The sequence below is a fragment of the Phoenix dactylifera genome, chromosome 3 (genome assembly GCF_051530095.1).
Source record: "Phoenix dactylifera cultivar Ajwa chromosome 3, Ajwa_hap1_PhDact_Kaust_v1.1, whole genome shotgun sequence".
Taxonomy (NCBI): domain Eukaryota; kingdom Viridiplantae; phylum Streptophyta; class Magnoliopsida; order Arecales; family Arecaceae; genus Phoenix; species Phoenix dactylifera.
Window position 1 is genome coordinate 31,726,723 of NC_143192.1, and position 144,179 is coordinate 31,870,901.

At 39.4% G+C, this 144,179-nt stretch overlaps 6 protein-coding genes and 2 long non-coding RNA genes across 30 annotated transcripts in view; 2 read left to right on the plus strand and 6 right to left on the minus strand.

Annotated features, from left to right (window-relative positions):
• Positions 1-1,745: 1,745 nt before the first annotated feature.
• On the minus strand, positions 1,746-6,094 carry LOC113463456 (serine racemase-like). The gene is made up of 2 exons (XM_039117756.3): positions 5,640-6,094; positions 1,746-2,099 (listed from the first exon to the last, which is right to left on the minus strand). The coding sequence occupies exons 1-2, from the start codon at positions 6,005-6,007 to the stop codon at positions 1,853-1,855; spliced, it is 615 nt and encodes a 204-aa protein (XP_038973684.2). The 5' UTR covers positions 6,008-6,094; the 3' UTR covers positions 1,746-1,852.
• Positions 6,095-37,456: 31,362 nt separating this feature from the next.
• Positions 37,457-44,054, minus strand: LOC103705524 (serine racemase). Of its 6 annotated transcripts, none has more exons than XM_008789258.6 (9): positions 43,860-44,054; positions 42,209-42,277; positions 41,632-41,703; positions 41,357-41,534; positions 41,153-41,239; positions 40,810-41,040; positions 39,511-39,584; positions 39,236-39,422; positions 37,457-37,851 (listed from the first exon to the last, which is right to left on the minus strand). In XM_008789258.6, the coding sequence occupies exons 4-9, from the start codon at positions 41,527-41,529 to the stop codon at positions 37,605-37,607; spliced, it is 999 nt and encodes a 332-aa protein (XP_008787480.1). In that variant the 5' UTR covers positions 41,530-41,534; positions 41,632-41,703; positions 42,209-42,277; positions 43,860-44,054; the 3' UTR covers positions 37,457-37,604. The 6 variants fall into 6 exon arrangements, with proteins under 6 accessions (XP_008787480.1, XP_026659847.1, XP_026659846.1 ...); XM_026804046.4 differs by having other exon boundaries at positions 42,209-42,363; XM_026804045.4 differs by having other exon boundaries at positions 42,209-42,415; positions 43,860-44,018.
• Positions 44,055-48,706: 4,652 nt separating this feature from the next.
• LOC103698563 (copper-transporting ATPase HMA5-like) lies at positions 48,707-56,278 on the plus strand. 2 transcript variants are annotated; one of them, XM_039117757.3, is made up of 6 exons: positions 48,707-49,160; positions 50,441-51,832; positions 52,675-52,929; positions 54,590-54,712; positions 55,127-55,606; positions 55,806-56,278. In XM_039117757.3, the coding sequence occupies exons 1-6, from the start codon at positions 48,822-48,824 to the stop codon at positions 56,220-56,222; spliced, it is 3,006 nt and encodes a 1,001-aa protein (XP_038973685.2). In that variant the 5' UTR covers positions 48,707-48,821; the 3' UTR covers positions 56,223-56,278. The 2 variants fall into 2 exon arrangements, with proteins under 2 accessions (XP_038973685.2, XP_088574098.1); XM_088717972.2 differs by having other exon boundaries at positions 52,726-52,929.
• On the minus strand, positions 55,593-59,700 carry LOC113461531 (uncharacterized). Its single transcript, XR_015976200.1, has 2 exons — positions 59,444-59,700; positions 55,593-57,070 (listed from the first exon to the last, which is right to left on the minus strand). It is a non-coding gene; the product is annotated as an uncharacterized LOC113461531 (long non-coding RNA).
• A 5,979-nt stretch (positions 59,701-65,679) lies between these two features.
• On the plus strand, positions 65,680-73,410 carry LOC103705522 (copper-transporting ATPase HMA5). The gene is made up of 6 exons (XM_008789255.6): positions 65,680-66,157; positions 67,484-68,875; positions 69,719-69,973; positions 71,632-71,754; positions 72,165-72,644; positions 72,840-73,410. The coding sequence occupies exons 1-6, from the start codon at positions 65,819-65,821 to the stop codon at positions 73,254-73,256; spliced, it is 3,006 nt and encodes a 1,001-aa protein (XP_008787477.4). The 5' UTR covers positions 65,680-65,818; the 3' UTR covers positions 73,257-73,410.
• A 973-nt stretch (positions 73,411-74,383) lies between these two features.
• On the minus strand, positions 74,384-76,898 carry LOC103705577 (Tetratricopeptide repeat (TPR)-like superfamily protein). The gene has a single exon (XM_008789339.6). It carries the CDS (start codon positions 76,648-76,650, stop codon positions 74,614-74,616), a length of 2,037 nt encoding a protein of 678 aa, XP_008787561.1. The 5' UTR covers positions 76,651-76,898; the 3' UTR covers positions 74,384-74,613.
• A 1,209-nt stretch (positions 76,899-78,107) lies between these two features.
• Positions 78,108-100,108, minus strand: LOC103705521 (uncharacterized). Of its 15 annotated transcripts, none has more exons than XR_016399827.1 (9): positions 99,805-100,105; positions 98,151-98,327; positions 90,746-90,941; positions 88,323-88,432; positions 85,967-86,128; positions 85,487-85,794; positions 81,770-81,940; positions 78,917-79,036; positions 78,108-78,745 (listed from the first exon to the last, which is right to left on the minus strand). It is a non-coding gene; the product is annotated as an uncharacterized LOC103705521 (long non-coding RNA). The 15 variants fall into 15 exon arrangements; XR_016399816.1 differs by lacking the exon at positions 78,917-79,036 and adding an exon at positions 93,519-93,573 and having other exon boundaries at positions 78,108-78,742; positions 99,805-100,062; XR_016399823.1 differs by lacking the exons at positions 78,917-79,036; positions 88,323-88,432 and adding exons at positions 80,529-80,626; positions 93,519-93,573 and having other exon boundaries at positions 78,438-78,745; positions 99,805-100,053.
• Positions 100,109-142,374: 42,266 nt separating this feature from the next.
• The window catches only part of LOC103695723 (proline dehydrogenase 1, mitochondrial-like), a 3,564-nt gene continuing 1,759 nt past the window's right edge, over positions 142,375-144,179 (minus strand). Inside the window, exons 2-5 of one of the 3 annotated variants that reach the window (XR_015976209.2) lie at positions 143,546-144,179; positions 143,412-143,472; positions 142,749-142,989; positions 142,375-142,645 (exon numbers count right to left, since the gene is read on the minus strand). The exon at positions 143,546-144,179 is cut by the window's right edge and continues 9 nt beyond it. Coding sequence is in view for 1 of the 3 variants with exons in the window: in XM_008777114.6 (XP_008775336.2) it covers positions 142,597-142,645; positions 142,749-142,989; positions 143,546-144,179 (924 nt within the window). In the remaining 2 variants the exon portion in view is untranslated. Of the gene's footprint in view, positions 142,646-142,748; positions 142,990-143,411 lie in introns of all 3 variants that reach the window. The other 2 variants (XR_001880444.5, XM_008777114.6) reach the window with 2 other exon arrangements.

The window sequence follows — 144,179 nt, forward strand, 5'->3', positions numbered from 1 at the left end:
TTTCGGAAAAATGTTCCAAAATGATGTTCTTCCGGATGAACATCTAAATAATTCTTCTCATTTGTTCTATGAATCTAGGGCTGGAAATGGGCTCAAGATAATATGAAGCCCAACAGGCCGACCAGGCTATGGACTAGGCCTAAAAATTTTGGGCCGAGTTCAAATTTAATTACAGAACCTATTTATTTTTCGGGCCGGGCTTGGGTATATCATTGGCCCAACCTGGGGCCAGGCCCAAGCCCAAGACTGATTAGTCCGATTGGGCTGGCCCAATCGGGCTGGGCTGAGTTTGGGCCTGAGTTTTTAAAAAAATTTCAGGCCCAGACTTAGTACGAACACATTCAAAAAGATCAAAAAAAACAATACATTCCGAAACACTCTACACAGTTCCCTCTCCTCGATCCACAATGCACTTTTAGAATGATTAGCCACATACAAGGTCCTCAGTTCGCGGCCCCATTAGCCTCTCTATATAGATGTGTGGCCTGAAAAGCCGCGTTACTATTAATTATGGCCCGGATGTCTCGGAGCAGAGATATCTCGGATATCTCCGACCATGGCCGTCCTGTCCCATTCTTGTGAGGAATCCGGACTCTAATTGGGGTAAGACTTTGAGACCTGTTCATGTTTTGGAAATTTTGTTCTCTCCTTGAAAAGGAGATCAGTGACTGCTACCAAACCAATGGAGACATCAACAGCGCTTAAAATAATGGCTGTTATCAAGTTCTCGGCCCTCTCCATTATGCTGTACGTATATCGACTAACAAAACGAAAATGGCCATTACAAATTGTAATTTATATATTTAACATTATAAAAGCCTATTGTAGAACAAATAATCATAGTCATATTCATTTTTATTGTTTCTACCTAAATAAAATAGTAATTCATTTCAAAATTGTTAACCAAATTTTCTTCCAAACAGGATTATACATTCTCGATCATAATATTTTTTTGTTAAATAACAGTGATTTGAAAAAGAATGCTGCCATTCTTCTCTTACTATCTGTTATTTTTTCACTATAATAGCCATTGTCATAATTATTATTTAATATTAAAAATTAATACCGCCAGGACAAATAATGACAGTATTATGGTAAACAAAGCAAGGATTAGACCAGAGATTGGCTATTAGCTTTGTACCTTACCAAAAAATAACAAAATACATAATTGAGAAATGCATCATTCATATTTAAAAAATTTCGCTAAACATAGATTTTGGATATCTTGAAAAAGTGGTTGCTAAGAAGAATCCATTATGACAACATCATGGTGCCGTTATAGTTGTCACTATCTCCATATGACAACCTATAGAAATAAAAAAGACAATCCAAAGATGCCCTGGAAGTTGAATCTGTCACAATGGTGAAGTATCTGGAGACATGTTTGGACTTCCTTCAGGTTTAACCAACATGCGAAAAATTATCCAACACCTTGCATTAAGATAACTAGCCTCTCAAGCTTTAGCAACTGTATAGCACAACTCAAAGTAGGACTAATCAAGGAGTAACACATCGACGTGAGAAATGAGAGGAGAAAAACAGTGCTGCCTAGATGCTTGAATGTTCTTTTAGATTTGTCTGATGCTGGGTTTTGTACTTTGAGATGACAAATTGCCAAAATTGTTGTCCAAGTTAGCTCACTGTGTTAATATTATCTGACTTCGCAACCTGCCTCTGTTGACAAACAGTACACCAAATCAAACTGAACTGAACCTGGAAATATCAGGCAACCATGGATAATGGCATATTTAGCAGTCAATACATGCCCTCAATCAATTTTTGTAATTAAAATTTTCAATGAAGTTATTTCTCTGTGCTTTTTACACACTTCAATTGAAAAAACTTCAACTACTCATTTGCTAAATGACTCCCAAAGCACACCAAGATCAACATTGCCTCCAGAGAGAACGACTCCGATTTTGTTGCAATTCTTCCAATCAGGATTTTGTTGGAACCGATCAGAAAGAACAGCAGCAAGACCGATGGCCCCACTAGGCTCCACAGCCACCTTCAGAATCTCATAGCACAATCTCATGACTTCTACAATCTTCTCATCATCTACAGTGATGATATCATCCACTAAATCCCGCAGCACCGGCCTAAAACAGATAGATCAATAACTCTGTAAATATTTAAAAAGAAGTTGATGAACCAACAAATGTGGAACATTAGATATAGGTTAATAATAAGCTGGGTAGACAATTTATCAATGGTTTAAACTCGGAACTTTGAGAACACAAATTTACAATAAGGGGTAAATCCACCTCTCATATATTAGGAAAAGGACTACCAACATAAGAAACTTAAAACCACTTTAGGCATTTGCTGACACAAAAGGAAAAAAATAAACATGTTACATAGTTGAGTTCTAGGCAATAAAATTGTCCTGGCAAAGTTTTCAATACCGTGGGATGTAGGTATCCTAGTTTCTCCATAAAATGCGATTATCCGCTGTCTCACCCCATGTTGGCAACCGTCCTGGTCAAGCATCCTGATAGGCCCTCCTTCTCTCTCCCATTCTTATTTCCTATATTTTTATCTTTATTTGTTTTTGTTTTTCCTTCTCCCTATCCTTTTTGTTTTTCCTTCTCCCTTCTTTCTACCTCTTTTCTTCTTCTTTATTTCCCTTCTTTCTTTCCTTCCATTCTTTCTTTTCTTCTCCCTTCTTTTCTTTTTTCCTCCTATCCCTTCTTCTTTCTTTCCCTTCTTTCCTTCCTGCCTTTCCTTTTCTTCTCTCTTCCTTTCTTTGCTTTTTCTGTTGGAATTTAAATGAGTTTTAAAATTTTAAAGAGGTGTTAATAAAAAAGATTTGTAACTCACAAAATTTTATAAAAAATGTTGTAACCCCTAGGTGTTTCAAATTCTATTTGGAAGTTTCGAAACTTTCCATCATCTCTCATTATGGCCTTAATGAGGCCATAAGTATTTAACCATTATGGTTGAGTTACAAAAGGTCTATATATATAAGATCCATTCCTTGCACCAAAATATAATACACACTACGTCTTCTTCTTGCTCTCATAATATATCCCTACCACCATTCTCACTTATATAATTACATATATTATTTTATATTTTGAGCAACCGATATAGACTAGGTAACTTGCCTACTACAGACGTGCACTATAGATTAGGTCCGCTGTGAGCTGTTCGGGTTATATTTTGGAGCCGTCGCTGACCGACAATACTCGCATGTGGGGAGGCAACAATGGATTTAGGATAGTGCGTCTCTTGGCGTGCCTCCTACACGGCTACATCTCACAAGCCGGATATTTTCTTACTACTATTTTATTACAATTATTATTTTTTATTTTATTTAAATATTTTCTTAAGCATATTACTAGATCAACAAAGTATCTTGAAGATCTAAGAAACAAAGTATCATCTCTAGGAGTACTATGGAGTCAGAATTTATAGCTTTAGATACGACTTGCTCTGAGGCTGAGTGGATTAAGAACCTGATACTTGACATGCTCTAGTTAATAAACCCATCCATGTCATTTTCATATATTGTGATAATAAGACAGTAATCGAGTTAGTAAAATTGGCACATACTAATAAGAAAATGAATAGCCATTTGCAAGTGAGGTATAAATCAGTTAAAAGTTTATTGAATAAGAATATTGTGTTTTTGAAATTCGTAAAGTTTAATAAAAATATAGCTGATCAGCTGACCAAAGTTCTTTCTAAAAGAGCTGTCATAGATTTGTCGAGAGGGATGGGCTTAAGCCCACGAGGGAGTCACCTAGGGAGGTAACCTAACCTTTGTGATTGAAGATCCGATGAAGAAGGTTCAATAGATAGATACAATCCATATTGCATTACTCATTTCAGAAATACTTTTCAGAAGAGAGTCTCTTGTTCATCTCTATGGCAATAGTGTTTTGATATGTAACGTTAAGGAAGGGTATTACCCTAAATGAGCCCAAGGTAGGCATACTCCTATGGGATACAGGTCATATGTATTCTTGTAGGACTTACCTAAATGAGAGTTGTCGTGAGGCCGTGACTGTGAAAATTGGGTTGTTTTCTAATAACTCTCATGAGAATCAAAATTCAGTGCATGGCCATAAATAGCGCAAACCTGCACGTGGTCTATATTAATACTATATGTGTGGCATATTAAAATCTGGTCCAAAGGCACTAGTTCAAGACTTAGTTCACTATGATTCTTCAGGTTAAAACAGTCAACAGAAAGTGTAGGTTCAAGTCCGAGGAAACCTGCAACCATTGCATAGTATAAAGTTGCCTGAATTTGTATATATATATGTGTGTGTGTGTGTGTGTGTGTGATTTTATAAAGTTTTGAAACTTACGGGGACTATTAGAATTTGAATGAGTTTTAAAATTTTAAACAGGTGTTAATAAAAAATATTTGTAATCCACAAAATTTTAAAAGAATTGTTGTAACCCCTAGGTGTTTCAAATTCTATTTGGAAGTTTCAAAACTTTCCATTATCTCCCATTATGGCCTTAATGAGGAGGCCATAAGTATTCAACCATTAGGGTTGAGTTACAAAAGGTCTATATATATAAGAGCCATTCTTTGCACCAAAATATAATACACACTAAGTCTTTTTCTTGCTCTCATAATCTCTCTATACCACCATTCCTCTTATACAATTACATATATTATTTTATATTTTGGGCAACCGATATAGACTAGGTAACTTCCCTACTATAGACGTGCATTATAGATTAGGTTGATTGTGAGCTGTTCAAATTGTATCTTAAAGTTGTCGCTGACCGCTAATACCCACAAGTGGGGAGGCAACAACGGCTTTAGGATAGTGCATCTTTTGGCATGCCTCTCACAGCTCAAAGGCCAAATATTTTCTTGCTAATATTTTATTACAATTGTTAAAATTTTTTTATGTAATTTAAATATTTTATTAAGCATATTACTAGATGAACATTTTCTTCATCTTTATTTCCTTCTTTTCTTTCTTTCATTTTTCTTCTTATTTTTCCCTTTTTCCTTCTTTTCTTCCTTTCTTTAGTCTTCTTTTCTCTTCCTTTCTTTCCTTCTTTTTTCTTCTTCTCGCCTTCCTTCTTTCCTCTTTCTTCTTTCTTTTCCAAAACATGAGCAGGTCTCAAAGTCTTGCCCCTACCAGAGTCCCGTTTCCTCACAAGAATGGGACAGGATGGCCCCTATCCCCTCGTGACCTAAAATCTTGTATCCTGGCGCCATATGTTTATACTTGAATTCAGGCTTTTGAAACAACAACTTGAACAAAAATGATACAAATGAATGGCCATCCATGGACATTCGAGTCAAAAAAAAGGTAGATCCTTCTAAGAAATTTTCTATAATAAAATAGTTACATACATGACAACGTCTATAGTCCATAGCAAGGTCACTCGACGTAAGTATGGACCTTCCCCAAAGACTTATAATTTGGAATATCAATAAACAGCCAATTTCTCCAATAACTACACCAAAGAGCATTTGTATCATATAATATGTTATGCAAACTTTTGGCCAGGGTGCATACATGTTTGCTATTGTGATGGTGGGGTGACTAAAAATATTAGAAGGATTAAAAATAGATAAATGTAAGATGGCTCAAGATATAATACTGACTGATCATTTAAAGTTCCAGCTGAAACTTAAGAACTCATGTGATGTTTCCATTTACCAAGTCAGATCTCCAAGAAAAGCTCGAAGCCCATCAGCAATGGTGTTGGTCTCTGGTAGCGTCACAATTTTTCCTGCTACCTTTGATCGAGCTACATCATCAGCACCCTTTGGCTCGGCAGCCAAAATACAAATAGAAGGGTTGATTGTCTTTGCAGCCAATGTCACACTGGAGATCAACCCTCCACCTGTACTTAAAGTTTCAAAAAAGTCCTTTCGATTGTACAAACCACTAATTGGGACTATAATTGTGTCAATATCTCGGACTTTTTCTAGCAACTCTAATGAAATGGTGCCCTGCCCGCTGTTAAACATATACATATAACATGTCACCCATAGTGCATATAAAATAGACCAATAAAGTACCATTTTAAGAGGAAAACATAGCTACTGGCATGGTATGATAATCAGAAACTGGATCATTATAAGTTTAGGAGCATTTAATTTATGATGCAAGAAAGGTGAGATAAGTGGGCACAGAGGATATGGTAGGTTCTGATGTTGCTACATGGCTAACAAAAAAAGGTAATACAAAACATTTTTGTTCTATGTTTATATATATATATATATATATATATATATATATATATATATATATATATATATATATATATATATATATATAAAGAAGTCCACTTGCTGAAAGATTTCTAGCGAGGAATCCTCCGATGTTTGAGTCAGTATAGATCTAAAGCAACAATAGAAAAAAGAGAGAATGAGAGTGGGAGGTGCTCGAGAGAAAGATGGAACTTAAGCGTGCTTATTTGAGAATCCCTCGGTTACTTCTATATATAGAAATGGGTGAGTATCCATTACTTATTCATTAGGAAGCACAATAATTGCACAGTACCGAATACCCATGATGTTAATTGTGTTTTTATGGCCAGATTGAGTCGACCGTTGTTGAGACCATAAGTGTGGCCCTTTTAATGATCCTTGGCGTCACTCCACATCTAATCCGACTAAAATAGAATATCGGTTTGTACCGAAGTCATTCACTTCAGCCAAGGTTGAGACCAGAGAGATCAGCAATATTCTTCCCATCACAATCAATACAAAGAAGAAATCAGCACTCTGTTTCGGTATATCCTCTTTCCGACATCCCCTTGAGATTCTGGAGTCGAAGGCCCACCTCTTTCTATGATTATATATTGAAAGTTGATGCAATATCCAATTGCAAAATCTTTAGTGTCTTTGATTGATCTCCAGAAATTGACTAAATGCTGCTGAATAAGCTGTATGATGTGGTATATTGCGAGTCCTGGATTTATTCCTATGATTATCTGCTGAAAGTTATGCAATATCCAATTGTAAAATCTTTAGTGTCTTGGATTGATCTCCAGAAATTGACTAAATGCTGTTGAATAGGCTGTATGATGTGGTATATTGCGAGTCCTGGATTTTGTTTTGCTATTCCTATGATTATCTGCTGAAAGTTGATTCAATATCCAATTGCAAAATCTTTAGTGTCTTGAATTGATCTTCAGAAATTAACTAAATGCTGTTGAATAAGCTGCATGATGTGGTGTATATTGCGAGGCCTGAATTTTGTTTTGCTATTCATATGATCATCTACTAAAAGTTTGAATTTTTGATCATGTCACTAAGTACATGGCAAACTTTTAGTTAAACATGCATTTCTAAGCTTGAAGGACAGTGCAGAATGTGAAGTTGGACAGCAAGGATGTGTAATGAGTGATTTGCATAGTTCTTGTGTCATGCAAATTCATGCAAGGAGGAAAAATATCATACGTGAAAGGAATCTCAAGCAATCTTGTCTTCCTAATCTGTGGAAATGGCAAATGTGTGAATTATTGCTAATTATTGATTAATAAATAGATGGGAAATTCAAACAATAAAGTAGGCAAAATTGAACAGTATGTATACAAGATGCCTCCAAGCATATCAAATGTATGTATTCTTAACTATTTTAGGGATAAAGTTTATTGAGAATAGTGCTATTCAGATTTCTAACCCGATATATTATCACATTAATGGTGATCTGGAGGGCTTCTTTTGCTTTCTTGACCTCCTCCGTGAAGGTATCGCATCATTGCTTGAAGTCAAAGTGTTGTTATCTGATGATGATGGTGCTGGACATGTACTTTCTGATGTTGATGGTCTTGACAAAGCTTCCTTCACCTAAATTTACATAAACAAAAGAGAAATATAATTATTGCAACATCATGCAAAGTTGGTTGAGAAGATGCAGTTCGAAGCTCTTAAGACTGCATCAATTTGAAAATCTGGCATCATGGAATTGGTTGGGTTCTACCTACCTTGCAATGGATGGAACAGAATTGAAAATTTGCTGTTGGCAATCTGAACATACATGTCTTGCATCGTCTGGTGTTGGTCGTAGTATGAAACTCATTTTGATTTTCATTCGCTAACCTACTTCCAATGCAGATCACATAATCTCCATTGTTCATAAGTTTTTGGATGTCAGAACTATCTATGCGTTCTTTGATGCTCTCCTCTCGAACTGCCTTCTTGTGTGTTGTATTGAATATCTGCAATAATGTGTACCAAAAAAAAAGAAAAATCTGCAATAATGATGAAATGCATATGGTTGGATGGAAAGGCCATAGAATTTACTTACCATTGATATATTGAAGCACAAAACCTTTTCATGTTCTATGATTATAGAAAACCAATGAAGCTTTATTCTGGTATGGACATGGCTTTGGGGAACCAATTGTTGCCATGTGTTTTACATGACACCTAGTGGACAATATCATTTAATTGTATGTGTTATTGTTACTGTAGCAATAGCAAGATTACGTATTGGTAATGCCCATTTGAAATTAGTGCAAGAAATAGAAATAACAAGGAACGCGCGCTCAACCTAGAGATGCAACTTGGTTAAACTCAAACTAAGAATATTAGCCTAGTCTACTCACCATAGAGGTTTTATGAGCTTGGTCAATGTTTGGCTAAAAAGTCCCAACCCAACCCTAAGTTGCATCAGGTTAGGGTTTAGCTAAAGTTTAGTTTGAACCCAACCCTAACTTAGTTGGAATGTAATTCAATTTTATATGACACATCTCAATCCGATGTAATTTATATTTTTGTTTCACATAAGGAAACCTAACTTTTTATTTAACCATAGTTTTAAGCCTTCTTAGTCTGACTAACAAAAATACGAAACAAAAAAGTCCAAAACCATTCTCCAATCTTAAATTTCCTATGCAATTTCAACTAACCTAATTAATCTAATACTCCCCAACCCAACTCGACACTAAAATTGACTTAAGTTTGGGTTAGAGAACCTCAATTTGAGATTTGGTTGAGCTATGTTGGGATCTGCCATCAACCTAATCCAACGCCCTCGAGTTACGACTCAAACTCAACTTAAATACTCAAGAATTAACCCTTTTTCTTTATTTTTCTAGTCAATAGCTGTTTTGCTTTGATAACTTGTGAAGTAAGGAGCCAAAGTTTGACCATGATCTATAAGAATGAAAAAATCATGTTTTAGCTAAATCTATATGTGCAATATTGAAAAATCACTTGCCTGAAGAATAGTGTGACTCTTGTGCTCTAACTTTAGCTTGGGATCACAACAAGAAGGACAGATCGGACCACCCAGACAATCGAGGCAATACATATTGCAGTCTTTACCATGTTGTCGACATTTGGAATGAAACTTTTTCTCTGCTTGTATAAGCGGCAACAACCAACGAAGTCGATCCGGATGGCAAATGAGATTGTACATGATATCCTCTGGACGATGTAGAAATAACAAATGTCATTAAAGAATAAAGTTAAATTTATTTTGAATATTTTTTAAATAATAAAAAGTACTGTAATCTTAAGTGATATAGTCACCATCCAAAAATATAAGAAATTGTATATATTCTTCTTTCCATCCTACAAACTGTTGAATATAAGTATAATAAATATAAATTTTATAAAAAAAATTATATATATATTTTTTAAGCAAATTTTGACATAAGTTATTAATTCTGAAATGTGTAAAGACAAATTGCAAGAAATTTTAGAAATTCCTGACCTTTATCTTTTGTGGATCCTGGGGTTGCAAATCAAAAAAACATTTTTGTTTCTAGCATCACAATTAAATTAGCAAACCTGACATATAGGACTTGGGGTCATAATGATGCTTTTGACTTAATTGAAAAAGAAAGATGATTTGATGCCGTAAAAAGTAAGTGTTGTGCCCTCGACTTGAGTTCAAGAATCGAAGGTTATATCAACTACTGCATAGTCATAGGAACTCTCTCTACAAGCATACAATGTATCTCAACATAATATCATAAATATGCAGCAGAATAATTTAAATAATAGTATGTAAACTTTATTTTTATAATAAGCTCAACATTTAAATATCTCACGATTCTAATATTATTAATTAACTCTTAATATAAGATAATATGTGTCAAAGTTCTACTAATCGCTTTTCCATATTGAAAACTCCGATCAAGCTAGTTCTTTGAAGCTATAAAAAAAAATAAGAAATCGTATAATGAGTTAGATAGCCCAATAAGCAATGTTCACTTTAGCTAAACAAATTAGGCAATCAAATAAATAATAATTTGTATGTATGCATGCACTAAATACTATCAAATATTTTTTAAAATATTAAATTTTTTTTTATGGATTCAAATTCTTTCAAAGATTCAATCCATCTTATTAATCCTTAACTATGACCACATCTTTTCTGTGGCAGGATCATAAGACCGAGCATCTTCTTATGTGAGCTGCTCATCATCTTGTAGCAAGTCCTTCGGGACTGCGTATCTGCTTGTGGTATGTCGCTTATTATTTTGGACACAACCTTTAGGACAAATCATGTGCCAACGTACTAGCCTTTATTGGCGGAATCCTCAATATAACTAGATCGAAATTTAAATAGTTTTAGGTTTATATTTCAGTTTTAAATCATGAGGTGTCAAAATCAATTAATAATATCCATAATAAGATCATATATCGTTATAATATTTCAAAATAATATATTTTCGAATAATATATACTATGCATCAAATTCATGCATCATAAATAATACCACTCAAAAGTCATGAATATAATAATTTTATAAATTGCTAATAACTTTAGAAAAATAAAATATTATTTATTTTGCGAGCAAATCTAAAGTATTAGTTCGATCAATTTTAAAAGTCATTCCAAAATTCTAGTATTTAAAAATTAATTTATAAGATTAGCCTAAAAATAGAAACTTTAATTCCAATAGTAAGACTAACATAACCTAAGTGCCCAACACCCAGTCGGTACTATCATAGCAGAATTTATTAACATTGATTAGGGCCCTTCGTCAAGGAGTAGCGAGAAAGGAAGAGAGAGAAACAAAATACAGAATCGAAAAGAGAGGAAAGAGAGGGAAAGCAATATGTAGGGAGAGAAAAAATCAAGTAGAGAGAGAAATAAGAGAGAAAGGGTAGGGAAGAGGGGAAGACTGAGAGAGCAGCGAAAAAGTCGGATAGAGAGAGAAAGGATGGGGAGGAGAGAGGAAAAAGAGAGAAATCAATGTTTTCTCGAAAGAGAGAAAATCAGAGAGAGAGAGAAACGAGAAAGAAAGGATGGAAAGAGAGAGAAAGCAATCATCTCTCTCTAGCCAAGGACGAGGAATGAAAAGGGTGGCTGCAGGTGGTGCCCGGGGTCAGGACCCACGGCCGCCCACTGTGGACAGCGATCGACGGCAACCCTTGGCCGGCGGTGAGGTGGAATCCTCCTAAAACAGGGGTTCCGCTCCCTTATCTCAAGGAATGAAGACGTCCCGAAGGTCGGAACCCCGACCGAGGCCAGGGGCCGGTTCGGAGGACCGGAGGGAGGCCTTATCGAGGAGAACAGGCGGCGGAACCTGCCGGAATCGGAGGAAAAAGGCGTTGGTTTCGGAAAACAGGGGAAACAGACATCGCCCTTTTCCGCCAAAAATCTGGCGATCTCCGGACGGAACAGAGCTTCCAAAGGTAACGGAGGAAGGAGAAAAGACTTTTCCAAATATTTACAGGTTCTTGCCTGGCTTCCGGCGGCGTTCGGCGGCGGCAACGGCGTCGATAGCGGTCGGCGATCGAGGGGACAAATCTAAGAAACCCAGCGACGGCTTCAATCGGGGATCTGGAATCTACGCTGGGGGTGGAAGAGCGACCGTTAGGGCCTCTAAATGGATCTCGGCCAAGACCGGAATCCGGCTTAGATTCGGATTCCGCCCGACCTTCTCGGAGAGGAAGAACACTCCGAACGGGAGTCTCTTCCCTCCAAGCCCGTACGAGGCACGTGCCATTTTTGTTTGGTGCCCAAAATGGCTGGGCCGGTCAAGTGGACCGGGCCAGTCTGCTTGGTTTTACAGTAAGAATCCTGGTACAAATGTACAATAGGAGCATATAAGTTGAGTCACAAAGTTTAGAATATGGGAAAAAATTCGGTTAGGACTATTAAGTTTGAAACTTACAAAATTTTGCCAGCAATTTACCAAAAGTAGAAAGAATTATCAAATAATTAATTAATAAAAAAATTAAAAATAGATTGTTTATGTATCAATGTGCATGAAAATAAGTGCAAAAGATGTAAGAATAAAAAAAAGATAGCCATGATAATATTATACAGCATAATTATTTGAAATTCACAGAAAATTTGTGCAACAACAATTGCAAATATCATGCCCTAAACCCATAAGTTGGTCAACCATGTAACATGGATGCACACTCCATAAAGCAAGAACTGTACATTTGTCATAACTTCAACATTATTGGACAATATGAACCTCATTCATAAAAATATAAAATAATCCATAACTCACAAATGATAAGACTTATCTAGTTACAAATTTCAACTATTTAATTGGTATCAGTGCCCGCCAAGATCCCAAATTGTAGCTAAATACTAAGTATTCAGCGACTCCAAAGGAAAAGTAAATAACTTAAGATAAAAACGGGCGCCATAGAAGTACATGCCACTCAGCCAAAGAAAGATAATGGAGAGTTGACCAAAATGAGCACTAAATACTTTTCGGGAGATCTCCTCCAAATCACTGGTATGACTATCGAAATCGTGAGCATCAGCATGTAGGTTCCAGATCCAAGTGGTAGTATCAGGGCCCTTAGCTATTGTTCTTGAGAAATGGCCGGGTCTGGCCCATTCCTCGAAAGACGTTTTTACAGGATCCCTATCTACAACAATTTTCACTTCTGGTTCCGGCGAACGAATAATCATTAAGTCCTCCTCTTTCCGGACAACATATACAAAGAAACCCGCCAACAGTCAAGTTTTTAGTGAACCTCTGAAAGATAGATATTTTATTTATGATTAGTCCTTTTCTTTCCTATCCCCCATCTATCTATTTTATTTTATTTTATTTAGCTATGTCAATTCCAATTATCCCAAGACTTTATTATTTGTTTGTCGCATAAAAAAACTTTTTGAATGTCCGGTAGAAACCGATTTTGCTAAAGAAAAAGCTTTTACTGCAGTTAAATATCCTTTTTTCTTCCAAATATTCCTACGAATATGTTTTTTTGATATAGAAATACGTTTTTTTGGAACTGCCATTCAAAAAAGGGTTACTCATTTTTATTTATTGTTGTATGTGAAAGACATATATTGTTCGGAATAGATCGTTTTTTTAAATCATTATCTATACTTTATTCTGTGAATAATAGTTTTTTTTTACTTTCAACATTTAACATAAAAAACAAATAACATAAAATAAGAAATAAATTATATATATAATTTATTATATATATATTATTTTAACCGGCATGAGCTAATAGCTTAGTAAAAATCCTCATATATACACCAGCATAAATAATTTAAAATTAGAAAATTATAAATAATTGTTATCGGAGTAGACACAAATACCATAAAATCATATACAAACCATCCAACATCACTCATATAACCAGCACACGCACATGCATATTATATCATTGGACAATCATTATTTTCAAATGTGATGTAGCATATATTATCAAAGAAATCTTTCTATTTAATAGTAGTTTTAAATAACTTATCTTTTATTTTTCACTAACAGGATTCAGATCCGACAATAGTTAACATTTTGTTTTTTAGACTAACCATGGTTATGCTTTTGCCTATGACTAGCAAACCAAAATATCATATTCCTACTCGGTAAAGAGGCTATCCACAATGCATGTTCCTACCCATGATTAGAGTTGATCATGGGTTGGAATTGGGCACAGAAAAGACCAAATTTTAAATAGGCTCAACCCTAAGCCTAATTAAAAATGAATAGAGTTTAGACCTGGGGCCCGGCCTGTGATCAGCTCTACCCGTGATGAGGCTATCCATGGTGCCATTTTTCTGCCTGTGATAAAGTTATCCAAAATACTATGTTCTTACCTTTGATGAGGCTATCTGCATTATTGTGGCTAGTCCAAAAATCACTTTTCTCCACCATCAGGTTATTTAATACGAGTAATATATAATTTAATAATATATTTCTTTCGAAACTTCAATGAAACTAGCATCCTATTTCGAGCAATGGAAAATCATCAATGTCTGACACATATATACTACATCATACTGACAATCATGAGAGGAACATAAAATCATATCCAATGCAAAACTAAAAATTCTTTATACATGATACATAAAGTCATATCTATAAATTTTCATTAAATCAGAAACAACTTTTCAACATCAGCAAAGTAGAGCTTTTGGAAAAATGTTCCAAAATGATGTTCTTCTGGATGAACATCTAAATATTTCTTATAGGTTGAAGGGTTGATCTCCAAGAAACAGGTCCACCATATATGCAGAAAACATAACTTGTAGTAGACCTTCTTATATTCAGATCACCTGCAAAGTTAGCAGCAACAAATTCTTCTAATGGGTCAGAAAACTCACTTAAGACATTGGAGTTACTCCTAGGTTCATCTTGCTGCCCAAAAACCAGACCAAGCCTTTGAGTTCCTTGAAGATATCGAAAGATCCACTTCAATGCCTTCCAGTGATCCTTTCTAGGGTTTGCCATGTACCTGTTTACCTAGCTTACTGCATGTGCTATGTCTGACCTACAACACATCATAGCATATATCACGCTGCCCACTGCACTGGCATATGGAACTCTCTCCATGTACTCTTTCTCTTCATCTGTTTGGGAGAACTGTGGCTTAGAAAGAGATATGTGGCTTGCTAAAGGTGTTCCAACTGGTTTGGCCTTATTCATCCCAAACCTCTCTAACATCTTCTGAGTGTATCATTTCAATGACAAGTGAAGAATACCCTTGCTCCTATCTCGGCGAATTTCCATCCCAAGTATCTTTTTGGATGGACCCAAGTTCTTCATCTCAAACTCTGAAGACAATGCAATTTTTAGCCAATTTACTGCTCTGGCACTCCTGCTGGCAATGAGCATATCATCCACATATAGTAGTAGATACAATGCATCATCCTTATTCACATCTTTCACATACACACAGCTGTCATGTTCATATATAGAAAAACCATGGCTCAAAACAAAGATATCAAACCTTTTATACCACTGATGGGGTGACTACTTCAAACCATAAAGAGATCTCTTGAGTAGATAGACCTTTTCTTCCAATCCATATTGCCTAAAACGAGCTAGTTGCTTCATGTAGATTCTCTCCTCTAGGCTCCCATGTAAGAATGCCGTCTTCATATCCATCTGCTCCAATTTCATATCATGTTGAACTACAAGAGACAGCAATACCTGAATTGCAGCTTGATGCACCACCGGAGAGAATATCTTTGTGTAGTCCACTTCCTCTCTCTGTGAGCACTCCTTGGCAACAAGCCTTGCCTTGTATCTGACTCCACCTTGCTCTGAAGGTGCATCCTTCCTTGTGAACACCCATTTTGAACCAATGGCCCAAGCATCTTTTGGTAGATCCACTAGCTATCAAGTCTTATTCTTTTCCAATGACTCCATCTCGTCCATCATGGCCTGCATCCATGATTTCCATTCTGCATAGGAGATAGTCTCATCAATGCCATATCGAACAGGTTTGCAGATGATGCGCTTTTCTTGTGCAGTGCCACTCTCCTTTCACTGTCCTCCAAATCTGAAGTATGTGGTTCTATCTGCACCTCCTCCTGGACAGATGGCCCTCCTCGCTTGTCCCCTACATGTGTGGGAACATGCCTATCAAACTCCACATCAAAATGAACACGTTTGGAGGTAAAAATTGAAGGCACATCATCTGCTAGCAATGCTGTCCACTATTGTCATGTCTAGCCTTTTTAGCCTCATCTGTAATTCCTGACTTCTTCAGAATGCTCTTCTCATCAAAGATGACATTTCTACTGATGGTACATATATGAGAATGATGATCCCATAGCAAGTATCCTTTGATTCCATGTGGATATCCGATGAAGATCATCTTCTACGATTTTGGGTTTAACTTATTTCTTTCGGTTGCCTCCACTAGTGCATAGGCTGGGCAACCAAAAATCTTTAGGTAGTCAAGCTCCACCTTCTTCCCACTCCAGATCTCCTTTGGAATGCCTCCATTGAGTTTAATTTGCGATTAGGGGACCTGTTAACAAGGAAACAAGAAAAGGTTGTCACATCCCCCCAAAAGGACTTAGAAAGGGATGCTTGCAGCCTCAAACTTTCGGCCTTCTCTGTGAAATGGATTGATCTCCAGAAATTAACTAAATGCTGCTGAATAAGCTGTATGATGTAGTATATTGCGAGTCTTGGATTTTATTTTGCTATTTCTATGAGTTGATGCAATATCCAATTGCAAAAAGTGTCTTGGATTGATCTCTAGAAATTGACTAAATACTGCTTAATAAGCTTTGATGTGGTATATTGCGAGTCCTGAATTTTGTTTTGCTATTTCTATGAGTTGATGCAATATTCAATTGTAAAATCTTAAGTGTCTTGGATTATTCTCCAAAAATTGACTAAATGCTGCTGAATAAGCTATATGATGTGGTATATTGCGAGTCCTCGATTTTATTTTGCTATTCCTATGAGTTGATGCAATATCCAATTGCAAAAAGTGTTTTGGATTGATCTCGAGAAATTGACTAAATACTGCTTAATAAGCTTTGATGTGGTATATTGCGAGTCCTAAATTTTGTTTTGCTATTTCTATGAGTTGATGCAATATCCAATTGTAAAATCTTAAGTGTCTTGGATTATTCTCCAAAAATTGACTAAATGCTGCTGAATAAGCTGTATGATGTGGTATATCGCGAGTCATGGATTTTGTTTTGCAATTCCTATGATTATCTGCTGAAAGTTGATGCGTCATCCAATTGCAAAATTTTTAGTGACTTGGATTGATCTCTAGAAATTGACTAAATGCTGCTGAATAAGCTGTATGATGTGGTATATTGCGAGTCTTCGATTTTGTTTTGTTATTCCTATGAGTTGATGCAATATCCAATTGTAAAATCTTTAGTGTCTTGGATTGATCTCCAGAAATTGACTAAATGCTGCTAAATAAGCTTTGATGTGGTATATTATGAGACCAATATTTGGTTTTGCTATTCCTATGGTTGATGCAATATCTAATTGCAAAATCTTAAGTATCTTGGATTGATCTCCAGAAATTGACTAAATGCTACTGAATAAACTGTATGATGTGGTATATTGCGAGTTCTGAATTTTGTTTTGCCATTCCTATGAGTTGATGCAATATCCAATAGCAAAATCTTTAGTGTCTTGGATTGATCTCTAGAAATTGACTAAATGCTGTTGAATAAGCTATATGTTGGGAGTCATGGATTTTGTTTTGCTATTTATATGATTATCTGCTCAAAGTTGATACAATATCCAATTGCAAAATCTTTAGTATCTTGAATTTATCTCCAAAAATTGACTAAATGCTGCTGAATAAGCTGAATGATGTGGTATATTGCGAGTCTTGAATTTTATTTTGCTATTCTTATGATTATCTGCTGAAAGTTGATTCAATATCCAATTGCAAAATCTTTAGTGTCATGGATTGATCTCTAGAAATTAACTAAATGCTGCTGAATAAGCTATATGATGTGGTATATTGTGAGTTATGGATTTTATTTTATTATTCATATGATTATCTGCTGAAAGTTGATGCAATATCCAATTGCAAATTTTAGTGTCTTGGATTGATCTCCAGAAATTGACTAAATGCTGCTGAATAAGCTGTATGTTGTGGTATATTGCGAATCCTGAATTTTGTTTTGTTATTCTTATGATTATCTACTGAAAGTTGATTCAATATCCAATTGCAAAATCTTTAGTGTCTTGGATTGATCTTCAGAAATTAACTAAATGCTGCTAAATAAGCTGTATGATGTGGTATATTGCGAGTCTTGGATTTCTTTTTGCTATTCCTATGAGTTGATGCAATATCCAATTGCAAAATCTTTAGTATCTTGGATTGATCTCCAGAAATTGACTAAATGCTGCTGAATAAGCTTTGATGTGGTATATTGCGAGTTTTTGATTTTGTTTTGCTATTCCTATGAGTTGATGCAATATCCAATTGCAAAATCTTGTGTCTTGGATTGATCTCCAAAAATTGACTAAATGTTGCCGAATAAGCAGTATGATGTGGTATATTGCAAGTCCTGAATTTTGTTTTGCTATTCCCATGAGTTGATGCAATATCCAATAGCAACATTTTTAGTGTCTTGGATTGATCTCCAGAAATTGAGTAAATGCTGCTGAATAAGCTGTATGATGTGGTATATTGCAAGTAATGGATTTTATTTTGCTATTTCTATGATTATTTGCTGAAAGTTGATGCAATATCTAATTGCAAAATCTTTAGTGTCTTAGATTGATCTCCAAAAATTGACTAAATGCTGCTGAATAACCTGTATGATGTGGTATATTGTGAGTCTTGGATTTTGTTTTGCTATTCCTATGAGTTGATGCAATATCCAATTGCAAAATCTTTAGTGTCTTGGATTGATCTCCAGAAATTGACTAAATGCTGCTGAATAAGCTTTGATGTGGTATATTGCGAGTCCTGAATTTTGTTTTGCTATTCCTATGAGTTCATGTAATATCCGATTACAAAATCTTAAGTGTCTTGGATTGATCTCTAGAAATTGACTAAATGCCGCTGAATAAGCTGTATAATATGGTATATTGCGAGTCCTGAATTTTGTTTTGTCATTTCTATGAGTTGATGCAATATCCAATAACAAAATCTTTAGTGTCTTTGATTGATCTCTAGATATTGACTAAATATTGCTGAATAAGCTGTATGATATAGTATATTGCAAGTCATGGATTTTGTTTTGCTATTTATATGATTATCTATTGAAAAGTTGATGCAATATCTAATTGCAAAATCTTTAGTGCATTGGATTGATCTCCAGGAATTGACTAAATGCTGCTGAATAAGCTGTATGATGTAGTATATTGTGAGTCTTAGATTTTATTTTGCTATTCTTATGATTATCTGCTGAAAGTTGATTCAATATCCAATTGCAAAATCTTTAGTGTCTTGAATTGATCTCCAAAAATTAACTAAATGCTATTGAATAAGCTGTATGATGTAGTGTATATCGCGTGGCCTGAATTTTGTTTTGCTATTCCTATGATCATCTGCTGAACGCTTGAATTTTTGATCATGTCACTAAGTACATGGCAAACTTTTAGTTAAACATGCATTTCTAAGCATGAAGGACAGTGCAGAATGTGAAGTTGGACAGCAAGGATGTGTAATGAGTGATTTGCATAGTTCTTGTGTCATGCAAATTCATGCAAGGAGGAAAAATATCATACGTGAAAAGAATCTCAAGCAATCCTGTATTGCTAATCTGTGAAATGGCGAAAGTGTGAATTATTGCTAATTGTTGATTAATAAATAAATGTGAAATTCAAACAATAAAGTAGGCAAAATTGAACAGTATGTATACAAGATGCCTCCAAGCATATCAAATGTATGTATTCTTAACTATTTTAGGGGTAAAGTTTATTAAGCATAGTGCTAGTCAGATTTCTAACTCGATATATTATCACATTAATGGTGATCTGAAGGGCTTCTTTTGCTTTCTTGACCTCCTCTGTAAAGGTATCATATCATTGCTCAAAGTCAAAGTGTTGTTATCTGATGATGACAGTGCTGGACATGTGCTTTCTGATATTGATGGTCTTGATAAAGCTTCCTTCGCCTAAATTTACATAAGCAAAAGAGAAATATAATTATTGCAACACTATGCAAAGTTGGTTGAGAAGATGCAGTTCGCAGCTCTTAAGACTGCATCAATCTGAAAATCTGTTATCATGGAATTGGTTGGGTTCTGCCTACCTTGCAATGGATGGAACATAATTGAAAATCCGTTGTAGGCAATCTGAACATACTTGTCTTGCATCGTCTGGTGTTGGTCGTAGTATGAAACTCATTTTAATTTTCATTCGCTAACCTACTTCCGATGCAGATCACATAATCTCCATTGTTCATAAGTTTTTGGATGTCAGAACTATCTATGCATTTTTTGATGCTCTCCTCTCGAACTGCCTTCTTGTGTGTTGTATTGAATATCTGCAATAATGTGTACCAAAAAAACAAAAAAATATCTGCAATAATGATGAAATGCATATGGTTGGATGGAAAGGCCATAGAATTTACTTACCATTGATATATTGAAGCACAAAACCTTTTCATGTTCTATGATTATAGAAAACCAATGAAGCTTTATTCTGGTATGGACATGGCTTTGGCGAACCAATTGTTGCCATGTGTTTTACATGACACCTAGTGGACAATATCATTTAATTGTATGTGTTATTGTTACTATAACAATTGCAAGATTACGTATTGGTAATGCCCATTTGAAATTAGTGCAAGAAATAGAAATGACAAGGAACGTGCACTCAACCTAGAGATGCAACTTGGTTAAACTCAACCTAAGAATATTAGCCTAGTCTTCTCACCATAGAGGTTTTACGAGCTTGGTCATTGTTTGGCTACAAAGTCCTAACCCAGCCCTAAGTTGCATCAGGTTAGGGTTTAGCTAAAGTTTAGCTTGAACCCAACCCTGACTCAGTTGGAATGTAATTCAATTTTAAATGACCCGTCTCAACCCAATGTAATTTATATTTTTGTTTCGCGTAAAAAAACCTAACTTTTTATTTAACCATATTTTTTAGCCTTCTTAAGTCTGACTAACAAAAATATGAAACAAAAAAATCCAAAACCACTCTCCAATCTTAACCTATACAATTTCAACTAACCTAATTAATCTAATACTCCCCAACCCAACTCCACACTAAAATTGACTTGAGCTTGGGTTAGAGAACCCCAATTTGAGATTTGGTTGAGCTATGTTGGGATCTGCCATCAACCTGATCCAAGGCGCTTGAGTTGCGACTCAAACTCAACCTAAATACTCAAGAATTAACCCTTTTTCTTTATTTTTCTAGTTAATAGCTGTTTTGCTTTGATAACATGCGAAGTAAGGAGCCAAAGTTTGACCATGATCTATAAGAATAAAAAAATCATGTTTTAGCTAAATCTATATGTGCAGTATTGAAAAATCACTTGCCTGAAGAATAGCGTGACTCTCGTGCTCTGACTTTAGCTTGGGTTCACAACAAGAGGGACATATCGGATCACCTAGACAATCGAGGCAATACATATTGCAGTCTTTACCATGTTGTTAACATTTGGAATGAAACTTCTTCTCTGCTTGTATAAGCGGCAACAACCAACGAAGTCGATCCGGATGGCAAATGAGATTGTACATGATTTCCTCTGGACGATGCAGAAATAAGAAACGTCATTAAAGAATAAAATTAAATTTATTTTGAACATCTTTTTAAAAATAAAAAGTATTGTAATCTTAAGTGATATAATCACCATCCAAAAATATAAGAAAATGTGTATATTCTTCTTTCCATTCTACAAATTGTTGAAAATAAGTATAATAAATATAAATTTTATAAAAAAAATATTTATATATTTTTTAAGCAAATTTTGACATAAGTTATTAATTCTGAAATGTGTAAAGACAAATTGCAAGAAATTTTAGAAATTCCTGACCTTTATCTTATGTGGATCCTGGGGTTGCGAATCCAAAAACATTTTTGTTTCTAACATCACAATTAAATTAGCAAACAGGACATATAGGACTTGGGGTCATAATGATGCTTTTGACTTGATTGAGAAAGAAAGATGATTTTGATGCTGTGAAAAGTAAGTGTTGTGCCCTCGACCTGAGTTCAAGAATCGAAGGTTATGTCAACTACTGCATAGTCATAGGGAACTCTCTCTACAAGCATGCAATGTATCTCAACATAATATCATAAATATGCAGCAGAATAATTTAAATAATAATATGTAAACTTTATTTTTATAACAAGCTCAATATTTAAATGTCTCACGATTCTAATATTATTAATGAACTCTTAATATAAGATAATATGTGTCAAAGTTCTGCTAGTTGCTTTTCCATATTGAAAACTCCGATCAAGCTAGTTCCATAAAGCTATAAAAAAAAATTAAGAAATCGTATAATGAGTTAGACAACCCAATAATCACTTTAGCTAAACAAATCAGGCAATCAAATAAATAATAATTTGTATGTATGCATGTACTAAATACTATCAAATATTTTTTAAAATATTAAATTTCTTTTCATAGATTTAAATTCTTTCAAATATTCAATCCATCTTATTAATCCTTAACTATGATCGCATCTTTTCTGTGGCAGGATCATAAGACCATGAATCTTTTTACAGTGAGCTGCTCATCATCTTGTAGCAAATCCTTCGGGACAGCGTATCTGCTTGTGGTATGTCACTTATCATTTTAGACACAACCTTTAGGACAAATCATGTACCAACGTACTGGCCTCTATTGGCGGAATCCTCAATATTGCGAGATCGCAATTCAAATAGTTTTAGGTTTATATTTCAGTTTTAAGTCATAAAGTGTCAAGATCAATTAATAATATCCATAATAAAATTATATATCGTTATAATATTTCAAAATAATATATTTTCTAATAATATATACTATGCATCAAATTCATGCATCATGAATAAGACCACTCAAAAGTCAGGAATATAATAATTTTATAAATTACCAATAAATTTAGAAAAAGTGAAATATTATTTACTTTGCGAACAAATCGAAAGTATTAATCTGATCAATTTCAAAAATCATTCTAAAATTCTAGTATTTAAAAATTATATTTTTATTAAAATTTATCCTGATTAATCTAAAAATAGAAACTTTAATTTCAATAGTTCCATAAGACTAACTAACTTAAGTGCCTGATACCTGGTCGGTCCTGTCGTGGTAGAATTTATTAATGTTGATTAGAGCCCTTCATCGAGGTTGATCTAGAATAATGGAAGCAGAGAGAAAAAGGTCGAGAGAGAAACAAAAGACAGAATCGAAAAGAGTGGAAAGAGAGGGAAAGCAATCCATAGAGAGTGAAAAAATCAAGTCGAGGGAGAAATAAGAGAGAAAGGGTAGGGAGGAGGGGAAGATTGAGAGAGCAGCGAAAAAGTCCGATAGAGAGAGAAAGGTTGGGGAGGAGAAAAGATGGAAAGAGAGAGAAAACAATCATCTCTCTCTAACCAGGGACGAGGAACGAAAAGGGTGGCTGCAGGTGGTGCCCGGGGTCAGGACCCACGGCCGCCCACTGTGGACGGCGGTCGACGGCAACCGGTGGCCGGCGGTGAGGAGGAATCCTCCTAGAACGGGGGTTCCGCTCCCTTATCTCAAGGAATGAAGACGTCCCGACGGTCGTAACCCCGACCAAGGCCAGGGGCCGGTTCGGAGGACCGGAGGGAGGCCTTATCGAGGAGAACAGGCGGCGGAACCTGCCGGAATCGGAGGAAAAAGGCGTTGGTTTCGGAAAACAGGGGAAACAGGCATCGCCCTTTTCCGCCAAAAATCCGGCGATCTCCGGCCGGAACAGAGCTTCCAAAGGTAACGGAGAAAGGAGAGAAGACTTTTCCAAGTATTTACAGGTTCTTGCCTGGCTTCCGGCGGCGTTCGGCGGCGGCAACGGCGTCGATAGCGGTCGGCGATCGAGGGGAAAAATCTAAGAAATCCAGCGACGGCTTCAATCGGGGAACTGGAATCTACGCTGGGGGTGGAAGAGCGACCGTTAGGGCCTCTAAATGGATCCCGGCCAAGACCGGAATCCGACCGTCCGCCCGACCTTCTCGGAGAGGAAGAACTCAAGAAGACTCCGAACGGGAGTCTCTTCCCTCCAATCACGTGCGAGGCACGTGCCTTTTTTTTTTTTTGGCCCAAAATGGCTGGGCCGGTCAAGTGGACCGGGCCAGTCTGCTTGGTTTTACAGTAAGAATCCTGGTACAAATGTACAATAGGAGCATGTAAGTTGAGTTACATGTTTAGTCACAAGTTTAGAATATGGAAAAAAATTCGGTTAGGACTATTAAGTTTGGAACTTACAAAATTTTGCCAGCAATTTACCAAAAGTAGAAAGAATTATCAAATAATTAATTAATAAAAATTAAAAATAGATTGTTTATGTGTCAATGTGCATGAAAATAAGTGCAAAAGATGTAAGAATAAATAAAGATAGCCATGAATAATATTATACAGTACAATTATTTCAAATTCACAGAAAATTTGTGCAACAACAATTACAAATATCATGCCCTAAACCCATTAGTTGGTCGACCATGTAACATGGCTGCACACTCCCTAAAGCAAGAACTATATATTCCTCATAACTTCAATATTATTGGACAATATGAACCTCATTCATAAAAATATAAAATAATCCATAACTCACAAATAATAAGACTTATCAATTACAATTTTCAACTATTTGATTGGTATCACTGTCTGCCAAGATCCCAAATTGTAGCTAAATACTAAGTATTCAGCGACTTTAAAGGAAAAGTAAAGAGCCGGTTTGAGCTAATAGCTTAGTAAAAATTCTCATATATACACTGATGAGAGCACAAAAGTGCAATCGTCAGACCATCTTAATTAGTATTTTAGCTAATCATTTAATAACAGAATTAACTAATTAATGTTTTATTTGTGCAAGTAGCCCAATCAGCTCGTTCCCCGCATTGTGCCAGCATCCGCGCCGTCCATCAGATCACCATCATCTTCAGCCTTCAATCCCAACGCCCCTAGCCACGTCATCTTCCGCGATCCATTCCAGCAGCCGGTAATCCAGATCCCACGATCAGCAACCGTCCGTTTCAAAGAGTCCCAGCTCCTTCCCAAATCAAGCCGAAGCCCCATCCCAGCCGTTCGCATCCCCCTCTTGGCCCGAGGAAGGAAGCTAGCGTCTTCACCGCGTCTCCACCGCATCCATGTCAGCGGCCATCATCCCGAATCCACGCTCCCAGCTCATCCCGTGATCAAGATCCAGCGCTCCAGCCCCTCAACCACGATACCTCCCATGATTCAGTCCGTGATCCCGTCGATCCCGCGTCCGTGAAGGAAACTCCAGCCCCTCAACCACGATCACAGCAGCACCCCAGTGATTCCCATGCCATGAACGCCCACCCAAAGAAGGAAACCCCTCTCCCGTGATCCAAGCCGCATGCGTCCCCACCTTCCATCCGCATCATGCCAGCCACCGTGCCAGGCTCCAGCTCCTTCCATCGCCCGGATCCACGTCTCTCCCAGCAAGGAAAATCCCAGCCGATCCCTCCATCCGTGCCTCCTTCTGTGCACCCTCGGATCAGCCCCTCCTCCCAGCTCGCCCGTCTCCAAATCCCCCGCAATCACCGGCGATTCCAGCTCCTTCCCGTGATCCCAGCCCACGGCATCCCGTGGCATCTGCCATCTTCCTTCTCCATTTGAAGATCGCGTGCCAGCAGCCCGGATTGCGTCCGTGATCGACTCCTCCCCGCGTCTGCCATCTCCCTTCCGCATCAGGCGTCCGTCCGCGGCTATAAAAGGAGAAGGAGGAAGAGAAGAGGGGTGTGCTCGGTTGCTGGTGGAGGCCTAGAACCAGGGAAGAGGGAGGCCATCGGTTGGGGTGGAAGCCAAGAGAGGAGAGTGCTCTGTTTGTGAGAGAAGAAAGAAAAAAGAAACAGAGCATTGCTCTGTTCTTTTGGAGAAGAAAGAAAGAAAAAATAATATTTTATGTTGTTCCACCGTGGGAGAGAAAGGGAGAAGTGTTCTTTTTGATTTTTTGTTATTTCTTTTCTTTATTTTATTTGCAGAAGAAAGGCAGCATCAAGCCACCAATCTTCATTTCTACCTTTGTAATCAATTTATTTTTATGAAATCTAGCAAAATTTCTTTCATGCAATCCCTGTTCTAGGTTCAAGTTAATTTCTGTTTTCTTTTTATGAAATCTTTTAATGCAATCCATTAATTTTTCTTTTATGCAATTCATGTTTTAGGTTAAGTTTAATTCCTGCAGTTTGTTTTATGCATTCAAAAATTCTCGTTTTAGTTGCAATTTATGAAATCTTCTTTCATGCAGTCTATGTTCCAGGCTTCAATCTCCCTAAGCACTGTTGTCATCCATTTTAATTTATGCAAAAAAAAAACTCTTCTTTTCCATTAAATATATAAATACTTTTTGAATCTAAGTACATGTCTTCTAGTTAATTTTAATTAAAAATCATTCTCCGGTAGACTAGAGAATCTATCAACATCCCCGACGTAATGTTTTTCTTTTGATATTCAAAAATCGCTTTTGAATCCGAGTGAACATTCTAATTTTTAAGCAACTCCAATCGCCTCCATGTGGATCGACCTCTTACGACCACTATTCTTCGAGTAGAACAGGTAAGAGTAAATTTAAATTCAACTTTTGTTCGTCGGTTCTAACAACGATCTGTCTAGCATATTTTTAGGTAGACAGGAAATGACGAACAGAATTTTGGCGCCGTTACCGGGGAGGCAAATCGAGAAGCAAGAACGATCACGAAGATCAAATCAGATTTTGGATACCCGGAGTGAACGCACTCCGGTAGTAAGTTTTTATTTTTATTAATTTTTCTTATTTTGATTATTTTTAGTTAGTAATTTCGTAGTTATTATTAGTTATTATAAGTTTTGTATTAGTTATTCTGAAATTTGAAATTCGAAATTTAAAGTTTTCTAAAAAAGTAAAAAAAAAAATTGAAAAAAATTTCCAAAATTCAAAAATTCAAAAATTTAAATTCAAAATTTGAATTCTGTGATTCGAAATTTGAAATTTAAAAAAAAAAGTTAAAAAAAAAGTTAATTAAAATAAAAAAAAAATTTAAAAAAAAATATTATTTTTGCTAGTAATTGATAGGGTGCAATCCCCCGAGGTGATCATACCTCTATTGGGACTCCTCACGGAGTAATCTCCAGAGCTTATTCAATGGGCATTCGGAGATTGACTGACGCATAAGGATTAGTTTTAGTTTACATTCAAGTTATTCCTATATAAAAAAAAAACAACATAAAATTTAAAAAAAATAAGAAAAATAAAAAAATTGCTTGCTCATTTAATCAATACAACCTAATGACATTGCATAAACTTTAAAAAATATATTGATTATTTGCTGCATTTAGTATTAAGCATTTGCATAAAGTAATTAAGGGCAAAACCCACTAAAAAGATAAGGTCGGGAAGTCATTACCTGTCCTTAGCCCAAAAATCACCACCTTGCATACTTATCCTAAGCCAAATTAAATTAAAATCAAATTAGACGTTGGCCTTAGGGTTTTCGAGCTCAATTAGGCTCTTGGAAAGAAGCGGCTGAAAGCCACTCCAGTGAGAATTTAGTAATTGGTGATGTCTAGGAAAGTTTTACAATAGTGAGAACTGTTACGGGTATTGTGGTATCGGTGTATCCCTTCTGGCACCACTGCACACCCTGGGACTTTCCTGGTCACTGGTTACTGGATCACTTAACTGGTAAGCTCAAGCTTAATCTGAAAGGGAGATTAGGAGCTGTCTAATCTAGAGAGAATTTCAGGAACTTTTTTAACCTGATAAGTCTCTATGCAACTAGATTTAAGAAGCTACTAAACCTCACTTAGCTCTAAAATTTATAGGGTCAAATTATTGTGTGGTGTTGATTGTGGTCATCTTGGTCTAGCCCTTCTTCTTATCTTTTAGGATTTCATTTTAAAAAAAAAAAAATTGAGTCTAATTAAGTTGTGGAAAATGTATGCATGGTAGAAGGTCATTAAGGGATAAGTTAACCCCATTTGATCCTGAGATTGACAGAACTTTTCATCATAACTTGCGAACTGTAAACCAACTGTCAATCTCTACAATGGGTGAACATATTAGAACCCTGAATGAATTATTCGCTCCTGCATCTGCTAGTCCACCTACATGTATAGTATTGCCAATAAATAATGCAGCCCAATTTGAAATTCGGGCTGCAACAATAAACATGTTACCCAAGTTTCATGGGTTCGAGAGTGAACAACCCTATAGTCATCTAAACAAGTTTTTGACAATCTGTCAAACATTTAGAAATCAAAACTTAGATGAAGAGGGTATTAAATTAAGATTGTTTCCCATGACTTTAGAAGATCGTGCTGCTACATGGCTGTATTCCCTTGCTTCAAATTCCATCACATCATGGGAACAGTTGTCTAGGAAGTTCATGGCTAAGTTCTATCCCATGGTAAAAACTGAAAAAATTAAGGATGCCATCAGAACTTTTAGAGAAAAATCTGAGGAGGAATTTTCCCAACTTTGGGAAAGATTCCATGATCTGTTAGTCAAGTGCCCGCACCATGGGCTTGACAAGGCTGATCTAGTACATTTCTTTTACAAAGGACTAACTCCGGCACATAGAAACATGATTGAGTCCATGCACAAGGGTAGGTTCATGAACCAAACCCCGGATCAAGCCTATGAATTTCTTGTTGACTTAGCTGAAAATGCCCAAAATTGGAGTAGCTATGGTGAGGAAGTAATTAGAGATGAGTTTGGGTCTAGAAAACTAGGTAATTATGAAATGAAAGCAGACCCAGAACTCAAAAATGTCATGTCTAATCTGGTGACTGGAATGAACAACTTAAGTAAAAAGTTTGATGCTTTCACTGTTTCCACTAGTTCGAGTTCATACAAAGAGTCAAATTCCGTCATGAAAGTGGATCACGAGTCATATAATTTGTGTGTCATGTGTAACAGTCCGGAGCATCTAGTGGAGTGCTGCCCTAATCTGCCCACCATAAAGGTCGAGCAAGCAAATGCTCTAAATTCATATAGTGCCTTTAAGAAGCCCACTCCCAACTCGTTCAGCCCAGTTTATCACCCTGATAATAGGTTCCACCCAAATTTCTCATACAAGCAAAATGAACCTATTCAGCATCAAGGTGGTCCACCAGGTTTTCAGAACAACTTCCCTAGGATAGGTCCATCACAAATGAACCAACCATTGGTTCCATCTGTACCTCCTTATAATGCCCCTATCCCACAGCAACCTTCACAATTAGAAACCATGATGGCTAATATGATGAAACAACAACAAGATTTTATCAAGCAACAACAACAGACCAATACAGCCCAAGCCCAGACTAACCAATTCCATGCGCAAGCGATTGCAAAACTTGAGGTTAGTCTAAGCCAAATAACTAACTCTTTAGGGGATAGGAAGAAAGGTGAACTACCTAGTCAACCAGTGCCTAACCCTAGTAGACAACAAAATCAAGGTCAGTATCAAATCAATTCTAATGGAAATCCGACCTATGAAGTCCAGGCAATTACCACTTTAAGGTCTGGCAAGCAAGTGGACAATAAAGTTCAACTTCTTGAACATGAAAAAGAAAATAAAACTGAATCCGATAAGAACCCTATTCAGAAGAGGGGTCAAGAACAGGACAAATCGGAAAAAAGGGAAGAACCCATAGAAACATACAAACCCAAGGTTCCCTTTCCCAGTAGACTTCAGGACTCCAAGAAACAATCTAACTTTGATGAAATCCTGGAAGTCTTTAAAACTGTTCAAATAAATATACCTTTTCTCGATGCCATAAGATAAATTCCCTCCTATACAAAATTCTTGAAAGACCTCACCACGGTCAAAAGAAAAACAAGTATTCCTAGGCAAGCTGTTATGGCTGCACAAGCCTCATCTCTCATTCAACAACAGATTGCCCCGAAATTCAAAGACCCTGGTTGCCCAACTATTGAAATAAAAATAGGAGAGACGATCATCCAAAGAGCTCTATTAGATTTAGGAGCCAGTGTAAACCTACTTCCCTACTATGTGTACCAAAAATTAGGTTTGGGGGAATTAAAGCCTACAAATATTACCCTTTCCTTAGCAGATAGGACAGTGAAGTACCCCAAGGGGATTGTAGAGGATGTAATAGTAAAAGTAAATGAGTTTTACTATCCTGTGGACTTCGTTATCCTTGAGACTGAACCTGCAATACATCCAGACAGTCACACACCTATAATTTTAGGTAGACCTTTCTTAGCCACAGCAAATGCTGTGATCAACTGTCGAAATGGGATGCTGAAGTTATCTTTTGGCAACATGAAAGTCGAGCTTAATGTCTTCAACATAAGTAAACAACCACCAGACGACAAAGAAATCAATGAAGTTGACATGATTGAAAGTCTGGTTCAGGAGACTTTCTTACAAACTTATAATAAAGACCCTTTAGAAGCTTACCTTGCCCATTCCGAGGAAGGGGTCAAGCATGCGCCTCTTAGTTCTGTTCCCCTTATGAGCATAGATCGTCATCAGCCGACTGTTCTTCATCGGACTCTTCCAAAACCATTCTTAGATAATGGTTGAAAAAAAAAGGGAGATTTACATTTTGTCTGGCTGAAGACATAAAACTTAGCGCTCTTGGGAGGCAACCCAACATATAAATATCTTCTATAAAAAAAAAAAAAGATTACTAACATGCAGGTTTGGGGGATTTTGCCCCAATTTTCAATTTACCCACCCATATCAGGTAACCTCTCCTCTGTCCTCTTACTGCTTTAAATTTTCTTTAACATTGAGGACAATGTTAGATGTAGGTTTGGGGGTATTTTTAAGCATTGGAATTTTATAAAAATAAAAAAAAAGTTTTTAGTTAAAATAAAAAAAAATATATACAACACACAAGGTATATAAAATCTAAGAGCCCAAGGACTAGTTGGAAGTAGTGCAAAGTGAGTTCTTTTTATTAAGTTCCTTTTAGTGAGTTGTAAGCTAATTAGTGCTTTGAATTTCACAACACATCTGGCCTGCATTTTCTAAGGTATAGGTTCGACATTGTGTTGAGAATATGGTAGCAACCTCGAATCCTGATGAACCATCTTTTTCTGATCCAAAAAAAAAAAAATGGTGGATTTAGTCAGGTACATCGAAAAGGGCTACCTATTGTCAAAGGTCAGCGGGCTTGTGATGAGGAACCCGAGCATAGGTCCGTAGGGGAGTCTTGATGCCCGACACCTCATGCCAACTGGTATGAGAATTGTCGACTAATTGCTCGCTACATGGAGGAATCATCACAGGAGTAAAAGTGCACAATATATACACTATCATTTCTCTTTAATGAAAAAAAAAACAAAAACAAAAAAAAACAAAAAAAATGATGAAAAAAAAATGTATATTGACCTTAAGAAAGACAATAGTGTGAAAGCCATCGTTGTAAAAATTCGAGTAAACTGGAATGTTACAGATAAAACCCATGAGGTATTAAAGTAAACATCCACAGCTCTCGAAATCCTGCAGATAAGATGATTTTGAATCAGCAAATAGGTCTTTTCCGACCAATTCTTGGAAACTACTAATATTAGCGATATTTTGGAGATCCGAAACCTTAGCTGGTGCATGGTCCAAACTTCACTGAGCACTCAAGTATAAATAAGTTTTACAACTCCCTAACGGAAAACTTAATGACTTCAACTTAAATTGCATACTAACCTAGAAATTGGGCTACTTAGTAATTAAAACCTTGTGTGCTTTTTATCAGTTATGTACTTGAAATTAGACTTTCATTTCATAAAACAAATTTTATTTTAGGATTGAAGTTTGTGGGTAACTTCACTGCAAACCCTCACGAGACAACACTCGTCCACTAGGGTAACCTAGGGGTTTAACGGCTTGTTGCACGTGCTAAGTGCAATCGTAATGCTCTACGAAAGTGAGTATTTATCTTAGCTCATGTATATTTATATATATATAATAAATAAAACTTTTGCACTCCCATTTTATCATTGTCGCACTAAATTGCTAGAGACTAGCAATAAGCTGGTTGAGGGGTGTGATGAGAGCACAAAAGTGCAATCATCAGACCATCTTAATTAGTATTTTAGCTAATCATTAATAACAGAATTAACTAATTAATGTTTTATTTGTGCAAGTAGCCCAATCAGCTCGTTCCCCGCATTGTGCCAGCATCCGCGCCGTCCATCAGATCACCATCATCTTCAGCCTTCAATCCCAACGCCCCTAGCCACGTCATCTTCCGCGATCCATTCCAGCAGCCGGTAATCCAGATCCCACGATCAGCAACCGTCCGTTTCAAAGAGTCCCAGCTCCTTCCCAAATCAAGCCGAAGCCCCATCCCAGCCGTTCGCATCCCCCTCTTGGCCCGAGGAAGGAAGCTAGCGTCTTCACCGCGTCTCCACCGCATCCATGTCAGCGGCCATCATCCCGAATTCACGCTCCCAGCTCATCCCGTGATCAAGATCCAGCGCTCCAGCCCCTCAACCACGATACCTCCCATGATTCAGTCCGTGATCCCGTCGATCCCGCGTCCGTGAAGGAAACTCCAGCCCCTCAACCGCGATCACAGCAGCACCCCAGTGATTCCCATGCCATGAACGCCCACCCAAAGAAGGAAACCCCTCTCCCGTGATCCAAGCCGCATGCGTCCCCACCTTCCATCCGCATCATGCCAGCCACCGTGCCAGGCTCCAGCTCCTTCCATCGCCCGGATCCACGTCTCTCCCAGCAAGGAAAATCCTAGCCGATCCCTCCATCCGTGCCTCCTTCTTCTGTGCACCCTCGGATCAGCCCCTCCTCCCAGCTCGCCCGTCTCCAAATCCCCCGCAATCACCGGCGATTCCAGCTCCTTCCCGTGATCCCAGCCCACGGCATCCCGTGGCATCTGCCATCTTCCTTCTCCATTTGAAGATCGCGTGCCAGCAGCCCGGATTGCATCCGTGATCGACTCCTCCCCGCGTCTGCCATCTCCCTTCCACATCAGGCGTCCGTCCGCGGCTATAAAAGGAGAAGGAGGAAGAGAAGAGGGGTGTGCTCGGTTGCTGGTGGAGGCCTAGAACCAGGGAAGAGGGAGGCCATCGGTTGGGGTGGAAGCCAAGAGAGGAGAGTGCTCTGTTTGTGAGAGAAGAAAGAAAAAAGAAACAGAGCATTGCTCTGTTCTTTTGGAGAAGAAAGAAAGAAAAAATAATATTTTATGTTGTTCCACCGTGGGAGAGAAAGGGAGAAGTGTTCTTTTTGATTTTTTGTTATTTCTTTTCTTTATTTTATTTGCAGAAGAAAGGCAGCATCAAGCCACCAATCTTCATTTCTACCTTTGTAATCAATTTATGAAATCTTCTTTCATGCAGTCTATGTTCCAGGCTTCAATCTCCCTAAGCACTGTTGTCATCCATTTTAATTTATGCAAAAAAAAAACTCTTCTTTTCCATTAAATATATAAATATTTTTTGAATCTAAGTACATGTCTTCTAGTTAATTTTAATTAAAAATCATTCTCCGGTAGACTAGAGAATCTATCAACATCCCCGACGTAATGTTTTTCTTTTGATATTCAAAAATCGCTTTTGAATCCGAGTGAACATTCTAATTTTTAAGCAACTCCAATCGCCTCCCTGTGGATCGACCTCTTACGACCACTATTCTTCGAGTAGAACAGGTAAGAGTAAATTTAAATTCAACTTTTGTTCGTCGGTTCTAACAACGATCTGTCTAGCATATTTTTAGGTAGACAGGAAATGACGAACATACACCAGCATGAATAATTTAAATTAGAAAATTACAAATAATTGTTATTGAAATAGACACAAATACCATAAAATCCTATACAAACCATCCAACACCGCTCATATAACCAGCACACACACACAAACATACACATGCACATTATATCATCAGTCAACCATTATTTTCAAAAGTAATTTAGCATATATTATCAAAGAAATCTTTCTATTTAATAGTAGTTTTAAATAACTTATCTTTTATTTTTCACTAACAGGATTCAGATCCGACAATAGTTAACATTTTGGTTTTTAGACTAACCATGGTCATGCTCTTCCCTATGACTAGCAAACCAAAATACCATATTCCTACTCGTAAAGTGGCTATCCACAATGCATGTTCCTACCCATGATTAGAGTTTGATGACAAACAAAATGGACCGGCGCGCAGGAACCAGCGTCCCTTCTCCATCCCATCCGGCAGCTCCCTTCGACTCCTCAGGCGTGGCCACTCTGGGGGCGAATTTGAACCACAACAGAGTTGATCATGGGCTAGGCTTGGGCACAGAATAGGCTAAATTTTAAATAGGCTCGATCCTAAGCCTAATTATAAATGAATAGAGTTTAGACCTGAGGCTCGGCCCATGATCAGCTTTTCCCATAATGAGGCTATCCACGGTGCCATTTTTCTGCCTATGATAAAGTTATCCATAATACTATATTCTTGCCTTTGATGATGCTATTTGCATTATTGTGGCTAGTCCAAAAATCCCTTTTCTCTACCATCAGATTATTTAATACGTGTAATATACAATTTAATAATATATTCCTTTCGACAAAAATACCCCTATTTAAAAGCTCCTTTTTTTCTTCCAAAATCATCCATCCCACCGCCTCTTCCTCTCTCACCCTTCCCTTTCTCTCTCTCTCCCTCTCTCTATCTCATTCTTCTTCTCACGCCGCCGACCCTGTTTCTTTTTTTTTTTTTGGGAGGCAGCCACCACACCGGCCACCACCTGTGGTTGCCTCCCCAGCCGCCGCTGCGGCCTGTCACCCCGGCGAGCTGGCACGGATGTCCGGCTCGCCGCTGCGACCCAGCACAGCCGTCGGACGGTGGGAAGCAAAACAAACAAAAAAGAGGAAGGGGCAGCCATGGCGGCCGCCTTCCCGGCAGGCACTGCGGCCCGCCGTCTCGGCACCCACCCCCCCCATCCCTGTCCCCTCCAGGGCCCCCTCCCATGGTCGTCGCGGCCCGCCGTCCCGGCCCCTTCTTGGGCCCCCTTCCAGCGCCGCCGGCCTCGCGGGAGGAGAAGAAAGGAGAAGAAGGAAAGAGAGGAAGGAAGGAGAAGAAGAGAAGAAAAAAGAAAAGAAAAAAAAGGAAAAAAAAAGAAAAAAGGAAAGAAAAAAAGAGAAGAAAAAAAGGAAAGAAAAGGAATAAATAAATAAATAAATATGTATATAAATGAACGAATAAATAAATAAATAAGGTAATAAATAAATATATTTTAATGAAATAAAAATAATAAATAAATAAATAAAAATAAATATTAGTAATTATTTAACTAATTTTATCACCTAGTTAGAAAATTTGTTAGAGAGATAAATAATCATTAGAAGAGTGAAAAATTAATTTATACTAATAATTATAATATTTTATACATTTATTATTGTATTATACTATAAATATAATATTATATTATATTATATCATAATACATTGATATGTTAAGTTAAATAATTTAATATTATATTAAATTATTAGCCTATAGTATATAATTTTATAGTACTATATTATAATAATATTATATTATATTACATTAATATTATACTATATCATATATTTATGTATTAATATATATATTATATTTTATTATACTCTGTTGTATAATACTAATAATATCCTTTATGGTCATTTTATCATACAAAAGTACTTTCTCAGGTTGTTTATCAAACAAATGTTAAAGCGCCACAACACTTTAGAAATGTAGTTACCAAACAGCAAACAGCTTTTTATAAAAGCTCTACTTCCAACAGCTCTACTGCCAACAACTCCCCCAAACTGGGCCTAAAAATTCTTGAAACATGATACATAAAGTCATATCTATAAATTTTCATTAAATCAGAAACAAGTTTTCAACATGTAGAGCTTTTGGAAAGATGTTCTAAAATGATGTTCTTCCGGATGAACATCTAAATAATTCTTCTCATTTGTTTAATGAAACTAGGGCTGGAAATGGGCTCAAGATAACGCGAAACCTAACAGGCCAACCGAGCTATGGACTAGGCCTAAAAAGTTTTGTGCCGAGTTCGAATTTAATTACAGAACCTATTTATTTTTCAGGCCGGGTCTGGGTATATCATTAGCCCAGCCCTGGGCCAGGCCCAAGCCCAAGACTCATTAGTCCGACTGGGCTGGGCTGAGTTTGGGCTTGGGTTTTTAAAAAAATTCCAGGCTTAGACTTAGTACGAACGCATTCAAAGAGATCAAAAAAACAATACATTCCGAAACACTCTACGCAGTTTCCTCTCCTCGATCCACAATGTACTTTCAAAATGATTAGCCACATATAAGGTCCTCAGTCTGCGGCTCCATTAGCCTCTCTATATAGATGTGTGGCCTGAAAAGCCACGTTACTATTGATCATAGCCCGGATGTCTCGGAGCATAGATACCTCAGATATCTCTGATCATGGCCTTCCTGTTCTATTCTTGTGAGTGGGACTCTAATAGGGTAAGACTTCGAGACCTGTTCATGTTTTGGAAATTTTGTTCTTTCTTTGAAAAGGAGAACGGTGACTGCTACCAAACCAATATAGACGTCAACAGCGCTTAAAATAATGGCTGTTATCAAGTTCTCGGCCGTCTCCATTATGCTGTACGTATATCGACTAACAAAACGAAAATGGCCGTTACAAATTGTAATCTATATATTTAGCATTATAACAGCTTGTTGTAGAACAAATAATCATAGTCATATTCATTTTTATTGTTTCTCTCTAAATAAAATAGTAATTCATTTCAAAATTGTTAACCAAATTTTCTTCCAAACAGGATTATACATTCTCAATCATAATATTTTTTTGTTAAATAACAGTGATTTGAAAAAGAATGCTGCCATTCTTCGGTTACTATCTGTTATTTTTTCACTATACTAGCCATTGTCATAATTATTATTTAATATTAAAAATTAATACCGCCAGGACAAATAATGACGGCATTGTGGAAACCTTTAAATCACTACTGAGCATAAATATAGGAGCACATGACTGTTGGATCCGTTGAAATCTTCTGATGTAATACGGCTAAGTTATCCTAGAAAATAAATACTGATAAAGGATGAATCCTAATGTCAGCTATTTTAGCCGTGCACAACACAGAAACGGTAAACTTGTGCAGCATGCGATGGAGGGAATGCAAAGTTGCAGCAAAATGTAATTAAAACTACAACAAAGCAAGGATTAGACCAGAGATTGGCTACTAGCTTGGCCCTTAACAAAACATAACAAAATACATAATTGAGAAATGCATCATTCATATTTGAAAAAAATCGCTAAACATACATTTTGGATATCTTGAAAAAGTGGTTGCTAAGAAAAATCCATTATGAAAACATCATGGTACCGTTATAATTGTCACTATCTCCATATAACAAGCTATAGAAATAAAAAAGACAATCCAAAGATGCCCTGGAAGTTGAATCTGTCACAATGGTGAAGTATCTGGAGACATGTTTGGACTTCCTTCTGGTTTAGTCAACATGCGAAAAATTATCCAACACCTTGCAATAAGATAACTAGCGTCTCAACTCTCAAGCTTTAGCAACTGTATGGCACAACTCAAAATAGGACTAATCAAGGAGTAACACATCAACGCGAGAAATGAGAGGAGGAAAACAGTGCTGCTTAGATGCTTGAATGTTCTTTTAGATTTGTCAGATGCCGGGTTTTGTACTTTGAGATGATAAATTGCTGAAATTGTTGTCCAAGTTAGCTCACTGTGTTAATATTATCTGACTTCGCAACCTGCCTCTGTTGACAAACAGTACAGCAAATCAAACTGAACTGAACCTGGAAATATCAGGTAACCATAGTTATGGCATATTTAGCAGTCAATACATGCCCTCAATCAATTTTTGTAATTATAATTTTCAATGAAGTTATTTCTCTGTGCTTGTTACACACTTCAATTGAAAAAACTTCAACTACTCATTTGCTAAATGACTCCCAAAGCACACCAAGATCAACATTGCCTCCAGAGAGAATGATTCCGATTTTGTTGCAATTCTTCCAAGCAGGATTTTGTTGGAACCGATCCGAAAGAACAGCAGCAAGACCGATGGCCCCACTTGGCTCCACAGCCACCTTCAGAACCTCATAGCACAATCTCATGGCTTCTACAATCTTCTCATCATCTACGGTGATGATATCATCCACTAAATCCCGCACCACCGGCCTAAAACAGATAGATCAATAGCTCTGTAAATATTTAAAAAGAAGTTGATGAACCAACAAATGTGGAACATTACATATAGGTTAATAATAAGCTGGGTAAACAATTTATCAATGGTTAAAAACTCGGAAACTTTAAGAACACAAATTCACAATAAGGGGTAAATCCACCTCTCATATATTAGGAAAAGGCCTACCAACATAAGAAACTTAAAACCACTTTAGGCATTTTGCTGACACAAAAGGAAAAATTAAACATGTTACATAGTTGAGTTCTAGGCAATAAAATTGTCCCGGCAAAGTCTTCAATCCCGTGGGATGCAGGTGTCCCAGTTTCTCCATGAAATGCAATTCTCCGCTGTCTCACCCCATATTGGCAGCCGTCCTGATCAAGCATCCTGATAGGTGCCCTCCATCTCTCTCCCATTTTTATTTCCTTTATTTTAATCTTTATTTGTTTTTCCATTGTCTTCTTCCTTTCCTTTTTGTTTTTCCTTCTCCCTTCTTTCTACCTCTTTTCTTCTTCTTTTCTTCTTTTTTTTTTCATTCTTTCTTTTCTTCTCCCTTCTTTTCTTTTTTCCCCCTTTTGCTTCTTCTTTCTTTCCCTTCTTTCCTTCCTACCTTTCCCTTCTTTCCTTTTTCTTCATCTTTCTTTCCTTCTTTTCTTTATTTTGTTTTTCTACTTATTTTTCCCTTTTCCTTCTTTTCTTCCTTTCTTTATTCTTCTTTTCTCCTCCTTTCTTTCCATCTTTTTTCTTCCTCTTGCCTTCCTTCTTTCCTCTTTCTTCTTCCTTGTCCAAAACATGAACAGGTCTCAAAGTCTTGCCCCTATCAGAGTCCCGTCTCCTCACAAGAATGGGACAGGACGGCCTCCATCCCCCCGTGACATAAAAACTTGTATCCTGGCACCATATGTTTATTCTTGAATTCAGGCTTTGAAACAACTTCTTGAACAAATATGATACAAATGAATGGCCATCCATGGACATTTGAGTCAAAGAAAGGTAGATCCTTCTAAGAAATTTTCTAATAAAACAGTTATATACGTGACAACCTCTATAGTCCATAGCAAGGTCACTTGACGTAAGTATGGACCTTTCCCAAAGACGATGAATTCAACTTTTATAATTTGGAATATCAATAAACAGCCAATTTCTCCGTAACTACAGCCCAAAGAGCATTTGTATCATATAATAGCATGTCTCGTAAATAGTGTCATATGAACTTTTTGCTGGTGTGCATACATGTTTGCTATTGTGATGGTGGGGTGAGTGGAAATGTTAGAAGAATTAAAAATAGATAAATGTAAGATGGCTCAAGATATAATACTGACTGATCATTTAAAGTTCCAGCTGAAACTTAAGAACTCATGTGATGTTTCCATTTACCAAGTCAGATCTCCAAGAAAAGCTCGAAGCCCATCAGCAATGGTGTTGGCCTCTGGTAGCGTCACAATTTTTCCTGCTACCTTTGATTGAGCTGCATCATCAGCACCCTTTGGCTCGGCAGCCAAAATACAAATAGAAGGGTTGATTGTCTTTGCAGCCAATGTCACACCGGAGATCAACCCTCCACCTGTACATAAAGTTTCAAAACACAAAAGAACATCAAAAATGAAGATAAGGAAGTAAGAGTAGTTAAAAGTCCTTTCAATTGTACAAACCACTAATTGGGACTATTATTGTGTCAATATCTCGGACTTGCTCCAGCAACTCTAATGAAATGGTGCCCTGCCCACTGTTAAACATACGTATAACATGTCACCCATAGTGCATATAAAATAGACCAATAAAGTACCATTTTAAGAGGAAAACATAGCTACCGGCAAGGTATGATAATCGGCAACTGAATCATTATAAGTTTAGGAGCATCCTTCACAGCAATTTGGGCTAGAGGAGATGACAAGGAAATGCATTTGATTTATGATGGAAGAAAGGTGAGATGAGCAGGTACAGAGGATCTGGTAGGTTCTGATGTTACAAGCTACATGGATAAAAAAAGAAGGTGATACAAAACATTTTTGTTCTATGTTTATATATATATATATATATATATATATATATATATATATATATATATATATATATTCATTTTTAACAGCAAGCAGGTGGCATAATTGTGATTTGTTGTCAAGTTTTCTATTTATTAATCATCAAAAATTTCAGAACCTGTTTCTGAAAACTATATGATACCATTATAACAGTCTTTTCAGGCAATATTCCAAGGGAAAAATATGGTACAAATTGATGTAACTTACATGTATCGGGACATTCGGATGAATGTTATTGGGGGGCATGGGAAGGGCCAAATCAAGAAATCTGGGTGTGCCAAGCAATGGGAAGCTTAGTAAAATTTAAATGTTTAACTTGCATGTTCATTGAAGAATCATTGACAAGCCAGGTAAAGGTGAAGAGGGCCCATCAAGTTCTGGCACATCACAAAGAGATGGGTGACATGGAAGCACATTCAGTGAATTTGACAAGAATTGCCACAACAATTTCAGGTCACAAACATCTAAAGCAAAGAAGATACAAAAAAGAAGAGAAAATGTAATTATCTCAGTTATCCAAATGGACTCAATTCTTTGAGATTTTCTGATTTTAATAATTAAGAACATGAAGCCAATAAACAGAAACTTTAAATCATACAGGTGAATAATTGGAAAAGTTTTAACAAATAAAATTTGTTTAAATGTACACCTTTTGATGTTTTCCTTCAAAAGTTAAATATCAAAATCACTAGGAAGTACAATCAAGCAATTAGACGATAATGGCATAAAATGGTAGTCTTCAAGCTCTTTTCAGACTCAGAATCTAGAAACTGAAAGAAACCAACAGAGAAAAGAAGACCTATACAACAACATGAAATACAACCAAAATTGTAAATGCAAACAATACTTCAGATGTGAAATTCAACTTCTAACAGAAAATTTGAGATGCCAGTACAAAGTAAACCTACATACCTTATAATATGTTTATCATTGAATGGATGAATCAGAACTGCACCTGTTTCTTGCTGGACCTTTCTTGCAGTGCTCTCTCTTGACTGAAATGTGGCTTCACTCCAAATAACTTGGCCACCATAGCGCTTGACATTTTCAACCTTACATTTTGGGGCATTTTCTGGTATAACAATATAAGCAGGGATTCCACGTAGTTTTGCAGCTAAAGACACTGCTGCAGCATGGTTACCACTAAATGGAAAACATAGTATTAAAATTTTGTAAATAAAGAAGTAGGAGATGGAAAGAGGCAGAATGGGGGAATGTATCCTTGTGCAAAACATCTTATAGAAGTAGAGTGAACCTGCTGTGAGTTACTACTCCTCTAGCAGCTTGATCATCTTCAAGTGAAAATATAGCATTTGAAGCACCTCTAATTTTAAAAGCTCCTCTGAAAGCCACGTGGTAAAGCTATTAATACCATCTCCACTAAGAAAGGGAGAAAATTAAAAATTAAATTCGTAAAGAACAACATTTTTAGATTTTATCTTCAGAAAGAGCCTCTTACCCCTTCTGAAAACACTCGCACTTAAAAAACAATTGTCTCCCAGATATGGAATCAAGAGAATTTGATGAGAGAACTGGGGTTTTGTGAATGTATGGACCAATACGGAGTTGTGCTTCTTTTATGGAGGAAATATCAGCAGCATAACTTTGAGTTTGTAAATAATCCTTCTCCATTAAACCTGTCAATTTTTTTTAAAATAATGATGCAACATATTGCATAATCATTTTAGAACATGTGATAGATATAAATTAGAAGCAGTGATTACTCCAACATACCCTTAAAAACAGGCTTTTTGATTCAAAAACCATCAAATGGCATTACCAAGTGTGCACGCATGTGGGTGTATTCTGCAACAATTTACATAACATATTATATCATGAAGATAGTTGACCTCATCCTTTAATTTACAATCAGTTCTACCAATTCCTCAAAATAATTTAGCTAGAAATTTCTAATGCATCATGTATTATGCCATAATTTATCCAAATACTAATAGAGATAGTCAACACAGATAATACATCAACATACTCCTAAGGGAAATAAAGGGGTGCATAGAGGATACTTATATCAGGATTCAACATCAAAATATCTGGTGGTTTGTTGGGACAAATCAAAATAAAAAAGCATAGGTTATAGGAAATCTGAGGATTTTTATGACTAGAAACAAGATTGAGATAGGGGCAGAGAAGGGGGAAGAGAGGGAACACACACACACACACAGAGATGAGGAAAATGAGGTTCAGCAGGGCTTGATTACCAATATACTTTCTCAGTGTTTTTATAAAAAGCATAGCCCTGCTGAAAGGACAAAACTATGGATATAGAAATAATTAAATCGATTCAGAGAACTACCTCAGTGAGGAAATCAACAAGCCGTCCCTCATCAGTGACAATTGGAAGGTAGACTTCCTTCTTAGCAACCTTCTCTATCATGAAAAGAAATTCTGAGCTAGATAAACCACAACAGTAAAATTGCCATCGCAACAAAAATTCGTGATACTCTGCAACTGGAAGCCCAAGACAAGTGAAAAAATTTTCCACCAAAGCAGCTCGAGTGCCCTATATGCCACAGATTTATGCATGGCCTTTAGAATTAATCTATGCACTACAAGCCGCTTGTCCATTTGACAAGAATAAGCTTTGTAAAGCATATTAAGTCTGCATAGTTAATCAGTTTGAGTTTTAGAATATTCCCACGCTGGATCCAGAAATATGGCAACCCAAATGTTATTCTCACAAAAAAAAAAGAAAAAGAAAACTACTCAAAGTTACATCATTGATATTAAAAATATGAAGCTCAATTATACTTTGGAAGGTGGCACTGCCACTATTTTCTGAAAAAAATAGAGTTATGCCCTTGATATTAAAATTTAGGAAGCTTCACAAGAAATGATCAGCAAATTCATGTTATGCAATGGTTTTAGCTTGTGCATGCAAAAGGATCAGGCTTGGATCAATTAAAAGCACACTTCAAACAAGATGAGAGCACTTGATCAAATATCATAACAGGATCCATAAATATAGCTTTACAGTGGTCTGAGATTATAGCAAAAATGTTCTTATTATTATCATTAATAAACACAAACAGTTACGTAACTAAAGGAAATGATGCAGGCATGTTTGTAGGAAAAGGAAACAATCAGTATAGTTTCAGGATTTCAGCTGAATAAAATGGCAACCAAATGGAGATATAAAGTTCCTATTAGCTTGAAATGGAACATCCTCAGTATAAGATTTTAATGTGAAGTTAAAATTGAGCAAAAGAAATCACACAAGTAAATCGGAATGCATTCTGAGGAAGAGAGAGAGAGAGAGAGCAAGAAAGTAAATGAACTAATATTTCTTTCTCATTCAAGAGCCACATTTCTACATAGTACACCGATTAGTCACACATCGGTTATTCGCCGAGGATATCTTGAGTACTTATACAAGACTAAAGAACCTAAAAAATGCCTTTCCAGCTAGCCATTTTGGGTAAGGTCTTGAGTTGTTACAAATGATATCATAACAAACTTGGTCCATAGTCTATATGATCTACGAGATACTACAACATGAGTTCATAGAGGCTGACGATAGGCTGATCCAAAAAAAAACCTTCCGGCTAGCCATAGGTCCTGAGTTGTTACATATAGCACTTTCATGTAACATGGATCAAACTTTCAAGCAACAGAAAAATCAAATAAGAGGCACTAGCAATGCAAATATTCTTATCAACACCTTTTATCAGTAAAAGAACTGGATGGGGAAAATGTTCGTTCCAGAAATCCTCCAAAAAGAGTGACAATCACGAGAATACGAAAACAAAAGGCCTCGCTATTTGAAGATAAGTAATAATCTGAAAATTTTATTTGAAGATCAACCGAACTTGCACGATAGAGGGAGAGAACTTAAGCCATGTCACAGAACAAATCGATTTCTATGGAAGGAAGCCTAGGATTGGTTCGAACATTTTAGAATGCATAAAGAAATTAAAATCGAATCGAATTGGATATTTCCAGATTACCTGAAAACAATCCGATTTGGGGGCTGGTGGAATAAAAACTGGAGGAATTTCTGAGCCCAACAGCGGATAGGTTAGGCTAATGGAATGAGGTTGAAATCCGTCTGTGCGCCGGACGCAGTTCAGCTGTGAGAGAGCGAGCTTTCTTGCCGGGAGTTGTCCGGCGAGGTTTTCGGGTGCATACGATAAGATACCGACGCTGAGGAAGCCAGCCCCAACGAAAGGTATGCAATTTGGCGGCCCACGGGCCGGCTATTTGTTCTATGGGTCGTCTGGTTCTGCAGGCCTCCCATATGAATTATTTTTGGAAACATTATTTATATTCTCTCTCCAACCCTCTCTCCTATTGAGCAGATTATTGCTATATAACCCTTGGACACACTTGAATTTTGGTAAACCACTTGGATAACTTATCAATATAACCAGCCAAGTACGTGCCAGAGAAATAGTAGATGAAAAAAAAAAGATTCTCCTATGAGTATCAAACCCATCCTAGCACTTTAAATCCATCAATTTTCATGTTGAATTTATCATGTATTTTTTTAATCAAATGTTAACAAAAATGATTTATTATAATGTTTTTTTACTGATAAAGGTTGGTTAAGCAGCTAGAATTATATTTTTATAAGATAAGAAGCAAACACCTTCTAGATCGAGATTTTACTGGTTCTCAAGATTCATTCAGCAACTCTTATGTGGCCTGTCACTTTTTTTTCTTCTCCATCCAACAGTCATCGTATATTTTGTGGTGAAATATGATCAGGATTGTATCTTTCGCATGAAAGAAGGATTCATCTTCCTTCGCACGAATCCACCATCGGATCATTCGCTAGTCGCTTTGAGATCTATGCAGATAGATGATGAAGGAGTTCGAAGTGCTTGAGATCCATGCAGTGGGTGATCCAATAGTCAATTCGTGCGAAGGAAGGTGAATGCCTATTTGGTGCCAAAGGTATAGTCCTGATCTCTTTGAACAACAGTGAAGATCTTCTAGCGATTAGCTTACTTCACTTAAAGATTGCCGACAAGGTAAGGCAGCCATTTTCAACAATTACCTTCCTTGCATTTAGATTTTAGGCAATAAATAACGCTTCATGTACCTTCATGCTTCAGCCACTGCTAGGTAATCAGTATGAGCAAACCATGCTTTAGCTGTAGCAAGCATTCCCAACATCTCATGATCTTAGTCTTGCTTCAACATACCTTCACTTCAAAGAGTAATCCTTAATATTTATTTTAATGCAGTTGGCTGCTCAAGGTTGCCATCAAACCATTTAGGGTCTCTTTATTGTTCTTCTCTTTTCATAAGGATTTGAAAACCAGAAGTTGGACACTCATAATGTTAAGATTAGTATACATTATTTTATATTTATGTTGAGGTTAATTTATCAATCTCTCCATGTCCAATTCCCTGCAGTATTGTATCATTATAACCCCTGAATCTAAAGAAAATGGGGGAATATCGAACCTGAATAATTCGGCATTCCATAACTTGAGGAATAATGTTTGTAACTTCATTTTAGTTATATAAAAATCTGAACAGATTGCTTAAGAGACATTGCTGTCGAGCATTTCCTCAAAGTTTACAATCCTATGTTTCTTTTTTTCCCCCTCGTAACTTCTACCACATTTCTTTATATCAATTGAAACAAGTTCATGAGTTTATTGGTTCTGATCACCTGTTTATTGTGACTTCTGAGTCATGACATTTAGATGATCTGTGATATCCTGCATTTATTTTTTAAAATTTCTAAACATTTAAATTTTAAATTTTATACTTTAAATCATGTATGGATGCATGCTGTTCCCAAACAGCATAAAGCTTATTAAATCTATTGTGTTCAAGAAAGAAGTGGAGCTCGAGTCAGCATTCTCAGGCTGCTAACGGATGAGCCAAACTTACGCAATCCCTGCCTCGTTCATTCTGTACAGGAAAATATTTCACCAATTTGAAGAATAGTGCATTCAAGTGGCTCATGAGTTAAGTTTCAACACTTGCGGAGGAACTCAAGTCCAATCCGAGGACAGGTCAAATCTGAACAACCAAACCTCACTTCAGCATTGCTTTGTTCGCATCTCTGAAAAGAGGGACAATGTTATCCTACACTACATGATGCATGCCAGGATATGCAATCCGTTGACTGTATTCACCTCACGTCATCACATCCATCGATCTAAAATGCTAGGTTGACAAGAGTGATGACATGCGAAGAACATGGATTGGTAAATGGCTCCCCCAAGTTTATGCATCCTGTGTGTAGCTCTTGATGACTGATCTTTCTTTGTCTCGAACCCTATACTCCTATAATAATGGCAGAGTAAGGGCTGGCCCGGAACTGAACGGTGGTGGTTGTTCGCCATTAAAAGATGAACAATTATTCAATAATGCACTATGACATGATGCGCACTTATACGCTATTCTTGATAGCTGTTCATCTTTTGATGATGGCCATCAAAAGTTGCATAGCATTGTTGTGCATCCTGTGTGCACTGTAGAGAATCCTGATGGTAAAACATGAAGCATGGTGATGATTCTATCAGGTGCTAAGGTTTTGATTGGATATGTTATGTTGTAAGACTAGCCATAAGCGTCACCCTTATGTATCCTTAATCGTATTATTGTAGGGGCCCTTTGAATAACCCTTCACGTCCACGTCTCCAGAGCTGGAGGAGCAGGACTCAGCCACTCTCTTTTTTTACTTAGATAAGGTTTGCAACCAAATACCGTTGACACACCTGATCACTAAATAAACTAACAATCCTGGGAGGATGATGCGATAACAGCGGTCCAATGGACGCCAAAGTTAGGGAGCCAGGTCTGTTTAGAGTGACATTATGTGGGCCCGTTGATGAAGATCGTGCAGCTGCGAAGGGCTCCGAGTTCCATCCGTGACGTCTAATCTTTCATCATCCGTTTCTTTAGGAAATGGTTTGCCGTTCGTTTACGTGCAGGGAACTCCCTCTATGCTCATGCTTTTCTTTTTTAATTTTAAGAGACCGAAGACACCACGTCATCGACTTGCCGACCGTTTCCATAAAAACCAAGCAAAGCTCAGCTTTCATCTTACCAAGCAGGGGAAACCATACCCGTGTTAAAATATATTAAAAAAATAATATTATTTTTTTGTTCCTTCATACATGATATATCTCAGAAGTTATATATATATATTTGTATACAGTCTCAATCAAAAAAAATAATATAGAATAATACAAAAAATATTACTGGCTGATACAAGTTGTTATGTAATCCCTAAAATCATTCTAATAAGATCATGCTAATAAAAACATATAATACAGGTTAATACAAAATCATATTAATAAAAAAAATATTATAGGCAATGCAGGCTGTTGTGTGATCTCTAAAATTATGTTAACATCCTGTACCAGCTTTACCCATCGAAGGTGCACCATAGGAACAATCCGAGATAGAGTAAAGGACGAGAAATCTCACCTAACCTCATGTAGGGTATAATTTCTCGAGCTAGCTTGATACTTTCCGGTTCATGTCTCAGCTTGTCATTTCTTACTTGCGGTATCTCTCCATTTTCTCTCTCTAAAAAAAAACCATATATAAGCGTGAAATTAAGCAAGTTGTTTTTTCGTGAATGTGAGAGGCTGTACTCGACCTCTCCATAGCTAGCTGTCGAGCAATTGTTTTTCCGAAAGAATCCATCTGCACTTTGCAAGTGCGACTACATTTTTTGAGCAAATTTTAAGTGTGAATATCGATTCATTTTTAAACTTCATATCGGGCTGAACAACTTGTTTCTTGTTCATAATAAAACATATAACAAAATCTTAAAGGGAAATTGACCACCTTATATTTGTGTTTGGAAGAAATATTTAATCCACACAGTGCTCCAGAAAAGATGAACATACATAATTTGATATGGGTTCTGCTTAACATGTATAGCTAAACATGAACAGCTATAATTTACAATAATAATTAAATTCTCTGATGACCACCCATAACCACCCAAACAGAGAAACACTAACAAAATAACTCCTATTTTAAGTACCCCTACTTTTAGAGCTAATAAATATTTTAACCTAATAACTTCTTGAAAAAGTGGAATCATATTCTTCATCCAAACATCAACATCTATAATACCTTTCTTTTCATTAAGCAAGGTTGAAAAGGAAATTAAGAGTGGTGGTCGGCTGGGTGGCTTATCTTTTCATCCTTGGGTGAAGGAGGCAGCACAAATTGTGAGAGGTTATTTTTATCTTTTTTTAATTTTAGTTGCATCAGAACTTTAATACATATATTTATATTTGTTAAAAAAATAGTATCCTTTCAATTACATAGGACTTAATGTACTCCCTTTCAATAAAAAATTCAGCTAGAGTTGGATTACGTAAACTTGTTCTATTAAATAACACAGTAGAGATGGAGATAATATTATGTTATCACCTCCTAAGATTTCAGCATATTAGTATGATTTAATTTGACTTTGGCTAGTTGACCAAAACAATAGATAACACTAATTCAGCCCTGGCCCAGCCCAACGTCCAGGTTCAAAGCCTTCAACGTTTCGTATCGCCATATTAAATAATAATGATGACATCCCTTTCTTTGCTCCGTCCAAGCATTAAAGTCTGGGCCGTTCCGGAAACTTCTTACGATTCAACGCCTAAACCGCGGCCCATCCAGCCCAAGCATGTCCCCCATTCACACGAAGTGACACCACCGAAATGCAAGTGGAGGCCTAGGCCCCTCAAATGAATACCCACTCCCAATTTTCCATTGACCCACCACAACAGGTGCATCACAATTAGTGCAGATGCCACGTGTACGTTCCTGATCCTTACTTTTTCATACTTAAATGCGATTCCTTTCCGCCACTAAACTCGCCAACCGCCTCGGATCTGTTGCCTTCTTTCGATTCAAATACTGGCGGTGCGTTGGAGGCAAGCATAAGTAGAGAGAGAGAACAAAGTGAAGGGGCAGGGGGGAGAGAGAGCATGGCGAGTAGAGTCTTCTTTTTGTCGTGCCTCCGCGCCGACGGCTCGTTCCGGAGCCTCTCGCCGCGGCCGCGCTACCCGTCGATGCCGAAATACCCGAAGGGGGCAAAGGCCTCGGTCGCGGCGGACGGCGGCGGCGACGACTCCGGGGCGACGCCGCAGGAGGAGGAGGAGGAGCAGGAGAAGAAGGTGGCGCTATTCTCCGTGCTCGGTATGACCTGTGGGGCATGTGCCGGATCGGTCGAGAAGGCGATCAAGCGGCTGCCGGGGATCCACGATGCGGGTGTCGACGTTCTTAACGCCAGGGTCCAAGTCATCTTCTATCCCGCCTTCGTTTCTGTGAGTTTTCTCTTCTTTTCCTATGTTGCATATGTTCCCGATTTTATTTTTGTGTATGTTTATACTGAATTTTGCGTTGGCTTGATTGTCAGATTTTGTAACACCTTTGGTTTTTCAGAATTGTTAAGGTCTTTGGATATTAATCTATATTTGGTTTTCAAGCTGTGGTCAGATTCTGGAAGAGATCAATCTGTTCTGTTTTTTCCCTTTTCTTTTGGAAATATCATGTTTAGTTCAGAATCACAAGTATCAATACTACTCATTTTCTTTTGTTTGTGATGACCCATGTGAGTGTGTACTTAGTCCCACATCGGTTATTCGCCTTAGAGATTTTGGGTACTTATACAGGATCAAGAAACCTCGCTAGCTTTTTAGGTAAGATATTGGGTTGTTATAAATGGTATTAAACTGAACTTGGCCCATAGTCTATGTGGACTAGGGGACACTGCAGCACGAGTTCATGGAGGCTGACCACGAGCCGATCATAGTACTTGTGATTAAATATGAATGGATTTGAACCCTTTGCCTGACGAGAACATCAAGGCTTAAACGAGGAGAGTATGTGAGGAACCATACAAGCGTGTGTTTAGTCTTACATCGGTTATTTGCCGAGGAGATCTTGGGTACTTATACAGGATCAAAAAATCCAAATAATACCTTCTGGCTAACCTTTTTGGATGAGATACTAGATTGTTACAGATGCAATAGTCCCACGACTGCCATACATGTCATTGTTAGTTAGGGTAATGTTTGGCTACTATGAACTGGACTTTAGTGTAGCCTGAATCCATTACAACTTAAGCTTGCATAGAAATGTGTCAAACTTTATCAGTTAAATGAAATCCTTATGATTCGTTTTATTTAAGAAGCAATTATTTGGGTGAAGATTAATACCGGCATGCATGGAACAGGAAAATTAACATTGAGCTTTGATTTGGTGGATATGTGTCTATATGAGTTTAATGTCTGACCTTGCATGTTTAATATGTATCATTGTCCAATGGTGATACCAGAACCACATTTTATCATATGTGTAATTCGTATATATAAAACCAATGTCAAAATTTCCTGCCAGGATATAATCTTTTGACATCATGTAAATCAATCAGTTGTATCATGCCTACCCAAAATCTGGATATTTTCTTAATCACAAGACAGATATATTCTTCTAAATTTGGAGAGTGAACTTCATCTTTGTTTGTTGCATTTTTTTGCTTTATCTTTATTCATAAAACCAGATTCTATGGGATCTAAATGACATGAATGCTTGCATCTTCCAGGAGGATACAATTAGAGAAACTATTGATGATGCTGGATTTGAAGCTGCACTAATCAAAGAGGAGTTTAAAGAAAAGCCTACTCTAATATGTAGATTGCACATAAAAGGAATGACTTGTACATCTTGCTCAAGTACCATTGAATCTGCTTTGCAAACTGCTGCTGGTGTACGGAAAGCTTTAGTAGCCTTGGCAACTGAAGAAGCAGAGATCTGCTATGATCCTAAGCTTGTAAGCGCCACCCAGCTAATGGAGGTAGTTAAAGACACTGGTTTTGAATCTATACTTATTACCACAGGGGAAGATATGAATAGAGTAGAGCTCAGAGTTGATGGAGAAGTTGATGGAAGATCTATGTCTATGGTTAAAAATTCTCTACAAGCACTCCCTGGAGTTGAAGATGTAAACATTGATCCTGCACTTCACAAAGTTACTGTATCTTACAAGTCAGATCAAACAGGTCCTCGGAACTTCATTGAAATTATTGAATCAACAGGGTCTGGGCGTCTCAGGGCATCACTATACCCAGAAGGAGGGGGAAGGGAACTTCACAAGCATGAGGAGATAAAGCAGTATTATCGATCTTTTCTTTGGAGTTTGGTATTCACAATCCCAGTGTTTCTCACTTCTATGGTGTTTATGTATATACCAGGAATCAAACATGGACTTGATAAGAAAGTTGTAAACATGTTGAGCATCGGAGAGCTTCTGAGATGGATTTTATCTACCCCGGTCCAGTTTATAATCGGCAGAAGGTTTTATACCGGTGCTTACAAAGCGTTGAGACATGGATCTGCTAATATGGATGTGTTGGTTGCCCTTGGCACGAATGCTGCATACTTTTATTCATTCTACTCAGTGCTCAGAGCAGCAACTTCACAAAATTTCAAGGGGACTGATTTTTTTGAAACAAGTTCAATGCTTATCTCGTTCATCCTTCTAGGAAAGTATCTTGAGATCTTGGCCAAGGGTAAAACATCAGAGGCCATCGCCAAACTCATGGATTTGGCACCAGAAACTGCAACACTTTTAACTTATGACAATGAAGGAAATGTCATAAATGAAAAAGAGATTGATAGTCGACTGATACAAAAGAACGATGTGATTAAAGTAATGCCTGGCGGGAAGGTAGCTTCAGATGGTTTTGTTATATGGGGTCAGAGCTATGTCAATGAGAGCATGATAACGGGGGAATCACGACCTGTTGGAAAGAGGAAGGGTGATACTGTGATTGGTGGGACTGTGAATGAAAATGGTGTGTTGCATGTACAGGCAACTCATGTTGGATCAGAGAGTGCTCTATCACAGATTGTTCGTCTTGTTGAATCAGCACAAATGGCCAAAGCCCCTGTGCAGAAGTTTGCTGATCGCATTTCCAAGTATTTTGTTCCTCTTGTAAGTAAATTTGCAATTCTTTTTCTTTCCTCTTTGTTTATCAGTGGAACCTTCTATTCTGGTATAGAGCGGCCCACTGCTCTGAACTGTCCCAGCTCCTGAATGACAAAATAATAAATTAAGTAGTTTAGTGGCTTTTTCCCTAGTGTTGCACTGAACACTTGAATCTTCCAAGTCACTTAACAACTGTTACTAAGGGGTCAAAGGTCCTCCTTTGAGGCTGATTATTTAGAAGGTGAAAACTTTTTTAATACTGATCTCAAAAAGTTTATGAAGGTATATTCAACCATACATCTTCTTGATTGTGATTCATTGTTGATACATCCTCGTTATTGAGTTGCTGTGATGTCTGTTTATTATACTTTGTGTTTTCACTCTTCAGGACAAGATGCTTAGCTGTTTTTACCCCTCTGTATACCATCTTGATTCCACTGATTAATATATTCTAAATTAGCAAATGGCACCTGAGGCATTAGCTTTTATCAAATTGACATTCTTTATAAATAACTAAATACCGTATCTTTAAAGGCATAACATTTAGAAAAAAAAACCATTATCTAAACTCTCTCTCTATATATCTATCTATCCATCATCTGTCTGTCTATATCTATAATCACATATTTATGAAAACTACCAATTGTCTATCCTAAATGTACTGGTTATTGACACACTGGCTCGCTGAGCTATCACTGATTTAAGCAAATAAAATGACACACACACACACACACACACACACACACACACTCACAGACATTCATAAGCTAAAACTACTTTTAACAATTCATGGACAAATATCTAAGATATCCTGGATTAAAGATGCATACATGCTTTTGCTTGTGCAGGTTATCATTCTTGCATTCTTTACTTGGCTTGCATGGTTTTTAGCAGGAAAGTTCAGTAGCTACCCAAAGTCCTGGATACCGTCCTCCATGGATAGCTTTGAACTTGCTCTACAATTCGGCATATCAGTTATGGTTATTGCCTGTCCATGTGCCCTTGGCCTAGCAACTCCAACAGCTGTTATGGTTGGAACTGGTGTTGGTGCTTCTCAAGGTGTGCTGATTAAAGGGGGGCAAGCACTGGAGAGTGCACATAAGGTCTGTATGTATAACTTTTCTGATTTTTCTATTCTAATTATTGAAAGGCGCCTGTTGATGTTAATCTTGTGGAGTTGAATACTCTCTGCTAAATCATCACTGCACATGCTTACTGGTGACTGGTCTAGAATTTTACTGTACTGTGATCGACACCATTATAAGACCCAAGCTCAATTTATATCTCATTGATTTCTGTAACACGAAGAGGTTGGGAGAATATTGTTTGCACAGATCATTTGCTGGGTTGTCTGATTTATTATTTGAGTGAAATTTTTTCTGGCATTTTACTCATCGGGGATAGCATCATCTGTTATGGTTTCTATAATTCTATTTGCACAGTGATTGGTTAAACTTGTAGCAGGCAGCATTTACTACAGTATTGACAACCATATGATTAATTATCTTATTACTCCACATATTGTAATATTTTCCCTTTAGTCATTGGTATCCTGCAAGTTATATTTAGTCTTTTATCTTACTTTATTGTAAAAGGCTAGTTTTGTTGGTTAAGTCTCGTATATGCTTGATAGAACAGATATATTTTGCAATCTACTTATGGTTTAATCCATTCTACAAGTTTAAATATGATTTTGCATTAACTTTGTAGGTGGCAACTTTACATAAGCCCGAATGAGAAGTTTGAATTTCCAAACAAAAAAATCAATCTGATTGATTTCGTAACCTTCACTGGATGAGAAACTGGGTCAGATTCTACTGGATCAACAAACCTATGGGACTTAAGGAAAGATGTGTGGATATTTTGTCATATTCTAGAAAGCTCCCTTCTTATGGGACCAGAATCTTGAAAATTTTCATTACACCTGTTCTCCTCCTAAGCTTTTAGTATTGAACATAGCATTTTTTATTTTCACTCTTCAGTTATATTGTAGGTTTTGGGTCCAATATGTAAGAATCTATGATGATTTTAAAGGATAAATAGTGAAAAATTAGGAGTAACGACTAGCAAGTTTGTAGCTCAAAGGAAAAGTAGGTAACAAATTATAGAGCATAAATGGCCTGAGAAGACCAAAAAGGAAGTTGTCAGAAGGATATGAAATGTATTGAGCTGGCAGATGATGTAGCCTTGACAGGAAAAGAGAGTGAAGATGGATTTAGCAAGATGAATCCAGATATATGTGGTAAAGCTTCTTTGTTGGAGCAAAGCATAAGCTTGAGATTGTCAAGCAACATTACATAAATAAATATGTCAGTCTAATGTCAAACAAGGTGAAAATAGAAGTATAAAGCTGATAGAAGCATAGAAGGATTACTATCCTGTGGTTAGCAAAGTTTGAGTATGTGGGTCTGTCATGCCAATTTCAGATGAATATAAAACATGTTCTTTCTTCTTCGATATTCTATCACTGATCTAAGATAGGGTCACTTTGGAAGTTCTGGCACACGCACACTTTCTAGTATATAGCAGATTGTTATTACCTGCCAGCAAACCTTTAACTAGCTGTTGTTTGAGGAATTTAATTCCACATAATATTTTGATATAAGTTATTAAGATCATCTTGGAAGTTGCAGCTAATCTGCCATTACATGCTTGTCTGATAATTAAAATTATTGGGCAAATATATATGTTTGGTGCTGAAGTATTTGGAAGTTTTGAATATTAAGCAACTATATAACAGAGGCTGGACATTACTCTTTGCAGGTCGATTGTGTTGTTTTCGACAAGACAGGCACTCTTACCACGGGAAAGCCTGTTGTTGTTAGCACAAGGTTCCTGAAGCATATGTTGTTACGTGACTTCTATGAATATGTTGCAGCGGCTGAGGTAGGTTATCTTTTCCACAATTCTTTTTAAATAACGGTTTAAGCTTATTATGTAGTTTCATGGAATATCATGCAATCCCTTACATGCATGCGGCTTTGTTTAACATATAAAGAACAATGTCAATAAGCCCAACGGAAGTGTTATGTATCATGACTGAATTATCGCCTTGCAGCATTCTGCATGCTTTTAAAACAGAAGCCTCTGTTTTCAAGGTACTGAACTGGTAATTGCTATCAGGTAGCTGATGGTGCTTGTTCAACATTTCTATCTTCATAATGCCAGCTTCTTCCCCTGACATTATAATATTATTAGTTATTTCTTTTTAGTAGACATAATTTACAAGTCAAAACTTTCCTATCCAGGGGTTACTTTCTTTTGTCAGTAATACCTTGCAATGTGCTTCATTTTGGATAGGTCAACAGTGAGCACCCTCTGGCAAAGGCCATAGTTCAGTATGCCAAAAAGTTCAAAGAAGAAGAAGAAAACCATGTGTGGCCTGAAGCAGAAGACTTTATTTCTGTAACAGGCCGTGGTGTCAAAGCAACGGTTGGAAACAAAGAAATAATTGTGGGCAACAAGAGCTTGATGTTGGACTCAGGCATCCGTGTCCCTGTTGCAGCCCTTGAAATTCTTGCTGAAGCTGAGGAAATGGCACAGACCGGAATAATGGTTTCGTTGGATGGAGAAGTTGTTGGAATAATCACAGTTTCTGATCCATTGAAACCCAATGCCCAAGATGTGATATCTCTTCTTAAGTCCATGGAAGTGAAGAGCATTATGGTAACAGGGGATAACTGGGGTACTGCAAATGCGATCGCCAAAGAAGTTGGGATCGATACTGTTGTTGCTGAAGCAAAACCAGAGCAGAAAGCACAGAAAATAAAGGAACTACAGGTATCCAGATAACCTATCTAATGTTTATCACCATTGACTAGTGCTTTCGCATTCATCTGTATGTGTATATGTACATACAGAGGTGCAGACAGACAAACAGACATCCAACTATTAGAAATCTGATAACTCTGACTTGGTTTTGTGTCAAAGTCATCATTTTACAAATATTCTACTAATATCATGCTGATGTTAATTGTAGACGTCTGGCTTGACAGTGGCCATGGTTGGTGATGGAATCAATGACTCACCGGCACTTGTTTCTGCTGATGTTGGGATGGCCATAGGTGCTGGTACGGATATTGCCATTGAAGCTGCTGACATAGTCCTTATGAAGAGCAACTTGGAGGATGTAATAACTGCAATTGATCTCTCGAGGAAAACTTTCTCCCGGATCCACATGAACTACATCTGGGCTCTTGGTTACAACATCATGGGCATACCTATTGCTGCCGGGGTTCTTTTCCCGTCTTCTAGATTCCGCTTGCCACCATGGATTGCTGGTGGTGCAATGGCTGCTTCTTCGGTTAGCGTTGTTTGTTGCTCTCTGTTGTTAAAGAACTACAGAAGGCCCAAGAAGTTGGATACTCTTCAAATCAGGGAAATCTTGGTTGAATGATTGATGGTAAGTTGTGTGTGGCTTAGGATAAATTTGTGGATATGTTTGCAACCCTGGAGTGGTTGACGAGTTTGCTTTAATAAGCTGTGCAAAATCAGACCGCTGTAATGCTTGTCTAAATTGATAAATGCTTGCATGGTGCAAGTTCTTTAGTTAATAAGTTAGCTTCATTCATTCATTCATCTGCAGCTTCATTAATACAATTATTTATACATCCTTTCCTTCTCATGTATTGCTTCATATTCTTTTGATAAAAATTCATCAATATCTGATTTACATAGAATTTACAATCTTATATTAAAGTACAGGTCACTTATCTTTATCCTTACCTTTTTCTTTTCCTTTTTTTTTTTTCTGGATAAGCTTGAACAAACTTCCATGCGGAGGATATCTCCACGTAGTATAAGTCTGTGCCACCAAAATGATGAAATAGACTTATAGCATGGAGTAGGCTACTCACTATTCCTTTCAGCTACCATTTTGCCCTTATACACTATGAACGCTACAAAATGTGAAATCCAAACTATCATAAAGTTTAATGCGTATTAAATGCATTTTGCTCCCTCCACTTGTCCTCTTTACTTATCTCCACTTAGAAAGGGAGAAAATTAAAAATTAAATTCTTAAAGAGCAACATTTTTAGATTTTATCTTCAGAAAGAGCCTCTTACCCCTTCTGAAAACACTCACACTTGAAAAACAATTGTCTCCCAGATATGAAATCAAGAGATTTTGATGAGAGAACTGGAGTTTTGTGAATGTATGGACCAATACGGAGTTGTGCTTCTTTTATGGAGGAAATATCAGCAGCATAACTTTGAGTTTGTAAATAATCCTTCTCCATTAAACCTGTCAATTTTTTTTAGATAATGAAGCAACATATTGCATAATCATTTTAGAACATGTGATAGATATAAATTAGAAGCAGTGATTACTCCAACATATCCTTAAAAACAGGCTTTTTGATTAGTGATTATTCAAAAATCATCAAATGGCATTACCAAGTGTGCATGCATGCGGGTGTATTCTGCAACAATTTACATAACATATTATATCATGAAGATAGTTGACCTCATCCTTTAATTTACAATCAGTTCTACCACTACCTCAAAATTATTTAGCTCGGAATTTCTAATGCATCATGTATTATGCCATAATTTATCTAAATACTAATAGAGATAGTCAACACAGATAATACATCAACATACTCCTAAGGGAAATAAAGGGGTGCATAGAGAATACTTATATCAGGATTCAACATCAAAATATCTGGTGGTTTGTTGTGACATATCATAATAAAAAAGCATAGGTTATAGGAAATCTGAGGATTTTTGTGACTAGAAACAAGACTGAGATAGGGCAGAGAAGGAGGAAGAAAGGGAAGAGAGAGAGAGAGAGAGAGAGAGAGAGAGAGAGATGAGGAAAATGAGGTTCAGCAGGGCTTGATTATCAATATACTTTCTCGGTGTTTTTATAAAAAGCATAGCCCTGCTGGAAGGACAAAAGGATACCATGCACGAACTATGGATAAAGAAATAATTAAATCAATTCAGAGAACTACTTCAGTGAGGAAATCAACAAGCTGCCCCTTAGCAGTGACAGATGCAAGGTAGACTTCCTTCTTAGCAACCTTCTCTATCATGAAAAGAAATTCTGAGCTAGATAACCCACAATGCTAAAATTGCCATCACAACAAAAATTCATGATACTCCGTACCCGGAAGCCCAAGACACGTGAAAATTTTTTCCACCAAAACAGCTTGAGTGCCCTATATGCCACAGATTTATCCACAGCCTTTAGAATTAATCTGTGCACTACAAGCTAGCTGTCCATCTGACAATACTAAACTTTGTAAAGCATATTAAGTCCGCATATTTCATCAATTTGAGTTTTAGAATATTCCCTCGCTGGATCCAGAAATATGGCAACCCAAATGTTATCCTCACAAAAAAGAAAAAGCAAAAGAAAACTACTCAAAGTTACATCATTGATATTAAAAATATGAAGCTTAATTATACTTTGGAAAGGTGGCACTGCCACTAGTTTCTGAAAAAATGGAGGTATACTTTTGATATTAAAATTTAGAGAGCTTCACAAGAAATGATCAGAAAATTCATGTTATGCAATGGTTTTAGTTTGTGCATGCAAAAGGATCAGACTTGGATCAATCAAAAGGACACTTCAAACAAGATGAGAGCACTTGATCAAATATCATAACAGGAGCCATAATATTGCTTTACAGTAGTCTGAGATTATAGCAAAAATGTTCTTATTATGATCATTAACAAACACAGAGTTAAGTAACTATAAGGAAATGACGCAGGCATGTTTGTAGGAAAAGGAAACAATCAGTAAAGTTTCAGGATTTCAGCTGAATAAAATGGCAACCAAATGGAGATGTAAAGTTCCTATTAGCTTGAATTGTAACATCCTCAGTATAAGATTTTAATGTGAAGTTAAAATTGAGCAAAGAAAATCACACAAGTAAATCGGAACACAGTCTGAGGAGAAGAGAGAGAGAGAGCAAGAAAGTAAATGAACTAATATTTCTTTCTCATTCAAGAGCCACATTTCTACACAGTACACCGATTGGGAGGAGATCTTGGGTACTTATACAGGATTAAGGAATCCAAAAAATACCTTCCAGCTAGCCATTTTGGGTGAGGTCCTAAGTTGTTACAAATGATATCAGAACAAACTCGGTTCATAGTCTATATGGACTACGAGACACTACAGCTTGAGTTTATAAAGGCTGACCATAGGCCGACCGAAAAAATACCTTCCGACTAGTCATTTTGCGTGAGGTTCTGAGTTGTTACATATAGCACTTTCATGTAACATAGTAAGTCAATCAAACTTTCAAGCAAAAGAAAAATCAAATAAGAGGCACTAGCAATGCAAGTATTCTTATCAACACCTTTTATCAGTAAAAGAACTGGATGGGGAAAATGTTCGTTCCAGAAAACCTCCAAAATGAGTGACAATCACGAGAATACGAAGACAAAAAGCCTCGCTATTTGAAGATAAGTATTAATCTGAAAATTTTATTTGAAGATCAACCGAACTTGCATGATAGAGGGAGAGAACTTAAGCCATGTCACAGAACAAATCAATTTCTATGGAAGGAAGCCTACGATTGGTTCGAACATTTTAGAATGCATATAGAAATTAAAACTGAATCGAATTGGAAGGGTTTTGATACCGAAATATTTTCCAGAGTACCTGAAAAAAATCCGATTTGGGGGCCGGTGGAATAAAAACTGGAGGAATTTCTGAGCCGAACAGCGGATAGGTTGGGCTAATGGAATGAGGTTGAAATCCGTATGTGCGCCGGAAGCGGTTCAGCTGTGAGAGAGCGAGCTTCCTTGCCGGGTGCCGTCCGTCGAGGTTTTCGGGTGCATACGATAAGATGCGGATGCCGAGGAAGCCAGCGCCAACCAAAGGTATGCAATTTGGCGGCCCATGGGCCGGTTGTTCGATTGGTCCTGGCTCTGCAGCCCTCCCATATGAAACAATTTTGGAAATATTATTTATATTCTCCCTCCAACCCTCTCTCCTATTGAGAAGATTATTGCTACATTACCCTTGGACACACTTGAATTTTGGTAAACAACTTGGATAAATTATCAATATAACCAGCCAAGTACGTGCCAAGAAATTGTAGATGGAAAAAAAGGGATTCTCCTATGAGTATCAAACCCATCCTAGAACGTTAAATCCATCTTTATCATGTATTTTTTTAAGCAAATATTAACAACAATGAGTTATTGTAATGTTTTTTTACTGATAAAGGTTGGCTAAGAAGCTAGAATTATATTTTTATATGATAAGAAGCAAACACATTCCAGATTGAGATTTTACCGGTTCTCAAGGTACATTTATCAACTCTTAGGTGGCCTATCACCTTTATTTTTTTTTTCTCCATCCAACGGTCATTGTATAGTTTGTGGTAAAATATGATCAGGATTGTATCTTACGCATGAAAGAATGATACATCTTCCTTCGCACGAATCCACCATCAAATCATTCTCCAGTCACTTTGAGATCTGTGCAGATGGATGAATGAAAGAGTTCGAAATGCTTGAGATCCATGCGGTGGGTGATCCAATAATCAATTTGTGCGAAGGAAGGTGAATGCATGTTCGGTGCCAAAGGTACAGCCCTGATCTCTCTGAACAATAGTAAAGATCTTCTAACGATTGGCTTACTTCACTTAAAGATTGCCAACAAGGTAAGGCAGCCATTTTCAACAATTACCTTCCTTGCATTTAGATTTTAGGTTATAAATAACGCCTCATGTACCTTCATGCTTCAGCCACTACTAGGTAATCGGTATAAACAAACCGTGCTTTATCTGTAGCAAGCACTCCCAACATCTCATGATCTTAGTCTTGCTTCAACATACCTTCACTTCAAAGAGTAATCCTTAATATTTATTTTAATCCAGTTTGCTGCTTAAGGTTGCCATCAAACCTTTTAGGTTCTCTTTATTGTTCTTCAAGTTTACCTGGGCATTAAAATACTCCTCGAACGTCACCGTTTTTCAGACTACTCAATTCGTTAGTTCCATGTATCAATATCAAAAAGACATCTCGGCTTTACAAATTTAACATAAAACAATAGCAGAAAGACAAACACCCCAATTATAATTTTGCATCCCTTGTCAATGGTTCTCTCTCTTTCAATGTTTTAGTTTAGTATCCCATCTCCTTCTCTGTCACACTTAAAATGGTGTGTGTATTTATTTCCATTCAGATGAATCAAATAATGTGCATGAGTATCTCCCTACTGGTATCTCCTCTTTTCATACGGATTTGACAACAAGAAGATGGATACCCATAATATTAATTTAACAATCTCCCCTTGTCCAATTCCCTGCAGCATTGCATCATTATGACCACTGAATCTAAAGAAAATGGGGGAATATCAAACCTGAATAATTCGGCATTCCATAGCTCGAGGAATAACAAAGCACAGCTCTTCCAAGCCAACTATTGGCACGCCTCTTTGAAGTCCTCTTTCACCTGTGCTTGCGAACAACTATCTGCACAAGCTCGATCAGGAGATGATGTCCCTGCTTGCAGTGGAGTCTCAGCTGGCATACCTTAGATAGGGTGATGACTTTCTTGTTGGGATCAGAGCAGGCGAGGGAAAGGACAGCTGTTTGTAACTTCATTTTAGTTATATAAAAATCTGAACAGATTGCTTAAGAGACAGTGCTGTCGAGCATTTCCTTAATGTTTACAATCCTATGTTTCTTTTTTTTTTTCCTTCGTAACTTCTACCACATTTCTGTATCAATTGAAACAAGTTCATGAGTTTATTGGTTCTGATCACCTGATTATTGTGACTTCTAAGTCATGACATTTAGATGATCTGTGACATCCTGCATTTATTGTTATTTTTACTTGTTAAAATTTTTAAACATTTAAATTTTAAATTTTATACTTTTAATCATGTATAGTTGTGTGCTGTTCTGAAATCCAGAGGTTATAAACAGAATAAAGCTAGAGCGGCAAACGATCCAAGCTGTTTCCGAACAATTGATTCACAGCTTGGTTTTCAGCTTATTAAATCTATTGTGTTCAAGAAAGGATTTGAGCTCAAGTCGCATTCTCAGGCTGCAATCCCTGCCTTGTTGATTCCGTACAGGAAAATATTTCACCTATTTGAAGAATAGTGCATTCAAGTGGCTCATGAGTTAAGTTTCAACACTTACGGAGGCGCTCGAGTCCAATCCGAGGACAGGTCAAATCTGAACAACCAAACCTCACTTCAGCATTGCTTTGTTCGCAACTCTGAAAAGAGAGACAATGTTATCCTACACTACATGATGCATGCCAGGATATGCAATCCGTTGATTGTATTCACCTCATGTCATCACATCCATCGATCTAAAATGCTAGGTTGACAAGAGTGATGTCATGCGAAGAACATGGATTGGTAAATGGCTCCCGCTAATGCATCCTCTATGTGTAGCTCTCGATGATTGATCTTTCTGTTGCATTTGCAAAGTTGCTCTCCCACATGCAGGAGAATCGTACAAGTAGTAAAACTCGAAAGTTCGAAGTCGATTCCTCAGGGAGCGATCTATGAATTATTAGCGTAATTTTAGATGTAATTTTAGATGGTTTCCAGAAATTAAAAGCGGAGAATAATAGGTAAATAAACAAAATTCAATGAAATAGAGATGGTTAGGGATCCAGAATCCTCCATGACTATATTGCATCCAAGGAATAAACTCTCGGTTCTTGATTAAAGATATAAAAGTAGAATAGATCTAATCATGAAATATATTTCATGAACACATGAACTCAACTTTTTAGCATTCATCGTGCCTATTACGTCTACGACAAATTAAATACTAAAGCAATCCATGTATCAATAAACATAAACCATTAAAAAACTATCTACAAAATAATTATGCAAGAAACCATAATACATCAAAAACATAAATCAATAAGAACAAAGGTTCAGAGTTTACTTCAAAGAAAGCAATACATCAAAGGTTCCTCCATCACCCTTCACTTAAGAAATCAGCCTCTCATTACAAACATTAGCCTCTCTCTCTCTCTTTTTTTTTTTCTTTTTTTTTTCGGAAGCAGAGCGTCCTCTGTTTTTTTTAGAATGAGAGATGCCCTTCCCAGCCGAGAGAGATCCCTTTATATAGATCTCAGAGCCCTTCAGCCAGCGATGGATCCCCTGATCGCACGTGGAGAGGAGGGAGAACGGACACACCAGATGAGATGGGACTCGGAACACGGAAGAACGGACGCTTGGGATCGTGCGCGGGAGGCTGGGAACGCATTTGTGAAGCGCATCCTAGCTGGCTGCGGGATATGGAAAGCTCGGACGGCTGATGGCTGGATCGCGAAGAGTGCTGGAACGGGTGAAGAAGAAGGTTGATGCGGAGATGCGCGAAAGAAGCGGACTGAAGCAGAGACGGACGACTGATGCATCGCGGGAGGAAACTGATCTTGGAAGGTGCTGGAGCATGGACGCTTGGGATGCATCGCGGAAGGCTGATCACGAAAGGACGCAGACTCGAAAACTGGACGCGCGTGAGACGGGCGGAAGAAGAGGACGGACACGGGACCTTTGGCATGCATTGCGGGAGGATCGTGGATGGCTGGGATGCAGAGCCTAGGAGATCTGATCATGGATCCTGGGACAGTGAAGATGGAAAGGGAACGCTGAATTTGGGAAGTCGCTGATTTGGAATTAAGAAGTTGACTGCGGATGGTTGGATCACATGCGGAAGAGGATGAGGCTGGATGTTGGAATGGCTGATCTGGGGGCTCGGACGGCTGAAGATGAAGCATGGAATAGGCAGCCAATACTCGGAATACTTCTCCAGCTGCATGTGATCTTTCTTTATTTTGATTTTCAATGCGCTCTAAAAGCTATGGCGTGTAGACATGTGTGCAAATGTGCTTGACCAGGTTCAATTATGCTCTAACATCATCAGGCTTGGGGTCATGCATCATCCCAATCTGTACCTAATGCGCATTTAAACTCTAATTTACGATAATATGTGCCAACAAAAATATAATATTAAATCAGCAATTTTATCGTTATCTATTAGCAATAATACTAATCTAAGTGGTATGTAGATCGCACTTTTGTACTTTCATCACTTTCTTTGTCTCGAACCCCATACTCCTATAGGGCTGGCCTGGAATTGACTGGTGGTGGTTGGTCGCTGTTAAAAGATAAACGATTATTCAATAATGCACTATGACATGATATGCACTTATAGGCTATTTTTGATAGCTCTTCATCTTTTGATAATGGCCATCAAAAGTTGCATTGCACTGTGGTGCATCCTGTGTGCACTGTAGAGAATCCTGATGGTAAAACATGAAGCATGGTGATGATTCTATCAAGTTGCTAAGGTTTTTATTGGATATGTTATGTTGTAAGACTAGTCATAAGCGTCAGCCTTGTGTATCCTTATTTGTATTATTGTAGAGGCCCTTTGAATAACCCTTCACGTCCACGTCTCCAGAGCTGGAGGAGCAGGACTCAGCTACCCTTTTTTTTTTTTTACTTAGATAAGGTTTGCAACCAAATACCGTTGACACACCTGATCACTTAATAAACTAACAATCCTGGGAGGATGATGTGATAACAGCCGTCCAACGGACGCCAAAGTTAGGGAGCCGGGTCTGCTTAGAGTGACATCATGTGGGCCTGTTGATGAAGATCGTGCGGCTGTGAAGGGCCCCGAGTTGCATCCGTGACGTCTACTCTTTTATGATCCGTTTCTTAGGGAAAGGCCTGCCTGTCGTGTACGTGCGGTGAACTCCCTCCACGCTCATGCTTTTCTTTTTTAATTTTAAGAGCCTGAAAACACTACGTCCTCAACTTCCCGCCTGTTTCCATAAAAACCAAGCAAACCTCAGCTTTCATCGTACCAATGAGGAGAAACTATACCCCGTGTTAAAATATTTATAAAAAAAAGTAAAAAATTAAAAAATTAAAAATAATTTTATTTTTTTATTCTATTATATACGGTATGCCTCAAGAATTACACTAATATAGGTTGAGATAGAATCACACTAACATAAAATCACTCTGACAAAATTATTCTAATAAAAAAATAATATAAATTAATATAGAATCATGCTAATAAAAAAAAAAAAAGAGATAGAGTGATTTGAGAAATTGTGCTAACACCCTACATTACATTCATCCTATGGCAGTGCACCATAGGATGAAAAATCGGACTGCATTTAATGTAGGGTATAATTTTTCGAGCTAGCTTGATAAGGTCCATGTCGTCTCAGCTTGCCATTTGTTGCTTGCGGTAGCTCTCCATTTCCTCTCCCGAAAAAAATACTATATATTAGCGTGAAAGCAAGTTAGTTTTTTATGAATGTGAGAAGCTGTACTTAGCCTCTCTATGGCTATCGAGCAATTGTTTGCCTGAAAGAATCCATCGGCAGGTTGCAAGTGCGACTACATTTTTTGAGCAAATTTTAAGTGTGAATACCGATTCATTTTTAAACTTCGTATCAGGCTGAACAGCTTGTTTCTTGCTCATAATAAAATATATAACAAAATGTTAATGGGAAATTGACCACCTTATATTTGTGTTTGGAAGAAATAATTAATCCGCACAGTGCTCCAACAAAGATGAACATACATAATTTGATCTGGGTTCTGCTTAATATGGATAGCCAAACATGAACAGCTATAATTTACAATAATAATTATATCCTCCGATGACCACTCATAACCACCCAAATAGAGAAACACTAATTATACGGCCCATCCAGCCCAAGCATGTCCTCCCATTCGACGAATTGACACCACTCCCTTGCAAGTGGAGGCCTAGGCCCACCAAATGAATACCCACTCCCAATGTTCCATTGACCCACCACAAAAGTGCATCGCAATTCGTGCATTGCCACGTGTACGTTCATGATTACTTTTTTCATACTTAAATGCGATTCCTTTCCGCCACTAAACTCGCAACTCGCCAACCACCTCCGATCTGTTGCCCAAATTTTGATTCAAATACTGGCGGTGCGTTGGAGGCAAGCAAAGGGAAGGGGAGCGAGAGAGAGCGAGAGAGAGAGCGAGAGAGAGAGAATGGCGAGTAGAATCTTCTTTTTGTCGTGCCTCCGCGCCGACGGCTCGTACCGGAGCCTCTCGCCGCGGCCGCACTACCCGTCGATGCCGAAATACCCGAAGGGGGCAAAGGCCTCGGCCGCGGCGAATGGCGGCGGCGACGACTCCGGGGCGACGCCGCAGGAGGAGGAGGACGAGCAGGAGAAGAAGGTGGCGCTATTCTCCGTGCTCGGTATGACCTGTGGGGCCTGTGCCGGATCGGTCGAGAAGGCGATCAAGCGGCTGCCGGGTATCCACGATGCGGCCGTCGACGTTCTCAACGCCAGGGTCCAAGTCATCTTCTATCCCGCCTTCGTCTCTGTGAGTCCTCTCTTCTTTTTCTATGTTGCATATCCTCCCGATTTTATTTTTGTGTATGTTGATACTGAATTTTGGATTGGCTTGATTGTCAGATTTTGTAACACCTTTGGTTTTTCAGAATTGTTAAGGTTTTTGGATATTAATCTATCTTTGGTTTTCGAGCTGTGGTCAGATTCTGGAAGAGATCAATCTGTTCTTTTTTTCCCCTTCTTTTGAAAATATCATGCTTAGTTCAGAATCACATGTATCAATACTGCTCCTTTTCTTTTGTTTGTGAAAACCTATGCGAGCGTGAACCTAGTCCCACATCGGTTATTTCCCTTAGAAATTTTGGGTACTTATACAAGATGAAGAAACCTAGCTAGCTTTTTGGGTGAGATACTAGATTGTTACAAATATATCAAAACGAACTCGGCCCATAGTCTATGTGAACTAGGAGACACTGCAGCACGAATTTATGGAGGTTGATCACGGGCCGATCGTAGTATTTGTGATTAAATTTGAATGAATTTGAACTCTTAGCTTGTCGAGAATGTTAGAGTTTAAACGGGAGGAGTATGTGAGTACCCAGGCAAGCGTATGTTTAGTCTCACATCGGTTATTCGCCGAGGAGATCTTGGGTACTTATACAGGATCAAAAAATCCAAATAATATTTTTTGGCTTGTTTTTTTGGGTGAGATACTAGATTGTTACAGATGCAATGGTCCCACAACCGCCATACATGTCATGGTTAGTTAGGGTAACGTTTGGCTAGTATAAATTGGACTTTAGTGTAGCCTGAATCCATTACAACTTAAGCTTGAAGCGTAGAAATGGACTTGGTAAAACTTTATTAGTTAAGTGAAATCCTTATGATTCGTTTTATTTAAGAAGCAATTATTTGGGCGAAGATTAATACCTCTATGCATGGAACAGGAAAATTAACATTGAGCTTTGATTTGGTGGAGATGTGTCTATATGAGTTTAATGTCTGACCTTGTATGTTTAAAATGTATCATTGTCAAATAGTGATACCAGAACCACATTTTATCGTATGTGTAATTCTTATATATAAAACCAATGTCAAAATTTCCTGCCAGGACATAATCTTTTGACATCTTGGAGTCGTTTCACTTTTTGGATTCTTCTGCTGTGCATCATGTAAATCAATCAGTTGTATCATGCCTACCTAAATTCTGGACATTTTCTTAATCACAAGTCAGATATATTCTTCTAAATTTGGAGAGTGAACTTCATCTTTGTTCATCGCATTTTTTTGCTTTATCTTTATTCATAAAACCGGATTCTATGGGAATCTAAATAACATGAATGCTTGCATCTTCCAGGAGGATACAATTAGAGAAACTATTGATGATGCTGGATTTGAAGCTGCACTAATCAAAGAGGAGGTTAAAGAAAAGCCTACTCTAATATGTAGATTGCGCATAAAAGGAATGACTTGTACATCTTGCTCAAGTACCATTGAATCTGCTTTGCAAGCTATTGCTGGTGTACGGAAAGCTTTAGTAGCCTTGGCAACTGAAGAAGCAGAGATCTGCTATGATCCTAAGCTTGTAAGCCCCACCCAGCTAATGGAGGTAGTTAAAGACACCGGTTTTGAATCTATACTTATTACCACAGGGGAAGATAGGAATAGAGTAGAGCTCAGAGTTGATGGAGAACTTGATGGAAGATCTATGTCTATGGTTAAAAATTCTCTACAAGCACTCCCTGGAGTTGAAGATGTAAACATTGATCCTGCACTTCACAAAGTTACTGTATCTTACAAGTCAGATCAGACAGGTCCTCGGAACTTCATTGAAATTATTGAATCAACGGGGTCTGGGCGTCTCAGGGCATCACTATACCCAGAAGGAGGGGGAAGGGAACTTCACAAGCATGAGGAGATAAAGCAGTACTATCGATCTTTTCTTTGGAGTTTGGTATTCGCAATCCCAGTGTTTCTCACTTCTATGGTGTTTATGTATATACCAGGAATCAAGCATGGACTAGATAAGAAAGTTGTAAACATGTTGAGCATTGGAGAGCTTCTGAGATGGATTTTATCTACCCCGGTCCAGTTTATAATCGGCAGAAGGTTTTACACCGGTGCTTACAAAGCGTTGAGACATGGATCTGCTAATATGGATGTGTTGGTTGCCCTTGGCACGAATGCTGCATACTTTTATTCAATCTACTCAGTGCTCAGAGCAGCAACTTCACAAAATTTCAAGGGGACTGATTTTTTTGAAACAAGTTCAATGCTTATCTCGTTCATCCTTCTGGGAAAGTATCTTGAGATCTTGGCCAAGGGTAAAACATCAGAGGCCATCGCCAAACTCATGGATTTGGCACCAGAAACTGCAACACTTTTAACTTATGACAATGAAGGAAATGTCATAAATGAAAAAGAGATTGATAGTCGACTAATACAAAAGAACGATGTGATTAAAGTAATACCTGGTGGGAAGGTAGCTTCGGATGGTTTTGTTATATGGGGTCAGAGCTATGTCAATGAGAGCATGATAACGGGGGAATCACGACCTGTTGGAAAGAGGAAGGGTGATACTGTGATTGGTGGGACTGTGAATGAAAATGGTGTGTTGCATGTACAGGCAACTCATGTTGGATCAGAGAATGCTCTATCACAGATTGTTCGTCTTGTTGAATCAGCACAAATGGCCAAAGCCCCTGTGCAGAAGTTCGCTGATCGCATTTCCAAGTATTTTGTGCCTCTCGTAAGTAAATTTGCAATTCCTTTTCTTTCCTCTTTGTTTATCAGTCGAACCTTCTATTCTGGTATAGAGCGGTCCACTGCTCTGAACTGTCCCAACTCCTGAATGACAAAATAATAAATTAAGTAGTTTAGTGGCTTTTTCCCTAGTGTTGCACTGAACACTTGAATCTTCCTAGTCACTTAACAACTGTTACTAAGGGGTCAAAGGTCCTCCAAATTTTTGAGGTTGATTATTTAGAAGGTGAAAACTTTTTTAATACTGATCTCAAAAAGTTTATGAAGTTATATTCAACCAGACATCTTTCTTCTTGATTGTGATTCATTGTTGATACATCCTTGTTATTGAGTTTTTGTGATGTCTGTTTATTATGCTTTGTGTTTTCTCTCTTCAGGACAAGATGCTAAGCTGTTTTTCCCCTCTGTATACCATCTTGATTCCACTAATTAATATATTCTAAATTGGCAAATGGCACCTGAGGCATTACCTTTTACCAAATTGACATTCTTTATAAATAACTAAATACCTTATCTTCAAAATCATAAAATTTAGAAAAAAAAAACATTATCTAAACTCTCTCTCTATATATCTATCTATCATCTGTCTGTCTATATCTATAATCACATTTTTTATGAAAACTACCAATTGTCTATCATAAATGTACTGGTTATTGACACACTGGCTCGCTGAGCTATCACTGATTTAAGCAAATAAAATGACGCGCGCGCGCGCGCGCACACACACACACTCACGTACATTCATAAGCTAAAGCTACTTTTAACAAGTCATGGACAAATATCTAAGATATCCTGGATTAAAGATGTTTACATGCTTTTACTTGTGCAGGTTATCATTCTTGCATTCTTTACTTGGCTTGCATGGTTTTTAGCAGGAAAGTTCAGTAGCTACCCAAAGTCCTGGATACCGTCCTCCATGGATAGCTTTGAACTTGCTCTACAATTCGGCATATCAGTTATGGTCATTGCCTGTCCATGTGCCCTTGGCCTGGCAACTCCAACAGCTGTTATGGTTGGAACTGGTGTTGGTGCTTCTCAAGGTGTGCTGATTAAAGGGGGGCAAGCACTGGAGAGTGCACATAAGGTCTGCATGTATAACCTTTCTGATTTTTCCATATTGAAAGGCGCCTGTTGATGTTAATCTTGTGGAGTTGAATACTCTCCGCTAAATCATCACTGCACATGCTCCCTGGTGACTGGTCTAGCATTTTACTATGCTGTGATTGACACCATTATAAAACCCAAGTTCAATTTATATCTCATTGATTTCTGCAACACGAAGAGGTTGTGAGAATATTGTTTGCACAGATCATTTGCTGGGTTGTCTGATTTATTACTTGAGTGAAATTTTTTCTGGCATTTTATTCATCGGGGATAGCATCCATCTGTTATGGTTTCTATAATTCTATATGCACAGTGATTGGTTAAACTTGTAGCAGACAGCATTTACAACAGTATTGACAACCACATGATTAATTATATTATTACTCCACATATTGTAATATTTTCCCTTTACTGGAGCTCATTAAAATGGTATCCTGCAAGTTATATTTAGTCTTTTATTTACTCTGTTGTAAAAAGCTAGTTTTGTTGCTTAAGTCTCATATATGCTTGATAGAACAGATGTATTCTAGTTATGTTTTAATCCATTCTACAAGTTTAAATATGATTTTGCATTAACTTTGTAGGTGGAAACTCTACATATGCCTGAATGAGAAGTTTGAATTTCCAAACAAAAAAATCAATCTGATTGATTTCGTACCCTTCACTCGATGAGAAACTGGGTCAGATTCTACTGATCAACAAACCTATCGAACTTAAGGAAAGATGTGTGGATATTTTGTCATATTCTAGAAAGCTCCCTTCTTATGGGACCAGAATCTTGAAAATTTTCACTACACCTGTTCTCCCCCTGAACTTTTAGTATAGAACACAGCATTTTTTTATTTCCACTCTTCAGTTATATTGTAGGTTTTGGGTCCAATATGTAAGAATCTATGATGATTTTAAAGGATAAATAGTGAAAAATTAGGAGAAACGACTAACAAGTTTGTAGCTCAAAGGAAAAGTAGGTAACAAATTATAGAGCATAAATGGCCTGAGAAGACCAAAAAGGAAGTTGTCAGAAGGATATGAAATGTATTGAGCTGGCAGATGATGTAGCCTTGATAGGAAGAGAGAGCGAAGAAGGATTTACCAAGATGAATCCAGATATATGGAGTATAGCTTCTTTGTTGGGGTACAGCATAAGCTTGAGATTGTCAAGCAACATTACATAAATAAATATGTCAGTCTAATGTCAAACAAGGTGAAAATAGAAGTATAAATCTGATAGAAGCATAGAAGGATTACTATCCTGTGGTTAGCATAGTTTTGAGTATGTGGGTCAGTCATGCCAATTTCAGATGAATATAAAACATGTTCTTTCTTCTTCGATATTCTATCCCGAATCTAAGATAGGGTCACTTCAGAAGTTCTGGCACATGCAAACTTTCTAGTATACATCAGATTGTTATTACCTGCCAGCAAACCTTTAACTAGCTGTTGTTTGAGGAATTTAATTCCATGTAATATTTTGATATGAGTTATTAAGATCATCTTGGAAGGTGCAGCTAATCTGCCATTACTTGCTTGTCTGATAATTTAAATTATTGAGCAAATATTTATGTTTGGTGCTGAAGTATTTTGAAGTTTTGAATATTAAGCAATTATATAACAGAGACTGGACATTACTCTTTGTAGGTCGATTGTGTTGTTTTCGACAAGACAGGCACTCTTACCACTGGAAAGCCTGTTGTTGTTAGCACAAGGCTCCTGAAGCATATGTTGTTACGTGACTTCTATGAATATGTTGCAGCGGCTGAGGTAGGTTATCTTTTCCACAATTCTTTTTAAATAACGGTTTAAGCTTATTATGTAGTTTCATGGAATATCATGCAATCCCTTGCATGCGGCTTTGTTTAACATATAAAGAACAATGTCAATAAGCCCAACGGAAGTGTTATCTATCATGACTGAATTATCGCCTTGCAGCATTCTGCATGCTTTTAAAACAGAAGCCTCTGTTTTTAAGGTACTGAACTGGTAATTGCTATCAGGTAGCTGATGGTGCTTGTTCAACATTTCTATCTTCATAATGCCAGCTTCTTCCCCTGACATTCTAATATTATTAGTTATTTCTTTTTAGTAGACATAATTTACAAGTCAAAACTTTCCTATCCAGGGGTTACTTTCTTTTGTCAGTAATACCTTGCAATATGCTGCATTTTGGATAGGTCAACAGTGAGCACCCTCTGGCAAAGGCCATAGTTCAGTATGCCAAAAAGTTCAAAGAAGAACAAGAAAACCATTTGTGGCCTGAAGCAGAAGACTTTATATCTGTAACAGGCCGTGGTGTCAAAGCAACGGTTGGAAACAAAGAAATAATTGTGGGCAACAAGAGCTTGATGTTGGACTCAGGCATCCGTGTCCCTGTTGCAGCCCGTGAAATTCTTGCTGAAGCTGAGGAAATGGCACAGACAGGAATAATGGTTTCGTTGGATGGAGAAGTTGTTGGAATAATCACAGTTTCTGATCCATTGAAACCCAATGCCCAAGATGTGATATCTCTTCTTAAGTCCATGGAAGTGAAAAGCATTATGGTAACAGGGGATAACTGGGGTACTGCAAATGCGATCGCCAAAGAAGTTGGGATCGATACTGTTGTTGCTGAAGCAAAACCAGAGCAGAAAGCACAGAAAATAAAGGAACTACAGGTATCCAGATAACCTATCTAATGTTTATCACCATTGTCTAGTGCTTTCGCATTCATCTATGTATATATGTATATACAGAGGTGCAGATAGACAAACAGACATCCAACTATTAGAAATCTGATAACTCTGACTTGGTTGTGTCAAAGTCATCATTGTACAAATATTCTACTAATATCGTGCTGATGTTAATTGTAGATGTCTGGCTTGACGGTGGCCATGGTTGGTGATGGAATCAATGACTCACCGGCACTTGTTTCTGCTGATGTCGGGATGGCCATAGGTGCTGGTACGGATATTGCCATTGAAGCTGCTGACATAGTCCTTATGAAGAGCAACTTGGAGGATGTAATAACTGCAATTGATCTCTCGAGGAAAACTTTCTCACGGATCCACATGAACTACATCTGGGCTCTTGGTTACAACATCATGGGCATACCTATTGCTGCCGGGGTTCTTTTCCCATCTTCTAGATTCCGCTTGCCACCATGGATTGCTGGTGCTGCAATGGCTGCTTCATCGGTTAGCGTTGTTTGTTGCTCTCTGTTGTTAAAGAACTACAGAAGGCCCAAGAAGTTGGATACTCTTCAAATCAGGGAAATCTTGGTTGAATGATTGATGGTAAGTTGGGTGTGGCTTAGGATAAATTTGTGCATATGTTTGCAACCCTGGAGTGGTTGACGAGGTTGCTTTAATAAACTGTGCAAAATCAGACTGCTGTAATGCTTGTCTAAATGGATAAATGCTTGCATGGTGCAAGTTCTTTAGTTAATAAGTTACCTTCATTCATTCATTCATTCATCTACAGCTTCATTAATACAATTATTTATACATCCTTTCCTTGTTATGTATTGCTTCATATTCTTTTGATAAAAATTCATCAATATCTCATTTACATAGAATTTACTAGCTTATATTAAAGTACAGGTCGCTTATCTTTACCCTTACCTTTTTTTTTTTTTTTTTTTTGGATAAGCTTGAACAAACTCCACGGAGGATATCTCCACGTAGTTTAAGCCTATGCCACCAAAATGATGAAATAGACTTACACTCACTATTCCTTTCGGCTACCATATTGCCCTCCTACACTATGAACATTAAAAAAAATGTGAAATCCAAACAATCATAAAGTTTAATGCGTATTAAATGCATTTTGCTCCCTCCACTTGTTCTCTTTACTTATCCCAATCAAATATCAAAACACGTCTATTCTGTGGAATAGACCAATCCTTTCAACAATACAAGAGATTCCTTTCCCACTTATCTGCAACCAAATATCACCTTAAAAAATCGAAGCAGCCTCTTGGTCCCAGGCTCTCGAGTCCAGGATCCACAAGATCCAGGTGGTGAAGGTCAGTAAGATTTCCTACGTCACTGGTTAACTCTTCAAGATCCCTACGTAACGCCAAATCCAAAGCCTGCAGTTTAGAAGCTAGCAAATGGAATCAGGCAGCCTTTTGGTACCACAATGACCGGCTCCAACTAATCTTGGGGTTTTCTAAGGCTTCCTGACCCTTCAATAAAACACAAGAAGAGATCAAATATCTGTGGGATGTAGAGGAGCCCTGCTGATCCAGGCAAGCTGTTAAGGCTATATCCTTCAAAATAAAGGCATCGTGTACCGCTCATCCATAATTGCATATATCATATATCATATAGTGTATCTGAAACATCTTGCCGGCAACATCAACATCAAAGAACGATGTTCTTTGTAATTCACCGAAATATTCACTGCCAATGTCTTCCACAAACCATCAATAATTTGACGATAATAACTTTGTCAAAGTAATAATAATTTGGAAACATGGAACTATACAGAAACCAAGGCTGTAGAAAATAATGAAACATCAGAAATAATACCCTTGCTGAATAATCTACAACCTTGTTTGCCGTAACAAGCATTTAGAGAACAAAATAATTACCAAAGCCACTCGACAATCTAATTTGACAATTTTTACTAGCATCATCATGGCTATACATTCCTGACCTCAATTAAACTACACCCTGGCTCTTTCCTCAACCCTCTTTCCACCATCATTCTCCTCACAGATTCCACATCTTCCCATCTCCCAAGTGCAGCATAGATATTCCCCAGTAACACATAATTCCCTGTGTTCTCTGGCTCGATCTCAAACAAGCGCTCTGCAGCTAATTTTCCAAAGTCCACATTCTCATGGATCACACAAGCACCAAGAAGAGCACCCCACACTGCATGGTTTGGCTCAAAAGGCATCCCTCTGATCAGTTCATACGCTTCCTTGAGCCGACCTGCACGACCTAGTAGATCTACAATGCACGCATAATGATCAACATTCGGTTTCATGCCATGCACCTTTAGCATTCTGTCAAACAAGCCCAGGCCCTCATCCACCAAACCAGCATGGCTGCAAGAATACAGCACAGAAGTACAGGTGACCTCATTAGGCTCTACTCCAGACTCCACCATCCGATCAAAAAGCCAAATCGCAGTCTTTGCATGCCCATGCATTCCGTACCCAGCTATCATCGCACTCCAGGACACTAAGTCCTTTACTGGTAGCTTATCAAAGAGCTCCCAAGCCATGTCCAAGTTCCCAGCCTTGGCATAGATATCAACCAAACCAGTGCTTGCCTCAAAACTCCGAGTGAAGCCCATCCTATATAAGTAACAATGTATATTCTTGGCTTGCTGCAAGTCTGCAGATTCTGCATAAGCTGGAAGGAGGCTTGCAATCGTAGCGAAATCAGGTCGTATTGCTTCTGCTAGCATTAGTTTGAATTGTTTTATAGCATCTCCTGCCCGCCCATGTCGGGCATACCCCGAAATAACTGCATTCCATGTCCCTGCTCTTTTCGACCCCCTGGCAAACACCAGCAAGCTCAGTTTCATGCTATTGCATTTGACATACATGTCAATAAGAGCAGTCTCCACAATGATATCCAATTCAAGCCTCAGCCTAATGCACAGCCCATGAATGCATTTGCCATGCTCTATAGATGCCAATGTACTGCAAGCTGAGAGCAAAGAAGCCATCGTTACTGAATTGGGTGCGACTCCCATCAACTGCATCTGGCAAGAAAGAGCAAGGGCTTCTCTCTCCCTTCCATTTAGAGCATATCCTCCTATCATCGCAGTCCATGAGACAACATCCCTCTCACACATTCCATTATCGAAGACACTTCTTGCCTCCTCCAAGCTCCCACACTTTGCATACATATCAATTAAAGAGTTCCTCACTGGAACATACCCTCCGAATCCCTTCTCCTTCACCAACTCATGGACCTGTCGACCCCTCCGTAAGTCCTTCAAATGAGCACAAGCCGGTAGCACCGACACCACCGTGGCCCGATCAATCTCCACACCAGAACCCACTGACCAATCGAAGATCAAAACTGCCTCCTCATCGCACCCATTTTGCACGTATCCTGCGATCATGGTGTTCCAAGAAACAACAGTCCTGTTGGTCATTCCATCAAACAGCATTGTCGCCGCCTCCTTATCCCCACAATTCATGTACATAGCCATCAGAGAATTCTGAACATACTCGTCCGAACCAAACCCGGAAACCAGTGCCTTGCAATGGATTACACTCCCCATATGAAGCAGCGAGAGATCGCTACAAGCCTTGAGAGCGAAAGGATAGGAGAAGTTATCGGGGCGGTGGCCGGAGGAGACCATGTGGGCAAAGAGGTGAAGGGCGTCGCTGTGGACGCCGCATTGGACGTGGCCTCGGATGAGGGCGTTATAGAGGAAGGGGGTCTTCATCTTCGTGGGAGTTTTGTCGAACAGGAGGCGGGCGTGGACGGTGTGGCCGCAGAGGGAGTAGAAAGTGGCGAGTTTGGAGAGGAGGGGGAGAGAAGTGGAGGAGTTGAGGAGGAGGCCGGAGGAGATGAGGAGAGCATGGAGTTGTTTTCCGGGGAGGAGGGCTTTGGAGCGAGTGAGGGATCGGAGGAGGGAGAGGCATTGTGTTGGCGTGCGAGGGACAGAGGGAGGAGAAAGTTTGGAAAGGGTGCAAGAAGGGCCATACATTCATGAGCTACGGAGCCCAGGTTCTTTTTTTTTTTGGGTTTGGCCGGGTATCTGACCGAATTGGTTGTCGCCTGAGAGGCCATGTTACTATTATACTAAAATCAAGCTTTAAAATCCAAAATTTAGATGTATAATTTGCAAACTTTGAAAAACTTTGGAGGGGAAGGAGGAGTACAATTGCCTAGGTCTCCATCTAATCTGACACACACACACACACACACACACACACTAAAATGATAGCTCTGTTTGTGCATAACCCACCATATGGTTGGTCATATTAATAACTTTATAAATAGAACTCTTTCATTAATAAAAAGCTTATTAGTTTATTAAACCATATTAAATAAATAATTTTTCCATAGTATCTAAATTAATATAAAAATTAATGATATTATTAATAATTATATTTGCTTAATGTAGGCTGATATTAATAAAAAATATTTCTTATTAGTACTGTACCCTAAGTATAGCTGCGCAGATCATTAGATTATATTAATATTTTATAAAATAATTTGTATTATATTTATATGCTTACAATATTATTTAAAAATGAAAGCACAACCACTAATGATTAGCTATATTGTGTTTAAGCATCTTCTAGATGTAATATTTCTCTATTTCTTATTATATATAGTGTTAGAGAAAGAGATGATGGCATGATCATGATGAGGCTGGCAGTGCCTAACGTGAAAATGCTTGAGAGAGAGGGACATAGCAGAGGGCAGTGGTCGGCAATGGCTGGTGGGGTTGCCGCAGAAGAAAGGACGGCGGAGGCTTGCGGTGGGAGGAAGGCAACCAGCCTCCTTGTTCGCCCTTTCTTGCCCATTTTGGGCCCTCCTAAGAAGAATCCTGCTTTGTTTCATTCTTTTTGTGTGTGTAATTGTAATCTAATTGAACCAAAAGCGAGGCATATTAGTATGATGGTAACTTCGTTCATGTACACCATTGAAAAAGTTTATTCTTTCTTAAATCACATATGGATAAAAAGTAGTGTTACTAAGATTAGTGTTATGCCATTGCAATCAAAACATATAGGTATCAGACATGTTTCAGCATGAGATTAGTGCAAGATCTGCCAAACTAAGAGCATTGATCGGCCGATAAACTACACACCGAACAGGTGCAAGGAAGCAGTTCTGAGCATGACACCTCGTGATTTAATGTGGCATTTGTTTCCTGCAATGTTGCTATGATGAAATTTAACCAGGAAACTTCAACAGGCTTTCAAATGCATTAGAAACTGGGGCCCCATGGTCTAATAATAGATTGTCAATAAGCAGAGGTCGTGAACTTAGTGCATGAGATCAGATGATCCAACAAACTCAGGCACACAGCAACGGCTGCAACAACTCAATGGCAACAAAATGCATAGTAAAGCATATTCAATTTACAACAAGCAACAAGGAGATTGAAAAGCATGAGTGGTAGTTAAATAGGGACGAGGTGCTGCTGAAGTCTGCTGGCGAGTAAAATGATTTGATTACTAATTAGGTCTCAAGCTAGAGAACAGATAAACAATATTGTAACATCAAATTCCATCGTAAGTACAGAAATTGAAAAGAAAACACACATACAAAAAAAAGATAAATGGCAACAAACATTGCAGTAAAAATCTCACATTCTTGTATCCCCTAAGAGGGGCCGACTATACTTCTCAGGAGTCATCTCCACGAGTACCATTAGACACGCACAACAGATATTGCAGCAATCTTTTACATTTTTGGATCTTCTTCTGATGACTGCATTGTGACCAGCCTCCCCACAAGTATCATATGTATACATCAAAATTGCTGTGCCAATTTTTTAAGATCATGGGTCTTTCCTAAAGGTGACAATACTTCCCAATATTCCTTTCCACAAGTACCATATGCATATGTCAACAACATTGCAGCTGCAATTTTTTACCTTCTCGAACTTTTTTGTCTCTCCCATAAGTACCATGGCAAGCTTCATCAGCATGTCATCTTAGCACATCCATGGTGAAAATCCGACCTTTTAGTTGTCCTCGTGTAGGGTCCCTCGCAGAAAGCCTTGACTGCCAACAGTCCTCCATCAAGGAGTTTGGTGAATACTTCTCCTGCCAAAAGCTCCCCTGCTTTTGGGGTTGAAAAATTTATTTAGTATTAACAAATGAAAATTTCTTAAACAAAAGATAAATGTAATATATATTAAATCCAAAATGTATATTATATAGTTAAAAAAAGAAATAAGTAGCATAAACTACAATCCTAATGTTCATGATTGGCTAACTTATGATAACATTTACATAAATTAAAATAAGCACTGGACAGCAATGCTCCTCATTATAGGCATTGTGGATTCTCAATGCTCTATGTCAAGGCATCATGATATTTGGGTTTGGCGACTTTAATCATGGTAGCATGCCCTGCATTTAAAATGTATGGCTATAAGTATAAATGGAACAACTTTTACAGATGCAAGTGCCGCTCAAAATATTTGCAAAACAAAACAAGTGACAAGTTAATAAATTTCATGAATAAAACGGAAACATGGACTCACAAACCGTGCTAAAAACAAATATTCTCAGCTTTGTCAAACTAACAATCCGATTAATAACATTTGGATGATAACATAAAAGTGAATGTTGATGGTTCAGCATAATAGTATGAAACTCATTTTATGGTCATGGAAGAATGATAAATTAAATTGTCAGCTCATTGTTAGGACTATGGGAAAGGATCATCATCATCAAGAACCAATAGCCCAAGGAAACTATTTATAGCAACGACGAAAAGCAGAACAATCACCTACATGGCATTATATGATGGCCATGATATACATGATCATATAGCTGCATTCTTCTAGTGGCAAGTCTTAATAATTGGATTCCTTTATTCATCAGCCAAAGGCATACCTCCCTTTAACAATCTCTACAAACAATAAACCACCATTTGCTTCAGATTGAAAGGAGAAAACAACGTTAAACATGGCTTGGTTTTTAGGGATCCCAATATGGTAGTGTTACTTAATGTGATTATTTTTCCAACTTTCATCATCTCAAGTAGGCTTACCTTTAATCGTAATGTGGACCAAGTCTTAACTGCAAAACCATCTTCCAGTGGAAATTCTGATCCTTCAATACTCATTAGTTTATTATTGCAACAGACCAATATGAGCATCTTGTTGAGAAATTCAAATATAGATAGGTATCAGAATAGGCTTAGATTTAGTTATTTTCCTTTTTCGATTTTTTTTTGGTTCATCTATATTTTATTAAGCACCATGTTTCTTTTAAAAATTAAACTAATGGCTGAATGAGCCAGAACACATTGGACTTGCAAAAGTAAATAAAAGCTCAGTTCAGCTCAATAACCGGCTCATTCAAGCACAGTTTGTTTAACAAATGAACCAAGGCCAAACGTATATTGTCAAGCTTGACTTCAGCTCAGATAACCCTTTCAAATGATGAGCCAAGACAGAGGTGCTTAGTACTAATTTCAGCTCATTATTTTCACATCTAGAAGTTGGTAACAAAGTCTATATTTTCTTGCATTCACCATTTGTTTAGAGCTAATGCGAAAACTAGTTTTGGATCCTATTTGAGGAAGGCTTAGAATCCAAATATCATACATTAGGTAAAGGTGAGCTCAGGAAATTTCTATGGAAAATAAAATGACCATGAATCATTTACAACCTTTAGTAGTGACAAATTCCACAACCAAGGTACAAGGAAAATTTGTATTAACTAAGCAATTATTGCCTGCACCCAATTCCCTGTAGACGTTGGTTTAAATTGAAAATGAAAAATCTCATCAAGATTCTTTCTGGCTGCCTATCAAATCTGTCACATACCATCATTCACACTAGAGGTAGAGGTTATTGCCCTCTTTGACTGTAAAATGAGCAAGTTTTGTTACCTTAACATGAATCTATGTCTCGACAACCAGTCTTATTGGTAAACATATAAATCCTTGAATTGCAGAAAATGATTGTGGCACCGTTGCCATTAAATCAGCTGTCAGGTAACATAAACCTTCATCAAACATATTAATTCAATAAAGCTACTTTCGTAACACAACTCACATACATCTGCAATTAGTTAAATTCATCTAACTATAACCAAAAACACATGCAAATAGCAAAACATAATCTAAGTCACTTGTAATAAATATTGGGATTTTAAGCATTTCTTATATATTTAATATAGAGAACTTGCATCTGACAATGAACCTTAATAACATACATGACAAACAATTGTACAGCCTTTGGTAAAACAAAAATTAAACTCCAATTTTGTATTAGTAATTTCATATCAATGAATCAAATCAAACCATTGCCATTGATTCAAATATGTCCTTTTGAGAATTCTGTTAAGCTACAAATTTATAATAAATGCATTTAAATAAGTCATGCAGCATAATGCCGTTACAAAAAATGCACACATGAAGATTGCATATAATCAGAACTTTCACTGAATAAGCATTAATATGAACCCAGAAAAGGGTATCTAAGATGAGGACCATAATACATTCCAATATTTGCAATACTATTTCCTACCTATGATTATAGAGTCCTATGTATTTATCTGATTTCCACACAGAAATGAGACTTTTATTATAAATATAGGATGGTGTAACAATTGGTCAAATAATGTACAAAGGAAATAGAACAAAGTATAAAATTAAAACCAGGACTAGAAAATCACATAGATATCCCCACAAAAGAACAAATACAAGAAAAGGTTTATCAACTAAAAATAAAAGTACTGCAAGCCTACAAAGGTGAAGCATGTCCTCATTTGCTAGCAAACCCCAAAAAATGTTTTAACATGATGCAAACTTTTCAAGTCATAATCATTTAGATAAATTTATAGAACTGAATCACAAGTTCCAACATAAATTGTCTGAATTTATTGAATGATCAAAATTTAATTGAATGATCATGAATTGAATTTAATTGAGGCATACAGCTAAACTCATAAGTTGAGACAGATTTGATCAAAGTGACCAACATTGCTCCCACACCAAGTCAAAATTAATTACGTGCATGTTTACCAACAAACTGAAATTATATTCAAACATGCCAAGCTAGCAAAAACTTTCCATTTCTTAAAGATACACTAAATTAAAAGCTTGATACGTTAATTGTCACATGTTACCTTCGCAGGTGGAGGTGAGTAAGATCGAACTCTGAGTCTCTAATCTGCTCTTGTTTGAGATGGTGCCAGCAATAAAATTGCCTTTGCATATATTAGCCCTTGAATTTTTGATGGTATGCACAGCAATGTGCCAGATTTTACATACTAATACATACCATTTCAATTGAAATCCTGAAAATGAAGTAGCTATAAGTTTAGTCAGAAAGAAAAAAGAAACTAGATATGTAATATCTCAAATTAGTCCTCCACATCAATCCCAAGCACAAACATGTGATGAAATTTAAGATTATTGTAAAGTGGTAAAAATGTATCATCAAGATATATGATATAAAAATTGATTCTGTGATTCATGCAATATGAATACTATAATAGACAGTGATGATATGAAATAGTAACATGACAAGCTGGGTTAGTTGGGTAAAATTGAGGATATTCTAATTAAACTTCTTTTGGAAGATTCCAAAAGTAGCATACTATGGACAGAAGTAAATGCCAAAATGAATGTCCTTGGAATAGTTTATAAATGGAAGTTTACCATATAAAATAAAAAGACCTTAACACACCCAATAAAGGAATCACTCTTGAAGGAAAGAAAGAAACATACTAGAACAATGGAAAAGACACATTTCTGAAAGATTTTGTTTCATAAGGTTGGTATTAACAAAAAGACAATAAAAGGCTTTCAATATGTGTAATATACTATGTTTCACAGGGAATGACAATCCCTCCTATCAGTACATGAAGATATGCAAAGAACCAAATCCCTGCACTTTTCCACGTTGCTTAGAAAATTTGGCGCATTCCGAAAGAGCCATGATAGGGAAAGGTTTGAGCAAACCGTTGAGAAGAACTCAGTAGACTGCTTCGGAAAAAAAGATAGTAACAAAAGTTTTGGCTTACCAGGAAATATTGAAATCCTAATAAAGAATAATGCGACTGTGGTAACAGTCCATCATAACTAAATAATTGTACATGCATTTCAAACCTTCATTTTCACCTTATGGCATATAAGGTTCAGGTTTGGTGTAGACTGATTTAGCTTATTTTATAAGCTTGTTTTATGACCTTTTTTTTTTTAAGTCTTAGGGAGATGATTTTGAGACATAAGTGATCTATTTTTGGCCATTTTGTGTTTTAAGAAGCGTTATTGTAAGTTTTACAGTGTATAATTGACCAATGGTTGAGTTTTAGTGTCATTTATGGTCCCTTTTTTCCATGTTAGTCCCTCTTTTAAGTTGTGGGGAATTCATAACTTATCCAAGGCAGGTAAGGAAGATTGGCAGCTATAGTAGTCCCAACTTAAATTTGAAGAGATATTACAGAGCACCTAACCTCCATACTCATACATCATCTATGAGGGCTGCAGATGAGTGTTTTAGGGGCCTAAAAGAAGGACAAACCAATGAGAGATAGAGGAAGGGGGAGCAAGAAAATAATGAAAGTATAACCATCCTTGCACGCCATATACCTCTCTTCCTCATTTTTTTAATCTGTTGACTTACTTGACAACTTCTAATCCAAGTCGTAGAATTACGAATAAGTTCCCTAGAATCTATACTCCAGAGTCATTATAGTTTAGGGTAACAAAAAGGGCAAAACAATGTAGTAGAATTTTGACAAACATTAGTTTAAGTTCAAGTTTCTCTCTCTCTCTCTCTCTCTGCAGGACAGTGTATTATATACTCCTTGGATAAATACATCCACGAGAGTCAGCATACAGAAGATCCAGAAGCTGGGGTTATCAACGGCAGCAAAGTCCCACAGCATAGCCCTTATGTAACTAGCCACGTTAGCAATCACCCAATTAACAACGCTATTAGTTTCCCTATTTTCCTGCTCAACCTTATATAATCTGTCTTCCGTCTTTGGGGTTAATGCTCCTCTAATGGAGGCTTGAGGAGTCACTTCCAATACAATGATTCCTTCTCCTTGTATGTTCTTTCATCCTAAAAGAATTATTTTGTAAAACCACATTTTGCCTTCATCTTTGGGTAAAAATAGAAAAATTTTAGATCACGCAATATTGTAGAGCCAATCATTTGGATTTTTTAATATCATTAAAAAATATAAATATATTGGAATAGAAAATTGTTATTTTTGCATATCCCTAAGCAACTAACTTTACAGCATAAAATAGAAATATATGCCCCTCAATAATAATATGGTTATCAAAAGACATACAAAACAATGCAAAAGAAAATTGTGCATCCTCATGTATCTAATATTCAATAGCTGCTGAAAGTTTAGGAAGCATAGATACTCCAATTTGCATAACATCCATATCAGCAGGTATCATATATGAGTATTTGTCGGACACTTCAAGGATCCATGCCACATACTTATTTTAAGTATTTTACTTTTCAATGTTAAAAGAAGGTTTTAGATGCTTCCTAAATACACCTCAGATGCCTCCCTAAATATTTCCAATAATGAGGAGCAAGGATTTATTTACATCAGTTTCTTTTAGATGAATGTTGACCTTATAATGATGAATAATAAATTTTGAAGTTTGTCACTAATTTTGTAATATAAAGAATGGATTATAGTTGATGGATTTGAATGATGACCAAGTGATAGGGTTTGTGAATGTACATACTATTGTATAAAGTATGTACTGTGTTATTTTGATGACTCACTAAGCTTTATGGATTTTATCGCACATATGCAAATTCCTTCATCCATGTTAGATTTCCATGTATAACATGCATCAAATGATGCAGAAATATACATGTGATGTGCAAATATTAAAGTGGATGTCTTTATTTGCAAATTGTAATAAAGAAGGGTCCAACATCAATGATCTGGTTAGGTAGACAAGGTCCTGGTCAAGTGGGTCTCCACTTAGATCCAGTCTAGTCATGGTTGGATGATGGAGGTCCAAATCGATGATCCTAGCTGTTGGATGTGATCTACTTTCTCCAAATTGCTTACACACCCAAAATACTGTGATTTGGAGATCCTTAGCCTATGCATCAAGTGGTTAAAAATTGGACAGTTTAAATAAATACGAAATAATAAATGTATTTTTACCACTTGGTATATAGGCTAGGGGTCTCTAAGTCACAAGATTTTGGTGTATAAGCAGTTTAGAGGTGGTAGATCATATCCAACGGTTTCAGTCATCGTTTTTAGACCCCCAATGTCCAATCATGATCTAACTAGATCTAAGTGGATATATACCACATAGAAATTTAATTTGGACCAACAAAAGCCTGCCATAAAAATCTGAAATTATAGGCCAGATTCAAGTAGTCTGACAACATTATGATGACAAACCAAATGAACCACATCTCTGAGCATACCACTAGATCTGGTGAAAATGACCAAAAGTAAATTTGCAATAACGTGCGAATATTGCACATGTAAGACTTGACTAAAAATTTGATAGGATAAGCACTCAAATGGGTTACAGGCAACACTAAAACTGAAAAAGGCTTTGTCATCACATGTTGATATCGTGAAAATTTACTGCTGCCTGAGACAACAGGGAAGAAACTGAATTCCTGCATGATTAATTTCATGAGAGTATCTCAAGTAGAAGACAGCATAGCAATAATGTACAAGCAATACATAACCTCATCTAATGCTAAATATGACAATAGAGATAACCAAAAAAATTCACACCACAAGGCAACAACATGGTTGGCATCTTCTGCAAAATGAAATTAGTAAAAATGAGATTATAAAGGAACAAGATGCAAGATCGGTAAGACTCACATAATGTTGCTACTTTCCTAAGGCTCCCCATCATCCTACAAGTGCCACATATACACACCACCTGTCTAGGTACAAATAACCAGCATGAGCTTCAACTCAATATCAATGTGAGCATTCCACATGTCCCTTAGCCTCAAACCAGGCCATCCTCCCAGGACAGAGGAGGTGAGATTTTAGTTGGGCGGCGCACCGGATGGTGTGTTCTTTTTATACTCCATTGGATTCTCAGGTTCAACATTTGATTCTTGGCTGGTCTTGGTTTTGTCCTTCCCTGTTCATCCACTCTACATGAAACTTCCCACTATCACCTACAAATAAACAATGATACTCAATACCTCCACAAAAGTCCAAATACGAAAAAATGGGGAAAATTGACACAAGATGAGATTCAAAGTATTATCAAAACTACACATGCCCAAAGTGCAATAGCATATCAGAACTCAGTTGCATAAAATATAACAAGAGGTCCAAACTAGTTACCTGTACAGGGGTTGCAGCCATGAGCAATCCACCAACACCACCACCAAGCACATGACCATTAGGACTAGAAAGAGAGATGCTTAAACCACTTCTCTTGCTGCAAGATCCTCCATTATCAGTCAACATATAGGAGCCAGTCGAGCAGAGTATTTTGAGACGGCTCTAGACAAATTAAAAAATGTATCCCATAAGTAAAAACATGAAACTTTTTTTATGAATATGTAAACATTGCAAGTGACTGACAGAATAGAGGTGAAGTTTGTAGAATCTTTTTAGCAGACTGCATAAGATAGTGCAAGTTTTATCTTTCTTATTAGAAGTAATGCTGATATTTGTGTTAAAATAAAATGTCTAGCTTGAATCAACTTTGCCATGGCAATTAGACAGCCTTGCCAACTAATGCCTCCAGGTAGATTCACTGATACGAACTCAACAAGGACCATGATATCAAGAAACTTCTATGGAGGCAAAAATGTTCAGTTACTCCTTTAGAGCTTCTATATTGGCAGTCAAAGATCCTGAGAGTCATCTGAAGTTAACAAAGGGATATCAAGCATTCTTCCTCTTTATCTTCAGGAGTCATAACACCTATGATGGGGTTTAGCCCCAAGTATCCCCAAAATTATGATTCCTGTTCAACAATAATTCCATGAAGCATCTAATGTCAAGGGTTTTGAAGAAAGTCGAGCGAGTCAGATATACAAAACTTATACATACATAACCATCTAGACTAGATGCGATTGAGACTAGGTGCCACAACTAAGAAATCGCCCACAAATGAAAAGAATAAGTACAAGTTTTTTTCTCAACTTTACATTATCCATTTTCCTTCTTTGGGATTAATGTTCCTTTAATGGTGGTACAAAGAGTCACTTCTAATAGAATGATTCATTCTCCTTGGATTCTTACACATCATTATAGATAGGCAATAAAAATTGTCATCTTTGGATCTCCCTAAGCAACCAACTTTACAGAATAAGATAACAGGTATGCCCCTTGATAATATATGGTTATTAAAGATATACAAAAAGGAAGGCTCAAAAGAAAATTCGGCATCCTCATGTATCTAAATTTCAATAGCTGCTAACAGTTTAGGAAGCATGAAAACTTCAATTGCATGTCATTTCCATATCGAATAAGGTATCAGATATCAATATTTGTTAAATACTTCTATGCAACCTATTTTTCAAAATTAAGACAAAGATTTCAGATACACATTGAATACGCCAGATATATCTCCACAATATCTCCAATAATGGGGGGCGACAATTTATTTACTTCATTTTTTCCTTTTTGATAAATGCTTACCTCATAATGACGAATAATAAATTTTGGAGTTTGCTTCACTAAAATTATGGCCTAATTTATGGATATACTCTATGGATTTGAATGATGATTAAATGATAGATCTTGTGGATGTTCAAATAATTGTATAAAGTACGTAACATAATATTTTGATGACCCACCATGCTTTATGGATGTTGTTTCACACATGCAAATGATAATGATAACTACAGAATGTGATATCTTAGCTGTAACATTTCCTACTTTTTCAACATTTGTTATATTCATTTATGTATAATGCATTATATCAGTATCCCATATCCATGTCACAGTGCATAATTAACTATCATGCATTAAGGCTGAAAACGGGTCAGATAAAGTCTGAACAAATCCAGATCTATATCTATATCCATCTAAAATATGGTATGGATCTCAAAAAAGAAAACCTTGAAATATTCTCAAATTTGGACACATCATGATTCAGAGATTCCTTGAGGAATCTAATTCCAGATAACAAAAAATATCAAACAAGCCAATTCCAACCTATTTCCACTTTCTTTTCCTAATTTCTAACTTTTGCCCTAGGTTCCTCCTTGGCTTCCATGAAACTTCTATCTATGCATCTCCACCATCCATCCAAAGCCTTCAGCATCAAATGTTAAGGGTCGAGTTCCACTTTGATCTGCAATCCAAAGAATAGAAGGCCAACTACCTCATTCTTCTCAAGGAACATGCTGGAGCACAAGTGAAGTCCACTCGTCAGTTTCTTTCCTAGCTCATTATGGGGAAAGGAAACACTTATTCAAGAAAGCCTTGCACCATGCCAGAGCACAAGCGGGGTTCACTCAGCCTTGAGAGAGCAGAGGCGCCTCATCACAAGTGGGGTTTGCTCAGCCCTGAAACTGGATCTTGGTTGTTGGGCTCAGTTGCCCTTACCAAGCAAGGATTGGACTCAAAAGTAAGGAACAAGAAATAATGAAGAGGAAAGTTGAGCCTCATTTTGCAAATAAGGGCAACAAGAATGAAATTTCAAAAGGAAGGGCAAAAAAGAGGTTGCATTCATAGCACTTACAGTTTTTGGTCCTCTAAAACTGGAGTGGACTAGTAGAATGAGTGAATTCTGCTGGGTTTCCTAGAGGCCTTCATCAAACTTGATGTTTTGTGGTTAGGCATGACTTAGACCTGTGCTGCACCGAAAACATTGTCTCCATGTTCAAATGGGATGGATGCAAGAAAGATATTGTGGGACGGCAAATGAGATCAATTATAAATACAAACTCCAGAGGCCTCATGCATCGCATAATCCTACAATGAAAATACTTTATTTTCCTCTACATACCAAACTTTTTTTGGAGGTACACTGCATAACGAATATAAACCACACCTTTGGTATGCAGTGGACAATTTGCTATCATCTGTGTTGCTTTAACGTACGTGACCATGCCTTAAATTAATTTCTTGTTATATACGACAGCAAACCATAGCTCATACTCAAAACTTCATTAAGTTTGATTGCACAAAAGTCACCAAATTTACTTTTTAAACATGAATAATTTGATTATACAAATATCTAATAATGCAAAAATGCCAAAGTCCTCATGCATCGCATATTGCTCCAATGAGAACACTTTGCTTTCGACCGCATGACAACATAAACAGCAACTTTTGTTGTTTTAGCAGTTGATGATATGAATCATCTATGCATTGCTTTAACACACACAAAATCATGAGTTAAATTCATTTCTTATTATATATGACAGCAAACCGTAGTCATTAATTAATTTTGATTTTATAAAATTTACCAAATTTGTATTTTAAAACTTGCATGATTTGTTGACACAAATATCTGATATTGCAACTGATTTTTGTGTTTAAATTCTTCTCCAAATTTTCTTATATATAAACCATTTCAATTCTAAACTATATTTCGCGAAAAAAAGCAATATAGACTAGAAGCTTAGTTAAATTCTTCTGTTTTCTTCTCACCACTGTCCAATTCATGTCCGGATGTCTTTGAACCAATAACAATATTACTAAAGTCTAGATTCTATCCATTTTTTGTTTCAAAATACCAAGTTTGCCTTGGATGATTTCCCAAACGATGGAGTTTACAGCCTTTTCAAGTACCTTTGGGAATCACATAGCAGTTTCCTTTAATCAAATATGGATAATTTGTATCTAATTCATATCTAATCCGATTATAATAAATATGGATACAAATTTTAGTATCTGATCGAAATCCATAACTAAATTTGTATCTGCTGAATAAATATGTATATGGATAAGGACATTAGCCATGGTAGATCTATATCCAATCAATTGTAAAATATAGAGCGCATAGCTATGCAAAAGGAAATTTCTTGTCCTTGTTAATGTAGTTTGCCAAAGACACTGATTATATATAATCCATATCAACTTATGCATTTCATAAATTTGTGTTTACCTAATAAACCCAACCTATATCAATCCAAAAGGATGTTAGTCATTGCACATACCAGTGTATCATAGCCGCCAATCAGACATCATCTATCTTAGCATGCATCTAATTCAAGTTTCCAAAATAAACAATTCGTAGCAGGTATATTCAATTTTGCATGAGCACATTGACAAATTTATGAGTGCCTCTAGAATATCTAGATTATTCATACCCATGTTTGTATATCAAACCATGTAAATATGGTAAACTGTGCATATAGGCCCTTCCATCAACCATCTTTCATATAAACATAACAAGTCTCTAGGTTAGGACTTAACTGAAGAAATGAATGACCTATTCTCCCTCCAATTAACTCCGTGACTAAGGTAAGTTGACCAAGCCTTTCCTCTTCCCTATATGATGCCTTTTACATGCATCTTTTTCTCCTTCCAACAGTTTCTTCAAGCATCTTCCTCCTTTCGAGATCTTTAGTACGAAAAATAATAATATTTTTTCGTTGAATGAAATGGTAATAGTAGGTAAAATTATCTGGAGATAATTGTCTGCGAGATTATATTTATGGATATTCCCTTTTGGCACACAGTTCTTAATTCTAACAGTGATTATGCACCAATTCAAGTAATTAATGGTGCCAATGTGCAAATATGCATAAGGATAAACAAGTAGATATTATAGTTCCAAAGGGTGCAAATGCAAAAAAAAAAAAAGAACCTTAAATTAGAATAAATAATGCAAATATTCTGAACTTGGCAACCTAGACAAAACCACTGGGTTATCTGGGTTAAGGGTTTCTGGTTCGACTGCAGGTCAACTAGTGAACTTAAAAAGGAAAGGTTCAATGCCCCTGCTCATGCTTTATATTTTCTTTGCTAACTCCAAAACAGTGGAGTGACCTGAATCATCTTTTTACCCCCATCATTTTAACATCGAACCACTCATCCCACCATCCCTCCCCTAGCATACCACCTAAAACTAGGAGATGGGCAGCGAGATTGCCATATTTCACCAGATCTAAGCCGCTTCACCTCGAAGACCATAAGATTAGGCAGCTACATTACCTTTAAGGCCATAGCAGATCCATCCATCTTGCTCTGATTCAACGAGATTAGGCTAATCATCTGTTGCATGAGATCTAATGCCTCGCCTCCATTCCTGTCAAAACCATCATCTTGCAGTAAGATCCACCATGTCACCTTCTTTCTTGGTCACGTCATGCTCCACCTCCAGTACTGACTCAAATCATGCCATAAGCCACTGCAACATGGCAACATATGCATTAATAGGCGAATTATTTTGCATTGTTGGAAAATGATTTTTCTATTCATTATCAACTTGGATGGGTTGAAATTAGTTTGAACAAGTGGTTCAAACGGTTGAACCAAGGTTTGTCCTCTCGATACCGGACCCCATACCATATTATGCTGGTATAGTGTCAGTACGCTCGATATGGGGTTGGTTCAGCATACCGAGACAAGGTACGCATCTTGTACCGAGTTTAGATTAGTACCAGTATAGTAAGAAATGTCTGGTACGGGGCGGTATGCAGCGATGTGGCAAATCTTGGGTTAAACAATTCGAGTCATTAGATTATCAAGTTTTGGAATTTTCTAGGCTTAGATCTGGCTGAACATGCAAAAGTTAGCAGTGACAAGTTGAGCGGGTCAACCTACATGGTTTAACTAGTTCTCATAGCACTAGTAATGCATGCATTTAAATTTCCTAAACATCCCATTTATATAGCCATAACATAGTGACATACTACACTAATGATAATGAAGCGCATTATCGAATAATTTGGCAAAAAAGATGCATATATATATATAAAGGGGAGAGGATTATGCACTAATGTTAAATCTTTCATAAAAGGATTCACATTTCAGAGAGTGAAAGAAAAATCCTGAAAATTAGAATGACTAATGCATGCATTTCATCATTTTCCAAAAATCCAAGATCAGTGTCGGAGGAACCGGTACCAGATACTGTACTGATTCTCTGGCAGAACGAGTCTCCGTACCGGGCCCGTACCGAGAGAAAAAACCTGTTAGAGCCAAAGCCAGAGAAGAAGAGAAAGAGAGAGAGCGGGGGAGGGAGGGAGGGAGCGGTGGCGGACGCCGGCGGAAGGCCAGCGGAGGCCGCGGCTAAAAAATTTAAAAAATTTTAAGTGAAGTCGACAAGCAGTTTGCCCACTTCACTTAAAAATTTTAAAATTTTTTAGCCGTGGCCGCGGCCTCCGCCGGCCCTCCGCCGACGTTCACCGCCGCTCCTCCCTCCCTCCCCCGCTCGCTCTCTCTTTCTCTTCTTCTTCTCTAGCTCCAGCAGCGAGCCATTTTTAAAGTCGGAATCGTACCGGTGAGCCACCAGTATGGCTCGAAACGGGCGAAACCGTCCAGTTTGCCCATTACTAAAGGGCAAAATTACAATTGTAATATCATGTTATTATGTTTCGCTATATCTAATCATTGAAATATGTTCCTTTAGTAATGGTATATAATATGTAGATCATGATCAATGAAGTGAATTTTCAATTTATCATGTATATCAACATACTAGCACAATTCATTTTCATATCCACTTGATGCTTAGGTCATAATTCTCCAAAGCAAGCTTCTCAAACTGCCTAGGCAAGGCCACAGACCCCTTATACATCCTAAGGAACTGCCTAGGCACTTAGGTGACTACCCAGGAAGGAAGTCCCTTTAAGATTTAGTATATAGACCTCTAGTCTTATGATAAATAAGCATGTGCATTTATCATATATGCACTCTTTTTTTCACCATATGTGGCATCAAGCCTATTATTCACAATTAAAAAGTCCAAGAACAAAATCTAGGAGGAGAGCAACAATAGTGTTGCCACCACAACAACTAGCACTTAGCAAAAAGCGGGAGGGAAGGAAGCAACAACCAACAGATTGCGGGGCCACAGCCAACAACCATCATGGGGGAGGAAAGCAGAATAAAAGGGGAACAAGCAGAAAAATGGTTAGTGGTAGGAGTAAAAGAAAACGAAGAAAAAAAATTATAGAAAGAAGGTGACGGAGGACGAGGTGGAGAAGACGAAAAAGAAAGAAAGAAGGAATGCCAAGGTATGAAATACCATATCAAACCAGATGGTATGGAACGTACGATACTATACTGGTACTGAACTGGTACGCGATATAGGAAACGTACCGATACTCGGTATGCCGAACCGGCCCTCGTATCGGGCGTACCGACATAGTCACAAGACGGTATCAATACGGGGCCCGGTACCGAGATGGCATACCTTAAAAGAAAGAAAGAAAGAAATATACACAAACTTGGCACTAGTGATGGCCATTGAGGCATCATTTCCAATTGTCACTGTCAGATCACATGTCAATTGCCGTTGATCAACCTAATAGCTGCTATTAGGTTGGTGATACCATCCATTGCCCTCCCACATATCTCATATGGGAGTCCAATAAGGAAAGAAAATAGAAAATGAAACTCTTAAATACATAGGGTTTAAGCAGCCTTGCACTAGGCAGCTCAACCAAATTAAGCACTTTTGGTAGCCGCCTAGGCGCCTATGCAGCTGCCTTTAATACCACCACTCCAAAACATTTGATTTTGTATTCCAAGCATTTTTGGATATGTAGATTAAATCAACTACTTGGATCTCCAATTTGGATGGTCCATCATTAGTTTTTGAATCTTTACATCTTTAGTCAATCATTTAACATTTTAGTTTGGAGTCTATCCTATATGCGTGTGTAAGCATGTACATGTATATAAGATTTTCTTATGAAGTCAAAGCATACACCTCTATGATAAACTCTAGGACAACAATTACATTGAACATGGTTACCACCTCTTTTACACGTTTGAAGTGATGTTCCATTAGAAGCATGTATATATGATTGTGCCTGGAAATCACAACATAAGAGAGAAATATATCACAAGTTATGAGGATCAAAAGCATATATACATATATATAAACAACAAACAAACATGTTTATTTGTTCATTATATACATGATGTACACACTTTATAAAACAGCAACTTTACTCGCTTTGCACCGGTGCTTGATGATATATAACATTTATCAAAATGATCTAGCATCACTAAAGCCTATGTTGCATGCAATTGCAATAGACCAAGGTGTTCGATGGTGTAGTAATGTAGTACTAGAAAGAAAGCAAGTTAGCTGATGCAATCAGCACAGACCTGCTTCCAGATCATGTGCTAGCTCCTTTCTCGTGTCCATTAACATTGACAATAGAACCCTACAATTACTGATTGCTTGATGCTTAAATGTATAACATGTTGTCAAGTGCTTCCATTGTCATCATCTCCAAGTCTAGCTAACTTGACCAAAAGTATATCCAAATTTTGGATCATTTCTTTTTGTTTATTATTAATGTGACTACTAAAGAGAATTTTATCAATTTGTCCCTAAACCTTTTTTCTAACGTTGTGGCCCAGCTTTATTTTTTCAGAGAGAGAGAAAGCTGGGCAAAGACCCATCTAGCTTTCATTCATAAACAGTGTATGAATCTACATGTGTTTGCAAAAGGAGCCAAGAAATTCACACAAGCTTGCAACATATATGGTGTATAACATGGATTGTTGATTGGGTTGATTGTGCATGTTCTAGTTAGCCTAGGGAAGCAATCATCAAATGACTGCAAAGTCAAGCCTGATGAGAATATAATATTATATTGCTTATCAACAAATGCAATGATTATGAAACCATAAGTGCAATTCTTGCAAAAACCTAGAAGACAACTTGATGAGAAGCACACACACTTCTTGATGACTAATCTATTCTTAAAGCATTACGTAAAATGTTAAATAGTTGTTTAACAATAAAACTTGACATTAAGAAATGAACTTACTAGTCCACTATGCTTCTTGCATCAAATAAGGCGTTGTTCCAGCATGTCAATATAATGCACTAACTATAGAAGTGCACTTATGTCATTAAACTAATCAAATGGCAAGATGCCTTTCGTATATAGCAGAGTAATTTCTTAATGATTTATTCATTGGATGGACATGCATATGCATACGTATATGCACTTTAACTGGTAATATAAAAGGAAGACATTGTAATAGAAGACAATAATAGCTAAACATGTCTTTCCTTCAAGAGAGTCACAAAAAAAATGTTATGAGTTTGTTTAAACACTTTAAAAGTGATGATTTAAAAATAAATAGTTCAAATCAAACCATATAATATGATGTGAAGTGATGATGCTTGTCTAATGTTTTAATACCTACCTACATAGGATTTTGTTATAATTTTTGACCTTTAAACCCAAAAGGAAGAGAGAAAAGGAAAAAAAAGCTTACACAGTTAATATCGGATAGATTTTCTTAGCTTCAGCCTGAAACCCCCAATGCACCATCCCTGGCCCACCTCTCTCTCTCTCTCTGATGCAACTCAGAGTACAACCAATAGATACTATAACCAACTAGACCTCAGAGAAGGCAGCGGATTCGCGGGTGAAGACTGTAGTAAGGAAGCATTTGAGCGAACAGGATTCAGAGGTTTTAGACAAATTTTCTTATAAATTTTTCATTAGGGATTGTATCAAATTTTAGCCAAGTGTCCATATTTGTAATAAAATAATTTTAGTATATTTTCTTATTGTTGAGTCCCATTTCGAGTATAATTCTGTATCGGGTTTAAATGCTCAAATTAGGGATAGAGTATCATGTCCTAAAAATATGGGCATAATACATTTTAACGAGCAGCCTTTAAGATATTAATAATTTTTTTTGAGAGAGAGAATTTCTTTCATCAAATGAAGGATTTTTTTTTGAGAGAATTTCTTTCATCAAATGTAGGATTCTTCAATCCAATTTTCTTCTAAATGTGTGTTGATCTTCGAAGCATAACCTCATCGATCAAATCGCCTCTTCTTCCTTTCTCCGTTATGTCACTCTCCCCTATCCCCCTTATCTCTCTCATGATATTGCAAGGGCTCTCTTTACTTGGACCCCGCACTTCTAGCTCTTGTTCCTCCCTCAAGTCCTAGTTCAAGTCATCTTCAGACGGTCCTAGGCCACATTAACCAAATTATATTAATCTTAGCATGGCATGTGTGGTGCATGTGAGAACGGAGAAGATGGTAATTATATTTTTATTTAAATTCAAACAAGGGAAGAGCTTAGGTTGTAATTCTATCTCTAGGAGAACACCATTATAAATACATCATCATTTAACAACCTTAAGTACGCTAAGGTTGATATAAGGAAATTAAGAAATAAACCAAAAAGAGGTGAGATCTATTACTCCGACGAAGCATTACAGCCCCATATGTAGATAAAGTAATAGAAGATGGAAGAAATAGAAGAAATAAAGAAATTGTGCTCCTTGTTGTAGTGTCAGGCATGCAATTGATATTAGGAGACTTCAAGCTTCTAAGTTGGTTCACATGCAGCCCCAATCAAAGCCTTTCGCACAATAAATAGTATAAGGTAGTGATTGTTGAACCAACCCGAACAATGGGGTTCAGCCCATACCAAACCATATCGACGCCGGTCTGGGATAGTTTAGCCGCTTATTTATAAAATCCTGCCCCCTATCCATGGAGCTACATCACCGATCTAGGGTTTCCATGGCATTCTTGATTTCTCTCTCCTCATCCCGAGCTTCACCGGAGACACATGTTTTGCCAAGAGTCGTCGGCCAAAGAATGTCCAAATCTATTTCCCCCTTCTTCCCTCCCCGTCCCTCTCCCTCTCTTCCCTCTCTCTCCTTTTCCCTCTCCCCCTTCCCCTCCATGTTTCAATATGCCCTAGAATGGCACAGTACAGACCTATACCGTACCTAACTAGTCACCAACTAATACAACCCTTGGTACCGATTCAGCAAACCTTGTCTATGAGATATAGTTCTCATCCTCTTTCAAAAATTACACGCTATAGATTGAAGAAACAATTAACAAAAGAAATCATTTATTACTCGAATTGAACATAGATTAAATTAAATCAAAGAATTTTAATTTTGATCATTAATGAAATATTCAATATTCCCATGGCTTCGTGATTTTAAACATGAACAAAAATCACCTCGAAAAATCTTAACTAATGGTTGGCTTTTTTGATATACAACAAAATCACTTTTTCAAAGTCTAAGCAACAAAAGAAAAAGAACCAAAGAACCTTCCTTTAATTTTGATCATTTATCTAGTAATTGTATTGTCTACTCAACAAACAAAAAAAGAACCAACAACAACATAGTCTTCATATTCACTTCATAACATAAACAAACTCTTTAAACTCAAAATTATAAAACAATACTTTCTAGATGATGAGGAGATTTCTTCATCCATCAATAAGAAATTTTGCAGAGGCATCACTTGTAGCACTTAAAGGGTCGAACCAAGTTCCCCTTCTATTTTGGTAAGGGAACATTGCTGGTTCCAAAATCTAACTGACCGTACACCACCGAATAGTAGTTTAAGCAGCCATTATCATCTACAAGACTAAGCTTGTGGTTGTGCATCTACTCTTGCTTGGGATTCCTTTAGTCCGCTCAGAAACAATGTATTGTACATGGTCAATGCACCAATATGGGGCGAGGAGATTTTGAGGCTTCAAGATCTAGTGGGTAAAGTCAAATTTAAGAAAATCCCGACCAATCATGACCCCATGAACTATTACTTTTCTTTTCAAATTTAACATGGAGGATCATAATCATACCCTATTTTCATAACCATTAATGAAAATAGTCACATAACTCTGATATGCCTTCATATAAGACTAACATTAATCATGAATCACTAGTCAACCCAAGTGATCTACTATGTGCAATTTGTATGAGCCAATAGATCTACATCAAATAATATTACATACAAAATATGGAATATTTATGTGCAAATAAATTTTATTATTAGATTGTACATGATACGCTTGGATCTATGGATTAACAACAAGATAATAAATATAGCAAGAGCAATGCCACAATAGGTGGCAATTCGCACAAAGAACTTTTACAACTTCTCTTTTAGAGGATAAAAATCAAAATCCAGCTACAGGGACAAACAAGCATGTCTGCTTTTATTCCATAAAGAGATAATGGCGGGGGCTCTCAATCAAAAGGTTTCACCATCCATATAGCAACACAAAATAATGCATAACAAAATCCTAATCAATTTAAATTTATGGAGCAGTCTAACATGATCAAATCTAAGGCTCGACAAGATCAGAATTCCTGCCGGATTGAGTTTCGCATTTTAAAACTTTATAAGTTAATAACTTAGTTAAAATATAAGATTTGTTAACCTAGATTAATAGCTATGCAATGTAAGGAATTTTTTATAAGAATCTGAAAATTGGCTCACCACTGAGACTTAATTGAGTCAAACGTAAGGTAGATTTCAATCTATCATTAGACTGAAATAATAATTACAATGTCCTAGATAGCATCGCACTCATATAAATGATACACATACATCTTCACTAACAAATAAAATTAAGACTAAAAGCTTACCTTTCCAATGGAGATAGGTTAGGATCGAACCCTGGTTCTCATATTTATTGCCACTCAAGATAAAGCCAACAGAAAAATCTGGAGGTTTGCCTTTGTGTAACCCAAGCCTCCAACTATTATATAATTTCTTGGTAGGAGTACATGCTTTTAAGCATTCTTGATGCATAATGTTTCAATCTGAACATAAAAGGGTAACAGGTGAAAGTAATGGAAAAGTTAAAATTAAATTTAACTTGCAGTTCAATTGCTTCTTCGTATGCATCAGTAAAGTTAAATAACAAAAAAAATTGACCTCTGCTTCACTAACCAGTTTGGAAAATTATTACCAAAATAGGGTATGCCTGTCAATTTAAATATTCCTTCTTGATGTGTGAGGTATAGCAGTAAAGATATTTTTCCATTTTCTTATGAAAGCATGTAGGTGGAAAACGGACATTATAGTTCAAAAGAGAAAAAAGGGCACTATAGACAATAAATGTTTCCCTTAGAAGAGTTTTTTGAGGAAAATTGCAGGGTGATTGAAGAAATCCTTTTAAAGAATTGGACAATCAATAATGAATAGTGTTTGCAAGCCAACAATATTTAACCTTACTAATTGGAGTTATATATATTATGGAAACTTGCTAATCTACAATACCAAATGAATACATTCACATTCTTATCAAGTCCAAATAAACGAATTTCATAAGTATTTGTTAATCGGAAGAAGGAAGCGAAGTATTAGGTGGATCACTTCAAGAAAATCGATATTTTTATAACATTGCCATAAAAAAACACCAAGATTTTCTGATCTGGATATTTATTGCAGAATGTGTAAATGTTGGCACTACCAGTATTCGCATCATTGAAAGATGAAAAAGACCTAACCTTATGTTTACGACAGGGACCAGTCTAAACAGTGAGTTGAAAAGTGTTCACGTTTGGAAATATTTGAAAAATTTTCTTTTTATAACAATGCTTGATGATATTAATTGAAGGTATTAACAATATGAAATGCATGTAATTATGAAACTATGGGCAGCAAAAGGTATTTTGGACACTAGAAAGGAGTCAAGATATACAACCAGACGAAACACTGGAGGAACTGCTTCTAGCAAAGGACAGATAAAACAAAAAATAAATAAGCAAAACCACTGACCAAGAATATTATGGGAGCAAGTAATCGCTAATATCAAGAAAAAATCAACACCACAAATAAATTAAGCAGACACTATAAAACCACTAAATAAGATCGAAAATAAACAACACTATTCTCAAATTAATATGTCGCAGAGGTAACTAGGTAAGTAGGTATATGGTTTCCTTGCTCGAGCAATCCATGAAAGATTGTAGAAATAAGAAAGAATCAGGATTTGCATTCTAGTAACATGTTAACAAAGTTAAGGATTATTTTTATTGACCCAAGCAGACCACAAATCCCCTAAAATATCCACTCCCACAACCATATACCACAAATCCCCCAAAAGATCAAGACTCCCAAAACCCTATACACTTTTTACTAAAGCAAAAAAAAGCAAGAGAATTAGCATCGATCAAATCGAACACCTATAGAATATAAATAACTGCTTAATCAGCATTGGCCTCTAATCTTTAATGAAAGACGGTATATAAAGAGAGGAGATAAGAGAGGGAAAGATTACAACTTGTTCCTTACCAAAATTATCAAAAATTAGCTGTTTCTAGGTCACAATAGACGATAACGCCTTCAATTTCTTAAGGGGAAATGATAAAATCGATCTTCACTTCAATTTTGGGCCACCTTTCTCATCAGCCCCAGCGAGAGAAAGAGAGAGGAGAGATGATAGCGGCAGCGGGGCGTCGGAGCACGTCCGGCGGGTTGATCGGCAACGGCGGCTTAGGGTTGCGCGCCGCGCTCTCGCGAGGAAAATATAACGATAACCCCGGTGCTCTCAGCGAAACTACGGACACTTGGGTGCTGCATAGACAAAGAAGACGACAAAGAACGGTTCATTCTCTTCTTCTTTTCACAAATCCATTAATTATTTTCAACTGCTTTTCAAACTCCAGTAATTATAACTTTGTCCTCTTGTAGCCAATAATTATTATCATCAAAAGCTAAAAACGAACTGAACAGTTATTACTTTTGTTACTTTCAATCAATTTATTAACATTATTTATATATATATATTTATATATATGTCACCTAATATTTAACTAAAAAGTTTTGATTTATCTTTGCTGCTACCGCAATATGCTTTTTTTAAATTAATCATTAACATTGTTTGTGCTTAGCTTGTATATTTATAATTTTAACTATTTATATATTAAATTAATTATATTATTTAAATTTTAAATATTATATTAAAATAATTATAGTTCCTTATATCCATCCAAATTTGATGGTACGAGAAACCGAGATATCGATGTTTTATATGTCAAAAAGATTCTGTACCATACGCTATCGATATAGTACTAACTGGTATTAGATTCGATACTAACGTCATAAAATTAAAAAATAATATTATATATTAATTAAGCATCAAAATTGCAAAGATATTGATGAAAACATAGGCCTATAATAGCATTTTAACACGATGTTCTCTTAAGAATCAAATTGAAATTTTTGTAAACTAAATAACGGTGGAAACATGGAGCTATATTTCTTTTTAATATTTTCTCTTTTTGAGTTTCTCTATGTTTCTTAAAATCTTCCGTCCAATATATTTACCAAGTTTAACTTCCGGTCCTTGAGCCCCTTTTATTTTTTTTTAAAAGGCCGAAAATGCCCCTACCCTCCTCATCTCCCATTCTCAGAAGGAGAAGAAAAAGAACCCCCCCTCCGCCGACCATGGCCTGCCCCCGCCCGAGCTCCCTCCTGCGGCTGCCGCCGGCCCCGGTTCGCCTCCTCCCGAGCTCCCTCCCGCGACCCCGCCCCCGCTCGAGCTCCTTCCTGCGGCCGCCGCCGGCCCCGGCACGCCCCCCCCCGAGCTTCCTCCTGCGGCCCCGCCCCCTCCCAAGCCCTCTCCCGCGGCCGCGCCGCTAGGATTGGCCCCGCCCCTGCCCCCTCATGAGCCCTCTTCTGCAGCCGTCGCCGGCCGCAAACCGCCCTCCTCTCACGTCCGCCACAGCACGGCCCTTTTCCGGAGCCGCCGGCCTAGCGGGAGGAGAGGTGTTCTCCGCTGCCAGCCGCGGCTGCCGCCGCCGGCAGCCCCGCCTCCCGCGGCCCCCTCCTGCAGCTGCCGCGGCTCGGCCCTCCTTCCGGCGCCGCCGGCTCGCGGGAGGAGAAGAAAGAAGAAGAAGGGAAGAAGAGAAGGAAAAAAAAGAAAAGGAAAAAAAAAGAAGAAAAGGAAATAAAAATAAGAAAAGAAAAGAAAAAAGAAAAAAAGAAAGAAAAGAAAAATAAAAAAAATAAATAAATGCATCAATATATATATATGAATGAACAAATAAATAAATAAATAAATAATATATTTTAATGAAATAAAATAATTATAAATAAATAAAGCTGCTGCGGCTGGAACCCCTCCCGCGGCCGCCACAGCCCGGCCCCCTTCTGGCGCCACCGGCCTCATGGGAGGAGAAAATAGAAGAAAAGAAAGAAAAAAGAAGAAAAGGAAAAAAAAAAGAAGAAAAGAAAAGAAAAAGAAAAAAATTAAAAAATAAAAAGAAAGAAAGAAAGAAAAGGAAAATAAATAAATAAATCCATAAATAAATAAATACATATATATATGTGATGAACGAATAAATAAATAAATAAATAAATAATATATTGTAATAAAATAATAAATAAATAAATAAAGTGGCTGCGGTCGGGCCCCCTCTCGCTGCCACCATGGCACAGCCCCCTTTTGGCGTCGTCGGCCTTACGAGAGGAGAAAGTAGAAAAAAAGAAAAAAAAGAAAAAAAGGAAAAAACAAAAAAAAAAGAAAAAAAAAGATTTAAGTGTGTGTAGAGAAGGCTTAATTGTGTGCAGAGAACACTTAACTGTATGATGCATACAATTTAGTATTCTCTGGATATAATTAAGTCTTTTCTGTACATACTTAACTGTATGATCCAGAGAATACTTAACTCTGTGCAGAGAAGGAAAGAAAAAGAAAAGGAAAGAAAAAGAAGAGAAGGAAAGAAAAAGAAAAAAAAGGAACGAAAAGGAAGAAAAGGAAATAAAAAAAAGAAAAGAAAAAAGAAGAAGAAAAAGGAAAGAAAAAGAAAAATAAAGAAAAAAAGAGAAGGAAAGAAAAAGAAAAAAAGGAAAGAAAAAGAAGAAAAGGAAAAAAAAGAATAGAAGGAAAGAAAAAGAAAAAAAGGAACGAAAAAGAAGAAAAGGAAAAAAAAAGAAAAGAAAAAAGAAGAAGAAAAATGAAAGAAAAAGAAAAAGAAAGAAAAAGAAGAGAAGGAAAGAAAAAGAAGAGAAGGAAAGAAAAAGAAGAAAAGGAAAAAAAAGAAAAAAAGAAAAGAAAAAAAGAAGAAGAAAAAGGAAAGGAAAAAAATACTTAACTGTGTGATGCATAGAACAGTTAACTGTGTGCAGAGAAAATATAAGTGTGTGTGCAGGGAAGACTTAATTGTGTACAAAGAATATTTAACTTAACTGTGTGATGTATAAAACACTTAACTGTGCGCAGAGAAAATTTAAATATGTGCAGAGAAGATTTAATTGTGTATAGAGAATACCTAACTGTGTGATGCACATAATTAAATGTTCTCTGTATACAATTAAGTCTTCTCTGCACACACTTAATTGTGTGATGCAGAGAACACGTAACTATGTACAAATAAGATTTAAGTGTGTGCAGAGAAGATTTAATTGTGTATAGAGAACACCTAACTGTGTGATGCACACAGTTAAATATTCTCTATACACACTTAATTGTGTGATGTAGAGAACACTTAATTATGTGCAGAAAAGATTTAATTATGTACAGAGAATACTTAATGGTGTGATGCACACGGTTAAGTGCTATCTGTATGCAGTTAAGTATTCTATGTATACAATTAAGTCTGTGTGCAGAGAAGACTTAATTGTGCACATAGAATACTTAATTGCCTTCTTTTTTCTTTCCTTTTTTTTCTTTTTCTTTTCTTTTCTTCTTTTTCTTTCCTTCTCTTCTTTTTCTTTTCTTTTCTTTCTTTTTCTTTCCTTCTCTTCATTTTCTTTCCTTTTCTTCCTTTTTCTTTTATTTTCTTCTTTTTCTTTCCTTTTTCTTCTTTTTCTTTCCTTTTTCTTCTTTTTCTTTCCTTTTTCTTCTTTTTTTTTCTTCTTTTTCTTTTTTTTTCTTTTTTTTTGTCTTTTCTTCCACTGTATCTATCAATATCAAGAAAAGAAAAGAAAAAAAAGGAAAGAAAAGGAATAAAAAGAAAAGAAAAAAAAGAGAAGGAAAGAAAAAGAAGAGAAGAAAAGAAAAAGAAAGAAAAAAGAAAAAAAGAAAATAATGAGTGAGTGACAGTTAGGTTAGTAAGCTTGGTATACAAGTAATATAGCATGGTTAACTTAACTATGTGCAGAGAAACAATACCTATGTGTAGGAAATAGTAAACTGTGTGCACGGAACAGAAAACTGTATTTCGAGGTTAATTAAGTATGTACCATTATTAGTTAAGTGTGTTTCAAGTTTAATCGACTATGCGCCATGCTAAAGTAAGATTTGGCTCACAAGACAACCTATATTAAGTGTCTACCACATCATTGTAATTGATTCGAAACATTCTACAAAAATCAAATTGTTTAACTTAACTATGTGCAGAGAAACCATACCTGTGTGCAGGAAACGGTAAACTATGTGCACAGAACAGAAAATTATATTTTAGGGTTAATTAAGTGTGTGTATTAGTTAATTAAGTGTGTTTCAAGCTTAATCGACTATGCGCCATGCTAAGGTAAGATTTGGATCACAAGAACAACCTATATTAAGTGTCTACCACATCATTGTAATTGATTCGAAACATTCTACAAAAATCAAATTGTTTAACTTAACTGTGTGCAGAGAAACCATACCTGTGTGCAGGAAACGGTAAACTGTGTGCACAGAACAGAAAATTATATTTTGGGGTTAATTAAGTGTGTGTATTAGTTAATTAAGTGTGTTTCAAGCTTAATCGACTATGCGCCATGCTAGGATAAGTCTTGGCTCACAAGAAAAACCTATATTAAGTGTGTATCACATCATTGCAATTGATTCGAAACATTCTACAAAAATCAAATTGTTTAACTTAACTATGTGCAGAGAAACCATACCTGTGTGCAGGAAACGGTAAACTGTGTGCACAAAACAGAAAATTATATTTTGGGGTTAATTAAGTATGTGTGTTAGTTAATTAAGTGTGTTTCAAGCTTAATCGACTATGCGCCATGCTAGGATAAGTCTTGGCTCACAAGAAAAACCTATATTAAGTGTCTATCACATCATTGCAATTGATTCGAAACATTCTACAAAAATCAAATTGTTTAACTTAACTATGTGCAGAGAAACCATACCTGTGTGCAGGAAACGGTAAACTGTGTGCACAAAACAGAAAATTATGTTTTTGGGTTAATTAAGTGTGTGTATTAGTTAATTAAATGTGTTTCAAGCTTAATCGACTATGCGCCATGCTAGGATAAGTCTTGACTCGCAAGAGCAACCTATATTAAGTGCCTACCATGTCGTTGTAACTCATTCGAAATATTTTACCAAAATCGGATAGCTTAACTAAACTATGTGTACAAAAACTATATCTATGTGCAGGGAACAGTAAACTGTGTACACAAAATAGAAAACAGTGCCAGGCTATATTAAGTGTTAAAACATTGATTAATTGTGTGCCAAGCTTACTTAAATGTGTGCTATACTGTCACGACCCCCGCCCCGTTCCCGGCGGGCCGCCGCGACGGTCCTAGGGTGCGGGTAGGCATAAGGCCACCAGCCACCGCGTAGAACCCTACTACCTATCAATCATCAATAAATCTTGAAAAATTTGGCATGATGCATGCACAAAATGATCACTTTTCCTATAGTGACCTGTCAGGATTATCTCAATACATACAACACACTACCTGTCAGAGCAGCAATCACATAATCTGTCACATAATAAACCTGGACAATATATAGCAATACATTATCACAGGCACACAACTCATCTGTATAAAAATCTGGTTCCCATTCCATCCATGGTCAAACCCATATCCACAACAGGATCTATGACTGTAACTATGCACTATATACAATAGAAGGTTTATAATACACCAAAAGGTATAAACCTCTATTTACATTATACTATACTATACTATGGAGCGGCACAGCTAGCAGGCAATCTCTAATCCTGCTCCTCTCTATACAATACCTGCCCTGCAATCAAAAACATCAAACTGGGGAGTGAGTATATAAATACTCAGTGAGTGGAGTAGAGAGTACTATGCACATGAGACAAGATATAATCATGGCTCGAGGTAAAATCTCAAGATCAATAACAAGATGAACATGAACTCAACATAAAGAATATGGAGTAAATCATCAATATCACCACAATCAATATCAACTCATCTGAAGCATATATGGAATAATCAAGTCAACATATATGCTACTCATGAATATGCTCAACAGGTCATAGTACTGAATCATATAAATCAGGTGTCAATAGGCTGAATCATCAACAAGACAGCTATCGGGAGGTGGGTTTTACGCCCCAGGCGAACCAGCAACAACTCTCTACTGCCATATGCATACATCGAATATGACACCACACCAATATGTAAATCATCACTAGACAGCTGTCGGGAGGTGGGTTTTACGCCCCAGGCGAACCAGCAACAACTCCCTACTGTCACATGCATATGCAGGATAAGACACCATACCGATAACATAAATGCTAGACAGCTGTCGGGAGGTGGGTTTTACGCCCCAGGCGAACCAGCAACAACTCCCTACTGTCACATGCATATGCAGGATAAGACACCATACCGATAACATAAATGCTAGACAGCTATCGGGAGGTGGGTTTTACGCCCCAGGCGAACCAGCAACAACTCCCTACTGTCACATGCATATGCAGGATAAGACACCACACTGATCATATAAATGCTGGCCAGTATCCAGGACAGAAATCCATCTCACATCTACATACTAAACGGCACCTCGCGGGAATTCTACATCCGCGGAAAGCCATACTGCACCTCGCGGGGTCTTACTATGCCCGGCGGCAAGCAGAATATAAGTCGTAGGACTGGCCGATCCTACGCCTAGGGCCGTGTCCCCCCCTAGGAAGGGACTGGGCTCCGCCCACCCAGAAGGCTACTATGTGCACAAAGGCCGATGTTCAACCCCATCGACTATAGGTGTCCTGCAGATACTGCCAAGCCATGCATAAATGCCATAATGCACCCTCCCAATACTCTACTAAAAAGGAGTATAATCAAGACTACCACTCACTTGATCATGACCCAATCATAAACTAACATCAGGGTTAGAAGTGAGGGTCAAAAAAGTGCAATACAACTCAATATACCACTAAAAAGGCTCTACAAATCTTTGAAATAGAGGAAATGAAATCAATTTACAAAAGAAATCATTTCACAATTCGAAATCAATTTGATTACTCATCAACCTCTCGTAATTCCTCTCAATGTTCTCTCAAATGCATGTACAGAATAATCAAGCATAGAGAATCAAAATTATAGAGGAATCTACTACAACAATTAATCAATAAGCTCAGGTGGAATCAAGTCACACTTGGCAACATTCATGAAAATGAATAAGGAATGTGCTCATGGTGCAAAGTACAAGCTCCCACTCACCTGTCAATCTGGCACAGCCCTGATACGCCTCCAAAAATCTACAGCAGGCAGTGGTGAACTTCTTCCTCTTGTTCCCTAGCTTCTTGCCCAACTGTGACATGCATTTACAATACATTTAGTCTTGTATCAAGGGCTATAATCTACGTGCCAATTATAACATAGGAAACTTTAATTGATTCAACTCCCCTGTTCTCTAAATCTTTTCTTTTCTTTCTTTTTTTCTTTTTCTATTAAATAACTCATCATTTATGTATACCAGGGATTCCCTTGCATGAGTACAAGGTCCCTTTTAGCTTGATCTAGGCTTAATACTCTATTATAGCATGAAATCCCCTATTTTCCACCCGGATGAACAGTAACCCGGACCGACAGCCGGTTACTTCATCCCGGGTTTGATCCACTTTTCAGACTCCAAATTTGATGAAATTTTTACCTAACATTCTACACTCATAGAGGATTCCAAAGAGATAACATGCATCGCTATCGGAGGTCGTTTGACCCCCTAAATAATTCGCCAAAGTTGGGACTTCGACACAGTTTTTCCGTAGTGCCGGAAAAATTTGTCAAAATCCGATTCTTCCTCTTTTAACCGCCTCTACAACCCTTATCCGACCCCTCTAGACTATATCCACCCTTTGTATAGCCTAATGTCATCAAAAGACTAGATAGGGACGGATATTTACCTTTTTCTTTTTGGAAATCGAGGTCCTTGCGTAGAGGGGAAGGAGATCTACGTTTTTTTCCATCAGCTGGAAGTGCAACCGGGATCCCTTTCCTCCTTGAATCCCCTTCCTCTTCTTCTTTCTTCTTCTTCTTCTTCTCTTTTTCTTTCTTTCTTTCCTCTGTTTCACGCCTGAGAACCCCCTCCCTCTTTCTCTCGGTTTCACCAGCTCAAACCCTCCAATTAAATCACATCAAAACACTATTCACCCTTTGTTTAATATTATTAAATTCCCATTTTGCCCCTAACACTTCAACATATCTACCGTTATGCCATTAACTTTTGATTCCTTCCAATTTTACCCTTACCACTTCAACGCATCTACAACTATGCCATTATCTTTTGATTCCTTCCCATTTTACCCCTTATATCAATTTTAAAGGACTATTCTATCCCTTTTATAAAAATTTTTTTGGGGTTGTTACATCCTCCCCCCCTTATATTAAATTCGTCCTCGAATTTAAAAGGGTAAATTACCTGATTACTCAAAGGGGTGACTGTATCTGCTCTTCATATTCTGCTCGGTGTGGTATTGAGAATCAAATAAATTGGGAGTGTTTTACCTTCTATCTCTACCACATAGGTAGGATATACATACTTCGCTTCTATACTATCCCCTACAGGTGTACTAATAGCTAAGGGGATATGCATTAATATCTTATCCTTAGCTAACTTTTTAGCAAAATAAGGGTACACAAATAAATGGGTAGCTCCACAATCAAACAACACTCTAGCTTTAATCTTATCAATGAGGAGCATACCTGTCACAGCTGCATTCGATGCCTGTGCCTCTTGTGGATTTACCGTGAACACCCTTCCTTGCCCTCTACCTACTGGAGCTGATGGCTGAGATGGTCCAGCATTCTGCTGTGACACTGGTGTCTGACCTCTGCCTCTGCCTACAGGCCCCCTACTACTAGGCCTGTCCATCTGTACAGAAGGGTAGGATGTTAAAGGCACAAACTGCTGGGTGGCACCCTGCGGGCATTCTCTGACAAAATGACCCGGCTGTCCACATCTGTAGCACACTCCCTGACCCATTCTGCATCTGCCAGGGTGCTGCTTCCCACATATGCCACATACTGGCCATGATTGGAACCTAGATTCAGTTCTGGCCATAGTGACTGGAGGACGAGGTACTGATGGTAGAAAAGTATCTTGTGATTGACCTCTTTCCCTCCATTTCCTCTTACGTGGGGCAGGTGGAGCTGAGCGTACAGACTGCTCCATCGGGCCCTCCGAGAGATCTACTCCCTCAGATCTATCTCTACTGCTTTGCCCTTTCCCCATACTCATTTTCCTCTGTTCTCTTTCAGCTCTTTCCTCTTTGTTTCTGGTCTCCCACTGTTTTGCTTTATCAATCAGCCTAGATAAGGTGGGGACCTCTACTGCCAGTACTGCATTATAAAGCGGAAAAATCAGACCCCGCCTGAATCTTTCTATCCTGGCAGCTTCAGTGGGGATGATGTAAGGAGCATACTTCCCCAATCTAGTGAACTCACGAGCGTACTCAGATACGCTCATTCTGGGCATCTGCTTCAGCCTCTCAAACTGAAGAGCCCGATTCTGCCTCTCAACCAGAGACAAAAACTCATCCATCACTGCTTGCCTGAACTCTTCCCAGGTTGGAGGATTCCTACTGTACAATTTGTCCTCCACTTGTCTCTGGTACCAGTCCCAAGCATCTTCCTTCATTGTAAGCCCTACAAGTTCTATAGCTCTTGCATCAGAACAGGGCAGTCTCCGTATCATCTTTTCAGTCTCCTCCAGAAATCTCTGAGGATCTTCACCTTCTTCCCCCTTAAACTCCGGAGTTCTGAGCCTCAGAAATTCCTGTACAGTAATCCCCTCATCATCTAGAGCCCGCCTGGCCAAACTTCTTGGCACAACTATAGGAGGTGGGATGGATACTACTGACGGGGCAGGAGATTTCCCCCGAGCAATCTGCTCCCTCAGAGCCTGATTCTCCGCCAGTAACTGTTCCATCAATGCATCTCTATTTCCTACCTCCCCTTGATCATCAACTCTCCGCCTGTCTGCAGGAGGAGATTTTTCTCTTTGGGGCTCGATATGTGTGAAACCCGCATCCAATGCTATATCTGGCTCCATCCTCCTTCCAGGACGAGCAGATCCTCTCCTTGGAGGTATTCTTTATATGTCTCTAAAAGAGTTAAAAAGAGAGGGCAGTCGTTACACACTGAGTCATAATATATTTTACTGAATTGTAAATGACTTATAAATTAACATACAGAAAAATCCTATGCTCCATAGTATAATCCTATACTTAATCCTAACTCATCCTATTGCTCTGACAGGACTCTTCTTAACCTTTGCTCTGATACCAAGCTTTGTCACGACCCCCGCCCCGTTCCCGGCGGGCCGCCGCGACGGTCCTAGGGTGCGGGTAGGCATAAGGCCACCAGCCACCGCGTAGAACCCTACTACCTATCAATCATCAATAAATCTTGAAAAATTTGGCATGATGCATGCACAAAATGATCACTTTTCCTATAGTGACCTGTCAGGATTATCTCAATACATACAACACACTACCTGTCAGAGCAGCAATCACATAATCTGTCACATAATAAACCTGGACAATATATAGCAATACATTATCACAGGCACACAACTCATCTGTATAAAAATCTGGTTCCCATTCCATCCATGGTCAAACCCATATCCACAACAGGATCTATGACTGTAACTATGCACTATATACAATAGAAGGTTTATAATACACCAAAAGGTATAAACCTCTATTTACATTATACTATACTATACTATGGAGCGGCACAGCTAGCAGGCAATCTCTAATCCTGCTCCTCTCTATACAATACCTGCCCTGCAATCAAAAACATCAAACTGGGGAGTGAGTATATAAATACTCAGTGAGTGGAGTAGAGAGTACTATGCACATGAGACAAGATATAATCATGGCTCGAGGTAAAATCTCAAGATCAATAACAAGATGAACATGAACTCAACATAAAGAATATGGAGTAAATCATCAATATCACCACAATCAATATCAACTCATCTGAAGCATATATGGAATAATCAAGTCAACATATATGCTACTCATGAATATGCTCAACAGGTCATAGTACTGAATCATATAAATCAGGTGTCAATAGGCTGAATCATCAACAAGACAGCTATCGGGAGGTGGGTTTTACGCCCCAGGCGAACCAGCAACAACTCTCTACTGCCATATGCATACATCGAATATGACACCACACCAATATGTAAATCATCACTAGACAGCTGTCGGGAGGTGGGTTTTACGCCCCAGGCGAACCAGCAACAACTCCCTACTGTCACATGCATATGCAGGATAAGACACCATACCGATAACATAAATGCTAGACAGCTGTCGGGAGGTGGGTTTTACGCCCCAGGCGAACCAGCAACAACTCCCTACTGTCACATGCATATGCAGGATAAGACACCATACCGATAACATAAATGCTAGACAGCTATCGGGAGGTGGGTTTTACGCCCCAGGCGAACCAGCAACAACTCCCTACTGTCACATGCATATGCAGGATAAGACACCACACTGATCATATAAATGCTGGCCAGTATCCAGGACAGAAATCCATCTCACATCTACATACTAAACGGCACCTCGCGGGAATTCTACATCCGCGGAAAGCCATACTGCACCTCGCGGGGTCTTACTATGCCCGGCGGCAAGCAGAATATAAGTCGTAGGACTGGCCGATCCTACGCCTAGGGCCGTGTCCCCCCCTAGGAAGGGACTGGGCTCCGCCCACCCAGAAGGCTACTATGTGCACAAAGGCCGATGTTCAACCCCATCGACTATAGGTGTCCTGCAGATACTGCCAAGCCATGCATAAATGCCATAATGCACCCTCCCAATACTCTACTAAAAAGGAGTATAATCAAGACTACCACTCACTTGATCATGACCCAATCATAAACTAACATCAGGGTTAGAAGTGAGGGTCAAAAAAGTGCAATACAACTCAATATACCACTAAAAAGGCTCTACAAATCTTTGAAATAGAGGAAATGAAATCAATTTACAAAAGAAATCATTTCACAATTCGAAATCAATTTGATTACTCATCAACCTCTCGTAATTCCTCTCAATGTTCTCTCAAATGCATGTACAGAATAATCAAGCATAGAGAATCAAAATTATAGAGGAATCTACTACAACAATTAATCAATAAGCTCAGGTGGAATCAAGTCACACTTGGCAACATTCATGAAAATGAATAAGGAATGTGCTCATGGTGCAAAGTACAAGCTCCCACTCACCTGTCAATCTGGCACAGCCCTGATACGCCTCCAAAAATCTACAGCAGGCAGTGGTGAACTTCTTCCTCTTGTTCCCTAGCTTCTTGCCCAACTGTGACATGCATTTACAATACATTTAGTCTTGTATCAAGGGCTATAATCTACGTGCCAATTATAACATAGGAAACTTTAATTGATTCAACTCCCCTGTTCTCTAAATCTTTTCTTTTCTTTCTTTTTTTCTTTTTCTATTAAATAACTCATCATTTATGTATACCAGGGATTCCCTTGCATGAGTACAAAGTCCCTTTTAGCTTGATCTAGGCTTAATACTCTATTATAGCATGAAATCCCCTATTTTCCACCTGGATGAACAGTAACCCGGACCGACAGCCGGTTACTTCATCCCGGGTTTGATCCACTTTTCAGACTCCAAATTTGATGAAATTTTTACCTAACATTCTACACTCATAGAGGATTCCAAAGAGATAACATGCATCGCTATCGGAGGTCGTTTGACCCCCTAAATAATTCGCCAAAGTTGGGACTTCGACACAGTTTTTCCGTAGTGCCGGAAAAATTTGTCAAAATCCGATTCTTCCTCTTTTAACCGCCTCTACAACCCTTATCCGACCCCTCTAGACTATATCCACCCTTTGTATAGCCTAATGTCATCAAAAGACTAGATAGGGACGGATATTTACCTTTTTCTTTTTGGAAATCGAGGTCCTTGCGTAGAGGGGAAGGAGATCTACATTTTTTTCCATCAGCTGGAAGTGCAACCGGGATCCCTTTCCTCCTTGAATCCCCTTCCTCTTCTTCTTTCTTCTTCTTCTTCTTCTCTTTTTCTTTCTTTCTTTCCTCTGTTTCACGCCTGAGAACCCCCTCCCTCTTTCTCTCGGTTTCACCAGCTCAAACCCTCCAATTAAATCACATCAAAACACTATTCACCCTTTGTTTAATATTATTAAATTCCCATTTTGCCCCTAACACTTCAACATATCTACCGTTATGCCATTAACTTTTGATTCCTTCCAATTTACCCTTACCACTTCAACGCATCTACAACTATGCCATTATCTTTTGATTCCTTCCCATTTTACCCCTTATATCAATTTTAAAGGACTATTCTATCCCTTTTATAAAAAAATTTTTGGGGTTGTTACATATACTATATTACTTGTGTACCAAGCTTACTAACCTAACTACCACTTACTCATTATTTTCTTTTTTTTCTTCTTTTCGTTTCTTCTTTTTCTTTCCTTTTTTTTCTTTTTCTTTCCTTCTCTTCTTTTTCTTTCCTTTTTCTTCTCCTTTTTTTCTTTTCTTTTTTTCTTTTTCTTTCCTTTTTCTTTCCTTTTTCTTCTTTTTCTTTCCTTTTCTTCCCTTTTTCTTCCTTTTTCTTCTTTTTTTTTTCTTATTTTTCTTTCTTTCTCTTCCTTTTCTTTCCTTTCCTTTTCTTCTTTTTCTTTCCTTCTCTTCTTTTTCTTTCCTTTTTCTTCTCCTTTTTTTCTTTTCTTTTTTTTCTTTTTCTTTCCTTTTTTTCTTTTTTTTTCCTTCCTTTTTCTTTCCTTTTTCTTTCTTTTTCTTCCTTTCTCTTTCCTTTTTCTTCTTTTTTTATCTTTTTCTTCTTTTTCTTTCCTTTTTTCTTTTTTTTTTTCTTCTTTTTCTTTCTTTCTCTTCTTTTTCTTTCCTTTTTCTTCTCCTCTTTTTTTATCTTTTCCTTTCCTTTTTCTTCTTTTTCTTTCCTTTTCTTCCTTTTTCTTTCCTTTTTCTTCCTTTTCTTTCCTTTTTCTTCTTTTTTTTCTTTTCTTCTTTTTCTTTCCTTCTCTTCTTTTTTCTTTCCTTCTTTTCTTTTTTTTTCCTTTAGTTCATTCATATATATATATATATATATATATGCATGTATTTATTTATTTATTTCCCTTTCTTTCTTTTTTTTCTTCTTTTCTATTTTTCTTTTTTTCCTTCTTTTTTTCTTTTCTTTTTCTTTTTTTTTCTTCTCTTCTTCCCGTCTTCTTCTTTCTTCTTTCTTCCCCTCCCGCAACGTTGCCGGCATCGGAAGAGGACCGGGCCATGGCGGACATAGGAGGAGGCCACGAGAAGGGGCCGAGCCATCGCCCCCAGCGGCTGCGGCCGCGGCGCCTGCAGCAGCCACGGCGGCCGTAGATGGCCCACGGAGAATTCTTCTCCTTCCGCGAGGCCGTCAGCGCCGGAAAGGGGTCGGGCCACGGCGGACGCGGGAAGAGGGTAGGTCGTGGCCGGCGACAGCCGTAGGACGCCACAACAGCCCTTCTTCCTCTTCTTCGGCGCCTCCCCACCGTGGGGCAAGGGCGGGGGTATTCTCAGCGGCGCAGCAAAGCGAGGGGGCTCGGAAGGCGGCTGGGGTGGGGGTATTTCCGGCGGCGTGGCCGCGATAGGAGGCTCGGGAGGGTCGGACCGTGGCGGGCCCAACCCTTTTTTTTTCTCTTCTCCGGTGGGATGGAAGATAAAGCAATAGAAATTAAAATATTCTTTGAGGGCATTTTCGTCTCATAATAAAGTATTGAAATATGGCTGGACTAATTGTTAAACAACCAGTCAACAGGGATTAAATGTTAAAGACCGGTCAATAAATGTACCGGTAATCAATTACCCCTTTTTTCTTCTCATAGGATTTTCAGGAGAATTATTGGATTGATACAAGCCTTGGGCCGGGCCGGCCCAAGTCCATTTTCAGCTCTACCTGTAGGATAGATTTTTTTTTTCTTCTCATAGGATTTTCGGGTTGAAGAATTATTGGATTAATATAGGCCTACTCAAATAGACTACCCACTCCAGCCCATTCCTACTAGATTTCTGGAATAGGCCCTAATGAATTTTGTTAACTGTCTCAATTCCAGTAGCTAATTAGTTGAGGGATCATCCAAAACAACCATCAACTTATTAAGGACGCAACATTCATGAGGCTGAACACAATCCAATACATAACAACCTTTACAAGAAGTCACATTAACATTAAAAAATTTATTATGCAATAATAGAGGTTGAGGTAGACTAGAGATACCAGCATCAATTTGGCAAAGCAATGGAGCTGCTACTTCCCATCCTCTCTAGAATTCCAGGCAATGAGCGGAAAAGAGAACAAAACGATGCTCCCCCACCCCGGCCACCGTAGCGAAGACGTCAAGAGCCGACCTTGGCCGTTGGCCAAGCCTGTCTCAAGACATGACAAGACTTTCCCACCTGCCAGCGTTTGGCAAATGTGGCCGACAAATAATAGAATAGTCCAGTCGTATCAATAATAGAAACCCCTTTCAATAATACATCACCCAAATCTGAAATATAAAAGAAAAATACGGACATCGCATGTGATACACAACAAAGAAATAAAGAAGCCCTGCAATCATATATTCCTTTTCATATTTTAATATATCCGCACACACATGTGATGTGCAACGGCAGAAAATATATATATACAAACATCTTTCTTTTCTAAGTTTTTGATACAAATATTTTCTTTTTCCTTTCCCTTTTCAACCCCATGTAAGTCTGCACCAGCTCCAAAGATCAAAATATAAATAAGCATTTATTTTCCTCTTCTCTCCACCCCACCCTCATTTTACACTCATAATAAAAAAAACACAATCATCCTTCCCCTTAAATTCTTTTTTAAATCCTTTAAACTCTTTCCACTAGTGCAGTCTTGCATCTCCTTGTTGGCTCCATCCTCTTGAGAAATATTAGAATACATATGCATTGCTATTAGAACCTGAATTGGTAGTTGTAGCTCAAGAATATTGCAGACAAATAATATTTGAATTGCTTTCTCTCTTGATGAGATGAACATTCATTTGACTAGCTTAAATAGATAATATTACACATTGTAATATTCTGTACATCGAATTAGAGAGAGATTGATGGATCTAAAATAGGGAAGAATAGAGCCGTTGAGAAGTCTCCCATATAGAAAGTGACTGACTAAGTCTTGCGAGAGATTTTAGGTATTGAGTTGTAGTACAGTTGGTCTTTCTTATCTTGTAGCTGGTCTTTATTATGAAGTGAGATTCGTTTCTTATCATGTCCCCTCAAACTGAGCTGGTTGTGGAGGCGAAGTTTGATGAGAAGCCGCTGGAGAGGAGCCCGAGACAAAGGCTTTGTGAACAGGTCCGTAACTTGTTGGCTGGAAGGGACATGCCGAGTTCGCAATTGACTCATGGCAACCTGTCCACGAACGTAATGGTAATCTATAGCAATGTGTTTGCTACGTCCATGGAAAACCGGGTTGACAACCATGTACAAGGCACGTAGATTGTCACAAAAAATCACCAGTGGGTATCGTAGGGAAATATGGAGTTCATGGAGAATGTATATGAACCAAGTAAGTTCTACAGCTGTATGATCAAGGGCACGGTATTCTAATTCAGTGCTGGAGTGAGAAACTGTTGCTTGTTTCTTGGCATACCAAGTAATGCAGTTCGGCCCAAGAAAGGTACAATAACCGGTGGTGGACCGTCGTATTTTCTTACACCCCATCCAGTTAGTGTCGAAGAAGGTATAAAGGTTGAGAGAGGTGGCCCATTGAAGAGTGAGCCCGTGATGAACTGTGCCATGGACATAATGCACGATGCGCTTAAGAAGGCGTAGATGAGCCTCCGAAGGCCGTTGCATGTATTGTGATGCAAAATTTACACTAAAAGCGATGTCCGGTCTTGTGATAGTGAGATATTGCAATGCCCCCACAATGCTGCAGTACATGGAGGGATCTTTGAGGAGAGGTTCATCTCCATTTGGTTTGTCCTTTGGATGCACAGGAGTGAATGTAGGCTTGCAATTTGCCATGTTAGCTCGCTGTAGGATTTCTATAACATATTTAGCTTGGGATGGAAGAAGACCATTAGTAATGGAGGTCAGTTGGATCCCCAAGAAATAATGTAAGGGACCAAGGTCCTTTATTTCAAACTCGGAATTGAGAAGAGCAATATAATGATTAAGTAAGGAAATATTGGAACCAATGAATATGATGTCATCAACATAAAGTAGTAAAACAAGGGTTTCATGGTGTTGGTGACAAATAAATAAGGAGGGGTCTGTTCGGCTACAAAAGAAGCCATGAGCAAGCAAAAATTTGCTAAATTTGTCAAACCATGCCCTTGGAGCCTGTTCGAGGCCATAGGGGGCTTTGGAGAGTTTGCAAACGTGATTAGAAAACTGGGGATCAACAAATCCAAGTGGTTGAACCATGAAAACAGATTCAGTCAAATTGCCATGTAAAAAGGCATTTTTAACATCTAACTGATGAATAGGCCAGTTTTTAGATAGTGCAATCATAAGAACAATCCTAATGTTCTAGATTTAATGACTAGAGAGATGGTTTCTAAGAAATCAACACCATTAACTTGGTGAAATCCCTTAGCAACCAACCTAGCCTTTAAATGTTCCAAAGAACCATCTAAATTTAATTTGGGTTTAAAAATCCACTTATTCTCGATTACATGCATGGAGGGTGTTTTGGAACCAAAGTCCATATCTTGTTTTTTTGAATTGCACGAAGCTCATCAAGCATGGCTTGTTCCACCCTTCATGACATAACGTGGATTTAATGGACTTAGGTTCTCGTGGAATATCTAAGACTAGGTGGAGATTGGCATACCTGGGATTGGGCTTGCGGATGCCCAATTTAGACCTAGTAGTCATAGGATGCTTGGTGAGAGCATGAGTAGCTAAAGGCGCTGGACAATCAGATGGCATTGCATTTGACTGTGAATGTTCGGCGTGCACCACGGGTTCATGGTCTAAGGTAGGGATGATGGGTCATGGTCGGAGGTAGAGACTGAGGTCTCAGTGCTCGATGGTAGTGCAGGGGATAAGATGTCAGCACCTGGAAGTGTCTCAGACTAAATCGGAGATACCACCTTGGGAATCTGCGAGGAGTCAAGTAAATCAGTGCAATAGTTAACAAGTGTAATAGGTGATTTACCTGAGCCTGGGGGAGAGAGCCAGTGGTGATAATTCGAGATTATTGGAGGCACAGGGACAATATGTAGCATCTTGGATTTTTGAAGGGAAAGATATCTTCATCAAACACAACATGTTGCGAGATATAGGTGCGACACGTAGGAGGATAGAAACACTTATAACCTTTATGTTTTTCACTGTAACCCATGAATACGCAGGGCAACGACTTATAGTCAAATTTATTCCCAAACAAAAGGATAACATTTTGAACCAAATACACGCAAAGTATGATAATTAGGGTGTGTGCTATGTAAGTGATAAAAGAGAGATTGATTATCAAGTATCGAGAAAGGCAATCAATTTATTAAATAGACTATACTTTGGAAAGCTTCAATCCAAAATCGCTTAGGCATGCCTGCGGAATAACATAGTTAGTCCAAGTTCACGAATATTGCGATGTCGGCGCTCCACGACCCCGTTTTGCCGGGATGTATGTGGACAAAAGATCTGATGCTTGATGCCTTCATCCTGTAAGAATTTTGTTAGTGAAGCATTAACAAACTCACCTCCTCCATCCATTTGAAGGATTTTAATTTTTTTGTTAAATTGCGTGGCAACATATTTATGAAAAATAGTGAAGACATGACAGAACTCAGACTTGTGTCTAAGAGACACAAGCCAAATGTACCAACTAAAGTCATCAACCATTGAAATATAAAATTTGAACCCATTAACAGAATCCATGGGCGCAGGGCCCCAAAGATCAACACAAACTTTTTCAAATAAACCAAGTGCCGTGTCCAAAACAGGTTAAAAGGGTAATCAGTTTACCTAACTGGCAACTGTCACATAAAGCTTTCGTGGAGGTACCAAAAATAGAGATAAGTCCAAGAGACTTTAAATTATAAAAGACCCCATCATGTGGGTGGCCCAAGCTGGTCCTTATTTGTTGATTGAAAACGGTTAGAAAAGAAGGCTTTGTGATTGGCACTGATAGAGTAGAGGTTGCCCCTTCTAGTTCCTTGCATTATTATTTGGTTGGTTGACCTGTCCTTGATACAAAGGCCCACACGAGTGAATTCATGAGTGGCAGAACTATCAAATGTAAGTCTACCAACAGAGAGCAAATTGGGTTCCAAGTCAGGGACTAAAAGAACTTCATTTAAGTGCAAACATGTCTTACCTTTACCTAGAGTGGCAGTGCTAGTATGTGTGATACGTAACAATGTACCATTGCCAATCATAACACTGTCATTACCCATGTATGGTTTTAGATTAGTGAGCATACCTTCGTTGGAGGTAGGCCTGTTAATGAGCCGAGCTGCTCGAGCTCGGCTCGTTAGTCAAACGAGCTCGAGTTCGAGCCCAAAATGAGGACCATTTAAATTCAAACTTGAGCCCGAGCAGCTCATGAGCCCGTCTGGGCCCGTGACTTGAGACCGTATTTGAGTCTCCCCCCTCTTCTCTCCCGGCCCCCCAATATTCTCTCTCTCTCTCTCTTTCTCTATTTTGTTATATGCGAAGGAAAGTAGAGAGCCGCTCTGAGTCTAAGCCCTAATCGTGTAATATCGGGGGGAATAGAGAGGGGGAAGAATAGGGAAAGTGGCAGAACACAGAGCTGGGCGGCTGCGAACCGCCATCCAACATCGGAGATGGGGAAGAAGAAGCGACGACGGCTTGGACCGCGGCAGCTCTGAGGGCGACAACTCTAGAGGGGAAGAAGAGGGAAAGTGGCAGAACACGGAGCCGGGCGGCTGCGAACCACCATCCGACGTCGGAGATGGGGAAGAAGAAGCGATGGCGGCTTGGACCGCGGCAGCTCCGAAGGCGACGAAGGTGGCCGACCCGATTGTGAGCTCAGCATAGACGCACAGTGGATGGGGGAATAGCCCCTCCTCGGCCTTTTGTTTGGGGCGATTAGAGGTGGGTTCGTCTTTTGGGACATGGAGGGTGTCGTGGCGAAAGCAGTGATGGCAGGAGTGGCGCTGCAGGCCCTGCAGGGGAGATTGCAGAAGAAGAAGAAGAAGAACATGTATTTTTCTTTTTTTTTCCCTCTTTCTTCGCAATGTACCGTGATAGGAATTGAAACGAGCTCGTAAGCTCGGGCTCGAGCTTGATCCCAATATAAAGAAGAACTTCTGTCTCTAAGCTTGGGCTCGGGCTTGAGCTCGTAATTGAAACGAGCTTTACGAGCTCAAGCCCGAGCCTTTGCTTTGCCAAGCAAGCCCGAGTTTAAGCCTAATATAAAGCTTGGTACCAAGCCCGAGCCCGAGCTTCTGTGAAACAAGCCAAGCCCGAGCCTCCCAAGCTCGGGCTTGGCTTGGCTTGGCTCGTTAACAGGCTTGTGATTGAAGTGGAACCAGCAGTCCTATACGTCATGGCCCATACGATCATAGAGTTGGCATTGGTCATTACTCTTTTTCTCATGGATTTGCTTATTGTCATGTGATGATTGACCTGCAGTAGGATTAGAATTGGATTTTTGATTATGTTGAGGAAAACCTTTACCTTGTGAGTTGAAGTTGGTGTTTTTTCTCTGCCCTTGTTGTTGTTATTTTTATTTTTCTGGCCAAGAAAAGCAACGTGGGCAGCCACATTACAATGCCGAGAGAACACCGAGTCTCGTAGCCTTGGAGAAGTGGAGCAAGCTCAACAAACGAAGGAGTTGGAGGCTTCAGCATTGATGTAGCAAAGTTGTCATATTTATTACCCAAACTGTTCAACAGCGAGAATGCCTTGTTCCGGTCAGGCATAGGTTTCTCGATAGCATCTAGACTATCGCAGATGCTTTTGAAGTGTCTGAGATAGTCATTGAGGGAAGTAGAGTATTCCTTCTTCATAGTGGTCAGTTCCTGAATTAGATGGAACTCACGTTCCTGTGAAGTCTGAAAATAAGCATCCTTTAGGGCAAGCTAGATTTGAGCGGATGTTTCAAGGGCAACTACGAGGCCAATAGCTTCTTCTATAAGCGTGCCAATAATCCATCCGCGAAGGAGGACATCATGTTTTTTTCAGGTAGTGAATGCTGGATTTACTGATCTGGATGCAACAGTTGAACCAGTGGCTTTCGGAAGGAACTGAGATGGTTTTGCTACTTCACCGGTGATGTACTGAAGGAGGTCATGGCTCTCGGCCAAGCCCAACACCTGCTCGCACCAGAGCGGATAGTTGTCATGCTTAAGGTGCAGCATTACAAAGTTGGCCACATTCACTGTGATGGCGGCCATAGTTGAATCAAGAGAGAAGAAAGTATTTGTAGAAGCTAGGGTATGGATCTTTTCAAAAAGGAGAGGGGTGTGAGCCATATAGCTTTGATACCATAAAGAATATCACAGACAAATAATATTTGAATTGCTTTCTCTCTTGATGAGATGAGCATTCATTTGATTAGCCTAAATAGACAATATTACACGTTGTAATATTATGTACATGGAATTAGAGAGAGATTGATGGATCTAAAATAGGGAAGAATAGAGCCGTTGGGAAGTCTCCCATATAGAGAGTGATTGACTAAGTCTTGTGAGAGATTTTAGGTATTAAGTCATTGTACGGTTGGTCTTCCTTATCTTGCAACTGGTCTCTCTTATGAGCTAGGATTCTTTCTTTATCAATAGCTAAGTAAATTAAGGAAAAGAGATTTGTTCCGAGTCCCACATACCTCAAAGTGAAGGAAACCCACATTTCTTCCAATTTGACTCAATCCATACCCAAATCAAGATAAAATAGCCTAATATATGCCAACCCAATTAGTGTTGACCATCTCGAGTTATAAGTTATTTAGAAAATATAGAGTCAAGTTCTAAATCAAATTGGACTGGGGTAACACGAGATACTATAAAAGTTAGATAAGACATTAATATTAGACTTATCCAACTCGAACAATATAAACCTAATTGTCAAACAAGTATGTTAGATTTTCTAGACCTAAATTCTGCTCAACATAAGAAAAAAATTAATCCAACATGAACTAGTATTCTTGAAAATGAAGATATAAATCTTCAGCATTTTACATGAAGAAATAAAATATGAACATATTAACAAACCTGGTCTCTCCATTTCCTAAGCTACCCATTCCAAAAAATGGTGCTCTTAATGGATCAACAATTGGTGAAAATAGCAGCACATTTGGAATCAAGATGAAGGACTTCGTAGAATTGTGGAATATACTAAAATGGCACAAGTAAATGATACATGATACATTATTTTAAGCTAAACCCATTTAAATTTGTCCTTTCTTCCTCATTATTCTCTTTAAATAACAGCATACAAAAACAAATTATTTCGGACCTAAATTCGGGCTCCGTTTCAGGCCTTGTTCGGATTCGGGCTCGAGCCGGGCCCAGGCCGGGCCAATGACATATCCAAGCCCGGTCCGAAAAACAAATGGGCTCTACATTGAAGCCCAAACCCAATCTAAACTCTTTCGAGCTTAGTCCGAAGCTCGGCTCGATGGCTTCGGGGCTGACCCAAGCTCATTTCCAGCCCTACTTGTAGGAGAGATTTTTTTTTTTCCATGAGATTTTCAAGCTGGAGAATTATTGGATTGATCAAGGGCGGCCCAATGCATTTGGAGGCCTAGGGCGAACTCACTAAATGAGACATTTTTTAAAATAATAATAATAATAATAAATTTTTAATAAGTGTAAAATACATTAAAAATTTATTTAAAAATAATCCGTCTAGCTTTTTGAGATGCAAAATTGCTAATCAAACTTTTGTACTCAAGATTTATTAAAATACTATTTTCAATCGATAATATAGCTAATCCATTTAATCTTTCTTGTGACGTAGTTGACCGCAAATAAGAGGGGACGGTCGGGCCCGCTGAGGTCACGGGAGCTAGGGTCGGGGAGGAAGGTGACGAGGTCACGACCTCACGGGAGTCGGGGCCGGGGGCGAGGAGCGGAGGAGGTCACGGGAGTGATGGCCTGACTGGGTCACGGGAGCCGGGGCCGGGGAGGGAGGCGACTGGCGAGGAGGTGGAGGTCACTGCCTCACTGGTCACGGCCTCACGGGAGGCGGGAGCCGGGGCCGGGGGCCTGGGAGGGAGGCAAGAAGGGCGTAGCCTCGCAGGGTCGCCGAGATGCCGGAGAGGCGGGGGCCGGGGAGGTGCTCAGGTGGAGGAGACGACCTCGCCGGCTCGCTGGATTGAGCCGGACGAGCCGACGGGGTCACGGGAGCCGGGGGCCTGGGAGGGAGGCGAGGAGGTCGCGGGACCGCCTGGATGCCGGGGAGGCGGGGACCGTCGCGGGATGCCGAGGCCCGGGGAGGCGGACTGGCGGAGGCGTGGAGCCGTGGAGGAGACGACCCAGGTAGTCATGGAACAGAACAGAAGAGGATAAGGATTGAGAAGTGGAGGAGGAGTGGAGCACGATGAGGATTTTAAAGAGAGGAATGATGGCTGATGGCCGATGGGATTGGGACGGGAGTCACGGCCTCACGGGACGGCGTCGCGGCGACTCACCCTCACCCGCATCTTGTCGAGGTAGCCGTTGGCTCCTGTGGCCTTACCTCTGCTCTACGGACACTGTAGCTAGGAGCGGGAGCTGGGAGGCTAGGAGCCTAGGACTGGCAGAGTAGCAGTCGCACCGTCGCGTGGGGGCCTTCTCTCGAGCCGGGGCCTTGGGCGACCGCCTAGGTCGCCTAAGGCTTGGGCCTCCCCTGGGATTGATACAGGCCTACTCAAATAGACTTCCTACTCCATGAATCCAATAGAAAATTCAGCCTATTCCTGCTAGATTTCCCAAATAGGCCCTAATAAATTACGCTAACAGTCTCAATTTCATTAGCTAATTAGTCGAGAGATCATCCAAAACAATCATCGACTTATAAAGGACGCAACATTCATGCAGAGGCTGAACACAATCCAATACATAACATCCCTTTCAAGAGTCACATTAAAATTGAAAAACTCTTTATACTATAATTGAGGTTGAGGTAGACTAGAGATTCGGGTATCAATTTGGCAAAGCAATGGAGCTGCTACTTCCATCCTCTCTAGAATTCTAGGTGTTGCTGGAAATTGGACTCGGGGGCGGCCGTCGGCTGAGGAGGAGGAGCTCCGGGAGGGCTTGGCGAATGGCGGTGATCCGGCGATGTACGGCGTCCTCCGGGAGACCTGCAAGAAGCCGGTGGCTGGGCTTTTTCGGCGCCGGCCCTCCGATGCTTTAGTCAGAGAGATGGCCCAAAGATATGCAAGAGCGGAGCTCGAGTCAGAGGGTCTGAAAAATCCCCCTTCCCCCTTCAGGAATTCCCTATTTATAGGGGGAACTGATTTACCTGTGATGAGACAGGGCGAAAGCACTGCCGTATGGTTGGACGTACAGTGGGAGTTAATGCTCGATCGTGTAAATCAATGCTGCCTTCGTAGGAGATTAGGCCGAAGTCTTTGAATTACTACGGAACCATGCTGTCGTTTATGGCCAATCAGGTTTGCCGTGTGGAGCTAAACATTCGTAGACAGCAGGAGCCATGCGCCTTAATTGTTGAGTGAGTCACATGAGCCACATGCTTCGATTGCTGAGTGAACTAGGCGTTTGGAGAGGCCATACACTTTAATTGTTGCGTAAGCTGAATGTCTGGGGATGCCGTACGATTGTTGGCAAGGACAGGGCACGATTCGTGGGAGAACACGATAATGGCGGTCTACCGCTCGGATGCTTCCTAGTCGGAGGAGCCGCTTGGAGACTTTCAAGCCCCTAAGTCAGGATCCATTCGGCCGCCCCTTGCTCGGAGGGGCGCTCGGTCGCCTCCTGCTCGGAGGGGCGCTCGGCCGCCTCCTGCTCGGAGGGGCGCTCGGCCGCCTCCTGCTCGGAGGGACGCTCGGCCGCCTCCTGCTCGGAGGGACGCTCGGCCGCCTCCTGCTCGGACACAACTTTTCCCCCCAACACTACCCCCCGACAACCGAGCTCGAGCTGCTTGCAGGATTGAGAGCGGGAAGTAGTTTAAAGTGGATTAGGGGGGATTTTGAATTATCGCGCGCTTCGAGACACTTTAGTGGGAGTAGGTGGACGACGTCCCTTCTTTCCCGAAGTGTCTCATCATTAGTACCTCCTGTTTTTCTAAGCATTCCCGCGCCGTGAGCTCATGATGGGGCCACACGATCCGACGAGGCGTCTCCTTTTTCGAAGCGTCCGAATTGAATGCTGCCCCTTAATTCCCTGGGTTGACATGTGTCGTGATCTGGGCAGGGAGGAGCGCTCTGCCGAGCGGATCTGAGTCGTTGGAGGGGTCTATATATAAACCCCTCCTTGGCCGTCTCTGATTTCTCTCCCATTGTCTTCATCTTCTTCCCATCTCCTTCCCAGTCCGAAGCGGCCGATCTTTCCTTACCTCCGGCGAACTCCCACAGGTGTCCCTCTTTTCGTTGCTCGGAACCCTTCTTTTCTCCCTTCTTCTTTCTTTTTCCTAATGGGTCTTGGTCCGACTGAGATCGGGTCCACGATGAGTGAGTTAGAGGTTGAGACGGCCGAGGAGTGGTTTTTTCCTCGGCGAGGGTTCCATTTGGAACCCGTTGGGTTGGGAGATCGGGTAACGAACCCCCCGGTAGGTCGGATCGGAGTGTACTTAGAGGCACTCTGGGCCGGCCTACGGTTTTCCCTCCATGAGTTCGTGAACAAGTTGCTCGGGGAGTACCAACTCGTCCCGGCGCAACTTGCTCCGAACGCATGGAGGACGATTATCGGGTTCTTATCCCTATGCATGGCATACGGGATTCCGACTTCCGTGAACATCATCCGGCGGCTCTTCATGTTGAAGTCCAATCCGGGAGACGGAGAGTGGCTCAATATCGCCCTTCGGGCGGGTCGGCCGCTCTTCCAGAGCGCTCCGTCGTCCATTCATGATTGGAAGAAAAAGTTTTTCTTTTTGGGTTCCGAGCGGACGTGGGGGTTCGACCCTAGGTGGAGGCAGAGCCGGCTCAGAACCGCCAACAAACTCCCCAAGCTTTCTACACGCAAGCAGGGGATCCTTAACGCCGTTCGCGGCCTCGAGGATGGTATTCTTCTGAGCGGCCTCGTGAGCGAGGACGCTCTAGTCAATGTCGGTCTGAGCTCGGCGCGTCCTCAGGGTAAGGGTAGTAATAGAAAGGTTTCCTTTTTCTTTTTCTTCACAATATTTTGCGAACTTATCTTGCTCGTCCTTGCAGATATTGCGAAGATGGTGACCAAGAGCGAAGCCTTGTATGCTCGGTTTCGAAAGAGGGCTGCCGAGCTCGGAGGAGAACCGCCTGAGCCCAAGAAGAAGGCAAAGGTCTCGGTTGACGGGGCCGCCGAGAAGAGCGCTCTCCGGATTGGGTCCTCCAAAGATGCTCGGAGGGGAGGCTCGAGCTCCGAGCTCGGGAGCTCGGCTGGAGCCACTACGACGCTTGCATGCCTGGCGCCAATCTCGCAGGTCCCCCCTCGGCCGCCCGTCTGACCTGAGTGCCCGGCATCCGAGCCGGGTAGCAGCCGAGGGGCTGTGAGGCCGCCCTCGCCGAAGGCGACAAGGCCCAGCCCGTCCGACCCACCGGAGGATGAGGGCCAACAAGAAAGGCGGCCCTACGCTCCGGAATGGACGGTGTTCGAGGGCGACTCAGCCCTCGAGAATGTTGAGATGGCGCGGCAGATCTTCCGCGTCGCGCTCCTTCCAGCAGATAGGGCAAAAATTCAGGCCATGAGCCTAAATAATTTTTTGGAGTCAACTCGCCTCTCCGCTATTCGGGTAGGTTTTCATTATTTGCTGTTATTTATTCCTTACGCTTTTAGGTTTTATACCGTAATTTTATCCTCGGCCTAATTTCTGTCTTGGTTACAGCACCTCCACGAGATCGAGACACTCATCGTGCTCGGGGTAGATTACAAAGAACGAGCTCGTCGGAGTTCATGGGCACTAGAAGAGGCCGAGAGAAAGCTGGCGGAGCTCGAGCTCCACAAAAAGGAGCTTTTGCTTAGAGTGGGGGCCACCGAGGACGAAGTCAAGCTCCTATCCATGGGGCTTGAGGAAGAGAAGGCCGCCCATGCTTTGACCAGGTCAGAGCTGCGATCCACTGGGGCTCGCCTAGCGGAGGCGCAATCTCTGCTCGCGATCCGCGAGCAGAGAGTAAAGGAAGTGGAGCGGAAGGCCGAGCAGCTCGAAGCTCGGGAGAAGGAGGCCCAAGAGCGGGCTCAGGATGCCGTCCGGCTCTTCCGAGAATCGAAAGAGTTTCAAGAGCTGCTCGAGGAGGAAGCCGTGAACAGCCTTATTCAAGGGTTCAACGACTTCCGTAATCAACTGCGCCAACTTTGCCCCGATTTCGATCTCAATTTACTTCAGCCCGGAGCTGGAGTCGAAGGCCTCGGGCGAGGTCGGGCGAGACGGCCGGAGAGGCAGCTCCGGAGGTAGCCCCAGAAGAAGCTGCTCGGGGACCCGCTCCCGAGGGTGTTGCGGCTATCCCCGAGGTCGCGCCCGAGAGCACCGAAGGCGACGAGGTTAGGGCCACTGCCGAAGGAGATCCGACGGTCGAAGCCATCGAGGTCGTCGAAGTCGAGCCCCGAGAGATCTCGGCTGAAGGTGCCACGACACCCGCCTCTTAAGGCTTTTTGTATTTCCTCTTTTCTTTTTTGTAACAAAAGGTCGGCTCTTGTCTATTGCACGACCGAACCTCAATTTTGTACTTGGCCTCCGGGCTTTTGAATGGAAATATTTTTTTTCAACTTCGTTCTTTCAGTTCTTTTATAGTTCACTTTTTAGCGAACGTTTCTCCAAGGCTCTGCTGCTCGGGTTCTCGAGCTGCTAGGGCACTTTGGATCGAAAAAATGCCCGAGCTTGCCAAGCTTCTAAGCTTGAGCCGCAGATTCGTGGTCATAGAACTCGGGGCCCCAACTGCGGGGCGTCGTGCTCTAATCATCTTATTAGGTAACTAGCTTCTGGTTCGAATCATTGAACCCCCCGAGCTCGGGATTGAATTTCACTGAGCTGCAAGAAAACCGGACTAGGGTTTGTGTGGGCGGGTTCAATGAGATTTCAGCTCGTAATCGGCTCGGCGGAGGACCCCGATATTGGCTGGAATTCTCATTTACATATCCGACATAAGAATGAATGGAATGTGCGTATCGAATAAGACAGGTGCCGATCAGAACGTACCTTCTCGGGGCTATATGCCCCGCGCCGCGAATTGTTCTTAGGGGTACCTCAGTTTGTCGTAGAGGACGACCTCAAGCATAATCCGAAGCATGGGATCGTAACCCTTTGAGCTCATGCATGCTGTCGCAGGTCTCAAGGCGCCCAGATCTCGATCGAGGTATCTGATATCGGGACCAAGCTTCGGTAGTCGATGGAGATCGAGGCAAGTTCGGTGGATGATGGAGATCGAGCCGAGCTCGATAGATGGAGATCGAGCCGAGCTCGATAGCTGATGGAGATCGAGCCGAGCTCGATAGATCATGAAGATCGAGCCGAGCTCGATAGATGATGGAGATCGAGCCGAGCTCGACAGATGAGGGAGATCGAGCCGAGCTCGATAGATGATGGAGATCGATGGCTGCATCTCGAACTTTCGGATGATCACGAACATTTATTTTCGGAGGGACCGCGAAGGTACTATCCCGTCATCCCGAGATCGAAGGATCTGGGTACGCACTGTCAACACTCGGGGCATCCCGACCTTGGTCAAGGAGGCGCATACGGGGGGCCGCAAAGGCACTACCCCATTGTTGGTGCTGAGCGCCATAGGGGGCCGCGAAAGTACTACCCCGTCTTTCCGAGTGTCGAGGGGTCTGGGCACGCACTGTCGACACTCGGGACATCCCGACCTTAGTCGAGGTATTTAATGGAGATCGAGCCGAGCTCGATAGCTGATGGAGATCGAGTCGAGCTCGATAGATGATGGAGATCGAGCCGAGCTCGATTAGCTGATGGAGATCGAGGCGAGCTCGATAGCTGATGGAGATCGAGCCGAGCTCCATTAGCTGATGGAGATCGAGCCGAACTCGATAGCTGATGGAGATCGAGCCGAGCTCGATAGATGCATCTCGGACTTCTGGCCGAGGCGTCTAGCGTCGTCTAGCAGGATCGCATATTAGGTTGTCTAAAAATCACGAAACTTCCTATTAGGAGGAACGCGATCATAGATGAAGAATAGCAAAAATTACTATGAAAAAGATAAAACTTATGCTCAAAACGGAGAACCCCTTGGGGTCCTATTGATGATACATCCGGAGATTTTCGGAGCTCCAACTTCGTGGAATGGGGGTCCCTTCGAGGGATTCCAGCTTGTACGCTCCGGGTCGTTGGACGCGCGTGACCCGATAGGATCCTTCCCAATTCGGAGCCAACTTTTCTTGCTCGGTCGGCTGGGAGGCTTCAGTTCTTCTAAGGACGTGGTCTCCCACTTTGAAGGATTTGAGTTTGACCCTAGCATTGTAGTATTACGCCACCTTCTGCTGGTATCTCGCCATGCGGACCCGGGCGGCTGACCTCGTCTCGTCGATGAGGTCCAGATTGTTCCTGAGCTGCGTTGCACTGAAGTCGGCATCATAATATTCTACTCTCGGAGAAGGGAGTCCGATTTCCAACGGGATGACGGCCTCCGTTTCGTATGTTAAGTTGAAGGGAGTTTCGCCGGTGGATATGCGGAATGTAGTCCGATAAGCCCACAGGACGTTGTATAGGTCTTCGACCCACTGCCCTTTGGACTGATCGAGCCGGGTTTTGAGTCCCTGCAAAATAGTGCGATTCGTTACCTCGGTTTCTCCATTTGCCTGAGGATGTGCTACCGAGGTGAAACGGTGGTCGATGCCGAGCTCCGAGCAGAACTCTCTAAAACGAGCGTTGTCGAACTGGCGGCCGTTATTTGATATGAGGATGTGGGGGAGCCCGAATCTACAGACTATGATCTTTCAAACGAAGTTCCGCATCTTTTGCTCGGTGATCCGGGCCACTGGCTCGGCTTCGACCCACTTTGTGAAGTAATCAATGGAGACGATCAGAAATTTCCTTTGCCCAGTCGCCAAGGGAAACGGTCCCAGGATATCAATTCCCCATTGAGCGAATGGCCAGGGGGAACTGATTGAGGTCAAAGGGGCTGAGGGTCGGCGCTGGATGTTGGCGTTCCTCTGGCACCGGTCGCATCTCCGAACAAAATCCAGCGCATCCTTCTGGAGTGTTGGCCAATAGTATCCCTGGCGCAAAATTTTGTATGCCAGTGCTCGGCTTTCCAAATGGTTTCCGCAGATGCCTTCGTGGACTTCACGCATTGCGTAATCCACCTCCGACGGGCGAAGACACCTGAGCAGGGGAGAAGTAAAAGATCTTATGTAGAGCTTACCTTCATACAGTATGTATCTTGAGGCTAGGCGCTTGACTCGACGAGCCTCACGCTCATCGTTGGGGAGGACTTCATTCTGTAGGTAGCTAACGAGCTCATCCATCTAGCTTGGCTCAACGTCGATACAAAGAGTTGGTTCAGGCTCCTCTGTGCTAGGGATCTGGAGGTACTCCAGTGCCGCCGCTTTTGGAAGCTCGCTCATGCGGGAGGACGTCAATTTTGATAATTGGCCGGCTCTGAGATTCTCCGACCTGGCAATATGTTGGATGTGGAAAGAACCCAAAGTCGAGGTGAGGTGTCGCACCTTCTGGAGATATTTTTGCATTGTCGGCTCCCTTGCTTCGAAGTCCCCCAAAATTTGGCTTACAACCAATTGGGAGTCGCTGAAGGCCTTCAGGTTCTCGACCTTCAGCTCTCTAGCCAGCTTAAGCCCGGCTATGAGTGCTTCGTATTCCGCCACATTGTTAGAGGCGGAAAACTTGAAGCGTAAAGCCTGCTCGGCGACCACTCCATCTGGACTGGTGAGGATGAGGCCCGCTCCGCTACACCCGAGTTCGAAGAACCGTCGACATGCAGAGTCCACGTCGACCTCGGGGTCTGCTCTGCTGGTGCAGGTCCGAGCTCGGCCTCGTCTGGCACAGTGCACTCGACTATAAAATCGGCGAGTGCCTGCGCCTTGATCGCCGGTCTGGGTCGGTACTCGAGGTCGAACTCCTCGAGCTCGATGGCCCACTTTGTAATTCGACCAGCGCGATCTGATCGTTGTAGGATCTGCTTTATTGGCTGGTCGGTCAGCATGGCCACCGTGTGAGCTTGAAAATAAGGCCGAAGCCTTCGAGCTAAGACGACCAGGGCGAAGACGGTCTTTTCTAGTTTGGAGTATCGGATCTTGGCATCCCTCAAAACTCGGCTGGTGTAATATACCGGCTTTTGGAGCTTGCTCTCCTCTCGAACCAGGACCGAGTTCACTGCTACGGGAGAAACGGCTAAGTATAGGTAGAGGAGTTCGCCCTGCTGAGGCTTCGTAAGCAGCGGAGGAGAAGTGAGAAGGCACTTGAGCTCTTCGAAGGCTTGCTGGCCTTCTGCCGACCACAAAAAATTCTTTGGCTTCTTGAGAGCCGCAAAGAATGGAAGGCAGCGCTCGGCCGATCGAAAGACGAATCTCCCGAGAGCTGCAACTCGGCCTGTAAACCGTTGCACTTCTTTGACTGTTCTCGTGGGCGTCATTTCTTGGAGCGCTCGGATCTTCTCAGGGTTGGCCTCGATTTCCCGCTGTGTAATTACAAAGCCAAGGAACTTGCCCGAGGTAACTCCGAACGCACATTTGGCAGGATTGAGCTTCATCCGGTACCTTCGGGGTGTAGAGAATGCCTCGTTGAGGTCGGTCATATGATCTTGCACCATTCGGCTTTTCACCAACATGTCATCAACATAGACCTCCATGTTTCGGTCTATTTGATCTTTAAAAACTTGGCTGACCAGCCGCTGATAAGTCGCTCCAGCATTCTTTAGGCCGAAAGGCATAACTCTGTAGCAATAGGTGCCCCCGTCGGTGATGAAGGCTGTTTTCTCTTCATCCTCCGGCGCCATCCGGATATGGTTGTACCCTGAGAATGCGTCCATGAAAGACAGTAGTTCGTGTCCCGAGGTGGAATCCACAAGCTGGTCGATACTAGGAAGTGGGAAGCTATCTTTTGGGCAGGCCTTGTTCAGGTCGGTGTAGTCCACACACATGCGCCATTTTCCGCTAGTCTTTCTGACAAGGACCACATTGGCGAGCCACTCCGGATAAGATATCTTCCGGATGAGGCCAGCCTCGAGGAGCTTGTCGACTTTCTCGGCCGCTGCTCGTTGTCGCTCTGGAGCAGCACTTCGCTTCTTCTGTCGCACAGGCTTACAGGTTGGCTTCACTTGGAGTCGGTGGACCGCGACCTCCGGATCTATCCCCGGCATATCGGCGGACAACCAGGCGAAGACGTCCATGTTGTTCCGCAGGAAACTGATAAGGCGATCTCTCTCGCGAGCATCAAGGCCGGAGCCGACCTGCACGGTTAGCTCGGAAAAGTTTTCTCGTAAAGGGATTTGGATGAGCAGCTCACCAGGCTCTACCCGCTTCTTCTTAGGGCCGACCCGTGCCTCCAAAGTTTCGGCCGAAAGTTTGCCATCTGGTGTCGGAACCGATACTTTGGCTGGTTGCTTTGCCTCGTGGGTCGCCATGTAGCATCGCTTTGCTACCGCCTAGTCTCCACGGACTTCGCCGACTCCTTGGCTGGTGGGGAACCGCATAAGCAGGTGGCAGGTTGAGACCACGGCTCGAAGAGCGTTGAGTCCTGGTCGTCCGAGGATGGCATTATAGGCTGAGGGCAAACGCACTACAAGGAAATCCATCCTCACGGTACTTTTTCGGGAAGCGAGCCCGACCATGACCAGGAGATCGATCTCGCCCTCCACCGGAACTGAGTCCCCAGTAAATCCGACCAGCGGGGCGTTCATCCTCGGTAATTGCTTCTCTGTCATCCCCATTCTAGAATAGGTGTCAAACTACAAAACATTCGCCGAGCTTCCATTATCAACCAGGACACGTTTTACATCAAACTTGTTTACAACCATAGAGATGACCACAACATCGTCATGGGGGGTTTCAACTCCCTCCAAGTCCTCATCCGAGAACGAGATAGTTTCGGAGGCGTGCTGGCGCTTCGGGGTGGTTCTTTCCTCTGTAGCTCCTCCGACCGAGGTTCCGCCTCAGATGGTGTTAATGGTGCCGGCGATGGGTCTGTTGGCATTTGGATCTTCTGGCTGTGCGGTATTCTCCGCTGGCCTTTTTTCTTCACGCCGGTTCCGTACGAACCGGTCGAGCATTCCTCGGCGGATGAGTGCCTCGATTTCGTCCCGGAGCTGGAAGCAGTCTTCCGTATCATGGCCGTGGTCCCGGTGAAAGGGTCAGTACTTCCGAGGATTGCGCCAGGCCCCGGGATCTCGCCTCGGGGGCGGAGGCCGAAAATAGTCCCGACCCTCGATCTTCATGAGAATCTCAGTCCGAGGAGCAGTAAGGAGAGTGTAATTTTCGTACCTCCCGTTGGGTATGCGGGGCCGCGGTGGAGATCTCGGCCGAGGCGGGGACCTCGGTCGAAGCAGTCCCTGCAACCGAGGTGGACTCTTCAGACGGGGCGGGTTCTTGGCACGGCGCGGAGATGGGCTTCTGGGACGGCCGCGCTCCTCATGACGCCTTTTCTGCTTTTTGGAGGTCTGCTCAGCCCCGCTCCGTCTTGAAGCAACGGCTTCCTCGGCTTTCGCATACTTCCGCGCCCGGACCAGCATGATATGATCCAGCTCAAGGACTTTGACAAGGACAAAGAAGATGCTCAAGATGATGTGGAGATTCCAATTGGGCCAATCACAAGAGCTCGGGCCAAGAAACTTCAAGAAGCTGTCCAAACTTTATTAACTCAAGCCCAAGGAGAAGGTTCTAGTCCACATGAAGATTTAGACTTGAAGATGGTTAATATGTGGCAAGTCCATTTCGACAATATCCAGCGCAATTAATTATTTAAACATGGAAAAGAAGAGTCTAATCCTTTCAAATTCGGACTCCTCTTTATGGTGCATTAATCATAGGCTTTTGGAAGGCTGAAGGACATTTTTGAGGCTTGCAAATGAAGGATGAACCTAGTCAAAATGGTTGGAAGTTTTGCTGCAACTTCCCAAGGTTAATTGATTGCTGCCAAGACTTTAAGTAGTATTCCTTTCATCTTCACCAACTTTCATTTAATGTTTTTTCTAGTTGGTTCAATGCACCCAAGGCTTGTTTTGCCTATAAATACTTGGTGTTTTCACTTGTAATCAAGCAATTCCGAAATATAATCTTTTTGTGAGAATTTTCTCTCTATTGTTCTTGTGTAGAACTTACGGTAGTTTCAAGTACAACCACTTGAACCTCCAACCCTTGATAATATTGGTTTCTGACTCTCTATAGTCACGGGGTCAATATTCCTAATCCTTTGATAATATAGGTTTCTTGCTCTTTATAGCAACGGGGTCTATATTCCTTTCCTTTTAACCTTTTTGGACGATCTGGAAATTGATTTTCCAAACTTTTGTTGTTGGGTCTCACGGCAGGTTCGTTGAGGTTTGCATCATTTGGTATCAGAGCCAAGGTTTCCAATCAGGTTACCTATCCCTTATTTGCTTTTATATTCTCTCATTTATATTTTTTTCATCCTTTTGCATCGTTTGATATCATTTCATCCATAACCATTTCATTTCTATTCTCTACCATTTCTTTTCGTTCTTCATCTTTGTTGATATTGCTGTTGGTTCTATTATTGAAAGGAAAACATAAAAAGAGGAGACTGAAGTTGTAAAAAAAAAAAGAAGAAAAGAAAAAAAAAAGACAAAAAAAAGGGAGATCAAAAGGAGTTAGAAGGTTAAATGTTTTGAAAGAAAAAAGAAGAAGGAGAAGTTTGCCTTTTATTATCATCTATTTCTCATATTTCATCTCTATATATCCATCATTCAACTTTTCATGTCCATTTGCTTTCTTTTCATATTCTTTGCTTTTCTTTTCATATCCATTTCTTCCCATCATTTATGTTCCAAAACTCTTCACACTTGTTGCTTCCATATTGACTCCCCTCAAAAATCTGTATTTTTAAGTGTGTTGGTTTTTCATTTGCTTTGCTTTGAAATTTACCTTAGTTTTCTCAAGAACTTTTAAGAGAAAATTGAGTGGTAAAAGGCAAGAGTGTGTGAGATCATCAGAGGGAAAAAGCCAAATCATTGTGTGCAAAGACGAGTGATTGAGTGAAATATATTTGAGTGAAACACGTGAGGGAGTGGTGAGGTTCTTTCCATTTTTACAACATGTCTCAAGGCGGAAGTGAGGAAGCACCAATAGACACCAAATTGAACATTCAAGCTCTGCAACAACAATTCCAGCGGATGAATGCCCAACTTGAAGAAATCCGAGAACGATTAGATCATAATGACCAACAAGTGAATCAAATACAGCAAGGCACTATGCCACGAGGGAGAAGGCAAAACAGACGTCCCTCCATTCCTCCAGCTGATCATGTTGATACTTATGAAGGTGAAAATGAAGAATTTGATGATGAAACCTCCCTAGCTTCCATACGAAGACAAAGAGATCATAGACCAAGATGACATCGCCAGCACATGCATCAAAATAGAGATGTTGTCGATCGCAACACAGGTTCGATTAAACTTTCTCTCCCACCTTTTCAAGGTAAAAATGATCCTGATGCTTACATTGAATGGGAAAGAAAAGTGGAACTTGTTTTCGATTGTCATAACTATTCGGAGGAAAAGAAAGTTAAGCTTGCAGCTGTTTCTTTTACTGACTATGCAATTGTTTGGTGGGACCAATTGGTTCTAAGTCGAAAAAGAAACCGAGAGATTCCAATTGATAATTGGGATGACATGAAAGCTACCATGAGGAGAAGGTTTGTTCCTTCACACTATTATAGAGACTTACATTTGAAGTTGCAAAGTCTTAAACAGGGAACAAAATCTATTGAAGAATACCATAAGGAGATGGAAATAACCATGATTCGTGCCAATGTTGAAGAAGATAGAGAGGCAACAATGGCTAGATTCATTTGTGGTCTCAACCGTGAGATTGCGAATGTTGTGGAACTACAACATTATGTGGAAATTGAAGATGTGGTCCACATGGCTATGAAAGTTGAGAGGCAACTTAAAAGAGGAGGAAGATCATCATCCAAGCATGAAGCCGCTGGTTCATCTAATTGGAAGTCCAAATGGAGTCCTACTCCAAAACAAGAAGAAAAGCCTACTTCTAGGCCTAAAGAAGAAAAAACTATGACCAAACAATCTGAAAAAGGTACTTCTTCCAACCAAACTCAAAAAAATCGTGATATTAAATGCTTCCGATGTCAAGGCTTTGGTCATATTTCTTCTCAATGCCCAAACAAGAGAACCATGATCTTGCTAGATAATGGGGATATTGTTTCTGAAGAAGAAAATGATAAAGAGTCTATGCCACAACTTGAAGATGCTAGTGATATAGAGCAGGCTGTTGTTGGTCAAGCCTTAGTTGTTCTTAGAGCCCTCCATGTTCAAGCTCAAACAGACAATGATGAACAACAACGTGAGAATATCTTTTACACTCGCTGCCATGTCAAAGAAAGAGTTTGTGGTTTGATAATTGATGGTGGAAGTTGTGTGAATGTGGCAAGCAAGCTGATGGTGGACAAGCTAGGGTTGAAGACTCAAAAGCATCCTCATCCATATCGACTTCAATGGCTTAATGATAGTGGAGAATTAAAAGTCACAAAACAGGTACTTCTATCTTTTTCCATTGGAAGATATTCTGATGAAGTCCTCTGTGATGTGGTTCCAATGCAAGCAAGTCACATATTGCTTGGAAGACCTTGGCAATTTGATAGGCGTACCCTCCATGATGGTTACAAAAATAAGTACAGCTTTACCAAGAATGGCAGAAACATCACTTTGGCTCCTTTACCCCCTCATCAAGTTCTTGAAGAGCAAAATCAAATCAAGAAATCTGTAGCAACCAGTGCTAAACAAAGTAAGGATGAAAATGAGAGTTCAAAAGAAATTGTGAGTAAAGAATCTGATAAGAAAAGTGAGAAAAAGAAAGAGAAAAAAAAAGTGAATTTCTATACAAAAGAAAGAGAGATTAAGAGAGCTATGGTTTCACAGAAGCCAATGATGTTGATCTTGTATAAGGAAGCTTATCTCTCAACAACTAACCTTGATGATTCTTTGCCTAGTACTGCCATATCTCTTTTATAGGAATTTCAAGATGTTTTTCCAGAAGAGATGCCACCAGGATTGCCACCAATTAGAGGCATTGAACATCAAATTGACCTAGTTCCGGGTGCCCAAATTCCAAATAGACCAGCTTATAGATGCAGCCCCGAAGAAGCAAAAGAATTGCGAAGACAAGTTGAAGAGTTGATGAACAAAGGTCATGTTAGAGAGAGCATGAGCCCATGTGCTGTTCCAGTTTTGCTAGTTCCCAAGAAAGATGGAACTTGGAGGATGTGCATTGACTGCCGTACTATCAACAAAATAACGGTAAAGTATCGTTATCCTATTCCCCGTCTTGATGACATGCTTGATGAACTCCATGGTTCCACTATCTTTTCTAAAATTGATTTGAAATCTGGATATCATCAAATTCGAATGAAAGAGGGAGATGAGTGGAAAACTGCTTTTAAAACAAAACATGGACTTTATGAGTGGTTAGTTATGCCCTTTGGATTAACTAATGCACCCAGCACTTTTATGCGCTTAATGAATCATGTCTTGCGTAAGTTTATTGGAAAATTTGTGGTTGTCTACTTTGATGACATATTGATTTACAGCAAGAACTTGCATGAACACTTAGGGCATTTAAAGAATGTTTTATTTGAGCTAAGAAAAGAGCAATTGTATGCTAACCTTAAGAAGTGTACATTTTGTTTGGACAAAGTTGTATTTCTTGGCTTTGTTGTAAGTACTAGAGGTGTAGAAGTTGATGAAGAGAAGGTAAAGGCAATCAAAGACTGGCCTACACCAACTACCATCACCGAAGTTAGGAGCTTCCATGGCTTGGCGGGATTCTACCGAAGGTTTGTTCCAAACTTTAGCACTATAGCTGCTCCATTGACAGAAATCATCAAGAAAAGTGTTGAATTCAAATGGGGTGAAGCACAAGAGAAAGCATTCAACACCTTGAAAGAAAAGCTAAGTTCTGCCCCTTTATTACTTTTACCAGATTTCTCTAAAACTTTTGAAATCGAATGTGATGCTTCTGGTATTGGTATAGGTGCTGTCCTAATACAAGATAAGAGATCCTTGGCTTACTTTAGTGAGAAGTTGAGCGGAGCTGCCTTGAACTACTCCACCTATGACAAAGAACTCTATGCATTGGTGAGAGCATTAGAGACGTGGCAACACTACCTACGGTCAAAGGAGTTTGTTATTCACACCGATCATGAATCTTTGAAGCATTTGAAGAGCCAAGGTAAGCTTAATCGAAGGCATGCTCGTTGGGTTGAGTTTATTGAGATGTTCCCATATGTTGTCCAATACAAGCAAGGTAAAAATAATATTGTTGCTGATGCGTTATCAAGAAGGTATATTCTTCTATCTACTCTTTCAGCAAAGTTTTTGGGGTTTGAACATATCAAGGAGTTGTACCCACAAGATTCTGAGTTTTCAACAGTTTTTGAAGCTTGTGAAACAAAACCTTTTGAAAAATTTTACAAGCAAGATGGGTACTTATTTCGGGAAAATAAGCTTTGCGTTCCGAAGTGTTCTTTACGTGAGCTTCTTGTCAGGGAGTCTCATGAGGGAGGATTAATGGGACATTTTGGTATTTTTAAAACTCTGGAAATTTTGAAAGAACATTTCTTTTGGCCTCACATGAAAAGAGATGTTGACAGAATTTGCAACAGATGTGTCACTTGCAAAAAGGCCAAATCAAGAGTGAAGCCTCATGGATTATATAAAGCTTTACCTATTCCTAGTCACCCTTGGACTGATGTTTCTATGGATTTTGTTTTAGGTTTACCTAGAACTAGAAGGGGAAAAGATTCAATTTTTGTTGTTGTAGACCGATTTTCTAAAATGGCGCATTTTATCCCTTGTCATAAAACTGATGATGCCGTTCATATTGCTGAATTGTTTTTTAGGGAAGTTATTCGTCTTCATGGTCTCCCTAAGACAATTGTTAGTGATAGGGATGTTAAGTTCCTTAGTCATTTCTGGCGAGTTTTGTGGGGTAAATTGGGAACAACTTTGTTATTTTCTACTACTTGTCACCCTCAAACAGATGGTCAAACAGAGGTTGTGAATCGGACTTTAGGTACTTTGTTGCGTGCTATAATTAAAAAGAATTTGAAGACTTGGGAAGATTGCATTCCTTTTATTGAATTTGCTTATAATAGAACTGTGCATTCTTCTACTTCTTATTCACCATTTGAAGTTGTTTATGGTTTTAACCCATTAACTCCATTGGATTTACTTCCTTTACCTGTTAACAAGATTACCAGTTTAGATGGGAAGAAGAAAGCTGAAAAGGTGAAGAAAATCCATGAAGAAGCACGCCAACATATCCTTAAATGAAATGAGCAAGCTGCTGCCCATGCCAATAAAGGGAGAAAGGAAGTCATTTTCCAACCAGGAGACTTGGTTTGGGTACATTTTCGCAAAGAGAGATTCCCTAGCCAACGAAAATCAAAGCTCAATCCACGTGGGAATGGTCCTTATAAAGTACTGGAAAAGATCAATGACAATGCTTACAAGATTGATCTTAAAGGTGAGTTTGATATTAGTTCTACCTTTAATGTTTCTGATCTTTCTCCCTTTTATGCAGATCTTGATTCGAGGACGAATCCTTTTCAAGAAGGAGGGAATGATATGATCCAGCTAAAGGACTTTGACAAGGACAAAGAAGATGCTCAAGATGATGTGGAGATTCCAATTGGGCCAATCACAAGAGCTCGGGCCAAGAAACTTCAAGAAGCTGTCCAAACTTTATTAACTCAAGCCCAAGGAGAAGGTTCTAGTCCACATGAAGATTTGGACTTGAAGATGGTTAATATGTGGCAAGTCCATTTCGACAATATCCAGCGCAATTAATTATTTAAACATGGAAAAGAAGAGTCTAATCCTTTCAAATTCGGACTCCTCTTTATGGTGCATTAATCATAGGCTTTTGGAAGGCTGAAGGACATTTTTGAGGCTTGCAAATGAAGGATGAACCTAGTCAAAATGGTTGGAAGTTTTGCTGCAACTTCCCAAGGTTAATTAATTGCTGCCAAGACTTTAAGTAGTATTCCTTTCATCTTCACCAACTTTCATTTAATGTTTTTTCTAGTTGGTTCAATGCACCCAAGGCTTGTTTTGCCTATAAATACTTGGTGTTTTCACTTGTAATCAAGCAATTCCGAAATATAATCTTTTTGTGAGAATTTTCTCTCTATTGTTCTTGTGTAGAACTTACGGTAGTTTCAAGTACAACCACTTGAACCTCCAACCCTTGATAATATTGGTTTCTGACTCTCTATAGTCACGGGGTCAATATTCCTAATCCTTTGATAATATAGGTTTCTTGCTCTTTATAGCAACGGGGTCTATATTCCTTTCCTTTTAACCTTTTTGGACGATCTGGGAATTGATTTTCCAAACTTTTGTTGTTGGGTCTCACGGCAGGTTCGTTGAGGTTTGCATCACAGCATCTCAGTGAGGTCAGTAGGAAAATTCTTCTCGATGGAGAAGAGAAATCTATAAGACCGGGCCCCAGTCTTCAGTGCTGACATGGCAATTGACTCGTCAAGCTCCCGGACTTTCCATGTTGCGGCGGTGAAGCGGTCCAAATATTCTCCGAGGGACTCTTCCTCCTTTTGTTTTATATCAAGGAGGGAGTCTGAGGTCCGCCGCTGGGGTCGGCTGACAGCGAAATTGTTGGCGAATTGCCTGCCGAGCTATTCGAAAGAAGAGACGGTACTAGGCTTCAGCCCGGTAAACCAAAGCCGAGCTGCTTCCCGGAGTGTTGCTGGGAAGGCTTTGCAAAGCATGGCCTCCGAGGCTCCCTGCAGGGCCATTAAGGCCCGATAGCTTTTCAGGTGGTCGAGGGGATCAGTTCTGCCATTGTAAGGCTCCACCTGGGGCATCTTAAACCTCGGCGGGACCGGCTCATCCTCGATTTGTTGGGAGAAGGGGGACCTCGTGGTAAACTCGAAGTCGCCATCGCGTCCCATCCTCCTGCCGTGGAGCGCCTCGATCTGGCGCTCCAGCTTCTCGACCTTCTTGTCGAGCTCGTCGCTCTGGGGGATCGCCGCGGTGGTCCGCTCCGGCGCAGGTTGCCCTGGGACTGACTCGGCTTCTGACAGTTGCGGCCAGTCACCAGGACCCCTCACTGGAGGTTCTCTCCAGGGGGATGCCTGGGCGTGGAGATCTTGGCCTTGGAGGGGCGGTCCACTTACAGGGGGCACCGGCTGAACTGGGGCCTGAGGGAACGGCGTTGTCGGGACGCCCCTAGGCTGCAGGCCTTGGACAACAGCGGCCAAGACCTGAACCTGTTGCACTAGAGCATCAAACTGTTCCGGCCGAACTTGGGGAGTCGAATCGGCCAAAGGGGGTGAGTTCTGGACAGAGTGTCCAGGGCTAGGCGGAGGACGTCGAGAGGCATTAGAAGCTCCCTTGCTTCTCAGTTTCATGGTCGCGACTCGGTCCCTTCCTCTAGCGCCAACTGTTGCTGGAAATTGGACCCGGGGGCGGCCGTTGGCTGAGGAGGAGGAGCTCCGGGAGGGCTTGGCGAACGGCGGCGATTCGGTGATGTGCGGTGTCCTCCGGGAGACCTGCAAGAAGCCGGTGGCCGGGCTTTTCCGGCGCCGGCCCTCCGATGCTTAAGTCAGAGAGATGGCCCAAAGACATGCAAGAGCGGAGCTCGAGTCAGAGGGTCTGAAAAATCCCCTTTCCCCCTTCAAGAATTCCCTATTTATAGGGGGAACGGGTTTACCTGTGATGAGACAGGACGAAGGCACTGCCGTATGGTTGGACGTACAGTGGGAGTTAATGCTCGATCGTGTAAATCAATGCTGCCTTCGTAGGAGATCAGGCCGAAGTCTTTGAATTACTACGTAACTATGCTGTCGTTTATGGCCAAACAGGTTTGCCGTGTGGAGCTAAACATTCGTAGACAGCAGGAGCCATGCGCCTTAATTGTTGAGTGAGTCACATGAGCCACATGCTTCGATTGCTGAGTGAATTAGGCGTTTGGAGAGGCCATACGCTTTAATTGTTGCGTAAGCTGAATGTCTGGGGATGCCGTACGATTGTTGGCAAGGACAGGGCACGATTCGTGGGAGAACACGATAATGGCGGTCTACCGCTCGGATGCTTCCTAGTTGGAGGAGCCGCTTGGGGACTTTCAAGCCCCTAAGTCAGGATCCATTCGGCCGCCCCTTGCTCGAAGGGGCGCTCGGCCGCCTCCTGCTCGGAGGGGCGCTCGGCCGCCTCCTGCTCGGACACAACTTTTTCCCCCCAACACTAGACAATGAGCGGAAAAGAGAAGAACAAAATGATGCTTCCCCATCCCGGCCAACGTAGCCAAGACGTCTTGAACCGATTTTGGCCTTTGGCCAAACCTACCTCAAGACAAGACCGATTTTGTCCAGTTGTATCAATAATAAAATCCCCTTTCAAGGAAAAGCTGCCCATAATACATCACCCAAATCTGAAATATAAAAAAAAATACGGACGGCGCATGTGATACACAACAAAGAAATAAAGAAGCCCTGCAATCATATATTCTTTTTCATATTTTAATATATCCGCATGCACATATGATTGCAACGGCAGAAACATCTTTCTTTTCTAAGTTCTTGATACAAATATTTTTTTTTTTCCTTTCCTTTTTCCCCTCCTGTAAGTCTGCAACAGCTCCAAAGATCATCATATAAATAAGCATTTATTTTCCTCTTCTCTCCACCCCACCCTCGTAACACCTTTAAACTCTTCCCACTAGTGCAGTCTTACATCTCCTTGTTAGCTCCATCCTAAGAGAAATATTAGAATACATATGCATTGATATTAGAACCTGAATTGGTAGTTATAGCTAAGTAAATTAAGGAAAAGAGATTTGTTCCGAGTCCCACATACCTCAAGAGTTGTCTGTCAGGTGCAGAGGAAGAAAGGAATCCCCTGTTCTCCTCTGCTCTCCTAAGAAGGTAAGGAATAATTTGGTTCACAGGTCCAAAGGGAAGGTACTTGCTCACTTGGAACCCTGCATTTCTGAGGCCCAGAGAGAGCCCATCTGCCATCCCCATTAGCTGAGCAAAGTGTAGGTTCTGGTTCCCCTTTCTGATCCCTAGCTCCTCTGCCATTCCTGCAGCTATTTTAGCTGGAACAACAACATCAACATCATTTTGACAATTCAAAGATTGAAAAATAACATACTTGTTATGATGTTTGAAAAATCAGAACTCCTTGGCATGAAGATTGCTCTATGTTACTCGAACATTATGGAAAGATGATCCATGCAAATCAAAGTTTAGAATCTTTTTAGGTCCAAGAAGAAAAACTACAGACCAAATTCCCCAACCAGGTTAGTAATTGGCAGAGGGGGATGGACCATATCTGAATTGTTTAAAGAGATAAGGCAATATATTAGAATTGCAATTTAGGTTCAGTGAACTCTAATAATGTCATAAAAAGAAAGAACACCAAACAAGAATTAAAATTATATTCATATTTGGATAATTATCTTCCATAGATTTGTTACCAGATATAAACAAAAAATAAAAAAGTTAAAAGATATCTCACGCGGCTAAAACACTGATTGAGTGATTTGCATGTGGCTCCAGATTCTACACTTACTACTTATCTGCACAATTTCACAACAAACAAGCTCAAATAACACCAGCATAATGGATCTAGCATGAGTTTCGGGAATGTACCGGATTCAATATTATGGGTGGCAAGCACCACTGCACCAGCTCCTCTACTGACCCTTTCCAGCATGAACAGTGCACAATCATTATAGCATCTATGTGTTGCTTGAATGTTCTCATGAATGGGAGAAGGCACTCCCAGAGAAGAAGCCAATTGGGTCTCCCTTGTCAAATAAGCACCTCTCACTAGCTTTACTCCAAAAGAGATTCCCTCCCTCTCTGCAGCTTGAACTACCTCTACCAACCTCTCTTTTGAGTCCCTCAAGTATGCCTGAACTGTTCCATAAACAATAGGTTGATCCTCTCGATTGAACCGAAATGCTGCTGCATAAGTGAAGTAATCTATTGCAGGTTGCACCGACGCATACTCCGCATCAATCAGCAAAGGGAGATTGGCTTTGGAACATCTTTCGCAAAGCTTTGAGAGTCTTTGGTGAGCTAATTGAAGTTCATGCTCTTCTTCCTCTGTTAGAGGGTCTGGCATTGAAGGGGTCAGATAGAGAGGGCTGGATTTGGAGAAGATGGGAAAAGAGAGTGCCTTCCATGGAAGATGGGATGATGGGTCCTTTTGCTCCCATCTCAGCAAGTCACTTATCCTTTCAAGCAATGAGATAGGGCAAAGAGCTGTGATCTTCACACA

Excerpts from the sequence above, each read along its gene's own strand:
- LOC103705522 (XM_008789255.6), top strand. The coding sequence starts at position 65,819 with ATGGCGAGTAGAATCTTCTTTTTGTCGTGCCTCCGCGCCGACGGCTCG. Across the intron at positions 71,755-72,164 it reads AATATGTTGCAGCGGCTGAG|GTCAACAGTGAGCACCCTCT; the intron begins GTAGGTTATCTT and ends CATTTTGGATAG. Across the intron at positions 72,645-72,839 it reads AGAAAATAAAGGAACTACAG|ATGTCTGGCTTGACGGTGGC; the intron begins GTATCCAGATAA and ends TGTTAATTGTAG.
- LOC103705524 (XM_008789261.6), bottom strand. The coding sequence starts at position 41,529 with ATGGAGAAGGATTATTTACAAACTCAAAGTTATGCTGCTGATATTTCC. Across the intron at positions 41,240-41,356 it reads TGCGAGTGTTTTCAGAAGGG|AGGAGCTTTTAAAATTAGAG; the intron begins GTAAGAGGCTCT and ends CGTGGCTTTCAG. Across the intron at positions 39,585-40,809 it reads AATGATAAACATATTATAAG|TGGGCAGGGCACCATTTCAT; the intron begins GTATGTAGGTTT and ends TATGTTTAACAG.
- LOC103698563 (XM_039117757.3), top strand. The coding sequence starts at position 48,822 with ATGGCGAGTAGAGTCTTCTTTTTGTCGTGCCTCCGCGCCGACGGCTCG. Across the intron at positions 51,833-52,674 it reads CCAAGTATTTTGTTCCTCTT|GTTATCATTCTTGCATTCTT; the intron begins GTAAGTAAATTT and ends TTGCTTGTGCAG. Across the intron at positions 54,713-55,126 it reads AATATGTTGCAGCGGCTGAG|GTCAACAGTGAGCACCCTCT; the intron begins GTAGGTTATCTT and ends CATTTTGGATAG.
- LOC113463456 (XM_039117756.3), bottom strand. The coding sequence starts at position 6,007 with ATGGTACTTTATTGGTCTATTTTATATGCACTATGGGTGACATGTTAT. Across the intron at positions 2,100-5,639 it reads TTTCTTGGAGATCTGACTTG|GCCGGTGCTGCGGGATTTAG; the intron begins GTAAATGGAAAC and ends TATCTGTTTTAG.
- LOC103705577 (XM_008789339.6), bottom strand. The coding sequence starts at position 76,650 with ATGTATGGCCCTTCTTGCACCCTTTCCAAACTTTCTCCTCCCTCTGTC.